Consider the following 144,179-nt stretch of genomic DNA (forward strand, 5'->3'; position numbering starts at 1 on the left):
CTTGAGAAATTTCCGTATAAATCTCAAAAACTAAATCTCCATTTAGAAATGCATTGTTGATAGCCATTTACTGCAATCAATGAAAGGACACTAATGTTGTAATTTTTGCCACTAGCAACAAAATCCAAACCAGCTTGTGTGAAATCCTTTGTTATCAAATGGCCATGTATCAGTCCTTAGACCCATCTTCCTTGTGCTTAATTTTGTAAACGCATCTGCAACCAATTGTGTGTTTTTCAAGAGGAAGTGGAATAATACTTATTGTTGCCTCCCATTGCTTTTGTTGCAATTCCTCTGTAATGTGCAAATTTGACTGTTTGACATAAAAGTGAGGTTCAAATTCTGTGGAAACTTGACAGAAGAAGGATATCTATGAAGCAGTTAGTTTGCCATAGTCAAGGTAATCAGAATTACGATATTGGGTCTTAGGTAACTGCTATAGCTGAGAGAAGAGGAAATATATATTAAACGGGTGAGTGATCTATGTGGTCAAGAAATTCTTCTAAATGCAATTTGGATGAAGATAAATTGTATATATTAGATAAGGTGTCTGAATTATGGCCGAAATAGAGAGTTTGAATCAGAATTTGTGATGCAAAACTTGGTGGTGGTGAATGAAATTGACTGTGGCATAAAGGCATTGTACTCTAGCTCTTTTTACTAAAGAAATTCAAATGGAAACTTGTTGAAACTGTTGAAGGAAGCCCTTTGGTGATGAAGGCAATTGTGTAGACACGAAATCCACAAAATGAAATAGGAACATGTGGTTGAAAGTTTTTCTTTCAATGCCCAAGATATGGCCACTTTAAGGAGATGTTGATGTTTATATTCAGCTACAAAGTTTTTCTGAAGCCTTTCTACACAGGAGAACTGATGATTAACGCCCTTTGGTGTAAAAAAGTCTGTCATAAACTAGTTCTCTAGCATTATCAAACTAAAACAAACTGATTCTCTACATAAGGAAGAAATTATGATATTATAGTAGGAGATTCTGATTTATCTTTCTTAGAAATAGCTAGGTAAAACCTGCTACAGTCATTTACTACAGTACAGACTAAATCAAGTATATTCTATTTAGCTATAGCGTAAATTTGACAATGGAATGCAAATGCAGGATTCTTGTATGATATTATATTGTATTTATTGTTTATTACATTGATAACTTATGGACAAATCTTGAGTTCTAATACAGTGGAACCAAGCAGAAGAACATAGAGTTCATCTTGAATGTTACCTTCCCCAATCTTATTAGAAATGGTCTTGAATTTAAAAGGACGAAGAATTGAAAACAACATTTAATTTAAAACAAGGTATGAACATTATGCATTAGTCACAAAACTTGAATTCTGCCAATTCATACAACACTTACTTTTGTAGTGATGGGAACAAGGTATTAAATTACAGTCACAGTAACTCATCATAACGATTAAATTAAAAGAAATTGAAAGGTGATAACGAAGAGTTTAAGTTACTCTTGTAGTAATTTGATACTCCTCTTGCAATTTTGTCTTGTTTCTTAATATTGCAGGAAATCATGGATGAATGTGGTTGACGTGGTCATAAGTACTATCTCATCAACTTTAAAGCAAAGCATAAATGTTATAGCTAAAACTATGGTTGAGTAGTGTTTTTTAAAATCGTGATCCAGAAGTAAACATAAGAATTGTCTATTGTCTGAAAGAGTTAGAAAGAGATGGCTAAGATGGCACATATTGGAAGTTGTCCCAAGAAGTGAAATGAATCCAAAATAGAAATGAACAAGATTATAGCAGAAGTGGTCAAGATTCAGAGCTATATCATCAGCATCAAAATCTTGACTCATAACATGTGTTATTAAGAAAGTGTCTTAATCTCTAGTTGATATGTTGGATATATTTGGGAAGAATTTTCTGAGTCTTTCTCTTTGGATTATTAGCAGAAGATTTGAGTGAAGTATTCACACTTGACAGCAAATGCCAAGTATTGTAATTTGAAGTGGTGAGAGGGTATGAAACCAGTAGAAGACCATGGCCATAGGAATGTGAAGGATCTTCAATTGTTGAAAAAACTTAGCAACTCCTTCTGATGCCATATTGAATCGAAGAGAATAAAGAGGAGATGAAACAAAACGATACTTATTGATTCACTACCTGCTTTCTACAACATATCTTTATATACACAAATACTAAGTAACTCATGTATATTTAAAATAACTATCATCACTGATTTCAACTAATATATCAGTCTCATTTTATTTTATATGTAGGAATTATTTAATATCAGACTATTTATATTAATTCACGTATCTTATCAATCAATTGAGTTAGATTAGACTCCTTATTATATAGTGTATCATTTCATAGATTTTTTTTCTTTCTGAAATTTCATGTAACTTATTATAATTTATATTTAACTTATTGATAATACGTAGTAAAATAAAATTTAATTAGAATAATCATGGTATGTTTTTGGTTGCTAAACAATCTTGAATTTCCATTTTCCATATCATTCAAAATCATAATTTTTATGATAATCATTTTAAATGTTATTACTATTACTATTTTTTTTTATATTATACATTTTGATCTCAATTTTTGAAAGGCTTAAGTAATATTTTTGCCATATTATTTATTTATATATTTTCAATTTCTTTCCATTGATAAAAACGAGTCCAATTTATCTTTCTTTCTTGTCCACAAACTGAATTAAAATGTCAATGTTATTTAGTGGTGGTAATTTTAACCTTTTCACTAAAAGAAATAATGTTACTAAAATCATTATTAAGGGTTATGATATTTATAGGAATTTTTCTGACTCCTTTAGCCCCAGTTTGCTTTTGGGGGTGGTACTGTTGTCGACGACAGATGTATGCGTGCATCTCCGTTTGCTTCTAGAGTTGCATGTGGGTGAGGGAGGGATGGAGAGAAAGTGGAGTGGATATGGGATCTTCTAAAAAATGAAGAGAGAGGAAAGACTACCCAAGGGAATACCACGGTTAAACGTATGAAGTTACGCATGTATCATTGTTTTTCTCCTCCATGCAGTGCCAAATCTTTGTTTTTCTCCTACATGCATTGTTGATTATATTTATTTTGTTAATGATAATAATGAAAATCCTTATTAATAATAATTTTGTATATAAATATATATATATATATATATATAACATAACAAAATTTTAAGAAATATAAATAATATTAAAATTATCTAAATAAATTAACTTAATTAACAAAATTAATTTAAATTAATAAAATGGAAAATAATAAAATTATTTTTAAATATATAAAATTATTTATTTATTTATTTGAATTTTAAATTATTTTTTCTTTTATTTATAATTAAAACTTTAATTTTTTTTAATTAAATATAATGTCCACAAAATTAATTATCATTTATTTCTTTATATATATAAGGGTAAATTTGTAATCTTATAATTTACACAATTAAAAATAATTTAAAATATCCTTATAATTATCACATCACTCACATATTTCAATAAACTTTCCTCACATATCCACTCTAACCTACTTCAATCCAAACACCCTCAACTTTTTTCACACTTTCCTCACAAATCTTTACACTTTCACTCCCTCACACTCTATAATCCAAACAAAGCCTAGGAACCTTTGCATGCTCTTTAGAAGGAAATATAACAGTAAGGTAAGATCTTATTAAAATTACTGCTTTTAAATAATAATAATAATAACTATTATTATTATTATTAATAATAATAATTAAATTAATATAATAGTCAATACAGTCAACAAATTAATGGAGGGAAATTAATGATTATGGACCCCTGATTTGGAACTAATCTAGAGGAGTAACCAAATATATTATTGTGCTTTTTTAAACTAATAACGTTTTTTCATTGACATGTCGTACTAATATTCTACATAATAAGTTTCATGATGGTTAATCTAACTCTTACCCATGCTAAAGGATGACATTTTACGAAAGCAAATAAAAATAATTAAAGGATTAAAATTCGTTAAAAAATATTAAAAAAACTAAGGCTACATAATCAATCACCAAAAAATAATAATAAAATAATAAACCATGACTAAAACGAGGAACGCTTTTTTTAGAGAAAACAGCAGACTCTGACTCTGACTCTGAAATTTTGCTTAGTCTGGTTCCATTTCAACTGCATCTACCACTGGAAGGTGAAAGATGGCGGAGGAGAAGCCAAACGGAGAAAAAGAAGAAGCGAAAGAGGAGAGAAAGGAGAACTTATACGACGTCGTTCAGAGTCTCATCTTCGAACCTTCTAAGATCAAGGCTACCCTCGTCCCTCTCTTCCCCGAAGCTTCTAGAAACTACTCTCGCCATCTCCTCCTCTGCTTCCGTCAAGGCTCTCCCCTCCGACGCCTCCTCTTCATCTCCGTCAGTCTCTCTTTATCTATAATTGAATGTTATTATGATTTTCTTATAATGTTTAATTGATTATCCGTTTTTTAAGTTCCTAATCAAGGACAAATTCGAATTAGTACTTTGTAGCACAATAATATATTTGATATGAAGATTTCGCTTTCCTGATTTTAATTAAGTAAAATAAAGTAGTAAAGCTTTCATGTTTCACTTTATGGCAAATACGTGTAGGTTTTTTCATTTTATTATTAAAATGTCATTTAATTTCAGGATGTTATCGTTAAAATATAATTTAGGTTGGTTTATATATATCTTTTAATGAGACATATTAGAAATAAAAAATTATGTGAAAAACAAAAGTTCCCTTGAAAACCTCTGCTTTAGTTTAATACTTTCTCTGAATTCAAATATAAGAACAAAATTATTATGTTTGATAGACTTATCTGTAAACAAATTTTAATTTCTTAAACCTTAATTTATGTTATTATTTCAAAAATACTGTTATTTGTAAATTCAAGCACCATTCTCAATAAATGTAATTGAAGATAATTTATAAAAAAATGCATTTTTATTATATAAAAACAATAATATTAAATGATTTTGATTTGTGGTTGTAATTGATGCAGGTTGGCACAGTTGCTCTTGTTGCTCTCTCAGGACTTGTTGTTTTTATGCTCTTCTTTCTGGCTGCAACTATAAATGCCATTTTTGTCTCCCTTCTAATTTCTTTGGCAGTGGCTGGAGGGTTCTTGGCTCTGTTCTTTGCTTTTGTGACAGCTATATATATTGGAGCACTATCAGTGGCCATCTTTGCTATTTCCACAGTTGTTTTTTGGGCTGTTGTGGCTATTGTTATTACTGCAGGTAACGTTCTGTTTGGAATCCCCCTTCCTTTCTCTATACTTGTCAATAGAGTTTGTTTGGATAAACTTCTAAATAAATAAAGTAATTTTGACTTCTCTCAAGTTAAATTTAGTTAATGCACGAGTTAGAAATCAGCATCTAAAAAAGTAAATGAGCGAGATTTTATAAAACAAGAAATGCCTTATAAACTCACTTTTTTCTAATATGATGTCTACTTTTGATGAACTTCTCCATAAAAAGGTGAAATGAAGTGAACATCTCCTGTAAGCGAAATCAACTTATACACTTTTTTAGAAACTCTCTTATCTTATCGAAAAGCTTAAGTGCACAAGTTCATTTTAGCTTATTGGAGAAACTTAATTGTTTTGCCTTCTTATTTTCCTTTTTGGAAATGCATATAGAGAAAGTTATCCAAGCAGGATCTAAAGCATATAACTAAATTATGGACTAGTAATGTACAGATGCTAGCCACTGCAGAGCTTGTGGCATCTCTAACTTGATGATGCCAATAGATTTGGTTCCTCTCACACCTTGCTTTACCTTTTTGAGAATAGAGAATTTTATTACTTTGGCCTTTTATTAAGTCCTACTTGTGTGAGCTCTGACACTATATATTGCCTGCACATGAAAATAATGTGAACCAGGATGGGTTGGATTCCTTTATACCTTGTGGCTGGGAACTAGAAAGAGCCTTGGATTTGCAAAGCGATCTTTGAGTGTGACTGGCTCTGCAATTACTACTCATTCTGCTGCTTGGGGTACGCGCAACTTTGCACACAAAAAATCAATTTAGGTGCTGGTCACATATAGAACCCTATGCACAAATCCTACGCATACATGTTTGTTGGAATGGCGAAAGCATCCTATATTTCATCTCGCTCGTGGTTTGGTTTCGTTGGCTGTAAATAGCATGCTTGTATTATGTCAATAAAAATGCCACTGTTTGGTTTTGTGCGTTCTAGCTCAATGTAATGTTGATGAACTCCAGGATCCAGGATGTATGTATTCTACTTCAGTTTTTAAGTTGGAAAACCAGGTACTTTTTCTTACGTTGCACCTAGTGTTGTGCTTCATGAAATTGGATTGCCATGGTAAAAATGCTTGGAAAGGAAAAAGTTGAGCTAACATATAAAAAAATTTAAGACTCATAAACTTATTGCTAAGGCTGTCTAACTCCATAGCAGACTACCATGCGAGCAAATCGGAGAGCACGACACACCACCACGTAGCGAAACGATAGTGAGTTTGGCATGACTAAAAAAGAGAATGACACGAGTTTGCTTTCGAGTCAACTTGCACATGAAGATTAGAAATGTAAACTAGGACGAGTTTTCGAGTTAACTTGCTTGATAACAATATTTATGTGTTGATATGAGAAAAAAACTAATATCTAATTATCCAAATTCATATTACTTTAAGTCTATTTAAATGGATTTATTTCAAATTCAAATCTATATTTTTGGACATTTAAGTCCAGTCTATTTAATTTGATTTGGATTGGATAACGTTTTGAATTTTAAAAATTCAAAATCAAGGTGCGTGTACACCATTTTAAGCTAGGTCATGTCGCTATGGACCTAGGTCCAATTGAATCGAAATGGATCTACATCATTTGATTTGGGGTAGACCTACGTTTGCCAAAGTTGGGTTAGGCCCAACAATCAAAACTAAGTCAAACCTAACTGTTGGAGATTCTACATCGACTAAAGATACAAATATTTCATTGCATATAAGTGGGGTGCAAACCTCACCCTATGAATCGATTTTATGGGGTTGAGTTAGACTTAAAGTCCACTTCCTAATAAGAAATAGGTTTTTCCTAAAATTTAATGGAAAAATAAGATCAAACCTAGGTGAAGTTAAGTTCGTTCGGATTTGTGGCTATTGAAATGCAACTGAAATTGATCTGTTTGCTCCCCTCCAAACTATGGTCAATTGATCTTAAAATTTTGTTGACATGTCTTTGCTCTTGCTTCTATAAAAAAAACTGGAAGCATGTCACAATTCTTGCAACAAGAAGCTGTGGAAACTGTAGGAAGAACTAGAAATAATGCGTGAAACATTCAAGTCAATACCAAAAATAGCATTGCACAGTTTTACCATCAAATATCTGATAAAAAAATAATAGAGTCTGACAAAAAAAAACCAACATTCAATCAATTTAGACCAACAACAATGAAGTCATATATTCCTTCCACCAATTCTGTTGAAATCCAGCTATAACGAAGTCGTATCAGGTTTTAGTAATTTCATTTTTTTAAAAAAAAGTTAAGTTCAGATCAAATTATGCATACGATTTTACCATTAGCAGAACCTTTTTACATTAAAATTATGTTTTTCAAACTCTACTTGTAGTAGGTATAATTTCTTAAAAGTATATCAATTTTAATAATGTCAAACTAAAAATGTATTGATTTTGTAAATAGTACGTCAATTTCAACAACAATATCGAACCAAAAATGTATTAGTTTTGTAAATTTTTCACAACAATGTTTATGCAATCTTAAAGGAGCTACAACACTCAGAACTCTTGCAATATACTTTAAAGGTTTATGCGAAATCTTTTAGCATATAAACTTTTTTGAAAAATAATAAACTAAATTAAGCAATGTGATCCTTTTGGAATACTTAAATTATAAGGGATATTATAAGAGATGACAATTTCTAACAAAAGTTTTTATATATAAAAAAAAATTATGAAGGGTGACATATTATGTTTAATTGAAACGTGATAAAGGATCCTGTTAAAAACATAACACACATATGGTTATTACAATTTACTTTTGTTTTTATTTTCATTATGTGTTAATAAAATGTTAATTTTATCGGTTATGGTTTACAATACCTAAGACAAGATTACTGAAATAATTGAATAGTTTCACTCATAACATCGTTTTTACAATCATAATAGGTTGGAGTTTTGGTGAGGAGATAAAAAGTCGAATTAAAGAGGGTACGCATAATATCGTAATGCATATAAATTATTAAATAAAAATCAATTTTAAAAATAAAATAATTAATTATTATATTAATTAAATTAAAAATTATTAATATCTAAAATAAATTAATAAAATTTATAAATTAATAATTAATTAGCTATTAACATTTTAACTATAAATTTATTCAAATAACACATTTTTTTATTATTTTTATTTCATTCATCCGTATTTTAATTTTTTAATCCTAATAAAGTATAGAAGACAGTAGAAAAATACACTTTTTAAAATAAATGCCAATACTATATATCATCTTAATATTATTTTTTTCTTATTTTAAAAATAAGGTAGCGTAATAATGATAACAAAATAAATGATAAAAAAATTAATTGATGGATTTTTCTTCTTTAAATTATTTTTATTATTTTAGACTCAACCTGGATCTTGGGCCATTGCCATCGTCCCTTCCAGTTAGGCTTGCCCCAGCTCCAGCCCATTGTTGTATATTGCATGATAAAATTAAATATATATTTTATGTTTTTAAATTTAATTGAGATTGCATTATTAAAAATGATAAAAAATAATAATAAAAGTACTTATAATGAGAAAATGATTCTGTATATATAAATTTTATATTAAAGCAAATTATAATACTATTAATAATTATAACATACCATAAATATTTCAATCTATATGCTTTACCATTAAACTATTTTGGACGAATTTTATCATGACATTTTATCACATGATATTTAAAATCATGCTATAAACAAAAATTAACTGTTTAATTGTACTTTTAAAACAGTCAAAGTTTCTTCATACTTTTTTTATACATAAAGAGTATAGGTTATGGCCTACTTTTAACATTGATAGTTATTAGTTAAGTAAAACCAAAATATTTATTAATATATGTTTTAATTAAATATTAATATTATTTATTTACTTTATTAATTAACGACAAAACTCAAGTGTAAAAAGAGAAAAGAAAAGGACAAATGTTTGTTGTTTCAAGTGATATTGAACTTAGATTCTTAATTAAAATTTCGAGTTTAAATTTTATAATAAAATATATGGTTGGAATGAGGATTTAGTAAATTATCAAGTGACTAGATTTTTTTTATTAAAAAGGTTAACAACTATTTCATATTTATTACCTAACTAATGAAAAGAAAAGAAAAACTGAAATGCAATTAAAAATAAACATATAATAATATAAAAAGTCACTACAAAAAAATAATTAAATAAAAAATAAATTTAGAGATTAAAATAATTAGTCACTAAATATATTGATTAAATTATATATTAATTTTATAGACTAAAGAATTAGTGTTATCTAAAGTGATTTTTATATTTTTATTCTTAATAAAAATTTATAAAATAGTATATAAATTAATTACCAAAATTTTAATTACTAATATTTTAAATTATAGATTAATCTTAAAAAATAATAGAAAGTAATATAGAATATAAAGTATTAATTAGTTAAAATATTTATTGGTATACTAATTTAAAATCTGTTTGATAAACAAGAAAAGCATATACATAAAATAAGCTTAGGATCGTTCTTGCTTTGTATTATTTGTATATATACTTCATTATGTTAAGGAAATATACAAAGGCTAGCCCTATATTTTTTTAAGTAAATTTCATGCAGATTATATTATCTTTACGCAATTGAAAGAGATAAACTTGAAAAAATGAAGTATAGAGAAAAGGAGAGAAATGAAAACATTCTAGTTCAACAACAACACATATATAATTAAACTCTTTTATTCCTTCCCCAAGTTTCAACTTTCAATCCTTTTCCCTCCTTCCTCTTGTACAATATGCATCATCTTCGCTCATAAAGCCTTGTTGCTACATCATAATTTCCCGTTGGTACTTCATTCTCTCCGATAAACAAAAACAAAATATAGAATATGAACAAAACTGTCATGAACTCAGAACACTTCCCGAAGCAGAACTAGAAAGGGTCTTTACTTCATCTCCTAGACACCAATTTATATTTATCTAAATAATCACCTCTACATTTCATAAAAGATGATGAAGTTGTCACCATGGTTTATAAATAAAATTGCAAAACAAAAACAAAAGAAGGGAACAAATCAAGTTTAGCTACGCTTGCTCTTTGCCATCCCAATGTGGTCTTCCTAATGTGAATTCCAAGCTTGGGTTCTTGCACTCCATATTAGAACCTGCCATGTTGTTCTTCTGTTGTGTTGAATCACACTCCTGTAATGTCATTTGTTACTATTGTGTGAATATCATACATTTAGACATTGTAGAGGGAAACATTCACAGTTGTGAATATGCAACAGAAAAATAAAACAACGATTTTGCAAACAAATGCTATGCCTCTCTGATTACCTGAATTTGATGCACTCCTGATATTGTTTGTGACAGGAGGATAGGGGATCTGAGACCATCTATGTCGTTAGAAGTTGTTTTTTGTCGCGACTCTCCACAACTGTTATCAGTTCAATGAAAATTCAGAATGTCACCAAGAATAACATGCAAAATATATATGTACCACTTAGCATATTAAATCATGCTAATGTGCAAGAAAATGGTGGAAATAAATATATGAGAAGATTACATATCAAGAGCATAGACATCTTATTCTTTACATATATCTTCGATCTTCACATTTTAGCAGTTTTCACATCTTCATTTCCCCTTATCTATCAATGCTAAGTTACTGTGTAACACCATTTATCCCAAAGAATCTGCAATGCTTAAGCATTTTCTACTGTTCTTTTTCCACGATTGTATTCAAATTAAAACGATATTCAAATGGAGCAAATTTTGTTTCAACGATTATATGTTCTCACTATAGAAATTAAAACTTACATTGGAACAAAATCGCTTCAACTAATTAGATGTTTAGTTTTAACAAAGAGGCAACTACAATAAGTATTTTGAATTTATAATGTCAGGTGTGAAGAGATGAGCTTAATTATAAGGCCAGCAGATGCTGCATTTTGTTGCTGATATGTTCTATCTGCTACTGATTTTCTATACATAGTTTTTTATTTGTGGTGGTTCTAAGCCAGTATATATTATTCTAAATAAATATTATTCATGACTTGACATTACTCAGTGACAGTAGCTTCCACGATATTTCAATAATAGAGGCAACGCTTTCAGGTTTTCCAGCTTTTGAAAAGTACAGGCTCTGTGTGAAAGCTAGGTTAGGTTGCACAGTGAGATGGCATTTTTGAGTACTAATTTATTTACCTTAAAAGGAATTCTTGCTTTTATGTTGACTCAAATATGCAAGAAATCTATGTGAAAATAGGCACTGTTAGACCAAAGTCAGGACAAATTTAGAGATATCTAGGCACTAATATAAGCTACAGCTCTTGAACTGTGAAGATGGTTTTTCTTACTTATTTTGAGCAGTTATGTTAAAACAGGCACGGCACAAAGGTACATGTCATATGTTCCACTTCCTATTCATGTTAAACAGTGATACTTGAAAAGGTCAAAATTCACATACTTCTTTCCACATATTTATACTCCACCTACATAATATCTCAGGTGAATGAATTTTTGGATCTTCTTTTTTTCAAAGCTTTGTTATCATGCAAGAGAGTCTACTTATCGCCTTCAGGTGTAATGTGTATGCAGGTATCTTGAGCATTCACTTTTACTTCTTTAAGAAAAATATTTTTTATACAAGAGTTTTGCTTAATACATGTATGTATACAAGAGGTTTCAACTGTCAACAGCCTCTATTATAAACAAAACTATTTCTAGTTTTTTTCTCCCTCCTCTCCCAAAACCCACCCTTACCTAAGCCCAATGGTGGAGCCTCTCCTGTAACATTGTCCAACGAAAGTAAAAATAAAACATTGTACACCATTTTAAGGTAAAACACCTGAAGTAGAATATGTTTCAATATATACATTGTTAATGAGAATATCTGAAGTTAAAGGCACCCATACTCGATGAGAAGAAATTTATTATTTGTGTTGGTGGATAATAAGACTCCATACATACATATACATATATATATATATAACACTTTAGCTATGGTTAAATGAGCAACATTAATGGTGGGTAGCAGCAGGACTTGTTAATAAGAACGTATAATAACTAATATAAAGATCGAATTCTTCCAAAGGAGAAAAGAAAAAGTGCATGCAGCTATAGGTGTTGTGCCTTGCTTTTATCGTAATTAACGTTTGATTATGTTTTGAAAGTTTTCCTTTATTATATACCCATCATGTCTTCAATACTCATCTCTATAGAAAAAAATTCGGTGAGGTACAAAAGATATATAAAAGAAAGAAAAACAAGCAAACACAAGCAAAGCAAAAGCTGACACAAGAACCCTTTTTATTCTTCATAAAAAAAGAATCCCGTGGACGTGGGTTTGGAACGCATTCATATCCATCAGATACCATGCAAAGGCAAAAGCAAATAAAAAAGCACAATCATAAACATGTACGTTGAAGCAGGCTGCACACTACACAAAGATATAAATATATGTAAAACATAAATAACTTATGGTCTCAAAAATTATAAAAGAGAAAATTGGTAAGAACCGTACCTTGAAGAATTACTCCAAAGAGTGGTGGTGGAAGAGTAGTCCATGTCTTGTTGCGCCACCCATTCCGGCCGCCCTCTGTGGTTGGGAAATTGTCGGAGACTGCTCCGATCGGCGGTGCTGCCAATAGGAGACAAGTCATCCTCTCCAGACCCATCTGAATGGCCTGCAAAAGCCGAAGCTTTTAAAATTTCACACATATATATATATATAGCATACATTTCTAGATATATGCATGCATGCATCTAAGTTATGTATAATTTATTTTGGACTAATGTGGAGCCTTTCAACATCTGATATCTCTGTGAAAAGCCTTTTTTACTAAAGGGTGTGTGGTTTGTGTAAAAGTACGAGAGGAGAAACAAGAAAGGAATAGTTTGCGGTAAAATTAAAGGTAATAGTAAAAAAACTGTAGGGTCTATAAAGAACAAGGTGTGACATTATTTCCCTATAATGATATGACAAAAAAAAATTAGTTGGTGCATGCTTAAGAAAAAGATATAAGGCTGCTAAAAAAAGAAAAAAATGGTTGAAGATTAAGCAATACGAATTACCTGAAGATGCTGCAGGTTTGTCAGTGGTCTTAACAGTTCGATACATCTGGGAAGAAGTCATAAACAAAAACAAGGCATTATATAAAAGGCTTTTCCATGGTTGGAAGAAAATCCATTAATTAGTGTGCGTGACTGCGCGAGATGTATATATATGTATATAAAAATCCAAATTTTTTATTGCAGAATTTATTAAAGAATAGAAAATCGTTTCCCATTAATTAGATCCCTTTTTCACTCTCTCTCTTTCTTTCTTTCTATGTTGGCTTCTGGGATTGTCTGGGTGGGTTACCTCATTAATCACGAGGTTGATGTTTGATGAGGTTGTAATGAGAGAGTGTATTATTGGAAAATGATGATCTTTGTCTGTTCTCTCTCTTTCAAAGCAGAAACTGTTTTCTGTCTGGTCTTCTCAGACGTTAAAGGCTCCCTACTCAGCTGACTACAGACTTTAAATTCATTCATCCACTCCCACATTCACTGCTTTCTTCATCGGTTACCGTGCCAGTAGGATAGACAACAAACACCGCCCCACATGAACATAGAGAGAGAAGAGAAAGAGAGAAATTCAAAACCATACCTGCAAGTGGCTTTTGACATGAGCTAATGTTAGATCCTTCACATCCATGAGCTCAAGAACTGATTTTGGAGTAGCTCCTGATTCCACCATACCAAACACATTAGATGAATAAAAGCCTATAATTTAATACAAAAAAAACAACAACTAGTACACACTCTCAATTCATGAATAAAAATAAAGAACAAGACAAGTAGAAAATTACAATATAGTCAACTTTAGAAAATGAGAGGACAATCAACAACAAATCTTTACTTTGATGAAATCAACGGCATGAATAATCACAGGATATTATTAAGAGGGGTTAAGAGAAATTGTGAAAAATTAAAAGGGAAGAAAACTAAAGAAATATTGTTTACTTTCATGGCCTCCAAGAAGTTCGACCGCATGGACAAATCGAGCATGGAGGGTGCTTGTCCACCTCATTCTGGGTGCTCTCATGCTCCTCTTGTTGGGAAGCTTAGACAAAAACCTTGATCTCATGAACCCTGAAGAGGCTTCTGAAGAGCCTACCCCATATTGGTGCAATGGATGAGATTTGAAAGCATCGCCAGAAAAGCCATTAAACCTTGTGGCAGTGGCTGCCCTACACGCCAAGGTGGAACCGTTGTTCAAGAAGGACATGGGATCCACAAAGTAAGGTGAAGGTGAAGAAGAAGAAGCGGTTGTGGAGCACAGAGAGGAAGATGAAGAAGAGAGAGCCGGGTAAGAAGGCACGTGATGATATAAGCACATCTTGTTATGGGGATCCTTGTTGTCTCTAGCATGGTCCATGGCCACAAAGGGGAATGAGCGGTTGTGATACACCGGAATCCCCTTGATTGGCCTCAAGCCGTCCGATGATGACACATCAAGCAATGAAACTCCATAGTTTATGTGGTTCAAGGGAGTGTTGGTACTTGCAGCAACACTTGTTGCAGTATTACTACTAGTACTGGCGCTGCTGCTGTGGAGAAGATGATGGAAATGGGCTTGCCCTGGATAATAAGGGCTGTGAGGTGTTGGAGTTGGTCTTGGTGTTGGTCTTGGTGAAGTGAAATTCCTTCCAAGAGAGAGTTCAGTGTGGGCTTGAGACACAGTCCTTGAAGGGAAACTAGCTTGGGGTTCATAATTGGAAATCAAGGAAGATGAGATGCTTGGAGGGCTTATGTGAAGAGAAAGATCAGGAGCAGTTGTTGAGGTAGGCTCAATGAAAATCCCCTCCAAGGTCATCTTCTTTATGGGATAGCTTGATGCTCACAATATATATATATATATATATATATATATATATATATATATATCAAATATACCTTTCCTTTTCCTTTATTAAAATGGCATCAGATTTTGACACTGGTGAGGAGGATAAGCTGTGTGTGTAATATACAATCCCTTTGTTCTCTTTTGAGTTTTGAATTTTCAGTCTTTCCCAAGAAAAGAATCTGGAAAGCTTACTAGGAAGAAGTGGTGAAAAAGAGAAAAAGGGAGAGAAGAAGTAGAACTGAAAAACAAAGATGGTGGTGAAGAGAGGAATGGAATTTGAAAAGGTAATTGAATGAATAAAATTGGAAAAAAAGAAATCCAGAGAAGCATGGAAAGGAAAACAGGTGGATTTGGGTTTTGTTTTCCTCGAGAGTATATATGGGAAAATGACAGTAGAAGAAGGTGAAGGAAGAAGATAGAGCACAAGATGTTTCTGTTTTTTCTCTTTCTCTCTCTCTCTTTAGTCAAAAAAATGTACCAAAAAATAGGGTGAGTTTGGATTTGGGTTCCGCGGAGTGGACGGGATAAAAACTCTTAGACAGAGAAAGACACTCTCATCTCTGATTCCTTTTCCCCCACTCCCTTCGCTCTTCCATAATCTCTTTCTTCATTATTATTATATTATTCATAATTGTTATTATTATTCTTTTCAGTAAATTAACCACTGCTGTCTCATTTTTCTTGCTTAAATAGGCATGCTTAGCCATAATAGGACAATACTTTTCTTTCCTACATTTTTTTATTTCTCACACACCTTTGGATTGGGATTTTGTAATCTTCTCTGCACTAAAATAAAAACAACCACACACTCACAAAACACAGCTGATTGACTTATCAAAGAGTGACAAAAAACCCACCCTGTTTTTTCTTCCTTTCTTCATTAGCCTTTATTCCTGTTTTTGAAAACCATACAAAGACTTTTACCCTAAATTTAATTCCACCATAAACTTTCTCTCTCCCTCTTTTCTTCTGTTTCTGCGAATACTTTATTAAAATTTAAGGATGTGTGCATTTCAAGATTTTCTTCATTCATTAGTTGGGAAATTATTAGAAATAATGGTTCCGGATTTTTAATTTGGATTTTGCTAACCAGCTCACACATGATAATCAATTAAGCATTCATTACTTTTGGCTGATTAACCAATTACTTCAAATTATTGTTTTACAAATTTTATCTTCCACACTTCTGCTAAACTAAAACTTTTACTGTTCCTCCTATAGTTTTCACTTTTACTTCACACCTACATGCACATGCATAAACAACCTATTTACAACCATTCTAAAAGATAACTCTACAAAAACTAATAAATAACTAAAGAGTTGTGTTTGTGTTGTGTAATTATACTTTTTAAATAACTCTCTCCATATTGAAAAAAATAGAGTGTACATATTTAATATTTTAAAACACAAAGCTTTGTTAAATATTGTTATTACAAATAAATAGAAATAAATGACAAGCTCTTTGTTACAATTTTGTTGATAAATATTGAATCTTATATTTCTGAATAAGAATTTTAATTATTAAACCATTACTCCAAGATTATTCAGTAAATACCCTCTTTGTTTAGAAAGTCAGTTTGGAGAATTAAAAAATTGAAAAATTGAATCTGGGTTTGACACTATGCCAATTTTCTATATTGGAATGATTGAAAATCCATTAGCATTGACCAGAGTTGAAGATGAGTTAGGGTTTCCAAAACCCTAGGCTAAATCGAAGATAATATAGTGATTTTATGATAATAAAAAAAACATGTATTGGGAAGTAACCCTATCTTTAAATGCTGACACCGTAGGTGACAAACAATGCTCTAAGCTTGGTCTTGGAGTCTCAGCTTTTTTAATCAAGCAGTTAATTAATGAAGATTTATAGTTACAGTGCCCAGTGCCACCAACTCCAATGTTACCAATGGAAAACACTAATTCAGAGGCACTGTTTGCGGAATCCATTTAATGCTTAAATTGGGTACAGTGAAGTTCATTAATTTCTTTAGCTCTCACATACACTATTTTTTTTCTATTTAACTACAATAATAATAAAATATCATTAACTTTTTATTAATTTTAAACAGTGTTTTTTCTTCCCTGTAATTCATGACCTTGTTCTCTTTCCAGCCAACCTTCCAACCATTCTCTTACAATTTCTGTCATCTTCTCTTTTGACGCGTTGGTGATAAATGGTCTTTACCCAACATGCACAGAGAAGTAGTTAAATATTTCATTCGTATTGTTCATCGAATAATAGCAAATATTAAATAAGAAGTCATTCTACAGAGCATGATCGTATCATTATGTAAGACCTTGAATCAAGGTTATGTTATAAACATATTTTCTAAATCAATTTACTTTCTTCTTGTTTTATTTACATCAATTTAATCATGTTTTAGCTTAGCATAGCTAAAATAATTTATTATTTAATTTAGAGGAACAGTTCTTTTGTTTGACTGCTTGAGAGTGCATTACTCATTTAATTTCATTTCAAAGTAGTTTTCATTTAAGTTTAAAGAAAATATATAAACTTATTTTAGAAGGCACTGAAAATTTTAGTTTTAGAAAAATATGTAAATTTAAATGTCTAGAGTCTTAAAAAAAATTTTAAATAAATAATTTATTATTTTAGATTGTATAAATGTTCAATGTGCAGGTCCATGTACACCCATTTACTTTCATCTTCATTGCTAGATCCTAGAATATAAAATATATATATATATATATATATTGAAAAAAAAAACATATACAATATTCTTTAATTTTTAGCACATGTTGTTTACTTTTTATTTATTTATTTATTTTAATTTATCTTATGTCAAGATTTGTATTAAATATATGATTTTAAAGAATTAAAAAAAATTAATATACAAGTTTAAAAAAATGTCGAAACAGTCTTCACTCATATGAAGAATTAAAACTCTTAGTAGTTTTTAGATTTATTTTTTTTAGTATGTTACTCAAACGATAATATAATGCTTGAAAGAGAGAAAATAGGTGTTTATTCTCTTATTTGGAGTTGGTCACTCACGGAACACAAACAAACTCAAATAAAATTGTATATTTAAGGATACATCAATTATTTATCACATGATAAAGGTTAAGTTACAATTAAATCATTATGTTTGGATTAAAAGGATTGTGTTGTGAGTTAAGAGGGTGTTATTCAATACTCATAAAATATAGACTTTATATGTTATATGTGTCTTTGTACGTGATTATGTGTGATTCTATGTTTTTGAAACTTGAAGTCCAAATATTATAAAAACAAATATATTATTTTAATATTCCTATTATATTATTATATATGTATGTTGTAGTTGTGAGACCTCAAAGACAGTATTAGGATATACTTTGTTTATTTTTTTTATTGATTTAATAGTTTGTTTTTTTTTTTTTCTCTCTTTGTTTTTAAAAGAGAACTATATCGCACACAAATATATAATGAGTAGGCAATATTATGTAAAAGGATTAGAATATCTATACTATTCGGCTTTGGTTTGTTTATTTTTTTTTATCGTTGATAATAAAATAATATTTAATTTTATAAATTAATCAATAATTTAAAATGAAATAAAACTTAAATGATTTAATAGACATTTTAGTCTCATTTGATGTAAGATGAGGGAGGAAAAGTGAAAAAGAAAATATACACATTTTTATAATAAAAAATTAATAAGAAGACTAATCTGTAGAGTTATAAAATGTTGAACATTGATAAACAATGCACCTATTTGATTTTTCTTAACACAATCTTATTGGTATAATATTAGCATCTATTATATACACAAGCTATTAACATCTATACTATTGAAACAATTAATTGAATATTTTCTGAATTAGCTCACTCTATCACATACATCAAATATTAAAGTCAATGGTAAGTAAATAAAACAAGAGTTTGTAATAATAACTTTGTTCATGATCAAGTATAATGTCATAATCACAGTTCACAATTTAGCACCTTTAGTGAAAATTGAAATTCTGAACTTAAAAAGGTCAATGTTTGAAATTTCAAAAGAGTGGGGGTGAAAATGTATGAGAAGGTGATATGATACTTTTCATCCGTACATGCATTATGAAAGACTTAAAAAAGTAGATGTAGTTTTGTCAAAAAACTATGTGGTTAAAAATTGTCAAAGCAGCTTTTAAATGTAGCAGGAAAAGAAAAATGTATCTTAATGCATTGGTCAGAAGACTGTCATAACATCCATAACACATGCTCTGCTCTCCTGTGTGTGTTTCACACTCATATTAGACACAACTTAGATAAAGGTTAAGAATGAGCCATTTGATTTTGTACTTCTCCATCACAATTTCATCTAATGCTCAGAAATATTATTGCACAACTCTGCAACTAGTTTTTGTTTTTGGGTCAATTATCCAATAACAGTACAACTTTGCTCGTGAAAGCATTTTCAAATCAATCAGTAAAGATAATGTAATAGCCGACACATTGAATGTGATACTCAAATGTTAAATTAAAATATCTTTTCGCTGTCTTTTTTAACAGCTATGAGATCCACGTGGAAGATATTCACACAATTATATAGTAGTACTTCAAATATATAATAAAGTCTGCTAAAGTTTATTTTGAAACTTAGTCATCACCTTTGAAAAACTGAACTCTAAACCATTTGATATACTAAAAATCTTGATATATTAAAAATCTTGAATAAAGTATGTGATTAAAATCTTTTATACAAGGACGAGTAATTTTATATCTAATTATGAAATTACACTAATCCAAATTTTAATTGTAGTGTGATATCAAATTTAATTTTAATTATTATTGTTGAATTTATCTAACTGTTCTTAAAGCTTAAAGCACTTAGAAAGACACAGGTACTAGTGTTTTTGAGGAATTTTATCCCTCCACTTTTTTTTAAGTTTCAATTTTCTTTTATATGGTGTGCTTTTTCAAATATTTTTTTATTACATGGTTATTTCCTTTATTTGACTCAAATATGTTTTAAAAAAATTTAATATATATTTTTCTCATAATTTTGTGTGCTAAGTCAGAGAGAAACATTCTATTATAGTGTAGTTAAGGGGCATGGTGAATGTAATAAAAATATAAATTTAAGTTATTTATTAGTCTCAGTTATGTTGGTTAGTGTGTAATACTTGATCTTATTTTATTTAAAAATAATTTTAAATAATAAATAATAAAAACTCTGTAAATAGAAAATAGACATGTATTTTTTTTTATCAGCACATGTATTTTTTATCTAATTTATAAATTTTTTTCTTTAGGATTTACAATATTCCACTCACGTTAAATTTAAAGAAATATATAATTATTATTTATTAGTGTAAAAAGAGGATTTTCCGACGGGTATACTTAGTGGTTTAAGCAGTCCTACAAGAAAATCATCAAATAGAAATCGATTTTTAGATACCAAAATAATTAGTTACAATAGTAACTAGATTAGAGACCATTTTAGAAACTAAAAATAAAATTAGTTTCTAAATTAGTTTATATCATTGTTAAATAGTTTCTAAATTGGTATCTAATTAGCAACCAAGGTTTTAACTACCAATTATTTAGTTTCTAAATTTGGTAACAAAAACCTTGGTTGCTAATTAGATACCAATTTAGAAACTATTTAACAATAATAGAAACTAATTTAGAAATAAAAAAAAATTAGTTTCTATTGCAACTAATTATTTTGGTCTCTGAAAATTGGTTTTTATTTCATGATTTTCTTGTAGTGTAGGAACATCGTCTACAAAAATACAATAACAATTTTGAAAACAAAATTAATGCATAGACTATGGTTTTTTAGGCAACTGTCGCATATACCTTTGTCTGATGCTTTTTTTATTTTCCATTCTAGATTTTGTTCCTTTACCATAACCTTTTTCCACCATCTTGATTTGCCACAACTCAAATTGTTACCTCTCAAATATTTCTCGACTTCAAACTTGATGGTCATTTCTTTATCTTCTTGACTTTGACTTTCTTTTTTTGTCCTAACAGACGTTACCAATTGTTGGATTACCAACAATAACAGAGCAAGAAAAATAAAACAAGATTGAAGAAAACATTTTAGGGTTAACTACGTTATAGGCGATGGTTGTTTTAAGTAATCTTGAGGTGCAAGCAAGATAAGGAGCTTAGTAAACTAGACAAAAAAAGTTTTGGTAAGTGATCCAATCTCTAACAAAGATTATGTTCTTTGCTTCTTTTCAATAGTGATTAGTAAAGGAGTAGTTTGTTGCTATATGGATTAAAATTTGATGGATTACTTGAATCATTATTTGATTTTTTAGCTGTCAAGCTGCTCATAGTTATGTCACATCCAGGTAAAGGATGTAATATATTTATATATTTAATGATTAATTATTTAGATGTGAGAAATGTTTGATAGTTGAATTGTTAAATGTTTTATATATGTATAAGTTTTACTATAATTTGGAGTATGTATGGTGTCAGTAAGTCTTTGGTGTGGAATGTCATAATTTTTGAAGATTTGGATAATATTTGTATTTTTTTTTTTTATCTTTTCATTGATTTTATTCGTGGTATGTTGATAATTAGTTGTGTGAGGGTTTCAGAGTTTTTGGGAAATTATGCAGATACGTCAAGGAGCTTAAGAAATGACTTTGGTCACTCAAGTACTAGTCATGAGTGAAACTCTGGAGCTTGTTGAAAAAAATCAAACATGTATCATTGAAGCGTTGTGTTTACACTTAAGCAATGAATGCTCATGGATAGAGTTTGGTTCTTAAATGAAAAGAGACAAATTAATTTTGCTCTCGTGTGGTATTTCACCCAAACATCATGAGATTACTTAAGTGGTGGTAGTTTTTTCAATTATGGAAAATGAAGTCAGTTAAGTGATGATAAATTTTAATATGTGAATTGTGTAATTAATTATATATGTGATGGTGATGTATGATTAATGTATGTATACATTATTATATGTATATGATCAGCATAATAAAGGTGAAAGAGCTCTTAATGTGTGTATGCCTTTATGTATATATTTATGAGTTGAGCTATATCTATATGCATACATACTTTAGTGAGTGATTGATATATTGATACTCGAGGTAACATTGATCTGTGTGATGAGTAATTTTTGTGGCGAGGTGTTAAGCATATTAATTCATTGAGTATAAGAGATATTTTGACCTTATTTATACTTTGATCATATAGATTAAGACAGTAAATGAAGAAAAGATAAAAGAGGATTAGATCTAACTTGACATATAAACATATCATATTAACCTAAGATATTAGGATTAGTATATTAATGATATTTTCAAGAATTATGTGATAATTAATGGTTGGATATATGTTTAATATAAATGTTTTTTTTTTAAGAAATCATATAATGATTACACTATATATTGAAGATGTATACAAGAAGTTTGACATTTTATTAATAATATTTCAATTTCTACTTCTTATTATTAGAGGTATTGTTGAGAAATTCTTTCATCTATATGTGAGTTAGCAAAAGTAACATAATAATGAAATTAATTAGTGAGGAGATGATAATATATACTTATCGCGGGAGCTAAATATAATTTAAGTAAGTGTATTTACATTTTTTTAATAAGATTGTTTACAATAAAATTACATGAATCATATCATCTACAATATTTTCAGTCTAATTCACTTAATTTAAGTTATTTTTTCTATATCAAAATAATATAACTTTCAAATATTTTTCTTCTATTTATTTTTTCCTTTTCACTCACATCCTCTTTCAAACAAAATGTTAAAAAAATGAGAAAGAAAAGGAAAAGAGAATGGTTAGAAAAATGAGAATGAAGAAAATAGAAGGTTTTGTTGGATTGATGATTGGAAAATGAGTGAAGATATTTGAGTCCCACATGATGACATTTATGAGATGTCAGATTGACAAGAATGTATGGTAGAGAATATGGAATGGCGTGTATTATCATACTTAATATTTGGTACAGAGCTGTACCGTGCAAACAATGCTCATTCCTCTATTCCATCACCAACCATTCATCATCCCGGTCCCATCATATCAAACATCTTCAAATTAACATCAAACTTTCATCCCTACATAATTATTTTATCCATCTACTTTTTTTTAATACTTTCCTCCATTATATTCTCATAATCATATAATATTTCCTTCAATTTATTCTTTTCTTCTTTTTATTTCTTGTAGGAGTATGTATATATGAACATTAGTATTTCTTTATATTATTGGGTAATTTTATAAATAAATATTCAGTGTTTAGTAGTTCACTACGTGGAAATACGTTTTTCATCTGGCAGGTTATTCGGTTATTCCTAATAGAATATCTATTTTTCTTACTGAAATTAGTTATTGATAAAATTGTCAGATATTTTAAATATAAAAAAAAAAGTAGGTGCATTGCCTCTCCATTTGAGATTGCTGAATTAATGTAAGTTTCTTTATTAATTTCTTTTTTGGTTTCTAAGTTTTTCGTAGATTGAGTCACCATTCTTTGGCCTTTAAGTTATTATTATAACGTACGAAATCAAACAACTCAATGAAAAGTTTATTTAATGAGAATTTTTAAAATTATGATATTCATTATCACATTTACTTCAGAAAGATATAAATTCAATGCAAACGTGCAGCTCAAAATAGTTTAGGTGAATATTTCAATCATATTGCATGTGTTTTTACTCTTTTTTTTAAAAAAAAAACGAGATAATTATGTTTGTTACTAAAACATTTTTTCCATTTGCTTGAACATTAGAAAGACTTTTTATTCCCGTAGAATAATCTCTTTGTAAAGTTACTATCGTTAATTTTATTCTTTATAAACCCTGATGGACAAAATATATATATATATATATATATATTAACTATTAAAATTTTAAAAATCACATGTCATTTTTCTTAGGAAATTGCGTTTTCTTGTTAAACCTTTGTTTTTCTTCCATTAAAACTGAAAAAAAAATATAGAAGGAAGAAAAGAATATTTATTTTACATTAATTAATCACATGATATAAAAAATATTTTATATTAGTCTAAATAATCAATAAAATTAAAAAGAAAACATTTATTTAGGTTGATATCATCATAAAAAAATCTTATTTCACATTAGTTTTACCCAACATAACCAACGAAAAAAAATAATTATTATAAGAATAGATATAAAAAGTACATATCACTTTAATTTTTGTCATAACAACTTAAAAAGTATCTTTTCTCTTAAAAACAAACTATCATTTTAGTACTAATCTAAAACCTATAAAGTAAATAATTTCTATAAGACAATTTGAACAATAAAAATAGTTAAAATCTGTATTTCAACTTTTAAATACGTAATAATTCACACTATATAAAATATTTACACATGATAAAACTGAAATGCTACAAAAGATAAATAATTTATTAAAGTCATATCCGCTTACATATTAACATCGGATATGGGTTGATTCTAAAACAACTTAAACATGTGGAATATATTAACGTTTTTAAACTAATTAAGTATTTTGAGAATGATCTATGGTGCGACAATAAGGACATGGTTAAGGATAAAGTCAGAGACTTCTTCAAATCTCGTTATGACGAGGATGATGAGTTACCTGTGAGATTGGATAATGCAAGTTTTAACTTTATTTCTAGTAAAGATAATGGTATGTTGGTAGGAGCTATAACTGAAGAGGAAGTAAAGTTAGCAGTTTGGAGTCATGATAATTCAAAGAGCCCTGAACCAAACGAATTTAACTTCAGTTTCGTTAAATTTTGTTGGGAGTTATTAAAAGAGGATATAATCATGATAGTGAATGAGTTTGCGGGCAGAGGAAAATGGTCCAGGGGTTTCAATGTGACATTCATAAGTTTGATACCCAAGGTTAATAACCCCCAACAAGTCTATGATTATAGACCTATCTCGTTGGTTGGATGTTTATATAAAATAGTCTCAAATATTTTGTCGTTAAGGTTGAAAAAGGTGATCAATAAAGTTATTGATCATTGACAATCAACTTTCCTACAAGGTAGCGGGTTATTAGATATCGTTCTCACGGCTAATAGGTTTTAGAGAAGGTGTGGAGAGCAAGAAGAAAAGTTGTGTTTTCTTTAAAGTTGATTTTGAGAAGGCTTATGATTCTATAAGATAGGAGTTCATCTTTTATATGCTAGGAAGGTTAGGTTTCTATGAAAAATGAATTAGATGGATTAAATCTTGTTTGGAATCTTCCTTGGTGTTTGTGCTTGCAAATGGGAGCTCAACGAAGGAGTTTTTGGCTGAGGGATTGGTAGAAGTGTCAAGGCAAGTTGTGGAGAAGAATTTGGGAAAGAGTTTGGAGATCGGGGACAAAAAGGTTAAGGTAAACATGCTCCTATATGCAAATGATACTTTGTTCTTTTGCGAAGCAAACACTAAAAGTGTATTTAACTTAAAAGTTATTTTGAATTGCTTGGACTTAGCCTCTGGCCTTAAGGTGAATTTCTTGAAGAGAAGAATTGGTGGGGTGGGACTTGATCAGTTTGTGGTTCAACGCTTTGCAACAATTCTCAACTGTGATGCAATGAAATTACCTTTTAAATACTTGGGATGCTAGTGCAGGGTGTCACAAGAGAGGTGTGTTTTGGGATGGAGTGTTAGAAAAAATCAAGAGTAGAGTTGGTAGATGGAAAGGTAGATTCCTCTCGATGGTAGGGAGGATTTATTTGATTAAATAGGTCGTTTCATCTATTCTGTTATTTTATGTATCTTTATATAAGTTGTCTATTGTGGTGCCCAAGGAAATGGTGAAATTACAGAGAAACTTTCTCTAGGGATGGGGTTTGGAAGGGAGAAAGATCGTTTGGGTTTCTTGGAAAAAAATTTATGAGCCACGTGAAGTTGGTGGTCTCGGTATCCTAGATCTTGGATTATTCAATGTGGCATTGTTGAGAAAATTGATTTGGCGCTTGATATTTGAAAAGGACAATTTGTGGAGGTTGGAGAAGTCTAAAAGAACAAAGGAATATTTATAAGGAGTCTTTATGGTAGAGAGATCTAAAGGGGGTTTGGGGTTTAGAGAAGTGGGGAAGGAATTTTGATGACTGCTTTGAGTGGGCATTGGAAACATGAAGGAAGTCAAATTTTGGAAAGATATCTGCATGGGTAATGAAGATCTGACTAGAAAATTCCCGAGGCTATTTTCCTTGAGTAACTCTAAAGACACTAATATAGATTCTTTTGGGGTTTGGACTAATGGTAGTTGGGAGTGGAAGTTAGTTTGAAGATGGGGCTTGTTTATGTCAATGTTGTATAGGGAAGTGTTTGGATTGCAGTTGTTAGTAAGATTTGGAGACATAGGAATAAACACATTCTTAAAGGTAGAAGGATTGATCATTCTGAAATATTTTTATTGGTTCAATTAAAGGTATGGTATTGGGTTACTACTAAATTTGCCTCTGCATACTTTTCTTATTCTGATTTGTGCCTTGATCCTTTGGTTTATATGTATTTGATCAAGAGACTCTGAAACTCTAAGCCTTTTTCTTTTAAGAAAGTTGTGATGAAGTGTTAGGTTGTTTCTAAGGTGTCGTTATTTCGATTTGTTGACTTGTTTTTTAGTTACTCTAGTAGAATGTTTGTGGTAAGCTTTTGGGGGATAGATGTATGTTTATGTTCAGTTTTATATAAAGGTCAGGTCACCCCTGAAGTGTATTTATTTTTTCTTGTTGGTAAAAAAACTGTGTAAGCTCTTAAATAACGTCATCCTTTATTTGTTGTCTTGTACCTATTCCACATACTCCTTTCGAAGTGCAAGAGAGAAATGAAATTTTCATTACGATGAGGGTCCAAAGAATAATTGAGTCTCCACATATCAGGAAGTTGTTGATATAAAAAATGTCATGTATATTTTAACTTCCAAAACTTTATTTAATGATGTTATTTCAAAAATCATTCTCATATTTAAATTTGAGAAGCATTTCTAATAAATATAAGTAGCCTGTATGGAATAAATTAATTAAATATGATTAAAGTAGATGTGAAATTAAATAATTTGTGTTATATACTTAAGCGTTTTGGTGGGATGAGAGATGAAAGAATGTGAAGTTGGTAATTATTAATTATTAGATGTGGTGAAGTAAAGAAGCAGACATAAGCAGTCTCTATTGTTATCATCCCCTAGAATCCTAAGCACTTTAGTTACATATTTAGCAATGAAATTTCTTTGTTGCAGTAAGTTGAATAGTACTACAATCTAAGTGATTGTTACTTGAATTCACAATGCTACAGGGACAATATATTTTCTCATTTATGAAGATGGTACTGGTGGAAAGGTATTGTTTAGTGAATGAAGCCATACATGTTGATTGTACAAGATATTGACTTTCTCTGTCACGCAGATTATACAGAGAAAACAGAGTCTGAGGAACATGAAAAAAATAGAAATGATATTAATATCGGTCCCCTCATACGAGGCACTGATGATGTTGAAAGAAAGAAATGTGTGACAAACACAATTGTCCAAATTAAAGAAAGGAGAACTTCTTTTTGCTATGAATTCTTTGAAGCCACAGAAGCAAAATAACTGCTACATGAAAGTGAATATGGAAACATTATGTAAAAGGAAATAAAGGGTACTAAATGGAACAAAAACAAACCAGAAAGATAACATGAATGATCGATAACTGTGTGTTTAATAGGGAGAGATCCAAGTGAAGAACATTATATGTCCACCTGCCAACTTGTCCCTTGCTCAACCTATTTACAACTTTACACCAATAATTGGACTCATCATACAAAATAAGAGTAAAAAAAATGGATCAAAACCAAAAACAAAAAATTGTTGTGATGTGATTTGGTAGAGAGGGAGGAATAAAGATGTGTGTCGGGAGAATAGGAATTATGTGAGACCAAGATAAAGATAATAATTAAGAGGACAAAGTTCTTAGTGCTTTTTTAGGTTGCATCATATCATATTATATTATACCTATTACTATTATAAAAATAAACAAGGAATTGGAATGGAAGAAAAAGGAAGGATTTATTTTATACACATTTCTTTTTAAAACTCATGAAAAGCTAGATTCCCGGAAGCAAGAAAGAGTAGAAAAAGATTGACATGTACAATGATTAACGTAATACTCAGAGTGTGTGCATGCATAAAAAAATGGATTAAAATTAAACCATTCACAGCTTAATAATTTAGTTTATTAGGTGCAGGTGTTTCCTTTAATTTAATAATTTCGTGCGTGAAGTTCACTTCAAATTTTAATTTATTCTCATCTTTATGGTAGTGGGGTATGTGAGTAGATCGCATTCAGTCCAAATTCAAACCTCATTGTACAGGAAAACAAAAACATTATACATTAATTAATGTATTCCAATGTCCTTCTTTTTTATATTAAGGTCAGTTTCATCCACAAAACAAGACATGTCGCATGACATATAGTTAGGTTTAGTTTTCATTTTTTGTTAGATTAACATTTTTAAGCTTACATTATTTGTTAGTGTTTTATTTTAGAATTTTTTTAGTAAATGATATGGCTCTGAGAATATTTTGATGTGTAGTGTCATGTGTGTGTACGTTTCTTCTCAAAGCTATTGAAAGGTAAGAGAGAGAGAGAGAGAAAGAATATATCGGGGAATGAAAGTCTCCTATGATTCTGCTGGACCCTACCTTTTGACTCTTTCAATTCCAAACTAACATAGAGAACAAAGACATGTTCCATTAAGGATTCAACATCCAACCAAATCAACTCACTATGTATTATTATTATTATTATTATTATTATTATTATGTTTTCTTAATTTTAATGTCTGCATGATTTCGTATGAATCAAATTTTTGAAACTTGATTTTAACTGAAAATGAATTCATGAAGGTTGTGTATTTTAATTTAAATTTAAAAAATCAGAAACTTAAAAATTTTAGAATCTCTTACCATAATTTTTGTAAACGCGCACATGTATCATGTATACGGTTTCCAACACACAGCTGTCTCAATTTCCGTCGCTACGTGATTTATATTAACTTTTCATTTGGGCCCACCTGTGGCCCGTATCCTACCATAACTTGTCAAATTATTTCACTGTATAATTTTCATCAACATGTTTATGAATTTGGAAAAAAAATTAACAAAAATAACAGCAGAAGAAACGTGAAAGAATTAATTGTTGTTCAAAAAAGTAAGTTTTGTTTTAAAAAATATTTATCTTTCACTGTGGAAATAAGGAAATAGACATATTCATATTGTGTAGAGAGCGTGAATGAAATACCTGAAGTTAACTTTTTTAAAAAGAAAAAAAGGTGATACATTGAGCCAAACATAACATTTACTTCCTAAAGCGCTTCTGCGTTCGCTCTTAGTATGGGCTTGGGAATATAAATAGAAAATGGTAAAATAAAAAAAATTATGATTGTGATTTTCGTATGTTTAAAAGAGAAAAGTAGCGTGTATCTCTTGGTAATGTGTGGTGGAGAGAGGAAAAATTGTGTGGTGATTCCGAAAAGCAAAGAAAGCAAAATGGGAAGGTCCTTGTTGTTTTTCTGCTTGTGACTTGCAAAAATGTTCACGTTTTCACCAAATTGGAAAAGCTGACCTCAGCATCACCTTCACCAAAACTATGGTAATTCCCTTTCCTAAACTTACATGCACATTCATTTCACTTCTCCTTTTTAATCTTTTTGCATATATCTGGGAATATTTTCAATCTGTCTTTTCTTCCATTGTGGTTAGTGAAGCAAAATACTAAAACATGCCTATCTCGTAACTCATCTGTTATATAACGCAACCCAAACCCCACCTTAGACATTATTTTTGTTTTCCTTTTCAATTTATTATTATGTCACATTCTTTTGCTCTTATAACAAGGACATTTTTTTAATATTAAGTAATTCAAACAAAAATCATCCAACACAAACAAAATGTGTTCTATTGCTTCATTCTGGAGAATAATTTGTCTATGAAGGGATGACAAAGTATGAGTACAATCTACTGTTATTAGAAATTAACGTACTACGTAAGGTGGGGGAAAGCTATACAAATCTACATCAAATTCCAAATTAGCTCTTCACACACAAATTCACAACTAGATAATTTAGGAGCAGGAGATACATAGTCTTTAACTCTTGTAATTAAATTGACTAATGATATGTTAACAACATTACACTAAAATACAATTGAAGAAAAAAATATTTTTTCATTAAAATAAAATAATTAAAATTATATTATATATGACACTGCGGTTGTAGTAATATCTTCTAATTAAATTAGACAAATTGAAATCACTTCATGACGTGACATATTTGAAGCTTCTGCCGAATAACAATACTTTGTTGTCTTTGTGTTTCTAGTTAGCAACATGGATTAATTAGACCTATGTTTCTAAAATTAAAATGATTTTTTTTCTTCTAAACTTAAGAAACCAATTTGCTAATTCTAAAAGTTCTGGGACATCTTTAACATTAAAATAACATTTTGGTTTGATTTCACTTCGAAAATGAAAATGTAATACCAAAGAAAAAGGTGGAATGGTTGATCATAGTGAAGTTTTCTCTCTGACACAGATAAAAGTTTGATCTTGGATCTCATCAAAGATACCGTCAGTTAATTTCTCATTCTATGATTAGTGTCTAGAACTCTTTGTATGTATGCATTCAATTTAGTATTTTTATAAGGGTTGATCCTTGTTATTCTTTTTTATTATTGATTGAGATGAGATAGATACTATGAGATCTTTTTGGTTGATATGTAGATGCAAATGTACTCTTTGAACATCATTATACTGTATAAGGGTTGGACCACCCCTGAAGTTGACCCATTTTATTTTATTGCTATTTGCTGACAAAAAAACACTAACGAAAGAAAAAAAGCCAAGTGTTAGGATGTTTTTATTAGTGCACATAATGTGTTTTTGTCCACGGAAATTAAATTATTAGCATAGGAATATGATAAGAACAATTTTTTTATTCATATATATCACGTTTTATGTAGATTCATAATATCTATATTACCTAGTCGAATTTTATTAGACAAAATCTATTTCAAGAATAGTCCAATATTAAAGTGTTAGATGTAACGTTATTTTGTAGTTTTCTTTTTAATTATAGTAATTAAGAAAGTTAGACTCTAGTAAATTGGAGTAATTTTTCAAAATGTACGTTGCTAAAAAGAGGAAGAAAAAAGTTGGACTGGTTTAACCTATACGAAATCTACTTACACGACTAAAGTAATCTATTCTCCACTTTAATCCAAGAATTGGTTCAAAAACTTGAAGTCTCCACACACAAAAAAATACTATCTAAATTAATTGAAATCTTTGTCCAAATTTTATTTTAGACAAAGTGTTCCTTTTATATATAATAACCAAAACCCATGCACTATCAAACTCAAACTTTCTCTATACAAAAGAAAATTAACAATTATTATATAAGATTAGCTTATCAACGCGAAACATATCTTTGAGACTTATGTAGAGAGATATACATATAATTATTATAGTGTATATTTCAAAACATATACTAATTGGAATTTAATTCCATTAATAACGAAAATAACATATTTCAAAGTAATATGAGAAATATAAAAATCTTTTTACATTTTAAATTTTTGTCTTTAATTATTTATTTCAAATGTTCTGTTCGTTTTACTTGTATCCTATGCATTTGGACAATAGCACAGAACCAAGGTCCAATAATGAAGAAAGCTTATAATGAAAATGAAGATAATATATTGTGATGCAAATAGTGAATTTGCAAAGTCAAACATCTTGATAAATGTAAAATTTTGTCCCAAAGTATCATTTGGTACAAACCTATATAATTTGTGGCCTACTAGCTATGCTTTAGCATGCGCATGTCTTACTTTCTCTCACTCACACGCACAAAACACGACACAAACTTGGTATTTACATGTTAAAAGGGATGTTTAATATTTTTTAAACAATTACAAGTATCTAATAAAGCTTACTTAATGTTATTTAATTTTAGTTCTTTCAAACTATGTTTGTTTAGTGCTATTTATATAGTCTACTATTAAAGTGTACTTTATCTCATCTTATGAAAGATCATATATATTTAACCTCTCAAAAATATAATATTGTTTAAATTCTTTATTATTTATAAGTAGATACTTTAGTGGTACAAAAGATGTTGGAAGAAAATTTAGAGTTATGCATTTTGAACTAACATATCTTGACATGCTTTTATCAACATTAGTTGACCTTTGACTAAATTAAATCATCTCCATTTTTTTAAAAATACTCATAAAATTCAAGTAGAATATCAGTTAAGATAGGTAAATACAATTCTTCTCGAACCAATAACATAACATTTTGTGAAGAGTACATGACCCGAAGGAAACTAGCTAGGCTTAAAAACATTATCTTGTATTATTTGTACTTGATACATTTCTTAAATGCTTTAATTAATTCATTTTATTTTTTATTGATAAAAACGACATCTAATTAAAAGTGTCATAAACATAAATTTTATGAAATTTTCATAAATATATATATACGTAATTATGAGCTAATACAAACATTATTCAAAATATATCTATAAATATATAGCATGTTATAGATTGTGTATATGTAATAAGTTCATTCGAGTTTTAATTGGAATGGCGTGTTCAATAATGAAGCATTGTAAGTTTCCTGAAGTGGCTGAGTTTGGGGGTTGAAAAAACAGTCTCCTCCAAAAACGGTTGTTCACAAGCCTTGAATCAGGGCCATATCCAACAATATTCCATGAACCTGAGATAGATAGTGTCATATCATTCGATGTAAATGTGTAACAAATGGACCTTTATCCCTTCTGTAATAGAAAAGAAAATAAGAACATAAAGTGCTTCTTTCTCTTACAAAATAAGAGCACAAAAGTAAGCATTATACCCCACTCTCACTCCTAATTTTCCCTAAGTTTTTCATCAGAAGTAGCCATAATTTATACCACTGAACAATGTTACACATGGTGGTAGAATAGTGAAGTAGATTCCTTTGAGGGTTTGAAATTGGTACTGTTGTATATAAGTCCCAAAGCATTGACAGGGTCATTGAACACTGAAGAAATTTAGTCTTACCCTAGGAGCATAGGTGCTATACAAGTTGTACATCTAACAGCAATAGGTTCATTTAATAATTTATGAATATAGAGAGAAGGAGAAAAGAAAGCATGAGAAAGACATGTCAAAGTCCACTTTTGTTGTGAGATGTTTGGAACTGAAGAAAAAAGGAAATGGGGTCTAAATTTGAAACCCCATTGCAAGCGAATATATTGAAGGTGAAAGAGCACCACCCAGAGATTGTACCTTGTAGTGTCCACCTCTTACATACCCAACTCAACCACCCACTCTCCCATCAATCACACAACTTCATCCACTACCTCTTTGCTCCTCTACAGTACACATCTAACGCGTCCAAATTGTAACCCCAATATAGCATATACTTGTCCTTTCCTTCTTTTTCATCTCCATAATTCTCCCTGTTATTTCTCCAAACAAAATTCCAACTGATAAATACATTTCTTACTAACTGTCATCCTTTTTACAACATTTTTTTAAGGATTTTGTTTCTTGCTTATGATTTTTATATACATGTTTTATCTTTAGCAGAAGTAAGTTTTGAACAGGAATGTATCTGGTATAATTTAAATTTTGACGTGCGGATCCCTAAACAACACTGAGAAACGAGTCAGGTTTTAATTCCTACATAACGCATTCTTTGAAAAAGGTGTGAAACTTGAATTTGGCTAATGCTGTGGATGAAAAATGAATTTGTTGAGAGATTTAAAAGAGTGGTGTGTGTGTGTATAAATATCTGAAAAACATACTGAAAAGTCAAACGCCCTACTTAGATTGGTTAAAAAGAGCCAAATTTAATAATTTTTGTGAAGTGATTAAAAGATTCTTAAACAGAATGGGAAAGACAGTAAATGGTAAGAGAAAACCGTGGTCATAAATTGTAACAGGTGATACGTGGAAGAAAGTTGTACGCTTTGAAGTTGACATATGGTATATGTATTCGAGCGTGTGCAAGAGAGAGAGAAGAGAGAGAAGAGAAGGTTTAGCAGAAGATGTGGTAATGGCGGTGGTGATGAGTATGTATGGGGTGTGATGACTTGTAACCCTATCATGGCCCGTTCTTCGAAAGGAGAATAATAAATGCAAAGGGTCAGAGAGAAAACAGTACTTTTTTGGCAGAACAGAAAAGAGGGTCCTGATGTGAGAGGTGAGAAAATGATTTTGTAATCGATTGCTTTATGATTGATGAGCATTCAAAAAGTATGCAGTTGACAGTGAGAGAGAAAAAGGTTACTGCTAAAAACCCCTTTCCAAAAGTTTCTTTATTTTTAACTTTTACTTTTATACTGACAAATCAAGAAAACTGTTCAGAGAAGAAAGAGAACAAGTATTAATTATGAGGTTATGATGACTATATCATCAACATTGCACCGCATGCATAGATAGATAGATATACATATACCTTCTTCTTCCTCTTGACTCGATTAATATATGCAGTACACTTTGTCCTCTGCTGATAGAAGGGAAAACACTTTCTAATTTGCTTTTCCCTATGCACACACACTTCATGGAGACCTAATTAATAAACCTTAATCTTCAGATATTTAGTGACTTAATTAAGTTTGAAGTGTTTGTAGGTGGAGGAAAAAGATGAACATGCACATGTGCTTTGTCAATGCACGTTAACAAATTTTGAATCAGAATCTTGAAGAAGTAATGACTTTGGGATGTTTTGATTTTCAGATGTGAAAAGAGAATGTGTAAATGTTTTTGTTGATGAGAAATGGAAATTTTGAAAAAGTTGAGATGAAAAAAAGGGAAAAGGAGTGAGTTTAGGTAAGAAAAGAAAAGCATTAGGGCATTAATGAAGGGTTTATATGCATGCATGTGTGTGAGTGGGATAAGGGACTGAGCTTTCACATCGTGGCTTGTTAAGGGCCCTGACAGTGTCTTTCACCAAAGTCGCTGACTCTGTTGTCTGCCCCGCATTTAAAGCGCGCTCTGTTTCCCTACTCTCCAACCCTCTCCAATTCTCCATTTCTCTTCATTTCTCCATTTCTCTTCTCTTCCCAAACAACCACTAATAAATAACCATCTTCAAAACCCTCCTCCAATAATCATTCTAAACGTCATTTTTTTAAACTGCAAATGCTTTCTCCTGCACCTCATTACACTTAGGATGCTTCTTTCAAGCTACAATTCAGTTTCAAAAAAACCTTTTAATGTTATCATTATGAATACATACAAATGTAAGGTAATAAAAAACTAAGAAGGTTGTGTAGTGGTTATGACTCTCTTAGGAAATTCTTTTATTGAAGTTGGAAGAGAAATTTTTTTTTTCGAAGTGTTTTTTTAGTAAAGAATTAATTAAATAAAAAGATCAGGAGTATTTGAGTTGTGCTCCAATCTTTATATAAAGATAATTTGTTTAATAACATCTCACCAACTTCAACATATAAACCAACACTAAACAAAATATTAAATAAAAAATAATTTTAGAAATTAAAATAATTAATTATTATTTAAACATTTTAAAAAATAAAAAAATTATTATACTTAAATTTTTATTAATAGTAGAAATCACTTAAATATGAAAAAAAAAATTTAAAATATTATCTAATTTAGTCAAAACTAATTATTTTTTGCCTTTAAATTTAATTATTTTTTAATGATTTTATTATAGTTCAAGTTATAAAGAAAAAAATTTATTTATAAAAAAAATATATGAATACTGTTTAGCATTCACTAGGTATGAAGTTTGAAAATTGTGTAAAGATTTTAGTTAACCGTTAATAATCGTAATTATTATTTTTCACTTACAAAAATTATAGCCATTTTCTTGACAAATTACTTCCATTTAATTAATAATTATTAAAAATAGGTATGTGATTCTGATGTTTCTTTCAACAGTCACAAACCTTGATTTTTGTGTAGTATCTAAAGTAGAGGTATTTTATTTTTACTTTTTATTTTTTGTTGTTCACATCACAAGCAAGCAAAATTTATCTTTACATAGTTTAAAGGCTGGCTGTCTTAAGTAGGAGCTATAACTCTCACATTACTTATAATTAGTAATTTGCATTTCACTGTGTTGGTAATTAATTTCATTGTTCCTTTACTCCATGTTCGAACTTTTGGCATCATAGATACCTCCTTTCTATTCAAATTGTATATACAAAAAATTATATTTACTTTTTTCCAAAATGAAAAATTAATTTGTGAAGGAAAGAAAGTGTGAGAGATAATTATAATGAAGAAGAAGAAGAAGAAGGTAGATAACACATGGGGTGGTCTATTTCATATATGGGCCTAAAGGCAGCAATAATTAGAAGGATACCCAAAGTGCTTCAACCAAAGAGTTTACTCTTCTTTACTCATCTATTATTTTTCTAATTATATTGCATGGTGTTCTTAATAAGTGGACTGAAAATTGTTGTTGATAATGGTTTGGTGGTAGTTAAGGACTAAATACCTACATGCTCATAGTATCTTCACCATTGGGTTGTTGAAAAATTTAATGTCAATAATGACTAACCTCTACCACATGATCAGCTAAAGGAATGAACAAAAGAGAATGGGATAAGGAATAAGAGAATTGACTTCACCTCATCAAACTTTTTTTTAATGTGGTTTTGGGAGTTAGGGTTTACCAAAACAATTGACCCTTGTTGCAACCCTAGCTAGTTCTAACTAGGAATTAGGCTCAAAAGGAATCAACTTTTCTGCTACTTCTCACTTTCATAATTTAATCATTTTACTTATTGCAAATTTACCATTTATATATGTTTAAATTTATATTTGTACAATTATTTTTATAATTGAAAGAATTCATGAATAAAAAATTAAGAACAACACCTTTTTAACAATATGATTAATCGATAATGGTGATTTTAATGGTAGTGGTGTTTTTCAGATGGTGTTCTACCAACTATATGATGTCTTTCACCTTACCTTAATGTGATAGTTAGTGAAGATAAAAGTGATAAAACAGTCTTGCATTAGAACCTAATAAAACCAATTAACAGTTCAGTGACTGTTTAAGTTTCTTCAAAATAGATTAACCTTGCAACAAAGAAAACCATATCACGTGTCAATATAGACTTGTAAATTTGGTCCAACTCACGAATTTGGTCCAGTCCACATGGTCAAGGTCAAAGAAGTCTACAGTATTAAAAAGTTCACATGAAAAAAGTCATATGATTAAATGTCCACAAAAATTCTATGAGCAAATGAGAGTTATTTTAAAGTAAAAAAATTATTAAAATGAGAAAGAAACAAACATTTTCTTAAAAAAATCTTTATAAGGATGAAAAAGTATTAATTATTCCGAAATTTGATTACTCACAACAAAAACAAATCATATTCATATTTTTTGGATTTTAAGTGCAATCCTATTACTAAATTTAGATTTAATATATAAATTAAATAATTTTTTTAATTTTAAAAATTATTGTAAGATTAAGTCAGTTTAAATCATGTGAGGTTAGTCAAATACTAGTCGAACTTATATTAATATGATTAAGGTCGAGTTGAATCTAAGACAAGTCAAATCAATGTTAGTATAGTTCAGGTCCAAGAAAAGTTAGATTAAATTAGACCATGTCAAGTAGGTTAAGATGGGTCTACATAGGTCAAGTCAAGTCAAACTTAGTTTAGTTTGAGATAAGTCAAACCCATATCAAATCAAGATAAAATGAACTTATGTCGGACAAAATTAGGTAAAACTTAGTCGAACAAATTGAGTCGAACCTAAGTTAAATCAAGTAAGTTGAGTCCATGTTGAATTGAGCTCACTTTATATTAAGTTGGATGAAACCTAACTCAGACCAAGTCGAGTTTATCCAAAGTCAAGTCGAGTCCAAGTTAGGTCAAGTTGAATAAGACCATAATCAAGTCAAGTTGGCATGTACCCAAGTCAAGTTAATTCAAATTAGACCTAAATAAGCTTATATCTCAATAAAAAAGTTGGATTAGGTTAGACAAGTCATAGAAATTTAAGTCGAGACAAATCCAAGTTAAATTAGATTAAAATGTCCCAAATATTTTGAATGGATTCTAACCTTATAATTAAATTATAAATAATAAAATTAATTAAAGATCTATTGATTGTTAACTATTTAAAGATTATTTTATAATTTTGAAAATCTGAAAGATTCATGCAATTCTGAAATCTATTTTAGAATTACATATATTTTGTGTTGTAGTGGTGGATCAATTCATATCTGGTTATATTTGGTTGGTACAAGTCCTAATCCACTTTACGTTTATGACTTAACAAAAAGAAGCTTACTTTAAACTTTAATTAGAGTTAATCAATTGAAAAATTCATTTTAAATTACATTAAAATGATGGCGTATAAAAAAATTACGTTCTAGTCAGTTAAAAATGTTCTAAATAATTTATACAATTTAATCCTCCCTTTCAATCGAGTCCTTTAAAATAAACTTTTCAATGAAGAATATAAATTTGCAAGTAATGGGATGGGACCCTACCTCTTTCAATATTTCCAGAAGAATGGACACTCGTATTCAAACTTATCTCAAATTCATAGTTTATTAAAACAAGTATATATTGAAAACTTTATCTAAGCGCAGCTTCATATAAGTCATGTAATTTTTGAGATACCGAATTCTGAATGTGTATGCCCTTCCAAGGTTATTGGGCTTGTTTCACTGTTAGGCAAATAAATCTTAATGGGTTTGGGCACTCTACAATGTGGGCTAGTCTCAGACAATTATATTTATCTTTTTTAATAAAGATAAAGATATAAATACAAATGATAATTAACATTATCTTAAGATTTATTATATTTATACCATTACATAAACAAATACATTGATAGCTTTATTTACTGTTATCTTTTAATTAGTAAAAAATAAGTTAATAATTTATTTAATAAAATAAGCAATTGAATAATTTCTCTTTATTTTAAAATAATTAAATAACTTATTTTATTTCAAAATAACTAAATAACTTTTTATTAATACTGTTTTTTTTTCAAATTATGTATATTTTTTAATTATTTATTGATAAAATAAAAATTCATAAAACTATAAAAATAATAAAATTAAAAAATTGTATAAATAAAAATATGAATAGGCAGGTTCCCATGTATTTCAGTAAATAAAATATTTCAAATATAATATAAAAAATAAAATTAATATTTATTTCTTTTTTTTTAAATAAGAGTACTCATTCAAATTAGAAATTTAATTACATGAGTAAATCTGCAAGACTCTCCTCAGCAATAATCGAAAACCATCAGCATGTATTTTCACACAAATCAAAAAATAAGAGTGTCCACAAATTTTCAAGTTTGTCTTAAATTGAATAATACGATCATTTCTATGTTATAAGCAAAGAATTATCAGCATGACCAAGTGGAGACAAGACAACCCTTGGAAAACCCATTCCTTAAAACTTCAATTTAAAACAAAACTGGGATAGAATCATATAATTACCCTGGTGTGTTTTTTAGAGCATTTCCATTTCTACAGAACCCACCAAGCTACTATTAGGTAGCTTCATCACAACTAATGTTTCAAGCACTTTTTTTTCAACAAATAAAAAAAATGCTGCAGCTTCTAACCAACCATGCAACAGCCTCTTCATTCTGCCAAACCTGAGTTGCTTTCACCATGTTCTTGCTTTCACCAGTCAATCCATGAGCGATCAGAAAAAAAAAACAGTATATAACATGTTTGCTATCACGTTAAGAATAAAGTGAGAGCAAAAATTATAATTTATAACCATTATTAACTTCAAAAAATCACATCTGAAACATGAAACTAAACATAGTAGACAAGAACTAGCAACACATCATGAGGAATCCTACTCCAACTATAACAATGTCGCCTGAGCATTTTAACTTAACCTTGCACCTGTGTATATGTACTACTATCAAACACGGATCAAGAAAAAACCACAAAAAGGTTTAACAAGCATTAACACATATTAATAATTAATCCTCACATTACCTGCATTCTATGTTTCAGTATAACAAAGACAGATTTCAAATTCGGATCAATCTTCCAAGTCCTAAACTCTCGGTACATAACACAAAATCATGAAGTGAAGCACAAGTTCTAAGAAGAAGAAAAAAGATGTAAGCTAGAATCACAGTACAAGACAAATATTCCATTTATATTCCCTGTCATTGCAATTCTAAACAATTAACAAAAAAAAAAACACAGGCTAGACTTACAAAGCGAAACCCTTCAAGTATTCAGGGTCACGCTTGGCCCGTTCTTGAAACTTCTTGAACCACCGGTTCAAGATATCCATGGGAACAACCAACTTGGACCCATCCACACCGCAAAACGATTGCATGAAATTGAAAAGATTCTCTCCAACCTTCATCGCCAACCTTTCGATTCGTGTCTCCGCCCCCACGTCCAGCGACGGCAACGACGCCAGATCCTCCACCGACACGCCGATCTTCGCCGACAGCGTCTGCGAGTCAGCCGTCAGCTGCAGCGGGCCGGGGGCGCCGGGCTCCGGCCACGACAGGGTGAGTACGGCGGATGGACGCGCCACCGTGACAGCGCCGCAGAAGACGAAGGGCGATCCCGGCGACTGGATGTAGACGGCGAGCGCCTTATCCGGCGGGAGCGTGAAGCCGTTCAGGAGGAAGATGCAGAGGTCGCGAACCTGGTCGTACGCCTCGCCTGCGCACGTTAGAGGGTTAGTGAAATTGAAAGCTAATGTGCGGCGGTGTAAGAAATGAATGTGGGGTTTTGAGTTTAGGGTTTATGTTACCTACGAAAGTGTTCATATCGAGGACCCAGTGGAAGGTGTCGATTTGTGCGAAGGTTGAAATGTCCATGGGGAAGCTCCGGTTCGGGAAAACTACTCCGAACATGTTGAGAATCTCTTGCTTCTGTTTCCTCTTATCACAATTTAGTTTCTTCCCCAAATATTCAGTGATCACTCACAGTGACGAGAAAGTTCATCAGTTTTTCTAAGGATTTCGAAAGAGAGAAAGATCACGCCGTGTCTAGAACATTCTGGATATACATGGGAGCATATTCGTCTCTACATCATGCATTTACTCCTTTATGTATTTTCCTTTCCGTATATATCCAACTTGGAGTTCTGTTTTAAAATAAATACTTTTTTATTTGTGAAAACACATGTATTCATCCTTCTACAATGAATAACCTAAGAAGATAAAAGAAAATGGCTTAATTGTGTGTTTTAAAAATAATATTTGATTGTGTATACTTTAAAAATACTTTTGGTTGAAAAAATAAATAAAATGAAAGAGAAAGCTTTATATATAGTTTTCTTAACGACTATTTTTCGATGTCAAGTATGTTTAAAAAAATAGTGTTCTTTTTGCCTATTTTTCTAGATAATTGTTTTAACTAGTTTTTATAGAGTGGTCTTTTCATAATTTGTATCATTTCTTAAAAAAAAAATACAACTCATAGAGTATTTAATAGTCAAATATTTCTTAGCTAAAGTGTTAAAGGAGAGGGTAGAACAATTTCTACAAAGTTTGAATAGAGTGCCTGAAAATCATATAAGGATAGATAGTTAAGTTTGTTTTGGTTTCGAAGATAAAAACAATAAAGGTTAAAGGAAAGACAAGATAATAAATCGAGAAAAGAGAAATATAAATAAGAAATAAATTGAATGTTTAGTTGTTTAGTAGGATATAAAAATGTGAGAAAATCAGAGAACGTGTTTCAAATATTTTGTGGTTCGATTGACTTGATAGAAAAATAAGAGATAAATGGATGTAAAACAACTAGTAAAGTGAATCCCTTTGTATTATCCTTTCTTTGATAGTGACATCACAAATAATCATGATACATTATTAGATAATGTATCACAAGTTTTTTTTTTTTTTATCAGCATAATGTATCACAAATAAAATCATCATTGTAAATTAGATGATATTTAAATATTTTATTATGTAATATGTTTATCTATAGATAATTAATAAATTACCTCTAATTTTACCTAGCAAAATGAACTAAAGAAAGATCTTAATAATTAAATTTTAATTGTAATTCAACAATACCAAACCGGCTAGTAAAATAAGGTTTACATCTACTTATATTATAAATTAGTTTTATTTTTAGTCGATGTGAGATTTCTAATATTTATCTTTTTATCGAAACTTATCATATAATTATAATTGAATAATATAATTAAAATTTAAAAAAAATCATTATTTTTTTCCTTTTCTCTTTTGTTTATTATGGCTTTTCGAGTTCTCATTTCTCCAATCTTCTCTCTTGCCCTATTTCAAGCTTCATGAGTCATTGTTAGCTTTTAACTTATTGGAGTTGGTAAGTTCTCATAAATCCTAACCTATATTTGGTTGTTGTGTTGGTGTGTATTGTTAAAAAAAAAACAATACACATAGTCATTAGAGGAGGAGGAGGAGGAGGAGGTGACGGGACTAGAGGAGGAGCAAGTGGTGATGGTAGTTTAGAAGGTGGTGATGGCATTGGAGGGGAGCAGATGGTGGTGATGGACTTGGTCGTGGTGCTGGTGGAAGCCTTGGAGGAGGAGCAAGTGGCAGTGTAGGAGTACGAGGCGGTGCGAGCAGAAAAGGTGAGTTTGGTGGTGGTTATGGGGCTGGAGGTGGTCTAGGTGGAGGAGGAGGGTTTGGAGGTGGAAGTGGTGGTGGAGTAGGTGATGGCCATTAAGTGCAAGGTAAGAGTGTTAATGAATTCTCACTTCCTTTATTTCATTCTTTAGTATTCTTAATATCTGTTAGCACAAACCGTCAAAGTCAAACATTCAGTTTTGTAGCATACTAAAGGTTAGATTTGATTCTCTAACTTGCATGACATTTTCTAATAGTTGGGCATAGTTTTGATTCTACTTCACTCTCTTATATGGGTTATATTCTTTCAAATGATAGTTTCTATAGTAGATTGTTTTCTTATTTTTTTTCATTGAATAAAAAAACATACTACATACAAAAACCAATTTTGTAAACAAAATGAGTAGATGCACAAACAAAATGAGCAGATGCAACTCATCATACAACACATTCAAATGAATTATCTCATATTAGGCCATTCACTTCCTACTACCCGTGGACATCACAAAGGATACCACATTAGAGATGATGGTGCATAATAAGATTAGTTGTATATTGAACTATATAATAAATTGTACTCTTTTAACTTGTTTACAATAATTTTCATTGTCTAATATGGTTTACTTTTAATTTGTATACAACTATTTCTTAATTATGTATTGGAGTTCATCCCTATTTAGCTTGATTGAATTTTGAGTATTTTTTAAGCAGATTTGAATTTTTTTTATAAACAGATCAAATTATAATTTTAAATAGGTATAAAATAGCCAGTGAAATTGATTTTGTGGCTAAATCTACAAAGTTGTTGTTTAGCGATCCAAATAGGATTTCGTCGCTATAAGTCTCCAATTTAGCTGTCATAGTTTTTTTTAATTAATTGTTTCAACCCATTAGCGACCAAAAAGGTTGGTCGTTATCATCTTTTACTTCAGCGATCGATTTAGCCACTGGATTTTCTTCAAAAATTGGTCGCTAATTTGGTTCCTTAAATTATTGTGACCAAATTTTTTGGTGACGAAGTAGCAACCGCAATTTCGGTTGCGAAATAGTGACCACAATTTCGGTTGCGAAATTGCAACCAATTTATAATTCGGTCGCTAAATGTTTCGTGACTAAGGTTTTCACTACCGTTTTTATTTGGCGATTATTTCTATTGCGAATATGGTTAGTGGTCGATTGTAGTGTTTTTAGCGATCAAATTTGGTGGTCTCTAAAAGTGATTTTTTAGTGTATCATATTGTTAAAAAAATCAAATGTAAACATCTTTAATTTAAAATATAAAAAAATAATTAATAAATTTACTTATTTATTAAATATTAGATATTAAATTCAATGAAATTGTTTTGAAAATACTAATTTTTTACTAACCAATTTTAGGGGTAAAAAAACTTATTTGAGCTTATTAGTAATGTAAAAAATATTTAATACCTTCAAATATAGTCAATTAAAAATTATTATGATTTAAATAATATAATTAAATATTAAAAACTATTGTATTATCTGCATTATTATATATTAATGAATAAATATAATTAAAGGGAGTTTTTTCATTATACTTTTTGTCTTTGTTTAAAATATCACTCGTTATAAAAATATCACTCGTTATATGAAAATAAATTGTGAAATTTCAAAGAGATTTTCTTTAAGCTTTGTTTGGATTAGAGAGTGAAAACGAGGAAGTGGATTTGAGATGATTTGAAGATAAAGTGTAAAGAAAGTTATGGTGTTTTGATTAAGGTAAATAGAGTGGAAAGTGTGATGAAAGTTTGTGAGTGATGTGATGGGTGTTATTGAAATTGTATTTTTTTTAATTGATAAAAATGTAACTTTACATATTTGCCCTTACATTTAAAAATTATTCAAAAATTAATTTGATTTATTTATTTATAAATTATAATTATTTTTAATTAAAATATTGTTTAAATATTTATAATTATAAATATTTGATAAAAAAAATATTTTTATATTAAATAACATTATATTTTTTATCTTTACTTTTTTTTAATTAATATAATTATTATATAAATTTATTTGTTAATTATTAAAAAAAATATTTTTACTATTATTTATATTTATAACTTATTATATATAATATGATTAATTATTTTTTTTATAATAATTATTTTTTTATAATGTTTATATTTTTATATTTAAATTATAGTTATATTTTAAATAAATAATAATAATTTAAGTTTAAAATAAAAAGGATAAAAAATTAAATTAGAATTAATTAATTATATATATATATATATATCACTTTCTTCGCAAAGTTGCGAAGAAAGTTTTGCATGAAAATTTCTTTTGGATTTGTGTGTTTTTTTGTTGTTATTAGAAGACTTTTAGCTCTTTTCATTGTGAATAGTGTTTCAACGCTTTTCTCTGCATAGATACAAACATAGCCTTAGGGTCGGGGTAAAGATGGAAGAAAGATTGCGTGGATAAAATGAAAAAGGATATGCTAACCTGAACTAGAATGTAGTTTAGGGATAAAAGATCTAATATATTTCAATAAAGCCCTCATAGATAAGTGGAATTAGAGACTAGGAAAGGAAGATAGGAGTGTGTGGGTGGATATTCTAAAGTCAAAATATGCAACATGATAATCACTAAATGAGATTAAGGAGTGGTGTTATGAGTCCTTGTGGTGGAGAAATCTTAAGAAAATATGTGAATATAGAGAAAGGGAAAATAGTTTAGGCATGATATAATATGGAAAATCAAGGTTGTGGATATGATCTTATTTTGGGATGACATATGGTTAGAAAATAAATATTTAAGGGAGAAATACCAAAGAATGTATGCTAATTAAAAAAAAAAGGACTTTGGATAGGGGAGATCAGAGAATGATTGGATAACGAGTGCCTTCGAGATTTAGTTGGAGGAGGGAATTGTTTGAATGAAAAAAACCAACGATAGAGGAAATGTTACAACTAATTAATGAGTCAAATATACAAAGGGAAAAACTATATGAAAGGGTATGGAAAGGAGGTGGAACAAAAAGTTATACTATAAATTTGCATACATGATAATGTAGAGTGATCTAATAAGGGAGGATGATCACTTATACGATAAATTGTTGAATACTAAAGCATTGCCATCAACTTTATTCTTTATTTGGAGGGTGTTATAAAATAAGATTGCTACACATGATAACTTAATATGGAAAGGTATCCAAGTTGGTAGATCTACATGTGTCATGTGTGACAATTTTGAGAAATTTATCAATCATGTATTCTTCACTTATAAGGTGACAAACCAAATCTAAAACTTGTTTGATTCTTGAATAAGGATAATGATAGGGCATCATAAAAGTGTTAAACAACATTTTTTAAACTTTGAGCTTGCAAGGCTTAATAGAAAAGACAATCAAATCTGAAAAGTTGTGAGGATTGTTACAATGTGGACAATATGAAATTTGGACAATATGAATTCATAGAAATAATGTTATGTTTATCAATCTTGATAGAATAGAAATGGTCATGGTGATACAAACAAAGACTTGGACATGGGAATGAAAATATATTCAAAATTATTTTCTCCTATTCATGGTGGTGCTCATGTCCTTTTATATGTATCAAATCTTTATGTTGAAATATCTTTCCTACATCAAAGTTGAGGAATAATACATCTTGAAACATATACATTTCCTACATATATATAAAATTTGTAAAATAATAAACATATAATAGTATATTAAATGAAAGTGAAAAAATATATTTTATGTGATTAATTTATATTTGATTTACATTATTATAATTTTATTTTATTAACTAAATAGTATATTATACTCCTATCATTCAAATGAATAAACATATAAATATAACCTCTGATTTTTTTAAAATCTTTTTCATTAGACATAAACCTACAAAACATAATTATATTTACATTTCAAAACTTAGTATAGGTATAATTAGAAAAACCAACCTTTTAAATTTACTTTTTAAATACCCCGGATGAAAATTATTTCTTATTTGACAGAAAACATAAGTATTTCTTTTGAAAAAGGAATCTTATTGAAGTTAGATAAAATGATTAAGATAAAATATTCAATAATCCTCGTAGATTTATAACTTCAATTATTGCATATATAATTATTTATTATTTTGAAACCAATTTTATCTAAATAAAAATTGAACCAAATAAAATAAAAAATTGTTAATATCTTTTTTTTCCCTTTTTCAGCGGGTCCAGTTGGTTCTTTTTTTTTTACAAAAAGGAGGGTCTGAGGTATATGTATCCCGGTTAGAAGCAACGTTCCCAAATTTTTCCAATCGAAAAGAATCAATAGAGCCTCACAAGCTAGGGTTCGTCTCCGCTCTCCAACCTTCGTTTTTCTCCCCACCCTCTCACCATTTGGTACCAATTTCTTCAACTCTCTAACTTTCTTTCATTCATTTCCTCTCTCTTCTCGTTCCAAATCCCTAATCTTGATTACAGTTTCCTTTATTTCCTTCTTCACGCGCTTCTGTTCATCCACCGATTTCGTTTATTCATTTTATCCCAGTAACTTGCTCACGCAAGCACCAATTTCATCCTCCCTGAGCGGATCTATGTTAATATAATCTTTGAAATTTCAGCTGAAAAAAATCCTCCAGTGCTTGTTAATTTGTTTTAAGTTTTTTGCGTGGCAACTAAATTTTTTCTTTGAAATTTAAACCTAGATACTTTTTTTTTTCTATTTTAATTTGTTGTCTTTGTGCTTTAGTTGAAATTATAAGCTTCTTGCTTGTTATTTCCTACTTTTAATTATAATTATTGTATATTTACACTTGTTTTGTCTTTTGCTGTAGGAATTGGATTGTGACTTAATGGGATTGTGACTTCATATAGTGTTTGACATTTCAAGATTATAACTGTGGGAGCAATAATTTGTTTTGTGGTATCATGGAGATACAGACTTGTGGCAAACCAATTGACTCCTTGCTAGAAAAAGTGCTGTGCATGAATATTCTGTCATCTGATTACTTTAAGGAGCTCTATCGATTAAAAACGTATCATGAAGTTATTGATGAGATCTATAATCAAGTTGATCATGTGGAGCCGTGGATGACTGGCAATTGTCGCGGTCCTTCAACTGCTTTCTGTCTTCTTTACAAATTTTTTACGATGAAGCTCACTGTCAAGCAAATGCACGGGCTGTTGAAACACCCCGATTCTCCTTACATAAGAGCGGTACGTGGATGTGACTGACCATGTATATGGGACTTTACTGATTTGTTTTAAGTGGTGTAAATTTTTTGTGTTGGTCATGATATGTGTTTGTGCTTGAACGTTTTGTTGGTTTGGGGATGGATGACTTTCTGACCGTTTTTAATCAATTTTTATTAAGTGGGGGAATTTATGGTTTTGCCTTGAATAGTTGGTCATATTGTACGGCTAGAGAAGATGCATTCACATGAGACTATTTAATTATGTTGGAATCACTTATTTGTAGCATAATTTATCTTGAATAATTGTAGAATTATATATCATAACTGAGCTTGGACTGTGTGTTGGTGGGTTTCTGTTGAATTAACAAATGTAAGGTAGCCAAAATAGCAAGTTAGGTTGAGGACTGTATGTGTTTACAGTTTATGCTTGCTGCTATGATTCTGTTTCTGTCAACCAAAAAAATGATTTGGTGAGGTGGGCTGGTTTTGCTTTGATTGATTGAATTAGGGCCCCAACCCTTATTATAACCGCTTTACTCATTCATTTGACCCTTCCCTCCAAACTTATTCACTGTTTTTTGAGCACTGATTTTTCGCTGCTATAAGTTGTGGTTTGTGCGGGGATGGTCGAGGGTCAATGGTGGTTTAGGTTGATCTGGAGGTTGTTTGTTGGGTGGTTTAGGTTGATCTGGGGGTTGTTTGTTGGTGGTTTGACACTTTGACTACTATATTTCCTCCTGTTTCAGTATGCTCCTGCTTCTGGTAGGGGGTGATGCTTATCTACTGCATTCTCTTTTTTTTTTGCTCTGTTTTGTGCTTGGGTCCTCCAATTATATTTAGCTCTGTGTCTCTAATTGTGTTTGTCTTTGATATTTTAAGTGCTTTTGGTTTGTGGACAATTTTCAATTTACTTATTTTGTTTTGGAAACCACATTACATAATGCTTAAGACATTATCAATATCCCCACTTTTCAGTTGCCCTTAAAAAGAATTTCCTTGAAAGAGCAAATGATTTCATTCTTGTAATAATTTGAGTCCATGAGAGTGGACTTTACCACATCTGTAAGTGTTTTTGCCTTATGATCCAGAGATCATATGTTCAAATCTTTGAAACAATATCTCCATTTGCACAGTAAGGTTGCATACATTACCCTCCCCATACCCTATTAGGTAGGATGCTTTCTGAACTGGGTTAGCTTTAATAATTCAATTCATTTCATCCTTTTTACTTCAATTTGTTATGATGTAAGGAATAATCTTGTACTTTTTTATATTGATATTAAGTTTTGTTTAATGAGATGAAGGATGGTATGATTCTGCCTAGCATCCAAGTTGAGACTGTTCTGTATGCAATGTTCTCTTTGGTGGTTATTCTCATATGTTAATCTTATGTTTCTGTATTTACTTCTTTTATTGTTTATAGGTTGGGTTTCTCTATCTGAGATATTGTGGAGACCCGAAGACACTGTGGAGTTGGTTTGAGCCATATATAAAAGATGACGAGGTATGATGACATGTCTATGATTTTACTCTATTTTGATAGTTTCTTCATAACTCAAATTGGATTTGTTCAAAGTTCTGAATCCTGGATATATTTTGTATTTTATTCCATTTTCCATTTATCTAAAATACCATTGCTATACATGGAGCCATTCTAATTGAATGTTTTGTCATCAATGTTTTATGGGCCAAGTTTTCTTTTTTGTTTTAATATATTTGGTTATACCACTGCTTTTAATGAACAAATCTGTCTTTGGTTAATATATTTTGTGTCCATATGTTTCTTTGCTTTGGAAGATATTTACTTGTTTGAGTTTCTGTTGGCTTGAATTATATTTGATCTTTGAATATCATTTAAAGTGCTCCCTTAAGTAATATGTGGATTATGATGCTGTGTTTCAGGAATTTTCTCCTGGATCTAATGGTCGAATGACTACAATGGGTGTCTACATCCGTGATTTGCTACTTGGACAGGTTTGTTATCTTTAAATCCCTATCAGGCTATATTTTACATAAAGAGCATACTTCCTGGTTTATCATCTTTGAGCTCGTGCTTCCATTTTGTGTGTAGACAATGAAATGCATTTACATAATAATTAGCAAATTTTACCCTGACCTTTTCTATTTTGAGATTATTAATGTACGACACACAATTGCGAGGGAAGAAAATCATTTGACTCGAGTAAAGACTAGTCAAACTGAGATTTCTCTCTTCAGAGCTTTCCTACCAGAATCCGATGCATCACAAGATTGCAAATGCAGATATGTCTCTCACCATCCCATAATTTGGAGTAACAGTATGAGGTGCTTTCGGTATCTTTGGGCATAAAACTTATATACCTACCAGTAATTCTAATAAGATTTAGTCCGAAAGAATCTTCTTTTTTTTTAAATCGCATGCTCATTATGGTTGATTTCTCATCTCTAAAGTCACTGTAGTCTGAGGCTTTTAGTAAAAAAGAATACTTCATGTGGTTGCCTTAGAGTAGAATCTCTGCCTGAAATACATGCCTGTTGTCAATTTACTCTACACTAGTTTGATCATTCACCCTTCATTATTTGGATGGACATAATCAAATTGATAAATTAATCTAAAAGAGAGATAACTAATGACATGTATCTTTCAGGGACTATAATGAGGTTTTTCTCATTTCACATTTCTTCTCTTATTTCCTTATCTTTCTGAGATTGAGCTGATGTCTGTCTTTTGCATTGTTAATCTGCATTTGTTTCACCTTCAAATTTTATTTACCGAGTTGTTTGACATAGTATAGGAGATCCAGGTCTCACATTTTACACCACCTGTATTTGGGTTTGTACTTCTGGAGTTGGAATCTGTTTTAACTTTCAAGTCTTACAGAGCTATATTTATCCTTGTCTGCCTTTTTTTTCAAGTCGTTTAGGATTATCCTCTTTGAAGCTTAATTTGAGGTCTTAGAGAAAATTGTAGGCTGAATTGATAAATAATTTCTTTCTGTTTGTCAATTTGTGTCTTCAATCTTTGAAAAGCCTAATACTTCATACTTGATGGCAGGGGTGGCCATATTATAATGTAGACATGTTTTAACTGCCATTCTGTATAATATACGGAGTCCATTCTGAAATGTGGGAGGTTCAGTGACAAATGTCATTAAGTTTTCCTTGTACTCTAGTTTATGTGTTTCTTGTTTTGAGGTGTAAATGTATCCAAATTTCTATGTAATGCCTGGCTTGTTGGATTGTAAGTTTGTTTCAGTTCATATTTTCATTTGCATTTTGATATTTCTGCTAGGAATGTATATTAAATTATTGATCTCAGTTTGTATGAGTAATTCTAATGTAAATTTAATGTATTTGAATCATTCAACATTCAAATTAATTATATTTTTGGTTCAAATTAAGAAGGAACAAGTGCAAGAACGGAAACAACTAATTATGTTTTTATTGCATGGAAGGATTCTAGAGTCACAAAAGTTTAATCTTGTTCTTTCTATTCTCATGATTTTTTAGTATTTATATCAATATTTGATGTTTCTGTGTTATGTGGTTACCACCTCTTCATTGTTGGCATATTTGTTGTGTGTTGGATGTTTTATGACTTTGGGAATGTTGTGTTGTGCTTGGTACATAATGTGCCCTGGTTGACAGAATTGATTGCTGTAGTTCCCAAGTTTATTTCACCCCTTTAATTCCGTATTATTTAACTGCTCTTTAAAGGATTGATGAATCTGTTCTGCTGTGCACTTTAAAGGATTGATGAATCTGTTCTGCTGTTGCAGTATTACTTCGACACACTGTTTCCTCGCATCCCTGTTCCTGTATTGCGGCAGGTTGTGTCTCATCTTGAAAAGATGAAGCTCCCCACTACACATTCTGGTTCAACTGGGGAATCTACCCGTCATGGTTCTGATGATACTGCCCGCAGACCACCCTCCGTTAAGGCTGCTCTTTCTGTCTCTTTTGGTCAGCGGGCTCCACATCGTGCCTCCACAAGGGATTCTTCACCTATTCGCCGAACATTACCTTCTCATGAAAGAAATGGTAGTGATGACATAAGAAGATCTCCAAGTCGCCGCAGCCAAAGCCGGGAATATCCTGATAGGGATAGGGAACGAGAGCGTTCACGGTCCAGAGACAGGGAGCGGGATCACGATAGGGAACGGGACAGGGAGAGGGACAGATACCGTGATAGAGATAGAAACAGGGAGCGGGAGCGTGATCGAGACCGGGAAAGATACAGGGAGCGTGACTCAGACAGAGATCAAGAGAGGGACAGAATCCGAAGGGATAAGGATCGGGAAAGAGATAGAGAGAGGAGTTATGATTATGATAGGAGATCTAAGCCCACAGAAAGAGAGAGCAGCCGGGATTATGACAATGGTAGTAGGCACTATCGTAGGAGTCGGAGTAGAAGTAGGAGCAGGAGTAGAAGTCAGAGCCTGCAAGCTGGCACTGCTCGGTATGAATCGCGTTCTAGTCCACCGGGAGATGGGAGTAAAAGAACTTCTGCATCCAGTAATCTAGCTAAGCTTAAAGATATGTATGGTGATTTAGGGGATAATAAAAGAGATATCAACATGGAAAAAATTCCTAGAAAGGATAGTGGAGGGGAAGAGGTTATTAGACTTGGCGGGTCTACTTGGAAGTATTGAAAGTGATCACGGAATGCTCGTGCCAGATGTTGGATGACTTTTCACTGAAAAAATATTGGGTTTAGTCCTTTTGCTGTTGTCTCTTGGTTGGCAGATGTTTAGATTGATGGTGAATGCTATCTATATCAGCGTTTATAGATGATGTATACTAAAATTTATCCCTGGTGCATCGAATTTCATGCTTTGTAATCGCATGTTTTAGACTAAAGATAATTCTATGTAGTACCGTATTTACGTTGTGATAGTTTAAAATTTATTTATGGCGTTTCCGTACTGATCAATAATCCACGAACACAGTATTTTGAAACTCCTTTTATATAACGTGGAAAAAACTTCAATCATATTTTGGCGAAAGTTTTGGAATGTGTCAAGGTTTCCAAATACGTTATTACCTTTTTTAAACATTTATTACCATTATAATTCAGCGATTTTACTTTGATTTATTGACATTAGGTGTCATATCCTTACTTTTTTTACTTTGCAACATTTTTGCGGTCCTTAGATATTCACCATATCCTATATCTAAAGTATAAGAAAACCGCAAATAGTGGTTATTGCAAAAAAATTGAAGCCCAACTTCAGAGGTAAAGGGGTATTATTTTGATATTGCATACGTCGGCAAGTAGCATCGAATCCGAAAAGAATCGTTTCATGAATTAGGAATCTTGGATGCAAATAATATGATGCTCTTATCATAAGCTAATCACACATGAATCTAATTAAAAAAGCTTCCATAATTCTAAGAGAATTTTGCGTTACACGACTGTCATACATGTTATGTTAGAATATAAGAAGCACCGGTAGAAGTCTATATTTCAAAACTTCTATATTTCAAAGAGAGAATTTTGTGAGTTACACTACTGTTGCACATGTTCTGAGATTATATGAAGCACGGGTAGAAATTTGGGTTGTGGCACTTGCGTAAAGCACTTCAGGCTCTTAAAATCTTTCCCCACTATATTTTGACAAATCATTTGCTACAACAACTAAAGACATTAGGGGAAAAGTTCCTGTATCGAAGGTATCAGAAAGCGTCTGGTTGGTTCCAATAAGCTGTTATTCACATTTGATAGAATGATATATGTGACGGACAAAGATCAAGGCAGCACGGAAACCCACAGTTCCAAGCATGAGAAAGAAGCCATAGCAAATACAAGCCATGTAGCCAAAAAAGAAAGAGGTTTGCATGAAGCCAGACATATCTGATCTTGCATAATAGTAATACAAGCAGTACCCATATATGAACAAGCCAGTTGATCCACCACAAAGGAAAGACCTAATCAAGCCAACAACGAAATAGTTATGAGAATGGAGGAACATGAATTACATAAAAGGGTAACCTAAATTCTAACTGATAAGCAAGGAAGAGAGTGAGAAAACTCTAATGTAACAGTCTACATACCTCCACCACCATTCATGGTCCTCAGTAGCAAGCTGAAAGTATGTCAATGCCACAGTGACAAAAGCAGTGACAATCAATAGGATGATGAAAACAATAAACAAAATGCTGTATATGGTGTAAATTTGGTGTCCCCACACACTAGCAAATATGTAGTAGAGTTCAATGTAAATGGCACTGAACGGCAAAAAACCTGCCATAGCCATTTGAGAAAGAGTTGTACGGTACCAAGGTAGCTGGGGAATCTCCCTAGGATACTTATTGGTACGGCATGGAGCTTGAAACCCTGATTGGCTATTCTTGCCAGCAATCCCTCCCAGTACTAGTAAAGGTGAGGTTACAAGAGTCCATATGAGGAAAATAACCACAATTGTTCCAAATGGAAGCGCTGCAGTGGTGTTATAGGCAAGTGCAACAGTATTAAGAAAGCAGAATGTAAAAAACAAAGGTCCAGAGAACAAGCTTCCAGTCAACACCAAAATTTTCACCTGTCAAAACCAAATCAAAACCTCAGAAATGTACTTCATTCAATTGCAGTGTACTTTCACTTGTTTAAAGCAATTATGGCACATCAATTAAACACTATGCTTTAATAATATTTCTGCCTAATCAGAATATACTACTAAATAAAATCAGACAACACAGTTCAGATTTGTAACCAAGAATCTGTTTGATCCGTGTGGGTTTTTGAAGACAAACTACAGAATATGCCGATATATAAAAGGAGTTATATCAATAATTTCAATCAAATTCACTTGCTACTCAGATACAAAGTAATGCCTATGGGGTATAATGTAACGTACCCAGTTTTTGCCTTCAACCATATAATAAAAAGAAGTTGCATAGTAGCCCGCAATGCCGGAAGTTAATGCATATATGATCACCAATGCAGTAAACAGAGATCCCCTATTGTATGGATAGAAAACACCAACTAGAGCAAGCATAAAGATGAATATTGCACTGAAAGAAGGATGAAATACCATTGTCAGGAAAGAGCTGAACAATACAAGGTCAACACCTTTAAAAGATAAGTACCTAAGCTGGTAACTCACAGTGTAAATAGCTGGGTTCCTGTTCCAAGTGCTGCTGCAAACAAAGACTTGAATCTTGGGTACCTGAACACATCACCATGGATATACTTCCATCCACTTTCCTCCTGGTCATCGACTGCTTCCTCATCAGGAGTAAACCTGTCAAGATTTGAAATGGTTGATACGAAAAGTTCCTCGAATTAAGAGGTTTAAATCCATGAATGAACACACTGCTGAGAAGAATAAATGAGAATGATTCTTACTTAATAAAATCATTCTTGAGCACACGCATGAGAATTATGGCCAGGAATCCAGTCAATAGTAGAACAGTCACACATGAGTTGATGACAGAAAACCAATGGATTTCCAAGTTATGTGACAGTGAGGATGTTTGTGAGTATTTCTCTAGCCTCTTCTCAAATGGAGTGTCTGTTTCAATCCATTTGGCAGAATATATGAAATCCACTTCTACTTCCCTATTTTGTGTCAGGTCCACAACTGCACGTGGATCGTTTCGAATGAAAACATCAATGATGCGATCATTATTGTACAGAATCTCAAAATGGACATGCGTGAAAAGATGGACTGTGGCCCCAGTTGGATCATCCTTGTCTTCACTGTCAAATTTTCCAAGGAAACCCCAAATGGGCAAGTCATCATAGTACATTTGGTAAAAATAATCCTTCAAGACAGCATGTCTGAATTGAGCAACCTCTTTTTTTGTAAGCCTCTTTTTGCAGATACTTTCAGGTTCTTTGTCAATTTGGAAGTTCAGTTTGTAAGGAGCAACAACTAATCGATCCCCGTTCAAAACTTCACCAAGATCTTCCTTCTTTTCTTCCACATTAGCTGGCAGCCAACAAGTTTTGGAGTTGTATGGAATATGAGAAACCAAAGACATTAGTAGGAAAAGAGAAGGGTACTTGCAAACTAACCTGGTGAGCAAAAGGGAAGATCAAAATATTTGTATGTCTCACTGTGGAAAGGAGGAAAAAAGACGAAAGCGCAAATGATTAACAAAGTGATCTCATTTTGAGGATGGAATTTATGAATATGATAACTAAGTTTTAGAAATTAGTACATGCATTAGACTATTCCAATATTCATTCTTATATACAAGCATTAAGATTAACGGATTCAGTGGTCTTTAAGTAAAAGAAAATATTGTTCTTTCTTTCTTCGATATAGAATAATGAAGTTCGAATAAAAGGAAATGGTATTGTTGAGGTAAAAATCCACAGCGATACATATAGAACATTACTTGATTCTGAAGGTAATTACATTAAAACAATTTAAAGGTCAACTCTTCCAGCCTGATCGCTTGAATTCATTCTAAATTTCATTCAACGCAACCTACAATGTCTGAATTTCACATTGAAACAAAGGAAGATAATATCCCTTTTTATTTTGAGTTTCCTACAGTGAAATTGATAGTATTCATATCTAATAGCACACTTTTCAAGTCAAATTCAGTGAAAAATTCATCCCTTTCACTACTCAAACAACTAGATCTAACTGATCATAGTCTTGAGTGGGTTCCAAAATCCAAATCCACACCATAAATAGGCCATTGAATCTTCATTACACATAAATCAGAGCAACACTCTGAGATGAAACAAGCAGGCATCCAATTCCAGAGGAAATCTCATCCTCCAAATGGTAACCCCATCATAACACAACAAAAAAGGCTATATATATATTATCAATATCTTTTGTGATTGAATTGCTTTGAAGCACAAATATGAAATGGTGAAAGTGAGAAGAATGACAGATTAAAAATCTGACCTGGGATTGTGAAAGGGTCCCACTTTGTTGGCATAAAAGGGAACGGAATCTCCTTTGTTGTAACGGTGATCCGCTGCATCAGATGTGACATGGCTTATGCAGCAGCACAGGATCACAAAGGCACCAAACAAACACGCCGTTGACTTTCCCATACACACAGACATCGAGAGAGAGAAACAGAGAGAGAGTCTCCAATGCAATGCAATGCAAGGGCTTCTTCTTGCACTTATAAGCCAGATAAGTGCATGAGAGTGAGAAGGAGGAAGAGAGAATCTCCACGTTAGTTCCTTCAACCAAACGAAGAACGAAATAATTAAAAAGGGTTAAGAAGATTTGAATTTCCCCGACCCTGTTCTTCTTCTTACATTGCAATGAATGGTGATGGTCGTTTTCTAAGGTGTTGAAAATGAATCATCTTCGTGAATGGGGAATGAGGACACATACGTGCCTAACACGAACAAATGGCACCCCGACATCGTGCCAAAACATTCTCTTGCCTTTCAACAACATATGTATATCCGTCCACTTTTCTTATGCCATCTTATCATTTTTCATATTAAGGTTGTTCCTCCATTGGTTCCTTTCTCGAGACAACTTCGTTTTTCTTGTGGTGATAATCACTATTCAACTCATTGCATCTTCATTTCCTCGTATTCTTACAATACACAGCTTTTTGCCACCTTTTCTTTCTCCTAGACGTTACCATTTTCTTTTTTTTTTTTACTTTCTTGAATTAATTAACTTTTATTAACTGTTATTCGTGAATACGCGTTTGAATATTTAAATTAATTAACTTTTATTGCTAATGTTTAAAACTTATACATAAAGAAAATATGAGTATTGTAATAATTACCTTTTACTCAAAAGCTTAATTGACTTTCTTCAAAATAAAAAGTTTGGCAGCTAGCTTTGTGAATTTGAGTGGAGTTAGACAACCTTACGTTAATGCAGTAGATTTGGAGTCCCTACGAAAGTTGAATATCTTTGATAATTTACACCACACATTGATATCTTTGATAATTTCCACTTAATTCTTACTAATTTAGATTAAAAATTTAAAAGCATTAGTTCATATATAAATGTAAATGTAAATGGTTGTGATATTTTCTAATCTTAAAGCATTTAAAACTATCAACTTAAACTTAAATTATTAATTAATTAAAGCAAAGATTTTATGGATTAGATTTTATGAACTCAATTCAATGTAATTCTTCTTACCAATATCTTTAATATAACTTTAATACTCACACAACAAATCTATTAGTTCTAATTTTTTAGTGAGAGACTCTAAATCTTAATTTGAAAATATAAATTTTTTACATAAAATTTGCATGAAGGATAAATGTTAAGAATGACTAAGAGATATAAAATTATGTCTTGAATCACATCTAAGTTGTCCAATCTTGAAACCAAGATAAAACATAAGAGTCATTATATATTTCTATTGCGAAAAAAAATACTGCATAAAGATGTGATTAATTACAACGAATTAACTACTCCTACACATGGAGAGCTCAGAAAATTGCTAAGAGAATGACAAGATTGAAGTTTCCTTAGATCTCCTCCTTCCTTCTCAAATCTAGTTTTTCCTTTTTTTCCTTTTGCCCTAAAACAACAAATTTTCTTCTTCTTTTGATTTCTCTTTTTCAACCACTCAAAAAGGTACATTCTCATTGAGAGACATCTTTTTAAACAATATTTACTTGTTTTATTCGTTGGACGAATGTACTTCTCTGTAAGTAAGACTAATGTCTTTAGTTGGACAAGTGTTCCTCTTATTGGGCTAACACACATTTTTTTTATTGGACAAATGTGTTGATCGCTAGACCAAGAGATGCTGAAATGATTTCATCATCTAATCTTCAAGCTTCTATTTTCCTACAAAATTTTCACAAAAAATATAATCACTTCTATCCCCACAAATCCCCACAAAAAAAGTGTTAAAAATCTTAAATTTATCATGAAATCAACAAGAAATATGACACAAAAGACAAATTAATGATTCAATTAGTATAAAAAATTATTATCACCCATATATATATATGGGTTTAGTTTAAAGATTATTGTTGATAGTGTCTTCAAAAGATATTTTTCTTATTAAAAATCATATAAACAATCATATAAAAGAGCATTAATAAAAAAAATCTTCTTTTATTAATTTTTTAACCATGATATGCTTTATTCATTATTTTTTAACCATGATATGGTTTATTCATTATCCAAAACCCCAAAATGATGACTAATAACGTTGAAGATATTGAGCATATATCTAATAAGTATTTCCCTTGTAACATAACTCATTTCATACTCAAATTTACACTCATGTCAATAAATACAATTTAATTTTTAATAGGAGGTTTTCAAGACATCAGTTAATATGTACCTTGACTTAAATAATTTATTTAATGATGTATGTGATAAAACAAAATATTTATACATTGTTAAAATTTTCAAATTATTTAACAATACATTAGAAAATCACAATGTATTGTCTCTCAATTGTCAATACATGAAAATTAATCATGCAAAGGAAAAACAAAAATTAATGCTTGTAAAAATACTATACAACTAAAAGATATGATAAATTTCTTCATAAGCATTTTTATTTAATTTATATACATGTTAATTTGATCTCATAAAAAAACTTATTTGTTTTTTTTATTTTATTCTTCTAACAATGTTTATAAGAAACTTTTGCAAAAATATCTTTAATACATCTCTTCAGTTAAGAGATATAAAAACTAACAAGAACTGAGACTTTTGGATAAAAAAAACTTTTTTGGTTATCATTAGAATACGCTGAAAACTTTTGATTGAGTCCTTGTTGGATGTGGACCTGTTTTTTTTTATGTGTGGAAATGGACCAACTTGGTTAGGTAAGAGGCTTTAAGGTATAAACTAAATAAAACTTGTATAGTTAATAAATAATTTTAAGGATTAATAAAATAAAGAAGTGAAGACATAGAGAGTTGAATAAAGAAATAGTTGAAAGATTAAAAAAAGGGTATCGTTGCTTCATAAAACCGAAGAATCACTAATGACTCATTCATATGTGGATGGTCCTTGTATGCCATTTTTTTCAAACCTTTCTTTTTTGTTTTTTGTTATGGTTGCTTATTGCATTGGTAAGCATGCATTTTACAAGAGTGCAATGGACAAGAAATAGAATAAAAAACCCTACATTTATAGATATTTAAAGAGGTTTTGTTATAGTTAAAAAGAAATATACATTTATAGTGAAGTGCTAATATGTTAATAAGAAGATTGTTTCATATTACAAAAATGTTAAAAGTAGAAGCATAAATTATATTTTTTTAAATGGACTATTGTTTTATATTATAATTTTTATTAAAATGTGGGTCCATATGAAAAGATCAAGAAATTTAAAAGATTGTAAAATGATATATTTGACTATCGAGTAAGTAATATTTTTTTAATATAATATATAAAACTTGAATTGTAAAATAAAAAATTGATCTATATTTTATTATAACTTTGAATATCAAAATTAAAGGACGTCTTAAAATTAATGTCATTAGACATTTTTTTTATTAAAGATTTACTAAATCTAACATCATTGTTTTTATATTAGTTTAAAACATTTTTATTGTTTAAAAGGTCAACCTTCTTCTTAAACAAGATTTACACACACTTTTATAACGTAACATAATATAATATCATCATATACTATTATCAAATGTTTCTACACGACAATAATGGAAAATAAACTAAAAACGAGGGAGGCTTTATTATAAAGACAAAAAAAAAACATCATTAAAAGTTTATTCCTTTATCAACTTCTCCTACCATGTAAAATCTAATACAATACACCATTATGATAGTTTAATTATTTATTAGTGATTGAAATATAAGCAATGATCCAATTTTAAGATTAGACCCAGCTGCTTCTTCTACAATTTTGCCCTCTCCATGATTAAATTAATATCATTTTTGCATTTCGAAGCATTATGATAATTAAGGTTGCTTAATACAAAATAATATTTTCCTTGATGATAAAAAAAAAGGCTTTATTGGTTTATATATGTTTCCTGAAAATGAAGATTTGATGATATTATAGGAACTGTGTGTCATGGTAACCAATTGTGACGTGTGTGACATGAAACACAGTCGTTGATTGTTAGGTGATAATGACCGGAGAGCTAAAAATGAGGTATAGACATGGATTCCAATCAAACATAGAAGCGGATTTCAGGATCGTGTTTCCTCAAATAATGCATACATCAACGCTTCCCAAATACTTTCATAACACACTTTCACAACACACTATCATAACCCCTTCAAAGATTCTCTCATATACTTTGGGTGACTCAGTGTTTGAAAAAGACAAAATCTCTATTAAGATTTTTTTTTTGGATTACTTCGTTTATTTATGCTCATCTGCTTCTCATTCTAAACTAATCTCACTCCATTGGTTTTGGTTTTTGTGGAGTATACAAATGCTTAAATTCATAACTTCAAACAAATGTTACACAAACAAATCTTACACAAACGGTTAGAGATCACTCGTCGACTAGATATAAGAATATTTCATAGTATACAAGTGTATATAAACAAGTATCATATTATAAGTCAATCTTAGAAGATTGAATTAAGTTTAAAGTTCTCTTTTTAATGGGATATCAGAGTCATCTAAAACTTTTCCTAATCAAAATTTATTAGTCTTATCAAGTCATCAACTATTGAACCATGATGATATAAGTGTATGCAAATTGCCTTTTTGCTGAATAGATTATTATTATGATATAATTGTTTTGGAAGTAATAAATAGACCTGGGTGAACTGACATTAAATACTATGGTTTAAGGAAGAAAGGGTTTTTCTTAAAACAGTTTTTATGAACAATCATACTCGCCCTTGCAAGGTATGTATTTGCAACATAACATCACCTCTGATGGGAGTTTCTGAAAGAGTATAAATTGAAAACTCAATTTTATATACGAATTTGGAAGATTTTCATGATTGACTTGAGACAAACGATTTGAAAATTAAAATGGTCAGTTAACTTATGTTGCAACCAGTAAAAATTTGTAGTTCAACAGTGAATAGTCATAATGAGTGGAACTTGTTATACTGCAACAGAAAGTCTTTTTGTCATTACATTGTAACATATCTAGTATAAAGAAAGAAAGCAATCACAAGGAGTTCTAGTCTAAGCAAAAAAGGACTGACATTGACATATGTAACACATGAATGACGGTACTTCTCTTTATTAATCCTTGGTCCTAATAATGGTAATGGAACCTCTTCCCCTAGTATGAATCCTGGTGAGGGATGTAACTGTTTTTCCAGACAAACCAAAACTTCCTTTGACTAATTTGCATGGAAGACTCACAGAATCTTTCACAGGATGAGGAATTGGCTTTGATGCTGATGGGGTGGTGAGAATTTGATAATTGATATCTTTGAGTGTTGTTTCTCCTCCAACTCCTCCAGACTTCACTAACTTAAAGGGGTAAGCAATTTTCTTCCTTTCACCTGGTAACACCAAGATACAAGGAACAAAATGGACACTGTAAGTGAACCAGTAGAACTTTGAAAACAAATCAAGATAAATGAGCTGTGGAATAGAGAGAAAAGGGCCAAAAGCATGTGATAAATGAAACTAGAGCATCATATCACTCCCATTTAACTCACCAGATGCATAGCTATTTTGAGCAGGATCATGTTTGATGGCAGCTTCATGTGTGTCACCTTGTGTTGTTGACGACAGGCTTGTGCTGATGCTCCTTTTTTTATGCGTAAAGCCACAATCTACAAAGGTGATGAGAAAATAATCAGATATGTATTGACATAATGCCAAAACAGCAGTGTCAACTTGTCAAAGGTGTGGTTATGTTCCATTTCAATTACTATGACATAATACAACTCCACACTCCACCAAACTTCACATACTTGGCCACAGAATTTGCATCAAACAGTTGAGAAAAAAGCAAAAAGAACAAATTGACGAGCCTGAACATAGGCAGAAAAAGATACCAAAGCGTACGTACCATGAAGAGGTGGAACTGTTGTGGAGAATATTGGAAATTTATCTTCCTGATCATCCAGATAATGAAATTTCAGTGATAACAATTTGATAACTAAAACTTTTGCTATGAATGAACACTGTAAGCAACTTATATAACCTTTTGACAGCAGGATGGTAAATTTTGTTCCTTGCACCAAATACCCTTGCCTGCAATGGCATCTTGAAGGTACCCAGATGATGTATCAGATTGAAACCAAGGGTCTGGTGTAGACAAAAACACATTAACATAAGAACCAAGTAGAGATAATAGTGTTTACATTAGCATTCTAAGAAACAAATGAAGCATAAATAAGAATATTAAAAAGGAAAATAGTATATAGCATATGTACCAAGTGTTTGATTTGTATCAGTGGCTCCAATCTTCAATTCCATGGAGCTGAAGCAGTCAGAAAACAAGTTGTTGAGGTGTGAGTGTGACATAGCGGGAAAGCCTTCTCTTTCTGCAACCCAATTGAATTGTGTTCTAAAATTCATTTAAGATACACACACATACATATATATATATATATATATATATATATATATAATTTTTTAAATAGAATTTGAAAGAGGATAAGATTAAAGTATGGTTGACAAAAACTGAAAAGGATGATATACATAATTAAATTAAAAACAGAGTTTGTTATTTTTGAAAGAAAGGGCAGTTTAGTGAAGATGATGATGCATTGTTACTTAAGCTAAAAATATCTCATCACTTTGTCCTATCTTATGCACCAATTAAGACTGGTGTTAAAAACTAACACAGTTATCATCTTATTAGTTTTGCGGCACCAATCACAACTTACCAAATTTTTCATCACATTTCCATTCCCCGGCATCAATTCACAATATTACTTATCTTTGCACTTTATTGTATTTTATACTTATTATAACTTTGGTTATAATTGTTTTTTTACTTTTTTAGTTGAACACACAAGTTCCTAAGGAGGAAAAAGAAATACTGGTAATTTTTTCTAAATTTTATTTGACCGTTTCAAATATTAATGGAAAGTAATTTATACAACGTTTCAATCATTTTAATATTTATTGGTTATATATATATATATATATTTTTCATATTTGAATAAAAACGGAGACAAACACATAAACAATTCATAACACGTTACTCTTACAAGTGTGTTGATTGCAAGGTGCATATAGATTAATATCTCTCTAACGCTAAACATATGTTACATTTATATACATAAAATATATAGGCAAATGAATAATACCCCCACATATGTTTCTAATTCCTATGTTATGCATGCATACTGGTTCTGAATTTATTAAAAAATTCTTCGTTTATTTTTCTGAATTTTAAAATTATTATCTTTAATTCTTATAAATTGAGTACATTTTAGTTTTAACTATGTTAAAAAAAATTTATCCTATTAAACTTTGGAATCATTGTTTTTTATCCCAAATCTTTATTTTAAATAGAAAAATAACACTTCTTTTAATAATTTTAATTTTTTTAGAAGTTTTACTTGTTAATATTATATCACATTTAATTAGTGTCATGTAATTTTGTAAATAAAAAAACAATATTTTCAATTTTAGAGAAATGAAAAATAAATTTTCATAAAATTAAAAATCAAAACTCATTTATTTTGCATTATAAGATTGTATTTGAACCTAAATAATATTAATACTATTAAGTTATATATCCATTCATTATCTTCATACCAAATCATTAGCACCCATATGAAAAAATAATTTACACACACACATATATATATATATATATATATATATAGTTATAGTTATCGTCAATCTAAGGATTTGGAACAACAAAAGGTGTAATAATATATGTAAGCAAGTTGTTAGGAGATTTTTCTAGTAACAAACATTTAGACATTAGATTTTAGAATCATAAGGCTTCTTCTCTTCCCTTTATTATTTATGCATGTTTGTTCTTTAAGCTAAAAAGGAGTAGTGATATTAAGAAGAATAATTTTGTAAGTTGCTTCTAGTAATGTCTTTTAATCAAGTAATTAATAAGTCAAAGAAAGCAGTTAGAAGCCAATCAGAGAGACAGGACATATGGCACACTACCATGGAATAACTTGTGTTTTTCTGTGGAATAATCTGTGGGAAAACAACATTCATTGTCTTCTTCTATGTCGCCTTTATGCCATATTCCACCACACCATCTTCATCTGTCACAAAATCCCTCCAACGCTTATCTTCACGAACAATCTTCTCATGTGTACTGATACTTTTCAAAAACCATGGGCGCAGTGGCCAAAATAATGAAAAACTCTGAATACCAAACGCAAACACCAACTATAAAAACTGAACTCAACCCTCAGTCTTTGGCAGCATCAATTAACTATGCCGAACACACGCACTGTTGGAGTAGCCATGGACTTTTCTGCCACTAGCAAATTAGCCCTTCGTTGGGCAGTTGAAAATCTCATCAACAAAGGTGATCAAATCATTTTGATCAATGTTCAGCCTCCCCATGCTCATCACACCCGAAAGGAGCTTTTTGAGGTCACTGGTTCACGTTAGTGCTCCTCTTTCCCTTTCTCGTGTACAATTCATGTTGTTTGTGTTGTTTCTTATCAGAATTAGAGTTCCATTATGAATATTACCAAAATGAATCTCTTGTTTGAATTTAAAAAAATGATACAAATGGTACTTAAGGAACTATATATAAGTTTTGTTCTTCATATTGGTTGGAGAATGTTTTGTACATGGTAAGTTGTGGTTTTGGTTGACATTTTGTCTTTGGTTGGTTATTGGGTTTGCAGCTTTGGTGCCTTTGGAGGAACTGAGGGAGTTGAATTTTGCTAAGCAATATGGGATTCCTAGGGATCCTGAAGTCATAGATATCCTTGATACTGCCTCCAAGACAAAAGGGGTATTTATACTGTTTGTTTCTTATTGTGTTATTTGCTTCTGCAGTTAATATGTGAAGAAAACCTGTGTGTCTGTGTTGGTGTTTGAAACAGGCAAAGGCAGTGGCAAAGGTGTATTGGGGAGATCCAAGAGAGAAGTTGTGTAATGCTGTGGAAGATCTTCACCTCGACTCTTTGGTTATTGGAAGCAGGGGTTTAGGTCCCATTAAAAGGTATCATTATTACCATTCATTCACCAAGCACCCTCCTGTTACCTCATTAGATCACAACTTATTTTCTTCATTTTTTTTCTAATCTCTCTTAAACACTGTTTCTTGCAGGGTGTTGTTGGGCAGTGTAAGCAAGCATGTGATGACAAATGCCTCTTGTCCCGTCACAGTGGTTAAGGCAAAACAATCTTCCCATTGAATCCCATTGTGAATAACAATAATAAGTACTTAAATAGTATATATGCATCTATATGAAGAATCGAAAACACTGTGCTGTTACTTTTCAATGATTGTGTTTTTGTGTACATCTCTTGTAATGATGTTATGTCATATAAAATATACATTAAATATATTGAGTTTGGTTTGGTTACGATTGGATGAAATTAAAGAATGGTGACCCAGACTTCCTGATGATTTTTTACTGTACCCAATCAATTTTTTAATCTAAAATAGATTTTTGTGTTCTTGAAATAAAATTTAAGAACAAAATTAGAAAATCAAAATCCTATTTTGAATAAGTAATTTCGGAATATAAAAAATACATTTTAAAAAATATAATATGAAAATTGTGGAAAAAAGATTCTGAAAATTTTGGAAAAAATTTCCAAATTTTAGAAAAGTATTCTGAAAATTTAAAATTTGAAAATATATTTGGAATATCAAATCTCGAATATGTTTTGATCTGCATCTCTCTTATTTATTAAAAAAAAGTATTTTTATCGTATCACCTTAGACATCGAATGCAAGTTCAAAATATTGGGTGCAGAAAGCAATGACCATAAAGAATTTGATTGGATCCATAAATAAGTTGTTAGGGTTTGGTCCAGTCTTGAAGCCATGTCCAATTTAAGCATGTAGAATTATGGGCTTAATTTGTCGTTGGTTAGAGATACTTAACATGAGTTCTACCTAATTACCACTCCAAATTCAATTCAACGCACATAAATTCTGGCCCACGACAACATCCATGAATATAAAAGCAAGCATAAATGCAAAGTAAGCAGAGACTTGGTGGATTTTAAGATTAAAGTTTATGTTTTTGATTATTTTTCATTTTACAAATTGACTTTTCCAAAACAATTTTGCTTTTATTTCCATTTTAAACAGAGTTTCAAGGTAGAATTAAGGCAAAATTGAATATTTTTTAATCAAACATGAAACCAATTTTTTTTTTTTCATTTTTACTTTTTAAATTCACTCTATAGCCTCCCAACTAAAAACCATACATAGGTTCTCTTCAAAAAAAAAAAAAAATCATTTTCGTAGCTTTCTTCCACTTATTTGTCCAAAATACTATGCGTGCCATTGCATAGCTAATTGTGTTTTATAATAAACTTTTATATTAAGTAGCACCTTGAATAGAGATATAAACAAAGCTGTTCAAGTCAAAAGGTTATTTACATGTTAATGTTAAGCTTGTATAAATTGAGCTTAACTCGTTTAAATGAGTGAACTTAATCTAAAGCTTGTGTTTTCTTATTTAATTAAATAAGCATACCTAATTAAACCTTCAATGAGTTAAATCCAAATAATTTAGACACATTTTGTGTGTGTATTTGTTTAGATTGGGTTTTTTTCTTTAATATTTTGTGAGGGTTTTCTGATTTTATATACTAAGTTTTTAATATATAGGTTGTTTAAGGATTATGAACACGAGTAGGGAATGACATGTCTATAAAACTCTGAAAGAGAAAGTTAATTTCGGATATGAATATAAATTTTATATAAATATTTTATATAAGTTTACTATATAAATATTATTTATATGTTTATTATAAATATAGTCATAACCTGATAATTTTTTAAAAATATTAAGTTTGAGGTTTTTTTTATAATGAGATAATTTTAAAAAAATTTAATACCATGCTCTAACTGGACCAAATTATGATAAGTTTAGTTTATAAAATGAAAAAAAAAATCAATCTAAGATTGACAAATTATACGAATGGAATAAATTTGGTTTCGCATTATAAAGAATTGATTAAAAAAATTATAATCCATTTTTATCATTAATATTTTTATCCATTTGATAAAAAAAAATCAATCAAATCCATTAACAATTTTTTTTATGGATGCATAAGCAATCCATACATAAAAGTTATATATACCTTAAAAGTTAAAAACATAGTTTTGAAACAATTTTCAAAATAATTTTGTAAACAGATTTTCAAAAAAATAAATTGAGTTTTTTTAAAAAAAATGAATTTAAATATATTTAGTGATAAAAAAACGATTGGGCTAATGCTGATCATTAAATATTAATACAAATATATCATTAGTGATTTGTAAAGTTAATGGATGGATTTGATCCAATAATTTTTTAATAAATAAATTGAAAGATTAATTAGAGAATAAAAATGAATTGTTTTGACATCCTTAATTCAACTAAATCTAATTAAAATAAATTTGATCCAAACGAAACCTAATAAATCGCCATCATATTAGATGATCACAACTAGTTTTATTATCCAATAATTTATGAAATTAGAGAGTAATTCATTAATGTAATATAATTAGCATGGATGAAATAACCTTTTGCATAGAGAAATTGATCACAAAGTTTGGGGTTTTGGCTTGAAGATATGTTGCTACTGCCGACAATAATGTATTTGTAGAAGGCATTTAAAGCCCCAATTCAGTATAATGGGTTGGAAGAAGAAATAATCAGATATTTTTGAAAAGTGGGTGATGAAAGGTCATCATCCAACTCAACTCATTATTATGATAGAAACTTCCTTATTTATCCAAAATCAACATTAACGTGCTTAAAGTCAATCTTTTAAAGCTCATTATTGTTGTGTCTTTTAGAAAGTAAGTTCACATCAAGCATGGTGTCAAGAACTGAGTTTGGGAAGCAAAAGTGAAGAAAGCATTCATAATTTGGCAGCATTACATAAACTAATCATGGTTGGTAAGATCAGATCTCAAAAACACCAATTTTTTTGATGAATCAAAATGGTCCATGCCAATAGTGGTACATGCATATGTTGGTGTAAGTAGTTGAGTGTGTGTGGCGTTCTCTTATTTTGTTTCTTCTCACAACTTACAACTAAAATATACAAAATGTCAGACTCTTACACAACCAATTCTCCTTTCTCAGTTACAAATACTTTTGAACACAAAGGGAATGAGTCAAAAAAATACATAAACATAAAGAAAGAGTTGAAAAAAATAAAAGAGTACTTCAATAATATTTTTTTTTAATTTAATATATTGGGTTAGGCTTTGGGCTACCCGTGAAAATTGGATCCTCCACACCAAGTTTTGTTTCTTATGCATACGTTCGAGAAAACTTATTTATCCAAATAATTTATATTTTAGTTTTTAAGTATTGATATATTTTTAAAAAATTATTAAGATTAAATATTTTTTAAATTATAATGATAAACAGTATATAGTTGTTAAAGTTGTTATATATATATATAAGTGTTAAAGTAACATTTTTCTTAATTAGAGTGAAATGAATTTGTGAATGTGATTCCCACTTGTAATAACCATTTTTGTCTTCTTTGTCATCAGATTCTTTGTCATTTATTGTACACCATGAAATCCAATTGATACCTAAAGCAATTCACGTAAAAAAATGTTATTATACTCTTTTTTCTGTACGATAGAATGTGTTTTTGTCACGAACATATACGATAAAAACATCAATAATTTAAATTATAACAACGTAATTAAATAAGAACTACTATTTTATTTTCTAATAAAACGATTAAAATTTAGTAAGTGTTAGTAAAAAATAAAATTTCATAGATAAAAATTAATCACATGTGCCGCAACCTTTTACTTTTGAGGCTTAAAAGATTCAAGTCTTGTTATCTTAAATATTTTTAATACAAATTAATATTTTAAATTAATAATTATATAACTACTAACCGGCTAAATTAAAATTTATAATTGAGATCAAACTTGATATAAATAATGAATTAATTAGATGTTACATTCTTCAATTATGGAATTTAAAAATAATAAAAATTTAAAATTTATCTATATACTCATATTTTTTTACGTAATTCTGATCCATATATACTCATATATATATATATATATATATATAAGTGTTTATCTTTTATTTTAGGGTGAAATAAATTAGAAGTAAGAAGTAACATGTTTGATTGATTATTGTTGATGTTAATATATACTTGTTTTTTATAAGTAATTGACTTTCTGAATCTAAAATTTAATTTTATAGACTAATCATCTTTTAATATTTTTTTCAATGTTTTCTTAATAAATATTAATAACAACTCTATTATTTTTTATATCCATTGGGAAAATATGATTTTATTCTTAGAAAAATAAAAAATGCATTATGTCATATGATTTATAAATATAGCAATATTGCATTGTGGAAAAAAAAATCATTGTACCTTATGTAAATAATTATAGTGTTGTTTTTGTATCAAGTCTCTTACCATTGATAATTAAATGAAACACTGAAATTCTTATTTTTGCTTTACAGGTTATTTTCTATAGTAATGGTGCTGCACTTTACATATAAGGTTGGGTGCTTCCATTTATGAGGTATATAGAAAATGAGAAATTATTATAACTTTATTATTATTCTTTTGATACATATTATATCCATCCAGAATCTTATTATTAATGGGCGGACAAAATCTGTCTTCTAATGTCATCAACAATAGTATAAAAACATTTATTATTTTGAAGTCTTTAAATATTAATATTCGTAATTGTAAAAGCTTTTAATGTAACTATGATTATATAGAGACCACCTCTAGTAGGTTAGTTAAAATGTATAAAAGTTCTGATTTTGTTTCTTGTGCTATTATTTCCAGAGGTAGTACAAGAAATTCTATTTATTTTAGTATGCTAATATAGTTCTACAATTAATAATAATTTATATATTGATTTTTTTTTTCAATCTATCAAATTTTTTAAGAACACATGAGCAAGAATTGAATTGTGAATTATTAAAGGATAATGTTGTGATTGGAGAGTGATTTTATATTCATTGTCGTTTTCAATAATTTACATACATAGATTTAAATTTTATAATTTTTCATATTTTTATAAAAAATGAATAAATGTATTGATAGTCTTCCCAGTATGAATTTGAAGAAATATTTTGTTTGATACAAAAGTCTTATTGTATTAGTCATGACTTTTTTAGTAACATGTTTAGATGATAAGTATAAATTTCTATGTTTCATGAATTTGGTCTCATGCTTCTTTGTATTTATTTTATTTTATATATGATAGTTGAATGATTGAATGATGAAATGTTACCTAATTGGAATATCATTCCCAGTTATACAATCTTGAGTAAAGTCTTCTATATAAAAAAAATAATCTTTAGAATATATTTTCAAACTTCCTACAAAAGCCTCAGAAGATTAATAATTAATTACATGAAAACCAATAAAAAAAACAATAAAATATAGTTGAATAATATAGTAATACTTGTTTTTATATTCAAGCAGACCTCACGATCACATGCGTACAAAATTAACAATGCACAATACAAGACTTTGGAAAAAAAAAATCATATTTTACAACCAAATTTTTTATTTTTGAGAAAAAATGTCAAACCTTTTACATTTTTTAAAATATCAAAAATAAAAAATTCAAAGAAAAGTAGGTGGTGAGAAAAGCTTGAGGAGGACCTCAGAAAAAAAAGGAAAAATGAAAAAAAAATGCAGAAGATCTATTAATTATTAAAATATTGATGTGGGAAAGTAAAATTGAGTGAAAGTTTTGAGAAATTTGTGTGGGCACTTGAATTATTCAAACATAAATGATAAATGATTATAGGAATCAACACTTTCTGTATATTTCCAGCTATGCTCACTAACTATGGGACCCTTATCAATATTCATCCACGTTACTGCAAACTCATATATAAGTACTTTCCATACGCAGCACGTTTCATTAAGATAACAAGCTCCCACAAATCATGAAAAAATTCAGACATTTCTCGCATGCTTGTACTCTATTCATGGAATCACGTGCTTCCATAAATGCAAAATTCCCTTCAACCATATGACAACTAATTTCTTTATCAATTTAACAGTAAAACAAATTTAAATTTTTTTTTATTATATGTTACAATGAAACAGTTTGACGAGAATAATTTATTAATAAATTTGATACGTAATTTTGGCTAGGCAGATAAAGTTATGTAATAACTACTATTTTACATACAAATTATAATAAATGACTTTTTAAAAAATTAAATTAATATTAATATTATTATCATGATAATAAAAACATTAATATAATTAATTTGGCTATAAGAACACTAACTTGGCTATCAATTGTTAATAAGAAATGGTAAACCCTAGCTTTGGAGCATCTGTGTGTGTTCTACGTATCATTATTCCCCTAATAATGATAAAATGTTCTGTGATTTATGAATCAAACTGTGATAAAAATACATATAAAATGCATTAGGGTTGACTTGAGGTGGAGGTGTACATGGGATCTTTGGTTTGATTTTCATGAAGTGATGAAATTTTTCCAGGTATTTAAACGGGAAAATAAAATTAAACTTGAATCATATGAAGAATTAACATTCAGTTTAACAAGTTTATAAAATTATTAAATTTCTTTTATAAGAAAGAATCGACATGTTACAAACTTTGCAACAATTAATACATCATTCGACTAACTTGATTTCTTTAATCGACAATGTTTTCACCTAAAAGTAATGTATTATAAAATAATATGCGCAGAAATTTGTATAACTATCCAGAAATTACAAAAACTAATTATGATTTTGCAAAATTTTAAATTCTTAAAAATAGATATAGATTTTCAAGAGTTTTTAAATAAAATGAAAAAATAACAATATATTTTTTATTACAAATTTCACATCACTTAAAAAAGGAAGTTAATAGTAGTTTATAAATGATATCTTTCCTTAATTTATAGAGATACTTTTTCAAAATAAAATCAATAAAGATTTAAACAAACTATATATATTTAAAAAATAATAGTCATAAAAATTTTAAAAATAACTTAAAATGAAAACATTGCAACCAAATAAAAGAATTAAGTCAATTTTTTTTTATTAATGTTGGAGATCTAACTGAGATAATAATATTTCTATGAATGCAAAACTCATCTTATAAGTTCAACTTAAAATTTACTTCTTAATATGATATAAATAGTCATTTAAAATATATGCTAGTGAAAGTTTGTTAGTTTTATTAGGTCACTTTTTATCATGTCACTACTAGATCACCCATAATATATAGTTTCACTCATGAGCTGACATACTTTGCGTGATTAAATGTGTTAGAAATCACACATCGATTAAAGATAAAAACATTTAATATTATATAAGTAAGTACAGATACCACCTTATAAACAGATTTTACACCTTATATTCATTTTATGAAGTTAATTGAGATATATTTTATAATATCAACACGTATTCATTCGAGACAAACTCAAATTATAATATATAAATATTATTTTATAAATCAATTTTATATAATTTAATTAGATTTAAAGTTACTTCTCTATTATTATAAGATTTATTAAATATATTATGTATTCATTCTTACTAAAACATATTTTTGTATATGTCGATCAAATGTTTCCGTCTTTATTTTATTGATCTAATTATTCTACTCGGTTAAAGTGAAGGAGATTTGTAAAAGATAATACAATATTCAAGTTAATATTTCGTTGTTAAAATATTTAATGCTATTAAAACATAAATTTTATCTAATCAACCTAATTATAAAAGTAAGTTGAAATATCATCTGAAATAAGTTAACATTTAATATTAATTGAAGTTAAAAATACATACTAATTAAAATATTCTAATTAATTTTATTAATTTTATTTATTTGTTGTTTTAATTCTTAACATGTATTTTTATTAAAAAAAAATCAGATAGCTTTGAATGTAATGTTTAGGGTTTAGGAGATTTCTGATCAACATAATCTCAATTAGATCAATACTATCAAGATATTAATAATTTTAGTATTGAATTAGACTCAAAATCTAATTGTTTAATAATAATAATTTTTGTTATTGTTCTCAAACGGGTTTGGGACCTAGAGAACGATTCCTTCTGCCTCTACTTTCGGTCGGTCATTGATGCTCCAAGCTTCCTTCTTTGGCTTCCTTCTCTCAGTCGTCTGGCTCCTCAGGTGGGGGTGGTACCTGCAAAAGGCACTGCAACGCTCAAGTCAGTCGGGATGTTAGCACTCGGATGTCAGAGTACCGTAGATAATGACGTACATTTCTTCTTGAAATGTGTGCTATTTATATTACCTTAATGAGTTTTCACTGGTGGATCGAATTAAGAGGTTGATTCTGTTTAAGGTTGCACTAAATAATCCTTAATTGTGGATTAACCCTGTTGACTTAGTCAATTATTGACTCGTCGTCAAGGGTTGGTCGGTCACGTGTCATCATGTGACATTATCACCATGATTAGGTGGTTAACTGGTCCAAACGCTGACCGACTCACTGAGTCGTCTGGTCGAACCAGTACGGTTATTATTATTATTTTTATTATTATTTAAATTAGGAGAATGGAATAACAAGGAGAAAGATATAGGGTACTTTTATTATTATTATTATTATTATTATTATTATTATTATTATTTTAATCAGGACAGAGGAAGAACGAGGAGAAAGATATAGGGTAGTTTGTTGGGATAATTTGCTCTCTGAACTTAAAATAAAGGTACGGTCGGTTGTCCCACTTCGATGTACAAACTTCAATCCTTGTGTTTTTTAGTACACCTCCCACCTCTTAATTACTTTTTTTTTTCAGAAATAAAACTTGTGCCCTTCCCTAAGATGATAATGATATAACATTTTAACAGTATTTAACGTAATTGTATATAAAATTTAAAATTGAAATTATTAATTAAATTGAATCAATCAAAACCAACTACTTAACCACATATACAATTCACTAGCTTTAAAATGTACTTTTATACTTTCAACTGTCAAATACATTTAAATAATCAGTTCTTGCATAGGATAAAAAAAATGCATAACAGCATGCACGAATAACTATAAATAAAATTCGTTGGGAGTATTTAATGGGTGCCCATTTATATGAGTTTTTCTTCACTAGCATATTAATTCGACAAGGACAGATATCATGGTACACATGTGACTATCCACTACCCATAAAAATACATAAATATATTTATATACGCATACTTAAAATTAATCTTTTAATCAGAAATTTATATTAATAATATATTTTTAATAAAATTATCTTTTATTTTTAAGCTCATAAACATTAAAGATTGTTCGTATAAGGTTGTTAGAGAGAAAAATATAAATTGGAAATTTCCTAACTTTTTTTACTTAATGTAATTTACATATTTTTGAGGAACTAAAATTCTTAACCAACCCAACATTATCACATGAATCATGAACCTCCCATATAGAATACAACTTCAAATCTCTATTGATGTGTAGAGATGCAAATTATAAATACACAAGTGGGAAAAGATCATGATATCCTCTTTTTTTATATTTTACTTGCTTTTAATTTAATAGTCATAGGTACTTGTTATAATAGTTAAATTAAAAATAAATAAAGAATTAAGAAATCTTTTATAAAAAATATTTTTCAATACGTAATTCTAAAATTGTACTTTTTCTTCCATCCTTTTTTTTTCACACAATTAATGCAACAAAAAAGGAAATACTTGCAAAGCATAACTTTATACTGAAGAGCTCGTATTTCACACGTATGAGTTAAACCTTCGTTTTCAGCCATAAAAAAATTGTACTTGAGATGAACAACTTTCCTTATTTTTCCTATTGTTTTTCTCTTATTTTATTTTGATTTCTACAATTTATTATTATTTTTATTATTTCGAAGTCATGTAAACACGACTTTTATTTTTTAAAATTAAAATCTTGCTCTACAAATATGATTTTTATTTTTTAAAACAATAAAACAAAAATTGTGTTTCTCATGTATAATTTCAATTTTAAAAAAAATAGAAATTGTACTTGTCTTCCATGATTTTCACTAAAAAAAAATAAAAATTATGTTTGTTATAAGTTTAAAATAATAATAATTAGAAGTCATGTTCAAGAAAATAATAACAAAATTACATAAATTAAAACAATGTAAATTGAACAACACCATTTTAAGACAAAAATGTTTATCATATCATATTTTTTCATGATTAAAAAAAATAGTGGAGAAATACAACTTCTTAAATATAAAGTGACACCTATCATTTTGCAATTAAATTACAAGATTTCAATATAGAGTATTCAATGTCAAATAGAAAATTGAAGAACAAAATTTTATTGTACAAAACTTCAGATTTCAATGAAAAATCATAAGGAAATCAACCCAAAAGTTTTTAGCCTTTCACGTGGAAGCAAAACAAGAAAAATACAAAAATAAAATAAAAGTAGATTTAGAGTGTGTTGCACGATTACGATCCAAAAATCGATCCTCGTTTCTTTATTTGACATTTCTTTTATAATATTTATTTACACAAAATTAAAATCAAAATTAGTCTCACTATATTGTTTAACAATTATCAAATGTTTTCTTTCTTTATCAATAAAACAAACATCTTCTTTTATGATCAGTTCCAGATCTCGTTCTTGCTACTCTTCGAAATATCTTGTTTCACAACTCCGTTCAGATTTGCACCTTCATTATAATTAAACTTAGTGCTGATTTTTTTTTTATCAGAAAAACTTATTAGTGCTGATGTAATAGATATTTGAAGAAGATTTACTTGAATCATATCTTCAAATGAGATTTGTTCTTTTTGTTCCGTGCGTTTAATAAGGAATTTTTAATTTCATAAATTCGAAAAATATCTTTGCAAAATATTTGTTTCATGTTAATGAGAGATTAAAGATTAAAAAAAAAACAACTTGAACTTTCGTGTGATTCGACTCACTTACAGTAGTAAATTCTTCATTCAGACCATGTAAGACGCTTCCACCACATTTAAGGCCAAAACAAACCCAACTAAATAATTTTCAATTAAAACAATAAATAAATTTATCGATAATTACAATCCAAGAATTTACAATTAAAAATTAAAATACGAATGAAATTATATTGAAAGTAAAGCCACCTAACTTATTATTTATACTCATATAATAAATTTTAAATTTATCCATTTTGATGAGAAATTATGATAAAATAGTAGATATGACATTAGAGTAGCATGTTTGGGAGTTACGGAATGGGAATGTGTGATGTAATTAATTAAGTAAAAATGGATAGAACAGTATGTGTGTATTTAGAGTTGTTTGCAGGGTGAGAAACTTGAAGAAGTGGTTGGTGGAAATAAAAATGAGAAATAGATCTGAGTTTGTGGACTTTGAGAAGAAGTAACCTAATTTTGAGAAAAAGGCATTTTAGAGTTTGAGTAGAAGCTTGGTAAAGTATGCACCAAAACCTTCCTTCCATAACCATACCTTTCTCCACCATCATCTTATCTATAATAAACAATCATACAAATGTTGAAACTACTCTCTCCACTCTTCTAAGAACACCTTTTTCTTCCAATGCTTCTTTGTCTTATCTTCTCATCAAATTGCTTCAAACAACGTTGCGTGTTCACCAATTCTCAACCAAACATTTTTTTATCAATATGTTTCCATTGTATTCCACCAAACCAGCTTCACTTCAGCAACATTTTGCGGTTGCCTCTTTTCTTCTAAACTTCTTTCTATGCTCTCACTTTCTCATTCTCTAAAATAACATATCCTTGTCAAACTCAAATGAAGCCATCATTTTCTGATTTCCGAGGAAAGGGAATAACTAAAGGAAGAAAAAGTGATACACATTCACACACACAAAAAGAAGAAAGAGCAAGGAACTTCCTCACCGTTTCCACAGTTTCATCCTTGTTTTAAAAGCATAAAAGATGAAACCTTTTTTTCTCCCTTTATTCCTTTCTAATCCCATGGTATTTGTTACAAGAATCTGGGCAACATTCAATCCCAAGTATACTAAAGTTGCTGTAAAAGATATATGTATGTATGTTGAGAGAGAGATATTGAATGTGCAAAAATAATAAAAAAAGTATACTGAAGTTAGTGCGAAGTCTTGATTGATAGGTAGAGTTACACGACATGATGAACACCAAAATTAAGGTACTATAAGACTTTTTGGGTTATGGTTATTGGCTCATAAAAGCCATGGTTTGCACTTGTTGTTGTTAAAGTTTTCAACACCTTTTAATCTTTATTAATAATGTTTTTTTTAGACAAAAAAGACAGTCTTTTCTCCTTCTTATCCTGTTCTTCTCTGCTAAAGCTTTGGCTACGTTAAATATGCGACATCTATTTTCTTTAACTAATAAAAACACCTTTTCAGCTTGCAATTAATTTTAATAATAAAATGTGTTTTTGAATAATTTTTTTTATTTAAATATATTTATTTGCAAAAACAAAATCAAACTATTTAAATCAACTACTCTGTGGTGGTTATTTTCTGATATATTTTTTAATTTATACTTATATAAAGAGAATTTCTTTTATAATTTTTTTTGGATGTACACAAATTTTTCTAATTTTATCCTTATTTAATATATCATTTTATTAGTATAATAGAGTATTTTTTTATTTCATATGAATTATTTAAGAAATAAAATTATTTTTTAATCTTTTAAATTAATGTTAAGGAATAATTTTTCTATGCAAACTAACTCTACATTTTTTCTAAGAAAAAAGGAAAGAAAGAGAGCATACTCTCACCCTCACTCTGCTATCACACTAAATTTCACATATAAAATAAAATAACTTTCATTTTCAATCACTCTCTCAATTTTATTTCAAACAACTCTATTTTGATAAAATCATTATTTATTTTGTATCTACCATCAAGTGAATCCTAACCTTAATATGAACATCATCACACTCTCCGATCCCAAAATCGTTAATAGAAGAAAAGAAAAAATTGAAAAAAAAGAGAAACTCAAACCATAGGAGAAAGAAAGCTTGATTGATCAATTCATCATTTTTCTTTTACATGTTATTTTTTGTTTTCCAATTTCAATTCATTCAAAATTATTTGTGTATGTATGTTAAATTTCTATCACCATGAGAAAGAATATAAAATATAAAATATGAAATATTTATTTATGTATGTATTTATTTATGTGTTTATGTTAAATATAAAATATAGTTTTAATTAAAAATGTAATAAATGAATATTTCCAACATACAATTATATTGTATATTTTATATTAGTCAACAACTTTAATTGTTATATAAGTTAAACAGTTACAAGAATAATATATGGAATATACTTAAAAAAAGGAGAGAGTTTAACACCAGACTAGATAAATTTCCCCTCCCTAAACTAAAGGAGCAAACAATAAATAATAACTCTAGAATCTCACACATAACCTTATATATTTATTTCAAATTGTACTAGTTTATAATCAGTGGTTCCACTTCAAATAATTATGCATTTTCTTTGTCTTTGCGTATACCTCTTCCTTATGATCTTGAGTATAATAAGATAAGATTTAAACCAACAATTCATGAAACGACAATTTGATTCTATGCACAGTTTTAGACAGCCAAACAATGTATGTGTTTTTATTGTACAAAACATTTTTCATCTTAATTTATCCCTTCTTCACCTTTACATTGAATGGAGAGTATAAAAAGTAGTATTTTATTTATAAAAAATATTAATGATAAATAATAAATGAGGAGAACAACAGCACAAAGAGAGAGAACAAAGAATTTGTCTGCAGTTGAATTGGATTGAACGCATTCATACGCAAAGTCTCATCACTTTCTTAAACATCAAATTTATCTCAATCATTAAACATAATAAAGTTGAATTGATGAATAAAGTTGGTTAAAAATGTCATAAGAAAAAATGCAAGTAAAAGGGTTAATAGGAGAATATGGAGATGAGTGTGGGAAGAAAGAATGAAAGAACCGTTGAGAGAGAGTGGGACAGGTGTCGAGGTAGCGAAGAACAGTGTATTGGGATTCTCTGAACCCGTGAATTCTCACTCTCAACTTCTCTCTGTCTCTATCACTTTCACTCTGCTTCTTTAGGAGAACAAACCAAACAACCCAACAAACATAACACAGAATCAATTTCGACAATTCAATCTCTGCTTCGCCAATGTCGCATCTCTCAATGCTCTTTATTTTTGCTTTCATCAACTTCGTAGCCGCAGGGACCGAGTTCGACTTTGGAACTCTCACATTGGAAAGCCTCAAGCTTCTCGGCGACGCTCACTTTAACAACGGCACCGTAAGCCTCACGCGCGACCTTGCCGTTCCCACCTCCAGCGCCGGGAGAGCTCTGTACTCCCGTCCGGTCAGGTTCCGCCTTCCGGGAAACCGCTTTCCGGCCAGCTTCACCACCTTCTTTTCCTTCTCCGTCGCCAACCTCAATCCTTCGTCCATCGGGGGCGGCCTCGCCTTCGTCCTCGCGCCGGACGACGAAACGATCGGCGACGCCGGGGGCTTTCTTGGACTCAGCGCAGCCGCCGCCGCCGCGGATGGGGGCGGCGGAAGCTTTATTGCCGTGGAGTTTGATACGCTTATGGACGTAGAGTTTAAGGACATTAATGGGAACCACGTCGGGCTGGACTTAAACAGCGTCGTTTCGAGCGAGGTTGGTGATTTGGAGAGCTTTGGGGTCGATCTGAAGAGCGGTGACCTAATTAACGCGTGGATTGAGTTCGATGGATCGAGCAAAGGGTTGAGCGTGTGGGTTTCGTATTCCAATTTGAAACCGAAAGATCCCGTTTTGTCGACGAGCCTCGATGTTGATAAGTATTTGAATGATTTTATGTATGTGGGGTTCTCAGGTTCCACGCAGGGTAGCACAGAGGTTCACAGAATAGAGTGGTGGAGTTTTGGTTCGTCTTTTGAAGCTGCGGCGGCGGCTGCGCCTCCGCCTCCACCGGCGGTGAGTTTGCTGAACCCGACGGCGAATGCGGTGAACTCGGCGCCTCCTTCTTTGGCTCCTTCTAATAGTGAAGAGAAAGAGAGCAAAAGCAAATCGTCTTGCCACAATGGGTTGTGTAAGCAGAATTTGGGAGCGGTTGCTGGTGTTGTGACTGCTGGGGCATTTGTTTTGGCTATTTTTGCTGGTGCATTGATTTGGTTTTACTCTAAGAAGGTTAAGCGTGTTAACAAGTTTGATTCGCTTGGTTCCGAGATCATTAAAACGCCGAAGCAGTTTACCTACAAGGAGCTGAAGTCGGCTACGAAGTGTTTCAATGCGAATAGGATCATTGGCCATGGCGCGTTTGGGACTGTGTATAAGGGGGTTTTGCCTGATAATGGGGACACTGTTGCGGTGAAGAGGTGCAGCCATAGTAGTCAGGGGAAGAATGAGTTTTTGTCTGAGTTGTCTATCATTGGGAGTCTGAGGCATCGGAATCTTGTTCGGCTTCAAGGGTGGTGCCATGAAAAAGGGGAGATTCTGCTGGTGTATGACTTGATGCCTAATGGGAGTTTGGACAAGGCTTTGTTCGAGGCTAGGACACCGCTTCCCTGGTCCCACCGGCGCAAGATTTTGCTGGGCGTGGCCTCAGCCTTGGCCTACTTGCATCAAGAGTGTGAGAATCAGGTGATTCACAGGGACATCAAGACTAGTAATATAATGCTGGATGAAGGGTTCAATGCCAGGTTGGGAGATTTTGGTTTGGCGAGGCAAACTGAGCATGATAAGTCGCCGGATGCCACCGTGGCTGCTGGGACAATGGGGTACCTGGCACCCGAGTATCTCCTCACTGGAAAGGCTACAGAGAAAACTGATGTGTTTAGTTATGGTGCAGTGGTTCTTGAGGTGGCCAGTGGGAGAAGACCGATAGAGAAGGATGGCAATGGGGGTGCTAAAGGTGGCATTAGCTGCAATTTGGTAGAATGGGTATGGAGTTTGCACCGGGAAGGAAGGTTGCTATTGGCGGCTGATGAAAGGCTTGAGGGGGAGTTTGATGAGGGAGAGATGAGGAGGGTACTCTTGGTTGGGCTAGCTTGCTCTCACCCTGATCCATTGGCTCGACCTACTATGAGGGGTGTGGTTCAGATGCTGGTGGGGGAAGCTGAAGTGCCTATTGTCCCAAGAACCAAGCCCTCCACTGGTTTCAGTACTTCCCACTCTTACTTACTAATGAGCTTGCAAGATAGTGTATCTGACTGTGATGGCATAATCACCATCTCTACATCCACATCAGAGAACAGCTTCGATCTTGGAGATATAGTCTGATCTGATTCAAATCTGTCTCTGGGACCAGGCCATTTTTAATTATTGATTGATATAGTGTAAATACAGATATGTATTCATTTGTTCTTGTATCTAAATGACAATAACATGCAATTAAGGGCCCTGAGAAAGAAAGTTTGGGGTTGAAGCAATTCTGCCACTAGAGCTAATGATTCATGGCAGAGTGCTGGCGTACACATTTTGGCTGAAATTAATTGGAGGGATTCATCTCATGCTGCGGAGCAATGCAAGAAGTTGGTATGAAATGTAGGGAAGGTGATGTAACATTAGATAGATTATTGTTCTACTTCTAATTTACGCCCATTTATCGGGTGGGTTTACATTAAGCAATTTGATTTTAAACAAGCATTTTTGGATAATTTGAATTAAGTGACCACGGTATAATAAAGTTAGAAATTTCAAGGAAGCTTTCTCCTTTGCCCTATTTATGGCAATGCAGGATTTTGTATCTCTCACATACAGAAATATACACTGTATATAACGAAAGAATGCCTCAGCTTTATATATGGTTATCAGTCATTGAAACTGGGGTAATGGTTTTTTTATTTTATTGATGTTCATATCTTCCCAACTTTCTAAATGTATTTTTTGATTCTGTGGTGACGAGTTATATGCAGAGTTGAGAGTTGGAAAATGGTATTGTTTCTTGCCTCTTATTATAGAATTTTGTGATTAGGATATCCATTCTTAGTGGTACTGGATATAAATGATGTTTTCCACAATTTAATTGATGAAGGAAGGAAACTAGCATACCATTTCATTCTGCTACAAATTTAAACTACTTTCCTTATTGATGGCATTTCCTTCTGCTTATCTACCAAGTTATACATTTTTATAATTAAATAAATAAGTAAATAAAATCCTTCATATTTGTGTGTGTGAATACATATTCTTTTTTTTTTTCATTTCTAAAAAAGTAAAGTTATTTTTTTAAAGAAAAAGTAAATTTATAGAAAGATTGTTGGTGTTTTCTCTAGTTGCAAAGTACAAGAAGGGTAAATTTATTTCTTTGTTGTCGCAGTAGTACTAATGAGAGGGCAGATGCATCATGCATAGTTTACTATGTTCAGGAAAATAATAGGAAATGCTTCTTGATGCTAACAACATTAAAGTGAACCTTTGTAGTTCTAGTTTCTTAGCCCAGGTAAACGTCTGTTTCATGTGTCATTCTTTTTTCTAACAAGTCACACGAACTAGTGCTACACATGACAAAGCACTAGCAGAATCGTTTTCTATTTTTAATCTCAACAAAGTAATTTTTCTTCTGTGGGCATGTGAACACTATTTTCACTCATCTTTATTTTCTTGCAATGCCTTGTCTTGTTTCAATGGAGAAGAGGCATTTAGTAACATACTCTGGTTAAGGTGATCGTGAATGGCAAATGTTTACTTTAATGAATTACTTCCCCTTTATGGTAAATTGATAATGAATTCCCTAGCTTCAATAAAAATCTTCACTTCTGCAATTTAGATATTTTCCACTTTCCTGCAAAACTGTCAGTGATACAACGTACAAACTACTCTTTGTGGGTGTCTTCCCCATTTTGCTTGGACCTTTTTTTCGGTTTGTTTTCTATATTTTTTTCATCAAGCCCACAGATTGTTTTTCCAAATGAAAATTATTCCAGAATGATAGTATAGGACTAAATTCTTGGATCCTACCTTCTTTGATTGTTTGAATTCTAAATGACAACGATGTATTACGTTGCAAATGTTCATAATTTAAGTATGACAGCTTAACAATTTCTACTCATTCTCACTTTTCTTTATCCTTTTGTAACAGAAGGTCGATCGATCGTGCCAATATTGTATGAGTTATTGTGACAGAACAATAATAATATAGGAAATTTTTGTTTGCGTTGAAAAGTGGAATAACTTTAAGTCCAAACAGATCAATTATTTCCTATTTTATACAACCAACAAGAGTGATAAAATTGTAGCTAAGAACAATTTCAGCATATCTAAAATGATGTAACCATGTTATTGGTGAAGGGAATACTTAGTTATCCTCAATATGTTATATGAGCATTAAGCTGCAAATCTTTCTCTTAATAACTTCTAAATACTACTCCCTCTTAATTTAAATATAAAAAGATGTTATATTCAGTGGATGAAAATGTAATTAAATTTATATAATGTTACTATTTTAAAAATATTTTCAAGTTTAATCTAAACATCACCTCCAAAAAATATAATTTTATTAGAGATAGTTTAAAAGTATGGTTTTTTTTTATGAAATAAGGAAAATTTAATAAATTAAACTAACCGTTTTGATTGATGTAAAATAAATACTTTTGTTTCTATCTGAGTTTGCAAAAAATTACTGTTCAAAGAAGCACAAGGGGCTTTCTACAGAAAAATGACACTGATAATGAATTTGTACCCACAAAAACCTGAACATAGTTTTTCATCATACTTCTGTACTTTGTTTAGTGTAAAGGTTAATTACTATGTAGTAAAGTTTGGTTTTGTCAACATAATTTTTCTCTTAAACTACTTTACTTTGAACTTGTCACTTTATAAACAACTATTAATTTGACGCGTCAAAAGGGGCCAAGTCCAAAACAAGAGAACAACACTACAAGCCTCTAGGAAAAGAAATAGAAGAAATAGTGTATTATGAGAACGAAAAGAATAATAAATATTATTTTTACTTCTGTAATCAAATATGAAGAAAATACATAACTCATGTATAAACATTTATACAAATGTTTATATGCAGTGGAACACATTTACTTGAACCAACTTGTCCGAAACAAAAATTTTGGAACACAAGAACATAACTTGCTTGCACTGATAAAACAAAATTTGTCATACTAGTTAAAATTTTATGAGCATTCATGCACACTAATTCTCATACCAGGATAATTAAGTTTTTAGTAAAATTTGTGCCTACCAAAGGTTGTTGTCGTCACGCATGAATTGCTCTGCTCTGCATAAATAGGTAAAATTGATCCAAAACAAGGCTCTAACAGACGCCATTCATCTTCTTCTTGTCCATAACAAACTTCTTCCAAACTGATGTGATTTCCCTCTGCGTCTCTAGTTCACTCTTCTTGGCAAGCAATACTTTGCTCTCAGCGTCTTCACCTTCTTCTCCAGTAGACGTTACGCTGCTGATTACCCTAGCAGGAAGCTGCTCCAGCTCGTGCACCACTTTAGTGATATCATTGACAAGACGCTCCGCAAGGGTGCGAGAAAAGTCCTCCCTAACCACAACACGAAGCACTGTGACATGTTCTGCATCTGGGGGCATAGTGTATGCTGGCACTATCCATCCATAGCGCCTCAGCAGGTCAGAGATTTGGAACTCATTGAAGTGGCTGTGCTCCTTCAAAGTGAAGGCCACCAATGGGACACCAATATCTTTAGACACAATGTTAAACCTTCCAGTTCCCTCTAGTCCTTCCTTAAGCACTCCCATGTTGTCTCTGCAGTTTTCCATCACCATTTTATATCCCTGCAAACCCAATTAGTCAAGTTCAATTTTGATGCGTTTTAAGTTTAAAAGTTTTTATACTTGTTATAAAAATAATAATTTAAGTGCACATCTCACAACTGAATGACATTACAAAAGTTCTTTTCATTTTAAATGCATTTGGATTAAATTCAGATAATAAAGATGGTAGGAAATAGCTATCAATTTCCTCTAGAGAGATTCTATCACACAAAAGAAAAAACAATAATAGAAAATCGACAGATGATGGAATGCAAAATAAAGAAATAAGAAATAATCACACATAAAAATTTAACATGGTTTACTGAAATCCAATCTATATCCAAAGTAAGAAATTTATTAAGAATAAACATGAGATTATAACAAAAAAATTTATTTCATTAGTAAACTTTTAATTCTAAGTTATCTTTTACTTGAAGTATAAGATCTTATTTATAGAAGAGATACTCTTATAACTGACATAAATCACTTAAACTAAACAAAGAAAGATATGTAAACAATGTTCATCATAACAAAACATTATCAAAGAGTTTCACCAAATAGTTCATGACTTAGTAAACGTTCAGATATTAGAAGGTGTACATATTAACATTTCAGAATTAACATAACTAAAACGATATAAAAAAAATTAATCAAGATTTTTTAATTAGTTTACAATAAATGACTAATATAATATCCTATTCAAAAGTTTCTTAATATTCGATAATATTAAAAAAAACAAATATATACTTCTAAGTAGAAGATTTGCAAGAAGTGTAGAGTACCTCACCATGTGAAAAGGGAAAGTTTTTAATATATCTATTATTGTGTGGTTTTCAAATCAAATACGATCTCACAACCCTTTTTATTAATTTTTTATTAAATAATTTAATTTATATTTTAATTAAATAACTTAATTCAATATTTTATTATTATATAGAGTTGTTAAATAGATATAAGAAAATAGTTTTTTCTTTTTTAAAATGAAGATGTTAATAACTATTTGATACCAATGAGATAAAAGAAGATAATACATTGACACCCTTAAAAATACAATCACTTGAAAGCTCAGTACATTAATATTTTAATCATATGATATTTTAATATAAATTATTAACATATATTATTACATTGTTAAAGTAAGTTGGAAAATGAATGTATTTTGTATTATATGATGTTAAAGGATAACTTTAGGTGAGATAAAAATAAATAAAGAGATGATAGGGTGACCTTTTCTTCAGAAAATACAATCATTTAACAATTTAATATATTAACATTTTAATCATTTTGTTTTTATATTTAATATAAATTGTTCATATATATTATCATATTGTTAAAATAGGTAAGTATGTATGACCGATGAAATATAAGTATGCTTTGTGCTCAAGTATGTCTTATAATACCTCATAACCTAATCGAATTAGTTGGTAGTACTGAGCAATAATTTGGCTAGAACCTGCATTGCAAATTTTATGCAAAAAAAAAAGTATTAGGGATCTATATGCATAAGCTCAGATGTATTGTAGTTTGTAGTTTTAAAGCAATTGAATGTGTGAATTACCTTTGGAGAAGTTGAGGGTGAAGGTGGGTTGATCAGCTCCAAGATAGTTAATGTGGAAAATGAGTTCCTCAGGAAGGTCTTCCTTGGTTCTCCAAATTACCCAACCAATTCCAGCATAGACTAGACCATATTTGTGTCCACTAACATTGATGCTCTTCACTAGTGGTAACCGAAAGTCCCATTCAAGCTCTGGATAAATAAAGGGTGCAATGAATCCACCACTGGCTGCATCCACGTGAATTGGAGTGTCCCATCTACACAATAATTAATTTCACATGTCAATTCCATCTCTAAAGCACCTTAAACTCGATTCACAAAATAGCAAATAGTTAAGACCCACACACACACCCAGTTTCCTGATTCTTTTGTACTAGCAGATCATTTAAGCGCTTCACATCTTCAAACTCTCCGTTCAAAGTGGAACCAAGGATAGCAGCAACACAAATGGTGTTCTCATCCACCATTTCCGCTGCTTTATCAGGGTCCATTACAAAGTATCCATCGCTCAGCTTCACCTCTTTCAGCTCCACCTCAAAGTACCTCGCAAATTTCTCCCAGCAAACCTTCACATGAGCAGAATGAATTAAGTTCAGTGTCTCGTTAATTAAATATTTATTAAAAACTATATAAAATCACGATAAAATTTTATTGGGTGAAGATATGCAAGTGTGTTTTTGGGTACCTGAACATTGGCACCAGTAACAATGTTGGGACTATCACAAGACTTCCCTTGTTCTTTCCTTCTATTCTGCCACCTCCTTTTGAATGCCAATCCAGCCAACATTATGGCCTCTGATGAGCCAACAGTACCAACACCAACTGCAATTTCTGAGTCTTCGAGTGGTGCATTGAAAAGGTGAGCTATCATGTTAACGCAACGGTTCTGCATATGCATACACGTTTGAATGCTAACGTTAATTAGATCAAAACATTATGCACGAATCAGCTTTTATTGACTACCATGAAATCAAGTTTGAATGGTTACATTATACACTCTATATATAATTACAGCACATGTAAATAGTAGGCTTTATACTACACTATTTTTAGGATATATTCACCCATAACTGGCTGCCAATTGTCAAAACAAAGGACCGGCCCAACCTATTTTGATTGGACCAAAGGACTTTCTGTAGGCTGTTTCTTCCTCCACCTCAATATATTCTTCTCCCACTTCCATAAATATTTATATTTTCAAAAATACCCTATGTAATATTTTGAATTACATAAGTTTTTTTTTAAATTCGTAATCCACACGCTTAAACATTATAGAATTTAATTTTGGATAATATATTATGTATACGATTCTGTTATAAAGAAATTGTAGATACCTACATCCAATTTTTTACTCTTATTTTTAGAAAGAAAAAAAATTACCAATCAGGATATAACATATAGTTAAAAAATATTTATTGAGTTCAAACATCAATGAAACACGTTTATCAACATAAATAAAAACAAAAACAAAAATTATAAAAAAATATACAAAAATAAATTATTTATAACAATTAGAGAAATTGTACAAAGAATAACTAAAACCTGGTCACAAAAAGTACAAATAGTAGTAGTTTTTTGAATAAACATAAAAGCTAAAGAATAAATATTATTTATATACATTTTTCATTGTTTTGTAATCATAATTTTTTTAATTTAGAATTAAACTATAAAATACGTTTAAATTTAATTATTAAATTTCTAACATATATCAAATAGATGTGGGCGTGTTGAGTACTGTGTTACTTGTACTCAGATTCTTCCTGACCATGATTCATCTTAAAATAAGAAAGTACGTATCTATCCTATTTATTGTGTATATGTTTTTGAGTGTACATTAGATCTGGGTATATTGTCATCACAAAGAGCAGAAATAAGTTTTTCATAGAACAAAAATAATAATAATTTGGCATTTATAAGGTCAATATGTTAAAAAATTTAAGAATGTAGAAAATAGTTTTTTTATAGAATTTATAAAGAAATTGATTATAATTTTTTAAATTATTTTCTAAAAAATAGTTATAATTACAATTTTTGTAAAAGATACTAAAAATAAAACTTTAACAATAATTATAAATCTTCTTAAGGTTATTAAATTTTAAAAATATATTTTAAAATTAAAATCATTTGACTCTTAATCAGTCAAATGAGAATAAAAGTTATGTATCTTTTCAGTTCTGACACGATAAATCTTATTAATTGTCAACACTTATTTTCTTAAAAATATTTTAGGAAAACTAGTAAACTTATCATATATTTAGAAGAAGAAAAAATAATAAAAAAGAGACAAATAATTATTTTTTAAAAGTGTGGATACATATAACACCTAAATGTTGAAAACAAGCTCCATAACCTGACTTATTGTATACTATTTAAAGCTACAATTCACATTATCAAATACCCTAATTATATATATATATATATATATATATATGTGTGTGTATGTATATGTATATGTATGCTAGAAAAAGTGAAACACCTGATATAGGTAGAGAGAAGGATTCAGAAAGAAAGGAGAAGGTATGGGATCAATGATTTCGATGAAAATGAATGATTCTGTCTCATCATTCATCCTTAATTGATTACGATTATTAATAATAACAGTAATAGTGATTGGTATGGAGCGGTACTTGCCTGGAGTTCAGTGGTGACAGGGTACTCATCCATGTCCACATAGTTTTTGTTAATGGCGGCCATAATGAGTTTGTCACATTCAGGCTCCATCCACGTCGTCACAAACGACGCCAGGTTCAGCCTCGGATTTCCGTCTAACATCAGCTCGTCGTTTATGATCTGGTACGCCGCTTCCTTCGGGATCGATAGCTCTCCCATCTTGAACCTACGCATCATCGATCGTTCATTTTCACACACAACAATAATCTCATTCATTCAATAGATCAAAAAAGAGAGATCCAGATCGATGTACTTACCTTGGAAGAGCAGTGCGCACATAGCGAGAGGCGAAGGTTGAATGGACAGAAACGTCCGTCTGCGAGGCCGTTTTGGAGAGAACCATGGCGCTCGATAATCGCGAGAGATAGAAAGACAAAGAAACTGTGTGTAGATGTGATGAATGATGAATCTGTTGTGGAAGAGTGCGAAGGTGGTGAGAGGAGTTAGGGTCTTATATAGGGTGGAGATAGCCACGTGTGTTAGAAGTAACCCCACACCAACCAACATGCATTAGCGTTCTCTCTTCTCCATCTCCCATAACAAAACACTTTTTGTTTTCATTCTTCATTTATTTGCACAACACTCTTACATTAAGTTTTCTAAAAGTAAACAATTTAAGGTAATTATAGCTTTGGGAAAAACTACTATTTAAGGTGTATTGCATATATAAAAAATGTTTCTAACAAATAGTAAAGCATGCGCGTTGAAAAAAAATAAAAATGATGAAGTAATGAATATAATAATTATAAATAGGAAGTCAGCTTTTTAAAAAAAAAAAAAAAAAACATGAAGAATGTTAGAGACAGATGTCCAAAAATAATGTGGAGTATCCAATGAGAGTAATTGATTTTTTTTTTATGGATTAATTCCTTAAAAATCTTGAAAACAATGTCAATAATATATTTAATGAAAATAAAATCAAATTTATTTTTGAATCTTACTATTAAATCAACATGTACACTGTGTTTGGAACCATAGTTATATTGTGCACGCAGAAAATGAAGACTGATAAAGGATAATCACTGTTCACGTTTGGATTAAGTATTTTGCATTAAAAGAATGGAAAAGAAAGAGGAGAGGGTATGATATATCTATTCGAGAATAAAATAAAAAAAAAAAAAATAAAATAATATATATATATATATATATGAAACAAATTATGATGAAGTTTTATTTTTCAGAATGTTAAGAATGATGTTACATTATAAATAAAATTTAGTAGATATTAAAAAAATCAACCCGGATAAAGATAATAAATCTTCTTATGATATATCTCTTCAACTTTGTATCATTTTTTATTTATTTAAAGTTTTTCTTTTCCTTATAATTTTGTTTGACATTTTATATTAATCTTTACCTGTTTTTCATAGTTATATATTTTTATCATTTATACCGTGGGAAATCGTTTGTCAACAAAAGTTATTTTATTTAGTAGATGTTAAAATGAATTTCACATTCCTAGATTTATTAGAAAATCAATTGGTATTTATTGTATAAAGATATATTTTAGATATTATTATGTAAATAATTATGAGTTGAAACAAGAACATTCTTCGCGGATGATAGCAAAGATGGAAATAACCTATTGATAAAATATTAATATCGAGACGAATTCATAACTTATTTTTTAAAAGAATCTGTGTTAACGGCAATGAAGCTTTCAATATTTATTTAGTTATTTGGTCGTTGATTTACTGAATGAATTGAAAAACAATTCTGGTGACGAACTTTTTCTATTTTCCTAATTTTGAAGTAAAAAGATGGCATACTAGTATTGATAGTAATCAGGCTCAAACATCTAATAGGCTCAAGCGTACTTACAACCCACAAGATGACTGCAAGACTATCACAAATAGCCAATTGCTTCCTGCACCCCAATCATTTTGAACCTGCTATGATAAATGTTTTTTTTAGTTTTTAAATAAGAGATGGAATTTATTATTTTGTAATACATTTTTGGATTTATATTTTCAAAATACTTGATTTGGAAATCCCTTTTTCAGAATTTCTAGAATATCTTTTCCAGAATTTTCCAAAAAAAAAATTCTGGATTTTTTTTTCAGAATGTATTTTTTATTTATTTTAGAATTGCTTTTATGGAATGAGATTTTGGTTTTCCAATTTTATTTCCAAAACACAAAAATCTATTCTATTTTCTTTTCAGAAAATATTTTTAATTATGGATTTTCAATTCCAGAATGAAGGTGCAGGTGAAAAAATTGGGTGCATGAAGTCTGGGCCTCGCAAATATTAGGTTATTTTGGGCCTTAATTATCGCAATTTGTATTTTCCTAACCGGTGTTCCAGTAGTCAAAATTCATTGAAAATACAACGTTCTTACAATTTTTTCTGGTCAGCGTTTGTAGTTTTAATTGGAATAGCAGCCTGTTCTTCCTATCAAGCATTGCATGTTATTATTAGAATATCGCAAAAAAATGTTTTTAGATTCTTAATATTAGTGAAAACAAGCATTTGTGATCATATTATTAATCTTGTTTTAAAGGTAAAACTTAAAATAATAAAGTAAAACATTATTTAATTATTTTTATTTAATATGTTCAAATCTAAAATTGTTAGTGTTACCAAAAACATTGAAGAAAATGACTAATAGTACAGCTTCCATTACTCATACCATCATGGAAAACCTACATCTTTCTTAACATCGTATCCACCATCTATTTTAAGCTGCCATTGCTAGCCAAAGCCTGCTCCAAAATCATCAGAAATTCCGGAAACTAATCTGATTCAGAAATCATGTATACATTATTCTATTTTATAAAGCTAGTTTGAAATACAAAAGAACTTATGAGAAAGAGAATGATGAATTCGAGGAGAATTGGTTGCAAACTTAACCTATCATTTACGCACATTCTCATATACACATCCGTGCAAAAGAAATGAAAAATAGAAGCTTCTAACCATCTTTATCCATATAAGTATATAAACTATATCCGATGGCTAAGATTAATCCATCCACAGTAATACTCTACACTAACAACGATATAAAAAAAACTCAATGATTAAGATAGTTGCAATTCATTTTAATCTTAAGTATATATATACACACACCGTTAAATAAGCCTCTACACAAGACATAATTCAAGGTTTAAAACAATGCAGTAGGACGGATGCATAAAAGAAGAAAAACAGAATGCACCAAGAAGCCCAAAGAGTCACAATTGATCTTGCTATACAAGTAATTCTGTACACTTTTCAACTTCAGCTGCCAAGGGATAACGTTAAGGGCCCCTAATAAAAGGGGAGAAATATATAGTTTAAACTTTAGGTGATATTTATAAAACAAAGTACAGGTAAAGAAAAGCATGCTCATACTCACCTATAAGTACCGTTATTAGGATCCGAACATATTTTAACGTTGATATGAAACTGAAAAAACCAGCTTTCACAGCAAAATCTGGAAGCACAAATATCAAAATTAGAGTGAAAATTCATTTTTGCAAGCTCTTGCAATAGTCTATTCGAAGAACGTTTCATCACCAAACACATTTTGCCTTATCGATAAATACTTCCGTAAATCTGGTACTTATAATTAGTGAATCCAAATTAGGTACAGTAGGGTTTTACAAGTAATTCTGGCTCTTTACTACCACCATTTTTGGATAACAGAGCTGGCTTAGGTCCTACATTTTCTTTTTCAAGATATCCGGTGTAGTGTAAGGGATAGATGTCCGGGTTTTAGGTATAGAAATAAATACTTTCAGAAAAGAAAAGAAAAAATGAACTTTAGTTTACATATTAATTAAAAAAATTAGAGAAAATATTTAGTTTATTCATAAATTAATTTTAATTTATGATAAACACATTTAAAATTGAGGACTAGATCAAATTTTCTAAAATGCAAAAATTAAATCATAGGAAAAATTAGAGATCAATATTGTAGATAAAAAATTAAAGGAGACTAAAATTATAATTTAACCTAAATATTATAGAATTTGATTATTTTCAATAAATATATTTTATATTTGTTTCTTTAATTAATGTGCTCTGTATGCTAGTTCACTTGACAGACAATGATCGACAAGCTTTCATGTACACTTTAAAAGATAACAAGGGAACTCACAGAAGTTTGTTCCGAGTGTTTTACGTGATTGTCCTTCACCATTCAACTTTGGACACAGACCACCATACACAGCATATTTGGTGTAAGTAAGCAACCTCATGGCCCGTGAGACATCCATCTTTCTAATAATAGACCTTATCAGTGCACTACAATGAAAAAGAAGATAGGTTAAACACATCAAATAACACAAATTTTCTGATCCAATAAAGCAAGCTTGATCTCTGTTTCTTACTCTGCACGCATTATACCAATAAAATCTGGCGGCAGAGACTCCATGAATGAATGTAAGTCCTCAAACAACAGAGATTTCAGTTCGCGTTTCAAGGCCTCCTTTTCTTCAATTGATATTCCAACAGCATATTTGCTGCAACTTACGTAAAAAGATCTATTATAACTTTTTTATTGCAAGAAACAAGGCATAGGGCAATAGAAATGAAACAAGTTCATTAAAACAACAGTTATTTCATCTTTCTACATATATCCGTCAAGGAGCCCCGTGTTCAATAAATCATATTAAGTAGCAGGATCTAAACAAGCTAACAAAGGAAGATAATTAATTTTAGTAATGCATCTAACACTTTAACTGCTATAACTAATTTACAATTACAATTATAACTACTAACTCTTGATAAATCATATAGGCTGAGAACTAAAGAGAGGCCAAATATCCAATCATGTTTTGTTTGGCTTTTTGGAAGCAACAAAGATATTTGTAACAACTTAATAATCATGTAATGCATCATTTTTTTCCTAATAACCACAGGAACTTTAAGTGATCAGAAAACTGAGACACTTTATATTAGCATTTAATGACAAAACTTCATTCAAAAGGCACATTAAGATATGGAGCTTAATTTGAAAACATTCTCCACTTTGGCCTTCAGTTATTAGATATCTTCTAATATAAAAAAAAATTACAAACGACCATCACATGGTTTATAAGAAATTTTTTATCCTTGGTTTATAAAATGATAGTAGCATTTTAATAGCGACACAATCGTACTCCTTGACTCCATATAACTACAATAACCCTTGTCTATTTTCCGCTATAGACTACTTAATCGCAAAATTGCGTGTAAAAGACACACTATATAACGAATAAAGACAGATCACAACAATTACAGTGAACTGTACCTTACAGTTGTAATTTGCGTTTAACTAATCTGAACAAACTTCAAATTGCAATTTAAAAGAATTTATATGCGTTAATAAACAGAAAATTAGGAAGGAACCTGTCAATGGTTGTTCCAGTAAAAATGATGGGTAAGTATCTGGAATACTTCCCAGCACCTAATCGCTCACCAAACCACAACGTTTTCATTGAATCCTTGAGAATCAAGGCTTCCCATAACTGACAGAAATCCTTTCTAAATTCTTCATCCAATACCGTGTACACTGCATGATCTAGAAGAACTGCAAAATAACTCCAATAGCGCAGAATAGGTCAAGGTTCAATTATTCCATGTTCTGAGTTTCAGATAGAATCCTATTAGAGAAAAGTGATCTCAAATACATTAGTACGTACCCAAAGAAAAACCATTACAGCCTTCTGGGGAAACTAATATATTACCAGGGTGAGGATCACCATGTATGTAACCATGTACAAATATCATTTCAGCAAATAGCTGAATCAGTGATTTTGCTACCTTCAGTAACAGGTTAGAATGGATCAGATAAGCAAGCTTTTGCACTACATAAGTAGGAGAAATGAATGATATTTTTATAGTTGATATTCAACTTATTAGGGATAGCAATTGTCAACCAATTACCATGCTGCATCACAATAAGGAGAAATAATCCCACCATAAAGAACATAAAAACACAATTTACATGAGTTCACCAAAGCTGTGACAAGTCAACCTTTTCTGGATCAACCCCAATCTGATTCAAAAAATCCAAGTCATCAATCTGAAATTTAGTAAGTCATCCATCAGTAGAATGTGATATAAAGAAATCTAAAGCGTAGCACAACTTGAATATCAAAATTACCACAAGCAAACCGCAGTAACATAATATAAAATCGACCATGCAAAAGTGAATTGGTCAATAAATAATTATATAAATTAATGGTTTGTGGCTCATGTTTATACGTTCAAGAATATGTTACCCACCTACCAATATAAGAGACTATAACAACAACTTCAACCCAAAACCTTAATGCAATGTGTTTATGGGTTTTCTTTCCTATATATTATTCAATTTTCTCATTTCTACTCAATATAAGAAGACTCAGACTTACACTTGGAGTCTTAACAAACTCCCCCTAAAGTGTGAGTCCCTTTTACATTGATGCACTACCCCTAGAGTGAAAGCATTTCTAACCATGAGTACCTTCGTTCATCATAATGGGATATGCTTGCTTGAAACCTCTGTCAGATATAATACATGTGCTATTTCAGAACTAATGCAACGGTATTTTTTTTCCGACATAACATTTACTGACATGATTGATGAATCATACCTTGTGTCCTGCATAAAACTGCATGGTTAGGACAAGCTTCGTTGTCAAGTCCTGAATGCATGCATAATTTAATGTTAAGTTGGCAAGTGGTACACACAATTACCAAATAGATAGTTCGTAGGGGGAATAAAAGTGATTTCGATTCATACCCAGAATACATGAGGAATTCTGACCATTTTGTTATTTCTCAAAGTTTTGGCTGCTATCTCAGAATTCCTTGCCTCCTGAACAAAATCTGCAGGGAAGTAGTCAAGGACTCAGGGTATATATCTCATTCAGTTAGTCACCTCAAGTTCCATGGCTTCTCTCTCAGAATTCCTTAAGTAATCGTGTCGTGTCTAATAGGATAAACTAAAATCAAGACTCCCTATCGTTACTTGCATCTTTAGCTTAAATTTTAAACATAAACCAGTGGCTGGATAAGAACATATAGGGCAAACATAAGGGCAGTAGTCTAAAGCTCTACAATATGCCCACGTGCGAGACATTAATAAATTGTAATAGAAACAAAGACAGAAAGCATTTTAATGGAGTAACTCGGCATTCTTACTAACCAAGCTCTGAGGACACAGACTTGGCAAACGCTAATGGTAGCCAGTCGAGCTTGTATTGAGGGTATAACTACAATAAAAGGCAACAGTATTAAAGTAATGAATCAACAGGAACGAGGGACTTGATAATATTTCTAGCATGAAAAAGTAACAAAAGAAAAGAGAATACTGACAGTACATTGCTCAACCACCAATTTAGATATTATAGTAACGAAAATCTTAAAATTTCAAGAAAATTATATATTACTGATGAGTTTTTTTCTTCCTTTTTTAATCATTTTCTCAGAAAATAAAAGAAGAGTAAAAAATAGGAGGAAGAAGAATCTTTCTAAAATTAGAAAGGATGCTATAGGGGAGAAAGAAAACAGAAAACACATCAGCTCAAACGAGCATTCGAGTACCTTTGCTATACAATAACAAAAGCCTTATTCCACATTTCAATACCATTGCAATAAAGGATAATCTTATAAACTAGACTTTGAGATTAACCCAATTTCAAAATCGGCTTGTAAAGTGCTAAGCTCTATAGCTCTATTCAAGTCATATCTTTAGTCAACACAAAAACAAACCATCACCCTTGAAGCTGCAACTAAGGTGGGAAAGAGGTGACCACAATTAAGGCAATTTTCCAATAGATAAAAATTTTAAGAACTTAACAGCTCCATCATACTGCAGTTAAGGTGACTTCCCAATTGATAAAGATCCGGGTACTTAATCGCTCAATCATAAGACCTCCCCTGTAGTAAACTTTTCTAAGACATTGACAATCACACTTGATAAATACTTAAGCACATGGATAACCCACCCATAAACGCCAGTTTTGTTCCTTGAAAAAATTATCAATAAAATCAGCATTAACATTAAAACATGAAATTTTAGGTGGTTACACAAGTCAAATATGATTAATTCAATTTCACGAAATACAACAGAAACCAAACCAATAAATTATTTTCTTTAATGCAATAAGCAAGTAATTAGGTGAGACACTGTTTTGGATTCTAGATTCAGGTTTGATTTAACGGCTGAGAACCTAGATACTCCATCAATATTTTCCATGGTACCACCAAACTATTTTCAAATTATACAGGGATAATCGAAGTTAGTCCATTATTAAGTTCAGTGCCGGAAATGTTAATGTCACTTAAACATAATGATTTTGTTCTTGACTGATATGACACTCTGGATTACCGTAATGAGATGATTTAGCTCTGAGGTAATGACACCATAACCAATTTCCTTTAGGTTCTCAATTGTATTGTGTTTCATTCCAATTATTTTTACTTTCACTCATCAAAGTTATATAATGATCATCGACCGTCATTCCAGGCATTTAGAAATATCTAAGAATAATATTAATTACAGCATAATTTCTTCAATATCTTTCAATAAACAATAACTCTCAAGAGACAGAGCATACCCATGCAATAGTTTTCGATAGGAAATACATTGTTCTTGTATCGAAATTCATCTGCTGCTCTATCCAAGGATATTGTACCTAGTTTCCAGGGAAGAAAATGAGTTTACAATTCAAGAAGTGTTTTTCCAAATGTAGCTTACCTCAATATAAAAATATGTATTAGCAAAATGTATCGCATATAGAAATCTTGATTATCCATTTCGATCATTTGTCATATTCAATTTCATTTGAGTTTCTCAATATTTGCATGCGTATACAAGTGCAGTATCCCAGTTTCTGATATTTCGGACATTAACTTGTTAATAACATTGTTACATTCGAGAGTTTACATAAACTCCTGGAACTTCCGCAAAGACCTCGTAGATTGAACTTTCAAGTTTACCTAATTTAAATAAACAATATTAAAAAATCTATCAGTGACATATGCATAACATAATAATCTTAATCCAACAATAGTTCAATACTTCCACTTCATGATAAAGAAAAGTAGCAAATTACAATAATAGAGTATGATAGCACATCAGTGCTAAATAAGATTAAACTGCATAAATGATTAAATCATATACAAATTCATAAGAACAGAAGTTCATAATATGAAAATAATTCAAAAAGGAGTTAATTTCTTTAAACAATTGGAGTCTAATAAAACGTTGTCATTCTGGAAGTAAAAGTCAGACAAAAATTAAATTAAATTAAATTAAATTTCAAACTCATTAACTCTTCCTAACTTGAGAGTTTATGCAAGAGTATTCAGAGTTTAAAGAATTTATCCGAGTATACCCACAAAACAGTTTGATAACGACTTAACTTTTCTCTATCTAGAACTGTAAACTCATGAGTTAACTTGAAAGTTTGGCATCCTTATATGCTAGAGTGTCCGTGTCTAGTATCAGCACAGATTTTGTGAAATCAAGAATTCAGGAAATCAGTAGCATCACACACAAACCTTGATTGCTACTTCATAACCACTTTTCAGCACTCCACGGTGAACTTGAGCAATAGATGCAGCAGCTATAGGTTGTTCATCAATTGACAGAAACCTGCCATTCACAAAAATTCAAAATAGTAATGTTAAAACTTCAAACAAATACCTCCCTATACACAAAAAAAAGAGTGAAAACGCGGATTTATAGGGTGGCAACAGAATATGGAATATCAGCAGCCTCATAGGCAGGTCCAACTCAAGCTACAATGTTAGCTTATGCTCTTTTTTTTAAGTCCAAATACCTCTTGCACGAGATGGCTTCTTCGATATACAAAACCATTTATGCAACTCTGCCAACCAGGTTTTTGAGGAGATTCAAATTTTGAAAGATAAAAGATTTTGTAAAATAAAAATCAGTTAGTAAAGGCAACTTACATGTCAGAGAAATCAGGTCCGAGACTATTCTTTAACACTTCCCTGACAATTTTAAAAGGAATAGGAGCAACCTAATGTCATAAAGATATTCCAATTAGCAAAAGCAATTAACCAAGAACAAAGTGAAATTGAATTTAAATAGGAATTTGTTTGAATAAATTTATCCATAAACAGAAAAAGAAAATAAGAAGAATATAACAAAATAAGTTTTTCCACAAACTAAATTCAGTATATATATCACTTACAAATTATCTTCTAGAAAGGCTTCCATAAATCAGTTTTTATATAAACTATTTTAACTAATAATGAAACTCATTTTACCTTCTTGTTTGTTCTCTTACAAGTGATTTTATATAAACTTATCCAAACAGGCCGTAGATTCACTGAGATATACCCGGTCTTGTAACGAAGATAAAGTGGACGAGTACTCTGCAGGAAGCACTTTCTGCGCCGCAACGAACTGTCCAGCCTTCACATAAAACCCTTTGTTGGCTTCGCATAACTTGAGAAACCTTTTGGCAGAGCGTAGATGCACCTAAGAACCAAACGATACGTTCAAAATATCAGCAATTGAAACAATTCTCGAAGCAGATTGAAACAACGAGAACGTTATTCATTGTAGAGTTGACGAAAACCTGAGAAATCGTTAGGCGGTACTGGTCGGAGTCTTTTTTAAGGCCACGCAAAGAGAATTCGTAGTCAACAACAGTGGAAGCAACCTGAGAGATCGAAGATTGAGGAAACAGAAAGAAGTGAAGTTAAAACACTGCGAAGAGTCGAGCAAGGAAAGATGGAGATGGAAAAAATGGTACCGTGGAGACGGCACGAGCGGTGCGGACGAGGCCGTGGATTTCACCTCCAGTTTTGTCCGCCGAGAGTGCCGGAAGAGGAGAGAGCACAGGGGAGTTGGTAGTTTGTGCGGCGGCGACGGCGGCGGTTGCGGTTAGAAGGAAAAGTGCGGTTGTGCGTTTGGCGGGAAAATTGAAAGTTTTAGGCGTCATTTCACTGGAGGGTTTGTTCGGTGAATGGATTTTAGCTACGCGAACTGAAGCTAAATTTTCCGGAGCAGAAACCAGATTTTTGCGGGGATTAATCCAGTTGCGAGTGGAAATAACATTATTTGTCGAAATATTTGTACCCTTTTTTCTAATTAATTAACGTGTAAAAAACACTAGTTAACTTTCTATTTATAAGGAACACTTGTTAACTTAGGAAAATTTTACCCCCAATAAACCAATTTTAAAAAAAAAAATCCCAACTACATCCCTAATTTATTTACCCAAATTCACCCCTTTTTTTTCTCTTATGGTCAGAATTAGGATATTTAGGAACTGGATTCTGAATTATTTAGTCCTCTTGGTCGGAATTCGGTTTTTAAGATCAAATTATTTACCTGATTTCACAATTTATTTAATTGATAATTTTTTAAAATAATAATTTTAAATTTTTAAAAAATATATTATAATTAAATTATTATTATTATTATTAATAAAATTATTAGTATATTACTATTGTTATTAATAATAGAATAATTATTTTTACATTTAATTAATATTATGTATAATTAAAGCTATTATTATTAATTTAAATATTTTATTAGCATTGTTAAAAAAAATACAAGAAAATAATCCTTTAAATTAGTTCGAACAGTACATAACTTGTTAGTCTTTTTTCCAAATTCTAGCATTTTTAACTTTTGTAAACCTTAATGTTTTGCATAGAATTTATGTTAATGAAGCTAACAATGTTATCTTTTAGTCTATAATTTTGTTTAGAAGTGCGTAAACAGTGGATCAAAATGAAAATAAATAAGATATATAGAATTTTTTTCTGAATTATTAGAATTAATTTGTTTGAAGCTTGGTTGTTATTTCTAGCCTTTACGTCACTGAATTTACACTTAATAGTACCATTAATAAGTTTATAATTTATTTGTAAATAGTTTAAAAACTGGAAAAAAAAAACTTTTAGAAATAGTTGTTCATCTAAATAATTTTTTGGATGTTTTTGCGAATTTTGAATAGACGTAAAAAATAAATATTGCATCTCTGAATAATCGATGTATTATTTACTTTCTATATTCAATTATGACCTATACGAAAGGAGAAAAATTGTTTGCATCGGTTAACCTTTGAATAGATATAAAAAATAGATATTACCTTACAAATAATGTAGTTTTATTTTTAATATCAGTTCAAAGGATAGTTTATCTATAAAGTTCTTAAAATAGGACATCAATGTGTCTTTCTCCTTACTTTTCATTCTTTTTCAGTGTCACACCTCAACTCCTCCTAGGTTCTTCTCATTCTTTACAACATTAAGAACTCTTTTTCTCCTTTGTTCTTCTCTTTCCCCATTAAAGAATTATTATCAGTAAAACTCATAAACTCATAATTAAAATGAATAATTGTAATCCTTTATTATCAGTAAAACTCGTAAACTTTTCCAAGAATAGACAAAATATGGTGTTTGAGACATACTACAGCATAACTCGTTTGTATATTTTTTTCCTTCTTATTACTTCTTCAATCGATCCTCTTTTTTTTAAAATATTGTTCTATTAAAACGAAAAAAAAAGCGCAGATATTTTTTTTCAAGCACCTTTCTGTGCTACTTTCCTACTGGGCTGCTTCTTCCTGCACCTCCATACATTCTTGTGCCACCCCATAAATTTTTATTATTTCAAAAATACCCTTTTCAATATTCTGGATTACATAATTCGGAAGTCTTTTTCTAGATTCAAAATTAGCTTCTGGATTATGTAATTTGGAAGTCTTTTATGATTAGCTTCCAGATTACGTAATCCATAAGTCTTTTCTATACATAAGATTAGCTTCTGAATTATGTAATCCAGAAACTTTTTTTTTCAGATGTGTTATTAGCTTCCGGATTACATAATCCAAAAGTTTTTTCTAAATATGAAATTGACTTCCGAATTATATTTGGGTTACATAATCCATAGACTTATTATTTCAAATCCAAGGAGGTGGGAAAAAAAGAATAAAATAGTATTTTCATATTTAGTATGGGGGTGGCAAAAAAAGCTAGGTGTGGCGTGTAGGAAGAAAGAGTCTTCTCACGTGTATTTTATGTTTATGAAGGGGTAAAGCCTAAAGAAATAGTAAATTATTGTTTGTCCTTTATACTTTAAAATTATTACTTTTAACCCTATCATTCAAAATTAATAAATAATATTTATTTATAAGTTTCGAAAAAAAAATGTCAAATGCCTATATTATACCATAGACACTAGTGGGTGTCACAAAATGTCGTATGACTTTCTATTTAAAAGTTAAAATCAATTATGCTCGAGTTAAAAGAAATAAAAAAATATAATGGCCTGCGTAAAAATTTACTCATTTTATAGTTATCAAGGACGTTAAGTTTATTTAACTATACATCTGTGAACATTATACTGCATCAAGGTCGAAGATATAAAGAGCAGCTTCGAAGATGTTTCTTAAATGTTACATTAAAACTTACTACGACCTATATGTTTAATTGTTAACAGTTAACTTTCCCTTTCAAATTTCCCGAAACTTTTGCCGTAGGACTCTTTCTTATTGCATCTAAATAAAGAAAAGAATGGTAATATATAAATATCAATTTTTCCTCCTTAAACTAACTATTTATTATACACGCAATTAATTTCGATAGAAAAGATATTGACATGAAAGTTATACAAGATCATAAAAATAACTTTCAATATTACATACTGCAAAATTTTAATTTCAAATTTACAAATATTTATTCATGAAATGTCATTTTCCAACATTCATTATCGAAACTAAAATCATTGCTCTCGCATTTACTTCCAATCAATACTTTAAAATCACGTTGATCCAAAATCAACTCCACAAAATCATTATAAGAATAGGATAGCACATACTAACTAGTTGAAATTAGAAAAATATAAGCATAGATAAATAACTAATTTGCCAAGCTTATTTTTCTATCTTTTAATTTCAAAATTAACATCAAAATAAGAAAGAGATTAATTAGGTTTTTCAAGAACTTGTATAGTTGCTGGCCATTCCGTAGTATTTTATTAAGGTGGAGCCACTTTGCCGGTCATGTTGTATTTATTTGCTGTGGTGAGCCACTATAAATTTGGAATGATGTTTACCTTTACTTTCTGCGGTGCCGTATATGCAGAAGAAGACAACAAAATCCATAATAAGTAAGGAAGTTGGAAGGGATGAGTTCAAAATCACAGGACAAATCAGTTCAAACAATACAGAGAAGAAGAAAAACCCGCAATTCCCAACCCACAAATGAAGTAAAAGCAGCCAAGGGTCAGTGCTTCTCTTCCTTCTCTTATTTCTTCAGAATAGAGAGTAGCACATGTTTGTTCCTTGTTGGTCTAGTCTTTTTCCGTCCGTCTGATAATGCCAAAAACAAAAGCAAAGAAAAACCAAAATAACCTTTTAGCTATGGAATATCACATGAGCCCATATTTGTAATTACAAGTTATCTTTAAAAAAAATAATAAGGAAGGATCCAAGAGACACTGTACCTTAAAATCAAGCCTATGCAGAAATCTTATCTCTAAGCTCGGCTGCCACGGCATCGATGAATTCCTCTGTGTTCAAATAGTGCTCTCTTGAAAGCCTACTTGCAAGAATTGAATAGTGAGTTTATTAATCATGTGAAGTAGAAAAGCAAATTACTTGGCCAATGTCGTCACAGAGCAACAATGGCACTTAACGTACTTGGATCCATGAAGAATAAGTGCCAAGTCCTTGGTCATCTTCCCAGCTTCTACTACTCCAATGCAAGCTGCCTCTAGCTTTTCAGTGAAATCCAATAGTTTAGCATTGTCATCCAGTTTTGCCCTGTCAACATAAAATTGTTCACATACAAGTAATAGTTTCTAACCATCAATTCAACGAATAAAGCTTTGCACTCCACTATGCAAGTGAGATAGTGACATACCTGTGGGCTAGACCTCTTGTCCAGGCAAAGATGGATGCTATGCTATTTGTGCTGGTTTCGCCTCCTTTCTGATGAACCCTAAAATGACGGGTAACTGTTCCATGGGCTGCTTCTGCTTCAATAGTCTTTCCGTCAGGACAAACCTGAACCCATGCCATCATGCAATAAGTATAAAAAATTATACACCAGGAACTCTCGTATTGCAAATTTTTTTATTTAACTTGATTTCATAATAAACAAATAATCCGGTTCAATTAATTAAATAATTCACAACAAAATGTAATTAAACCTACCAATACAGATGTCATCAAACCCAATGATCCAAAACCTACAAAGGGTGAATAGGTATTAGTTAAAGAAAAGAAACCCATGCAAATGAAGTTGCAAAAAGAAAGTGACTAGTAAATAAGCATATCAGACAAACCTTGAGCTAAGAAATCACTCTGCACATCACCATCATAGTTTTTGCATGCCCATACGTAACCTCCTTCACTCTTGAGGGCATAAGCCACCATATCATCAATGAGCCGATGCTCATACCTTCCAAATTCATCAGATAAATGTAAATAATAGCATAATATGGACTTTTCTTCCCTCGATACAAGAGTACTCATCCACTCACCATATACCAGCAGCCTCAAACTTTGATTTCCAGCTTGCCTCGTAAACTTCTTGAAATATGTCCTTGAATCTGCAGGCAGACAATATATTAATACAATCAAACAGGGGAACGGAGCAGTAAAAGTTTTTAAATATCATTAAATATTAAGTTAATAATGAATTGTATACCTTCCATCATATTTCTTAAGAATTGTATTTTTGGTACTAAGATAAAGTGGCCACTTTTTCTCTAAAGCAGTTGTCATAGAAGCCTCGGCAAAAGAACGAATAGACTGCATCACATAATAATAAAATTAGATAGAAGTTCGACAACTACTAGAAATCATTAAATATATCCAATCAAAGTGATATCAAACACTACAGAACCTACCTCATCAGTATTGTACATAGCTAAAGAAACGCCTCCTTCACCTTTAAAGTTAAAAACCTCTAATTCAGTCTTCTCACCTCCGCCTTCTGGAACTACAGAAGTATAGAAATCATAAAAATAATCTTTAGTAACAAAAATTAGGAACGATGAAAACTATGTCCCTGAGATGGGACAATGTCATTGAGTACAAGACAACTTCAGAACTAAGTACAGTTGTCTAAATCAAGTAAGAGGCATACCAAACACCAGCGTCAGCTTTCCAGCTCCTTTAATTACTGAGTCAGTAGCCCGATATTGGTCACCAAAAGCATGTCTTCCAATGCATATTGCCTTTGTCCAACCTGGTAAAGTGGTAATGTTGAGATATACACATCCCTCAATTTATCAGGAAGTAATTAAATATAATTGTTTAATATTAGTACCAGGAACAAGGCGCGGAATGTTTTTGCAAAGAATTGGTTCTCTGAAGACAGTACCTGAAAAGTTCCAAACAAACAACCAATAGAAAAAATATACACTGTTACCATCTACCACTTATTATCCACCAATGAGAGCCCAGAATATATAAATTCACTAGTATTTAACATTTAACAAAAAAAAAATCAGCGGAAGTAAGATGAGTTACCATTCAAAATGTTCCTAATTGTCCCATTTGGACTCTTCCACATTTGCTTCAGGCCAAACTCCTTCACACGAGCTTCATCTGTCATGTATAACACTAGTATAAGCTTCAACATCTACTATCAAGTGGAACACAATCATGCAGCATACACCAAACGAAGGTAAAAATTAAAAGAATATGTCAGGATTTGACTACCGAACCTGGAGTGATAGTTGCACACTTGATTGCTACATTGTATCTACATAACAGTACAACCATTAGATAAACCAGGATAAGTAACAACTATGCAAGAACACAAGTCTAAAAAGCATTTAACCACTCTAAATTCAACATTATGACACGAAAAAAATATTAAAATTAAAATACTGTTGTTCTACATATCACTGGCTATATAATCAAACTACACAAAAGGATTATCATATCCCTTTTGGTGGAGACGGTGTTCAAGGTATACAAATAACATACTTGAGAGTAGCTTCTGCGCTATCAGTTGTAACTTTATCATCGGTCTCATCACGGTATGGAAGACCAAGGTCATAATACTTTATGTCCAACTCCAAGAAAGGCAAAATGAGCTATCCCAGAAGAAATGATAGAAAAATATTAATATTACGAGCACTTTTCACAAGAAGAAAAAAAAGTGACGATTGCATTAACAGCAATGTGATGATAAATCACCTTGTCCTTGATTGACTTCCAGATAACCCTAGTCATTTCATCTCCTGGAATGCATTATCCACAAAAAGAAATATAAGATAAAGGTGAAGGAGCAAGATAAAGATTGACTGAACAGATAAACACAATCACCAAGATAAAGATTGACTGAACAGATAAACACAATCACCACGGAAATTTGTATTACACAAATCCAAAATCCTAAGTCGCTTTTAGAAATATTTTATATCTTAGTTTCTTTTTTCATTTTTAACTACAAAAATACCCCCTTATTTTCACTTTACTCTCCGTTTTCAAATGTTTTTTTTTACTAGAATAGAAACAGTAAAAACATTTTTTTATTGTTTTACTTTCGAGAACAGGAATCAAAACAGAACAGGTTTCTCAAATCAAAACAGAACAGGTTTAACAGTTTTCTCAAAGCAAAACAGAACAGTCTTTTCAAAGCAATCAGACTCCTAGTTTTCTACTTAGGGCGAAGGATAAAACTGAAAATGCCAGTATTTTGGTATTCCATAATTTGGGTATTTTAAATGAAATAGTTGCACTAACATCCCCTCATATTAGTTACTGATTATACTTACACATTGTCATTTACAGTTCTAACAGTTCAACAACTTCATTTTTAAAAATTACACATATTTCGCCTGCTTAACTGGCGGAATCATAAACAAATTCCCTTCAAAAATAAGGATCAATGGTAATGCAAATGTAATCAATGCCAAGGGAGGTTACTGTCATTTTTATTACCCCTTTCAATTAAGATACAGACCAGAAAACTTAATAAATCTAGCTCAATCACACAAGACAAACAAGCTAAGGCTGTCATCCCATATACTTCCGCAGAAAAGCACCTCAAGTTTTCAATAATTCAGCGAGTCCAACGATAACGTGCTTCCTTGGAACAACAACCCATAAAACCTATTTTTTTATTTTCCACAATCTAATTTTATTTATTTCACTAAAAAATAAGTCACAAATAGTAGTTCTTACAAAAACAGAACAGATCTCCACCAAAAAACAATTTTACAAAAGAACGGATCAAATCTCCGCTACAACGATAATGAAAACATCAGGATTCAATAAAACCGTTTTGTATAGTAATATTAAATATTAAATATCTAAAAACAATTTCAAGCCTTTTCAACCTCAACACACACACAAATATCTATTACGTCGTAAGGTTTTCCAATAATGAGAGAGAAGTATAGTGGCCCACAGAACAAATCACAAGCAAAATATATAATTGAAGAGCAGTGAGGGGAAACACATCGACACGACAAGACACACCACGCGAAAAGAAATTTAAGCAATAATCACAGAGAGAATAAATAGATGAAACGTAAAAAGGTAAAATAAAAAGAGAAAAACTGGATGAAATGAAAGAAAGAAAAAAGAAATAAGAGATCGGATCGGATCGGAAAAAGAATAAGAAGTTGAAGAAACGGACCATCCATCTCGACGATAGGATTGGCGACGTTGATCTTCTGGAACGCCATGGCGGAGTTTCTGATCTGAGAAGAAGAGAACTAAAGAAGAAGGTTAGGTGAGAAATGAGTGATGTGAAGAGATAGAGTTTAGCAAAACCAAGTGAGTTGCTGCTATTGCCGCACTGTATAGTAGAATGGTGGTATAAGTAATGTTTTCGCAGCCCCACCTACTTCTGCGCATTTACTATTTTAAATGTCAATAGATAATTATTCTTAAAATTAGTTTCTTTAAAATCAAATAAAAAATTAGAGATCAAATCAAATATTTTTATAAATTAATTAATCTAATTTTTAAATACCTTTTTACGTAAATGTTTCTATTGGTCCAAGTGGTCCTTATATGTATGTATCCAATGCAAGGGCGTCTTTTTCTTTACCCACCCCCATGTGTATGAGTTATATGTATGTACCTAATCCAATTCAAGGAGATATGATTTGTTTGGATTAAAGATTGAATTTGAAGGAGTGGATTTTAGATAATTTGAATGAAAAATGTGAAAAAAATAGAGTGTTTAGATTAAAATAAATAGAAAAAAAAATATAGAAAAAAATTTACAAAAATTTTGTAGTAATATAAAAGAAGTGTAATTGGAATTATATTTTTTTAATTAATAAAAATGTAAGTTTATACATTTGTCTTTTTATTTAAAAATTGTTGAAAAAATAATTTGATTTATTTATTTTTGGATTATAAATTTTTGAATTAAAATATTATTTTTGGTAATTGAAACATTATTATCGATATTGTGTTAGAGTTAACTTTGAAAAAAATATAAATGATGTAAAATTTTCAGACCATGTTTATGAGTGTCAGAAACTTTATTCAGAAAAAGTTGTAATTATGGATTATTTATTTCTGAATTATAGTTGTATGCAATTAAAAGATTATTTTTTGTACTGTGTTGGAGCAGATTATTTTTTATACGGTGTTGGAACTATAATTTTATAAAGGAACAAATTATTTATGAAATAAATATTAATGCAGTAAATTATAATGTATTAAAGTGAAATTCATGAATAAAGTTTGTGCATAACAAATATTAAACGTACAATATAAAAAAAAACATGAAATAAATAATAATAATGTTTTGAAAAATTATATAAATGATACATTGAAATATTTATTATTCAAAAGAGTCTTTGAAAGTTCTTAATTTGTTTTTGCATGTTGTCAATGCGATCAACCATGTCGAAGTGTGTTCATGTTGAGGTTCATAATCCGGATGGATTCCTGCTACTCAAATTTTGTGGTGACATTGTAAAGTGATCATGAGGCACATTGCCATTAACATGTTCCTCTGGGAATGGCTGGGTTGACGTCATCTATCTCTATCATCCTCCTGGTCATCCCTTTTATGTTCTCAGACACTATGTACTTGATGGATATTTAACTTTTTCATTGTTTTTTTTTCTTCAAAAAAGTGGTATCATCCAAGATTCATACATAATTCTAGGGATAAATCGATTTCACATGTTGTCATAAATCATGAGATCAACATGGCATATGAGAGAGATATGTTGTTGTCCCTATATTTTACCATGTGTTGCATTATGTAATATGGCCAATTAATCAAAATATTATTCTTTATTACCATAGCATGAAAACATCTTTGTGTTGCAATTGAGAATATTTATTACGTTGAGTACACAAAATGTAAACAAACCGGTAGTGAAGTAGTTTGCCATTCACTAACAGAACACTAACATTCCTGACATTATGAGTCTCCATCCCTGGATTAACATGCTTGCTAATGTTGTGTCACGGTTGTAGTTCAGGTGCTCATGGGGGGTTGCACCATTTATTTGAAGTCCCTGCTAATTCAATTTAGCCAATGACATCCAATTTGGAGGTTGTATATAATCCTTTTGTTTGCATAAAAAGCATGAATATCTTAGCATTAGAAATTGTTCAGTCCTTGACGTTCCAAATAATTTTAGAACTCAAATCCTGCTTCTTTAAAGAACCCGAAATGCATGACCTTAGGGGGACACGATTGATATGTGAGCAAAGCCCGTCTCAAACTCAAGCATATAGTCTCAGTTAGAAAAATGGCGAGATTAAGGACGTCCTTAATACCAAGAATTAGTGCATCGGAAACTGAATCATGAGTAAGGGGTTTTCCCTTTCCTGCACTATCTTTTCATAGATGAAGACATCGTTTATACAAAACTCATATAATATTCATAATTGCACTCAGTGAACATTTCCATAAAATTTGTTGATAACAACCAAAACAACCATAAAGCATAAAATAGATAATAAATAGTAGCATGAAATATTCGAATACTCATATTGGTTTAAACAAAATTGAATTAAAGCATATTTAAATAAAAAAATTGCATACAATTTGTGTCATAAATAACATTACAAATCTAAAAACAAAAACATATATGCATAATAAAATACAACAAGGTTGTACATAGTTCAAGAATTTGTAGTCATTATCTTCATGAACTTTCTCATTCGTCGCTTGAGAGACAGTCCAAATAGTTGTTTCACTACATTAGGATTACCACATAGGAAGTCCTAACAATTATCCAACATATCTTAATCATGTATGTTCATCTTCACTAACATTTCCCATATATCAGATTCAGAGTACTGGAAAGTCTATGTATGACGAAGTGTGCGCATGTGTCAACAAAATATTACATTTTATTCTTCCTCTGCAACAACATGGCGTCCTTTATATTGTAGATTTTCTATTGTGGCATTAGCCACTTGCTGTGATGACAAAGTGAAAACCTCAAATGAAATGGCTTGTGCTCAGTAATATGACATAACTTATCTGATTGATCTCTACCCCTCCCAAGGATATTGGTTAATCCTTCAAACCTTGTATTAAGCATTTCCAATTGCAAATCAATGACGTCCACCATGGGGACTTTTCTTTTTAAACCCCTAGAAGAAGAAGTATAATCTTATGGCTGGGATGGCTGAGGTGGCATCGATGGGTGTCAGACTAGGGTTAAGGTTATATGAGTCGACATTAGGCATAGGTTAGCAAGGAGTTTCCCATTGGGAGGAATCAATTTTGGTCTCCTATAGGATGTAGTCCATAGTGTAATGGTTAAGATATTCATTAAAATGATGGAATTGAGTTCAACCTACTGACTGTTGTGTTGTTTTCCCACCCTGAGCAGTAGCACGATCAAGTCCCCATAAGTCCTTCATCAAGTTGTAGTGCCTAATGGGATTAATGCGCCACTTTACAGTTGAGGGCTTTGCATGTTCATCAATGAAAAGAAATACATTGATATTCATAGTTACTACTTCATGTATACGATAAGTCAACATCAGGTTGAATATGTTAGTTGTATCAAAACATCCCACACTTCATCCCCAACCTCGAAAATTTTTGAGTTTTGATTTCAAGCAAAACCACTCAGTCCACTAAATAGATCATTGATCTCACGTCATTTGTCCTTAAGGCTTTTCTGCCTGTCCTAGATCATCTAACTGCTCTCAATACAGATACCCAATTGTGCCTCATGGACCATGGCAGTTATGAGTCAGAAATCCATGTCCATAGTCCATTTTTGGTGTTCACGGATACCTGCAAATGACTTTGGAGCAATACCTTTCCTGCGATCCATGATAAAATAAAAAAGGTTAAACTTTTGCAATAAAATAAATAGTTCCATATGTTGATATTAACAAAGGTCGGATGTCATCATTAAATCATCATTTTTTTCTTACAACAATATAAATATAAGTTAATGGATGTTACATACAAATAATTATTACAATAAGTTGTCCACATTTCATTTACTATACTATCCCTAATTTGTGACCCCGACTTGTAGTCATTCTCACAAATTTGTGAGTGTGACACGTCTATATCTCCTTCAATCAAATAATGATCAACTTCTTCCAGCAACTACCTCACCACAATCACAAACTACAACACCACATACCATTTATCTAAATTATAAGATTATTCATTCATGATATAGATAAATTAATGAAGTTATAACTAAAGAAACCAACATATGTATAGATAAATTAACGAAGTTATAACCAAAGAAACTCAACCTGCAACACCACATTATTCGTTCATCTAACATTGATTCTCCTAGGCAAAATATCGATTTTTACCAAAAAAATATAGGCATAATTAATTTTGCGTATAGGATAGTCGACTATCTCTACATGCGAAACTGATTCTAAGCTGAGACAACATCAATTGTATGTGAAAAAACATGTTGATAATCAATTTCCATTTCATAAAAATCGGTTATGTGTATTTATTTGAAGACATGGTTCTTACCTGAGACACGACGAAAGAAGACGAAACCACCACGAAGGAAGTAAACCACCCATCATCGACCACCACACCGAGCACCACCAACAACCAAACACCACACGAACCACCACCGCACACCACTCCAACAACAACAAACTCCCCCAACTCAGAGCATTCACAACTCACCTTCTCCCTTAACTCAGAGCATTCACAACTTACTTTCTCCCTTAACTCAGAGCATTCACAACTCACCTCCCCTCCCACTATTTATCACGGTGTATTAACTTAACCATAACTACACAGTCAAACCATTGCACGATCAAACGCTCAAGAATCTTTGTTGCATGACGGGAATCTTTGTTGTTGCATGGACACGAATCTAACTATTGCATGAGACACTCATTTTAAAAAGTAAAGATAACATGGCAAAGGTTGTCTATTGTGTAATCTTTCTTCGCAAATCATCTCACACACATGATAATGGAAAATATAAAAAAAAATCTTAATTTGATTCTCTTATACATTTTATTATATATTTTAATTTTTTTTACATTTAATTTTATATTTTAATATTTATTTTCATTATTATATACACGTAATTATAAAATATTTGGGACTCACTAATCCCTTATCTTATAATGCTCCGCCTGTACATTTATGAATATTGTTGGCTCTAAACTATTTAATAAGGATAAATTTTTCAACTTTATGTTTAGTATTGAAATTATATATAGTCATCTACTACCAGTGTTTGAGACGGTCTGATGATAACAAGTGTGCATATGTAAGCACGTGTTCCAGATTTGTCTACCAAACACTGTCTAGTGTTTCTAATAATTAAAGTTTCAAGTCTAGTAAACCCTCCAATTATCTAAGATATCTAATATCTTAGCTATCTCCTATTATACTTATAATTTATATATAAAGTATTGCTTAACACTATGTGTACATTGTTTAACTATATGATCTGTATTCGTTCTTGTAAAATCATTTTTTTCTCATTTTTTTCTTTTATTGTTTTTTCTTTTATTGTTGGAAAGCCAACAATATTTTTAAATGTATTTTTTTAATAATACTGAAAACAATATTTGTTCTATCTAGTTAATCATGCTAATTCTTCTTCAAACCAATCATCAAATAAATAAATAAGTGTGCAGAACATTAAAGTCTTAAAACTTCAATATTATGCTCTAACAGTAAAAAGGGAAATTAATAAAAAGTATAATATTATATATAACATTAAAAATAATGTATATATATATAAAAAAAAAGAGAGAGGGAGAGAGAGAATGGGGTAGGTTTGGGTCAAAGTGGTATTATAATATATTCATTGATTTTAGGTAGTTTCGCGTCCTGGTCATGTGGGTTTATTCCTACCTATTATTATGAATATTTTATGCTGATAGGACAGAACGGATATGTTTAGGGAAAAGTATAAAAAATCTGCAATTCTTTCTAGAAATTAAAAAAATAGAAAAAAAAATATTATGAAAATATGTAAGTTACGATAGAGAAGGACGATTTTGAATTTTTTATGAAGAAATGTTATGATACAGAAAATATTGTGAAAAAATTGTTATATTTATACTTTCTTGAAATTTAGATTAAAGTAGTTTATGAGAGTACTGTAACACCCCATAATTTACATATAACTATTACAATACTGGTTCTACATATTTCTATACAAGCTTACAGTTTTTCAAAACATTCCTAATACGGGATTAGGACATATGGAAATACAAATATTTACAATATAAGTTTAAACCCTAAACCCTAAACCCTAAGACACATGTAAGATCATCTGCTCGTGTACGTAGTACAGTCATCACAGTTCAAACACAGCAAAAAAAAGCAAGGGTAAGCTAGTGAAAATAGAATTTTATAATATACGCAATTAAATCAAAAGAGAAAACCAAGTTACATGAACAATTTCTCAAATTATACAATCTTCTTCAAATCCCAACATTAAAACAATCACATAGATCTCACATGAATCTACACATCCAAGATATTCAACAAACAACGTCTTCCGGAAGACCCGTATTAAGTAAGTCCTACTAGAGACTAACACCTGATCCAAAGATTACCAGCGAATCCAACAGAAAGGATCAGGGTAAGTTCAATACAACCCGTGCATCTCATATGTCACGGTGTGCATGAACTCCCCCAATCAGCTTCTCACCACCTGATATCTTAGTCTATGTGACTTAGATCATCAGTGAAGTTCATTGATTACCACATAGGCATCAATACTTAATACACAACAAACATCAGCCCATACATTATCTCAAATGTATGAATTCAATTCCATATCATTCTGTCATACAATATCATTCAAAAAGTTATGCACAATATTCAAAAGTTTATTTGACATAAAAAAATACACTTTAATACTAAATCATCAAAACCCAATATTTCTACAAATTTAAATAATATATAAACAAACAACCCAATATAAATAAACACACAACATCCCTGCAAGAGAAATTGAATATTGGGACCACGTCCCTTCCGCATTCAGATCTTCTATCCTAGTTCGCTATTAAAAATTAAATTTAGCTTCCCTTACCTCAATTGTTTGCTTTCCAAGCAACTTTTAGAATTTTATTCCCCACCGTTTGGATAAGCTTCAAGATTTACGGGCCTAATGCAAATTATTCAAACATAACAGAATTTCAGTATATAGTAGAATAAGTTGAGAGGATTAAACTTCTCAACTGACCCCACCAAGATTGATGACTAAATCCTAAGGAAAAACCTAGAACAAAGGATATTTAGAGTAAAAATGAACTTACTCTGTTTGAAAATCTGATCGGGTAGAAATGTTCCTTAACTCGCCAGCTACAATGTGGTATGATCAGATTCTAAAATAGATGAAGATTGGGAAAGAAATTAAGAGAGAGGGAGAGAATAGAATTGGAAAGAGAGAGAAATGGAGATAAGAAGAAAAAGAAGAAGAGGAACTGTGCGTGGGGTCTCTGTTTCTGCTTCTTCTTTTTTTAAAAGGAAAAGTTGTTGTTACAAGTACAATTTTATTATTTTTAAAAAAAAAACTTGTTTTTTGTTTTTAAAAAAATTATAATAATTAATTTGATAAATTTTATAAAATTAAGAAAAAATGAATTATTTTTTAATTAGAAATTTAATTTAAAAATGATGTTAAAACTTAAAACCTTATTCTTAACCGAAAATGTAAATTAAAAATATAAAAAATATCTAAAAAATATTAAAAAACAAAAATTATTAGTAAATAGTTGATTTTTTGAAATTTTGGTTTGTCTATCATCTTCATCTCATTTTGAATAATTTTCATTTTTAACACATTTAAATCCAAATTCTTTATTATTCAAATTTTTAATAATTTAATTAATTATTATAATTTTAAAAAACAAAGTAAACAATTTTTTAAAAGTAAAACTGAAGTACAACTCGTACCACTAAAGTCATTACAATTTTTTTTCGTACAAAAATCATGATATGGATACACAATTTCTTCACAGTCCTTTTCAAATTCATATTTATCACATTTTACACATTTTAATAATTTTTATTTTTGTGCTTTTGCCGGTGTGTCTACTTATATAGTTATTATATAATAAGAAATTATTAAAAAAGTAATTAAACTGATTTTTCAATTGGGCTCTTTCTCAATGTCTTATAAAGGCAAAAAAAAAAGACATTTCACATAATTTTAAAAAGTAAGTAAAAATATACACTGAAATTGTTTATATTTTTATTAAAAAACTTACTGTTTTACTTTTATTAAGAGTTTCAAAGTTTTTAAGGATTCTGAACTGTTATTAAGAGTTTCTAATTATTAAGAAAAAACAAATGTTAACTATTTTTGGTGATTTTAATACTAATATTTAGTTAGTAACATCTTACACGTTTGTTAGTGCATGTACTATACTTTTTAAATATCTACTCAATTTTAAAAATAATAATACTTATTTAACTAAAATAAAACTTTAACAAAAAAAAAATCAATACAATATCTGAATTAGAGTGAATAGATAAAAACAAACACATTAGATTATCAATAGCACGTAGTATCATGACAAGTCTGGATTGTGCAGAGAAAACAAAAAAAAAATGAAGAAGGCAATGATTCAGCTGCGTCTACTCCTACTTAACTCCCAGAAAAATCATTCAATGTTTTTTAACACCGTTTTTTTATGGGAATAAAATTTAAAATGATGTTGAACTTTTTCTTTGATTTTAATTTATTATGAATAATCTAAAATTTTGAAGTTAATTAATTCTAAGGCTCACTAGTGTTTTCATTATTTATTTATTTTAAATATAAGCAAAATGATTAATGTTTATTCTTTTCTAGATTAAAAATTTGAAAAGTACTTCATTAACGTGTAATATTTGTCCACCTCTACTAAGAACAGTTGATCTTAGAGTATTCAAAGCAATGATTGTACTGTTTTTTTTTCCTGCCACGTGTTTTATGTTTGAGTTGGTTCATTGATTCAAAGTTAATTTTGTCTGAATCTTGCAATTGTCATGGTTCAACGAAATTTCATGGACTATGCATATGATGACGTTAACTTTGAGAGAAATTACAATTATATATTGGAATTAATTAATTAATTAAATTCTGTATTTCTTCAATTTAAATCAACTTAGTCAAGATTGAATAGTAGTATATTAAGATGTGAATGATAGTTTTAAAAGTAGTTGATATTGATGAGGAAAAGGAGGACCCATGATCAACTTTTCTTTTGTCCTGTCCGGTTTTAAATGTCAATGGTCAAATAGTATTATCTCACGTCTAATGTTTGCTAGATAACAAGGCAAAGACAACAATAATATATGACATAAATAATAATAATAATAATAAAATATAAATATAAGTACTTATGAATTATATACACGCTGAATTTGACTCAAAGATCTACATGTTATATTATCTTCATGGTATTGTCTCTCAAGTTATATTAATAACAAATATGTTTTCTTATATGATCAGGTACATTCGTAATCGTATGAAAGAATTAATCAATACATCAATCAAAAATTTCAAAACAATGTTATCACATCATCTTCACATCCAAGTCGTTTAACTAAGGTATTATTTAAGATTAAACTAACTTTTTTTTACCTGTTTAGTTGTTCAACACATAACCAAAATTTTCAACTTCATAGAATTCACATGGTTAAAAATGTACACAAAAGTCTTAATCAATTATTTAAACATACTTTGTGATAATGGACTAAAAGAGAATCATCATAATTTTAAAAACATCATATGAAAAAGATCTCCTTTCTATAAGTGTAATTTTTTTAAAACTAATTGAAGAAAAATGGTAGAGAGAAACTTACTATAAAATAGAATATGATAAGGTAAACTTCTTTTTTACCCACCACGATGATTATCTTTAGAATGATGTAGAAATTTATTAGACTTTTAGAGAAAATCATAGAAAAAAATAATAAAGAGTTTTAAAGAGATAATACTTATTTTGAAATGAAAATTAAATAATTAATTTATACTATATATAAATCTTACATTTTAATAATAAAATGTTCACATTTTATCTGAATTATATCATTTTTATTCTTAAATATTTTTCTACATTCTAGTTGAATTTGTAATAAATTATATTTTTGTTTTGATAATTCTTTTAGACTGATTAATGAAACATAAATGCTTACTAAAATTAGAATAAAACCTTGGTTAAAAATATAAAAATTATATAACTAATTTCATAAATATTATAAATCATGTGAAGTAGTATAAAAAATGTAAGTTTTGTCAAATATGTCCGCAAAATATATAAATTTAAGAACAAAATGATGGATATTGACACAACGATCTTCTAAAATAGGTCTGCTAATTTATAATTTATGTTTTTACGGATAATTAGTCTTGATTAGGTAAGATTTTGACTAAATAGTTACTCTTCTTAATTTAAAACATTTATTATAATTTTCATTTTTGGTAGGTGACGGATTTGAAAATTATAATAATAGGCATACTCATATACTCAAGTGCTTATTTAAATATTTATTATTTTTTTTAGAAAATAATTAATCATAAAAATAAAATATTAAAAATTTAATGATAAACGAGCATACATTTTCCTTTTTTAATAGAAAATAAAGAAAAATTGTAATTGTGTAATTTTAAAATAAAATAACAATTAAACTGAAAATATTTTAATAACTTAAAATGGAAATAAATATAGAATCAATACGATCATTATATATATATATATATATGACAATTTAATTGTATATATTTTAAGGACAATATTAGTTATATATTTTAATCTACAAAACTTAAATTCTAATAAACTATTTGTTGATATTTTAGAGACTAGATACGAAAGACGATAAAGTTTAAATAACTAAATATATATATATATAGCTTATTAATTAAAATTAATTAAACAATCAATAAAAATAATTAAAATTGAATTATCTAAACCTAATTAAGAAGATAAAAAACGCTTTAAACTCCTTATAAAAACATAATAAAATTTGATCATCGACTACTTAAATGTATTATCCAAACTCATTCCCTACTATGATTTTTTTAGAGTAATCATTCAACCTAAACCATTTGGATGATCATTACGAGACCCTCATCCAATAAAAAAAAAAAAGAATTTAATTAAAAGTAATTAACCAAGTTTTCTTGATCATCGAGAAAGTCAATAATAGTAAAAATAATAATTAAAGAGCAATGAATTTCTATACATGAATTTAAAGTTTCACTATACAGAACCAGATCGATAATTTTTGCTGCCACTTAAATCAATTAGATTTTAAAGTGAATTAGTCAATCATGTTTTTTTTTTTTCTTTCCCTTTCTTGAATATTTTTTTATTTAGGTGGGGCCTCTTCGATCTATGTTTGTTAATGGATAGAGATTCGAGAATGGTAGGGTAGTACATTTAAGAATGGGTTGTCCAAGCACCTACCCCTCATGGCTCCTCCCATATGCAACCCTTTTAATATATACTGTATTATCATAATATTTTATACTTATATAAATTTTTACCAATAAAATATCTGAAGACACGATTGATGAGAACATTTTTTTTTATAAATAACTTAATTATTTTTTTATTTTTTTATATCATCAATTATTAATGAATTTGAACTGGAAGACACTTTTATGAAATAACTTTCCTGAGTTTTAAGCGATTTAGCCATAACATTCAAGCATTTGGATTCACAATTTTATATTTGAAAATTAAATATATTAAATTAAAATATTCTTTTTGAATATTATAATTTAAATTTTATAAAGTGTTTTTTTATCAAATATATAAATTATTCCTTCAATTATAAAAAATCTATTGATTGAGAAAATCTTGATAAACACTAAACTTTTTTTTGTTATGAACAATTAGTGAATAAATAATCTTGACAAAAAAATAATTAATATAAATATTTATTTTATATAAATAAAAAATAGTTTTATTGATGTTGACAATATCTATAAGTAGTCTAAATTGAAAAATAGGCTTCTCAATCTTAATTAGGAAATGACACTAACCTATATGTTTTGATGTTGATGGAAAACATCTCTAATTGACATCAATTGACAAACATATTAATATTTGAAAATTCTTTTGCTTGAGAAATGGTAAAAACTCATATATTAAAAATACTATACTATGAAACTAACATTTTACCGTCAAATCAATCGAAAAGAAGGTTATCTTCTTCTTTTTTTCATTAGAAATGGAATAGAACAAGTGAAAAATGATTAAAAACAATGAGTTTGTATTTTACTTTTTTTCTTCTTCTTTAGGAATGGGATATAACAAAGGAAAAAAAAGAAAAGAAAAGAATGATAAGTTTGTGTTTTATTACCGAGAAGTGAATGAATTGAACATGCAAAGGAATAAAGATTATAAAACATATCTTAGTATTCTTTTCGTATCCATTTCATCAGGTTTTATACTTTATTATATTTAATTTTATGTCTTAATATATATTAAACTTAGTAATAAAATAAATTGAAAATTCTCTTAATTCAATTTCCATAAAAAAAAATAGATAATCTTATAACCTATGCCACAAGTGGTGGGATTAATGAACAAGTCATTGCTGATAAAAAAAATAAAAAATGAACAAGTCATCAAATAAGATATTTACCCAATATTATAACATACAACCTTTATGCATGTTGAATGGTAAAATCTGATTAAAAGGAATGTTACCATAACAATTGCAGTTTCTACATTTTCTACATTAAAAAAGGAATGCTCAATTTTTATTTTGGTTTTCTCAATTTAAGTGGCGAACTTAATTGTATGATGCGCCAATTGAGTAAGCCATCGTCAAGGTTTTCTTATTATATATAAGGATTAGATTATGAAAATAAAAATAAGAAAGATCCATTTTAGTATAAAAAAAATCAATTTTTACTTTTATACACTTTTAAAAGCATTATTATTCACAAGGTTAGAAGATATTTTGTTACTGTGACAAGTTATTATGTCTTTTAGGAATGAAACTATAATAATTATTTGTATCTATTCACTATGGAAACTTTCTCTTCAATGACAATGCATTCAATTTTATTTTTTTATTTTATTTTATTTTTCAAAAAATTTATATTTTTCATGTCATATACAAAGTAAAATTTACAAACAACTTTTAATTGGATTTTTTTTAGATGTAACCATTCATTTTTCTCAAATTTAGATTTGAATCATTCGTCCCTAATTCATAATCTCTAATTCATAATTTTTAGTTCAATTATCGTAATTCACAACACAACAAGGAAAAAAAAGGGTAAGCTAGTGAAAATAAAATTTTATAATATACACAATTAAATCAAAAGAGAAAACCAAATTACATGATTAATTTATCAATTATTCAATATTCTTCAAATCTCAACATAAAACAATCACATAGATCTACACATCCAGGATATTCAAGAAACATAATAACAAATGACGTCTTCCAAAATACCCGTATTAAGTAAGTCATACTAAAAACTAACACTTAATCCAAAGATTATCAACGAATCTAATATAAAGGTGTTGGAGATCTCACACCGATTAAGTTAAACAAATGTTCAAGAATGAATTTCACAAGCAAAATATAGTTCAATGTAAACTCTTGTGTTATTTATATATTTTCTATAACAATTAAAATTTTCGGTTAACCTCCTACATTTTAGTAATTGGATTAAAGTTTATGATTTATTTTTAAAATTTTAAATTTAAGATTTTACCAACTTAATTAAATTTATTTTATTCAATTTTTTAAAATAATTAACTTATATTATTTTATATTGATTTTTTAATTTATATTATAATATAAGAAAACTTAATACATCTTAATTTATATTATAACATAAGAAGGTAATCGTATTTCACAAATTCGATTTTTTTTTAACTTTTTTAAATTTTATATATTACAATATATTATTTATTTGAAAACGAACTTCGCATATACAATTTTTTATTAAATTCCCGTACACTGCGCATATACGATTTATTATTTTTTAAAAAAAAATTCTGTACACCGCGATTTCTCTTTCTTAATTTCGTATTCGGTAATTTACTCATTTTGAGAATAATTGTTTTTGTCCATTTTAGGAAAATCGAAAAATTGCACCAGTTTTGAAAAAAAAAAACCTCAAAAAATAATTTTAATTAAAATATAATGATATGATGTTATTCTTCTTCTTATTATTAGAAATTAATATTAAGAATAATAATAATAATAATATTAATGTTGTTTACGGATGTAAATAAATTTATCTACGATTTACTTACTAATTCAGTAGATAATTTATTTAGTGATTATCTATTTATTTGCGTCTGTATTAATAATATTAATATTATTAAAAAAAATTATTAATATAATATTATTAATTTTTTATTAGTATCATTATTAATATGTTATTAATTTTTTATTTATTTATATATTATATTATCATTAATATGATTAATATAATTAATGTTAGTGTTAGTTAATATTATTAATGTAATACCCAAAAAATATATCTAACTATTGTAATAGACGTAATACCAATTTCTATATAAACTTGAAGTTTTTAAAAAATATTATGTCTCGTAGAAATACAAATATTTATAATATAAAGTTTAAAATATTCTAAACCCTTCCGAAATCTCCTGCACCTGTATAATCATTTACTCGTGTACATAGTACAATCATCATAATTCACAACACAACAAAGAAAACAAGGGTAAGCTAGTGAAAATAAAATTTTATAATATACACAATTAAATCAAAAGAGAAAACCAAATTACATGATTAGTTTCTCAATTATTTAATATTCTTCAAATCCCAACATAAAACAATTACATAGATCTACACATCCAGTATATTCAACAAACATAATAACAAATGACGTCTTCCGAAATACCCGTATTAAGTAAGTTCTACTAGATACTAACACCTGATCCAAAGATTACCAACGAATCCAATAGAAAAGGTGTTGGAGATCCCACATCGACTAGATATTAGAGTATCTCATTGTATATAAGTGGGTGCAAACCTCACCCCATGAACTACTCTAATATCTAGTCGACGTGGGATCTCCGACACACACCCTCATGCCAAGCATGACAACTCGTGCATGGGATAACATATTATGCCTGATATATGTTACTTAGATCATCAATGAAGCTCGGAGATCTTTGTTACCACATAGGTATCAATACTTAATACACAACAAACATCAGTCCATACATTATCCCAAATGTATGAACTCAATTTCATACCATTTTATTATACAATATCATTCAAAATGTGATCCACAACATTCAAAAGTCTATTTAATATAGAAAAACAACACTTAAATACTAAACCATCAAAATATAATATTTCTACAAGTTTAAATAATATATAAACAAATATAGAAAAACAACACTTAAATACTAAACCATCAAAATATAATATTTCTACAAGTTTAAATAATATATAAACAAATAACACAATATATAAACACACAACATCTTTGCAAGAGAAATTGAATACTGAGACCACGTCCCCTCCACATCCAGATTTTCTAGCTTAGGGTGCTATTAAAAATTAAATTTAGTTTCTCTTACCTTAATTGCTTGCTTTCCAAGCAACCTCTAGAATTTTAGCCTTTCAGTGTGGATAAGCTTCAAAATATAAGGGTCTAAAGCAAGTTATCCAAACATAACAAAAATTCAATATATAATAGAATAAGTTGAGATGATTACTTTTCTCAACTGACCCCACCAAGATTGATGACTAAATCATAGAGAAAAACATAGAACAAAGGATCTTTAGAGCAAAAATGAACTTACTCTGTTTGAAAATCTGATTGGGTAGAAATGTACCCTGACTACTCAGCTACAACAGGGTCTAATCATATTTTGGAATAGATGAGGTACGAAAGAGAAATTGAAAAGAGAAGGGAGAGGGAGAGAGAAAAAGAAAAAAGAAGAAAGAAGGTGGTGGAGGGTTGGGTTCAGGTCCTTTCTTCTTCTTCTTTTTTTACGGGGGGTTACAATTATCCCAACAATAAAAAAATTTCGTCATAAAAAATTAGCTACCAAGTAAAATTAGGATATGATTATCTTATCTTCTCTTTTATTGTACAAGTGGAATCACAACATGTGAAATTTCACAATACTTTGACTATGTCGATGTTTCTACCATGAAATTATCTTACTTGAGAACCCAAAATTTTAACGGACTCCACTTTAAAAGAGAGATCTTTTATTGAAATAAACTAGACATTAGAATATGATTGTGACCAGTTATATATATTTCCTTAGTTACAATACACGAAAGACATAATGAATGTTGGTTAACGGAAGAGACAAAACAAGTTTATAAGCAGTAGAACATATTCTCTCGAGAATCTAGCAAGGACCTATGAACTTTTGAGCCATCTTCTTGGATATGATTGCTCTTCTTACACCAAGAAATGACGTAACTCTAAGAAAAACATAATTACCCATAGAGAAACTTAAATGTATTCTTCATTTATCTGCATCAAATGTCTGTTTGATCGAAGATTTCTTCAGTCGTCATAGTTCTCAAAATTTGACTCACAATTACTGATAACTAAAGTGATGAAAAAGTATGTTGAGTCTTTTTTTTTTGTCTGACTAACTTCCTCCTTGTGCATATTAATGAATGCTTCAATGTCTTTTTCCTCCATCTCAAATAGAAAATCTAGGTCAACTTCCATGATCTTCAAGTAATTCGCAATATTTCTGTTGAAAGGTTATTGCCAAATTGCTTAAGAGATTTTGATGTGACCTACCTCAATGATCCACGACTTTATTGTATTCTAACATGAATAGAGACAACACACACCAACCTCTTCGCAAGCATATCTCTAACAACACTCAGATCATCCGATCCAAGCTTATACTAATATGGGCAACACCAAATTCCAAAGAAATGGAATCCATAGAACCTTGAGATAGTCATAACTAAATCAAAATGGATTCTTCCCATTATCTGCATAACCTCAAGTATATCATTCCCTTACATAGGTAAAATTTGCACAATCTTCATTAATCCATCATGTATTACTTATATTGACTCATTTTTCTTCACTGTATATGACAAGTATGTCAAAACTAAGTTAACATATTTCCTAGTCATTATTTATATGATCATTGATTTTTTTTAACAAGAAAAATGAGTAGCTACATACTAGACTATATCTTCCTTCATACCATATCACCAAATAAACTTACTTAAATCTCGATACCCTTAGGTCATTTAGATGTAAAATGAATTTGCTTCATGACTCTTAGATAACCCATCTAATTTAATTTATCATTCTCTGACACATATTTTGTTTCTAAATCTTAATATACCATTTGTTTCCCACAAAGAACTCTTTAGTTCACCAGTACATAATAATCTTAGAATAATCTTCAAATTCAATTTCACCAATTTCCTTACTCTCACTTTTTCTAGAAACTCATTAGTTATAACAAATGTACTACAACTTTCAAATTTAAATTGTTGAAAGTTCCACTCAACTCCGACCATATAATTATGTCTCCTCGTGACTTTAACCATCTGCAACAACATTTCCTTTTCCAGGATAATACTTCCACTAAAATTAATAATCTTTCAAAACTTCGTCCATCTTATCTAAAAAGGAATTATGCATCGTTCATTACTCAATCTACCACAATCCAAATTCCATTATGTACTCTCATTGTATGTGGAAAAGGAACAACACACATTTATTTCTACTTAGTCACGTCCAATGATTATAACATTATCACAGGACTTCCATACTCCACTTCAATCTTTTATAGGTCAGATAAACAAGGACCTATAAAAGATTATTTGTATCTATTCACTATGGATATTTTCTCTTCAATGACATCGTATCCATTTTTTTCATTTTAATTTATTTTTTTCTTAAAAAAAATTATATTCTCCTTATTATCTACAAAGTCAAATGTATAAATTACTTTTAACTAGTTTTTTGTTGGATATTTGGAAAAGTCTGAAGAATAAGTCAAGCTAGTTTTTAGGAGTTAAATAAATCTGTTCTATATATTTTATATTTTAATAGTAGTGCCTATTTCTTAGTTATCTGTTACGTAGATTTCAGTTTCGGTGGTTGTAAGGCTTTTATAAAAGCCATTCTCTATTCATTATAAAATATACTAAATATTTCTATTATCTGGTATCAGAGCTACACATTACAAGAGTGTTTGAGAGGAAAAACACAGTACTGAAAAATGGCAGACACTACCAGTTTCACCGCACCTGTCATACCAAAATTCGATGGAGATTATGATCACTGGAGTTTGCTCATGGAGAACCTTCTTCGATCCAAGGAGTATTGGAGCATCATTGAACCAGGATTTGATGATCTGAGAAAAATCGAATCACCTACTCCGACTCAGAAAAAGGCGCTTGAAGAAGCTATTCTCAAGGATCTCAAAGCCAAAAACTACCTGTTTCAATCAATTGACAAAACCATGTTGAAAACTATCACCAGGAAGGAGACAACCAAACAACTATGGGAGTCCATGAAAATCAAGCACCAAGGTAATGCTAGAGTGAAACGCGCACAACTACAAAGGCTAAGGAAAACTTTCGAAACCTTGGAGATGAGGGCTGGAGAACGAATAACGGGATATTTTTCAAGAGTCATGGAGATCGACAACGACATGAGAAATAGTGGAGAAGAATTAGACGATGTCAAGATTGTTGAAAAGATTTTAAGAAGTCTCACAGACAACTTCAACTTTGTGGTTTGCTCCATCGAAGAATCAAAGGACATTGATAGCCTTACTGTTGACGAGTTACAAGCATCACTACAAATACATGAGAGCAAGGTGGTTGAGAGAAGGAGTGAAGAGCACGTTCTGCAAGTGGAAAATGTGTCAAGGAACGCTCAAAGAGGAAGAGGACGAGGACGAGGACGTGGAAGAAGCAGCTACAGAGGTAGAGGCAGATCCTTTGTAAACAGAGCAGCCATTCAATGTTTTCGATGTGGAAAACAAGGTCACTATCAGTTCGAGTGCACTAGTGAGGAAAAAAACGTCAACTATGCTGAGTTTGACGAAGAAGAAGAATGCTTACTAATGGCGCATGTCAATGTGAGCAATCTCAAAGAAAGTGGCATATGGTTTTTGGACTCCGGATGCTCAAACCATATGACGGGGGAAAAATCTTGGTTTGTTGATCTAGATGAAGGTTTCAAGCATTCTGTTCGGTTGGGAAACAGCTCTAAGATGGTGGTTCAAGGAAAAGGAAACATCAGATTTGAAGTGGAGGGGATAATACTTGTTTTGACTGATGTTTATTATGTCCCGAATCTGACGAACAACTTGTTGAGCATTGGACAACTTCAAGAGAAGAATCTGACCATTATGATCAAGAATAATGTGTGCAAGATATATCATTGTAAGAGAGGGTTGATCATGGAGACTCAAATGACGATGAATCGGATGTTTTTGGTTTACGCTAAGAAGAAACCAACATTTGTGAAATGTCTCAAGGTGGAAGAAGAAGACGTGGGATCTCTTTGGCACAGGAGGTTTGGACATTTAAATAATAAGTCCATTCAAATTATGGCAAAGAAAGGAATGGTGAAAGGGTTACCTAGCTTGAAGGAGGATGTTAAGGTGTGCACAATATGCAATATGGGAAAACAACAACGAGAAAAATTCCCAAAGAAGAGCAAGTGGAGAGCAACAGAGAAGCTAGAACTAATTCATGCGGATCTATGTGGTCCAATCACCCCAACGTCTCATAGTGGAAAAAGGTATTTGTTCGTGCTTGTTGATGATTTTTCTCGTAAAACATGGATTCATTTTCTTGCAGAAAAAGCAGAAACGTTTGAGGCTTTCAAAGCGTTCAAAATTTCTGTTGAAAAAGAAGCTAAGACTATCATTCGTGGTCTGAGGACAGACAGAGGAGGCGAATTCACCTCAGACAAATTCAACAAATTTTGCAGAGAGCATGGCATAAAACGACAATTGACAACATCATATACTCCTCAACAAAACGGAGTAGCAGAGAGGAGAAACCGCACTATCATGAACATGGTGCGTTGCTTGCTCTCCGAGAAAGAAATGCCAAGATTTCTATGGCCAGAAGCAGTTAGATGGACAGTTCATGTCTTGAATCGAAGTTTTACAAAGGCAATAAAAGACAAGGTGCCTGAAGAGAGATGGACAGGAATCAAGCCAAAGGTTGACTATTTCAGAGTTTTCGGTTCAGTTGCTCATGTTCATGTTCCGATACAAAAGAGAATCAAGCTTGATGATCGAAGTCATAGATGTATCATGCTTGGAGTTAGTGAGGAGTCCAAGGCTTATCGATTGTATGATCCAATCACGAAGAAAATCACAATAAGCAGAGATGTTATTTTCGAAGAAGAAGCGCAGTGGGACTGGACATTGAGTACACCAGAGCAAAACATATTCACATGGGAAGATGATAATGGAGTTCTCGAAGAAGAACAAACTGAGGATGAATATGAGGAAGAAGGACCTGAAAATTCTATAGCAATACATGCTCCGAGAGAAGAAACAGAAGAGATCACTACATCAACAAATCCTATGCGTGAACATGAAAAACAATCAAAAAAAGCAAGAAAGCCACCTGGATGGATGCAAGATTTTGTAAGCGGAGAAGAAGAAGATGATAATTGGGCAAACTTTGCTTTTTTCATATGCAATGATGATCCGATAAACTTCTCTGAAGCGGCAAAGGAAGAAAAGTGGAATGAAGCAATGAAGTTGGAGATTCAGTCCATTGAAAGAAACAACACTTGGGAGCTCACAGAATTGCCAATAGGAGCAAAGACAATCGACGTCAAATGGATATACAAAACAAAGTTGAATGAAGAAGGAAATATCGAAAAATGCAAAGCACGTTTAGTGGCAAAAGGTTACTCTCAAACAACAGGGGTGGATTATACAGAAGTTTTTGCACCAGTGGCCAGATGGGATACAATTAGGAGTATTCTTGCAGTAGCTGCCCAACGAGGTTGGTGTGTTTATCAACTAGACGTCAAAAGTGCTTTTCTATACGGTGAATTGAAGGAGGAAGTCTATGTTGATCAGCCTGAAGGATATCTTAAAGTAGGGGAGGAAGACAAAGTCTATCGTTTAAAAAAGGCCCTCTATGGCTTAAAACAGGCGCCAAGAGCATGGTTCAGCAGAATTAAGAGTTACTTTACGAAGGAAGGGTTCAAGAAAAGTGACTATGATCACACCCTTTTCTTCAAGAAAACGGAAAACAATTTATTGGTGGTAAGTCTCTATGTCGATGACTTGATTTTTACTGGAAGTAACAAAATATTGTGCGCAGAACTCAAGTCCTCAATGCAGAAGGAATTCGAAATGACGGACATGGGAAAAATGAAGTTTTTCCTTGGAGTGGAAGTTCATCAAAGTGAAGCTGGGATACATATATGTCAAAAGAAGTATGCAAAGGAGGTGTTGGAGCGTTTTAATATGGGGGATTGTAACTCTGTCAAAAATCCAATTGTTCCAGGAACTACTGTTTCAAAGGAGGGGATTAAAAGAGCTGATGCAACGATTTACAAGCAACTTGTTGGTTGTCTAATGTATCTTACAGTAACAAGACCTGATTTGATGTTTGTAGTGTGTTTGATTTCACGTTTTATGTCTGACCCTAAGGAAGAACATATGTTGATTGCCAAAAGAGTATTAAGGTACGTAAAAGGAACACATGATTTTGGAGTGTTCTATGGGAGATTGTCAAAAATGAATTTGTTGGGATACACAGATAGTGACTATGCTCGAGATGTAGATGACAGGAAGAGCACTTCTGGATATGTTTTCTTGCTGAATGGGGCTGCAGTTAGCTGGAGTTCTCGAAAGCAAGACATAGTCACTCTCTCCTCAACCGAAGCTGAATATGTTGCAGCAAGTTCCTTTGCATGTCACTGTGTTTGGCTAAAAGGGATGTTGCAGGAGCTAGGAGCTATAAATGGTGAATGTATAGACATCATGTGCGACAATAGCTCGGCGATTAAGTTATCTAAAAATCCAGTCATGCATCGGAGGACAAAACACATCGATGTCAGGTATCACTACTTGCGAGACTTGTGTAATGAAGAAATCATGAAGTTGGTTTTTGTTGGAACAAATGATCAAATTGCAGATATCATGACTAAGCCTATCAAGTTGGATCAGTTTGTGAAGCTCAGGAATTTGCTTGGAGTTCGAAGGATGGAAAGTTAAACTGATGCTATTAACGTATCAGTTTAAAGGGAGGAATTATGTTAGATATTTGGCAAAGTCTGAAGAATAAGTCAAGCTAGTTTTTAGGAGTTAAATAAATCTGTTGCAAATATTTTATATTTTAATAGTAGTGCCTATTTCTTAGTTATCTGTTACGTAGATTTCAGTTTCGGTGGTTGTAAGGCTTTTATAAAAGCCATTCTCTATTCATTATAAAATATACTAAATATTTCTATTATTTTTTAAGTGATGAAACTATAATAATTATTTGTATTTATTCACTATAGATATTTTCTCTTCAATAACATTGTATCCATTTTTTTATTTTAATTTATTATTTTCTTTAAAAAAATTATATTCTCCTTCTTATCTACAAAGTCAAATGTATAAATTACTTTTAATTGGTTTTTTATTATAGGATTAGAGATGTAACCATTGATCTATCTTAAATTTGGACTCAAATCATTCTTCCACAATTCATAATTCATTTTCAATGAGAATTTTTTCGAAGTTTAGAGCTAATGATTACATTTAAACTATTAAACCAAGTTTTGAGTTGAATGTAAATCTTGAATATTTGACAGTAATAGATAAAAGTGTTGAGTTTTATTGAGCTTTTAACATCAATTGCCACAATTACCACCGGGTCCTCCAAATTGTAGAGAATATCCATTACCTCCTCCTATATCTTCATAGTAGATAACACCAAAACATTTAGGATTGTCATTGAATGTGTCAACGTCATCGTATGCAGGTCCATAATCAGATCTTGATGCATTTTGAATGGAAATATGCTTAAAATAACATGCATGAGCAAAATTTCTATCTGGAAAATATCCAGATCCCATTGAAGGAGCTGGAGTGTTAACAGGAGTCACTGCTCTCCCACCCCAACCCACTTGATTAGCTGACTTCATGTTGGAGAATAATTTTGACGGAAAATATCCAATATTTTCTCCCTGGTAATTTATCCACCAATTTTCCGTGTCTGGGTCCTAAATTATATATTAACCACCTTTGTCAATAATATAATATATCATGTCTAACATTACAAAAAAAAAAAGTTAAATAGAATGAAAATGACCTGTGTAATAGAAATTATAAGCTCAATCATTGTTCCACCATATACCGATGTTTTTTCAACTCGTGAACCAATGTATTTTTGTGGATGAATCTGGACAAACCCTGAACAGTATAGATTGTAGCATCCTGTTTTCTTGTAATTGTCTGACTGTGTCCCAATGTAATACCATATTAGATTTTAAAAAAATGAAATATGTTTTTAGGTAAAAATTGAAAAACATGAAAATTAATCTCTTCTTACTGTCCATGATGTGTAAATATAAGTTCCAGTATCACCATAAAGTTCTGGAGCCACCTATATAAACTCACACTAATTAAAATTATACATAAAAATTAAAAATCATTTCATAGGTGTTTATATATATAATAATAATAGTAATAATAATAATAGAACCTAATTAAAACTCACATGCCATCCGACAGATATTTTGTTACCACCATCTGTTGTTGGTTGATTTTGAACCCATATATGAGACATGCTCATTTGATCATTTCTACTAACTTGAGGATTATAAATGCTAGTAGTTCCACTAACTTTGTAATATGGACCTTCAGATAAAGGATATACTTCTCCACGCTACAAAAGTTAACATATTCAAATAATTATTTGAATTGAATCATTAGATATGGTAAATTTTATAGTAACAACTTAACAACATCTTCAATCTTATTATAAAATGAGAAACTTACATAAAGACCAGGAACTTCTTGATTCAGGATATGATCATTTGATAGTAATTTGCTTTGAATGAGATTATCTTTTGTTGTTCTTCTAATAGGAACAGTTCCTCTTGGACATCCGTCTTTCTCAAGTCCAAATATGGATTTAGCAGAAGAATTCTTCACACTTGTCTTTTCAAATGAGTTTTGAAAACTAGGTTTTCTCTATAATTAAATAATACAAAAACAAATATAATGATTAAATAATCTAAAATTGACTATATTTGTAAATGTTCAAAAGAATATGTACCTGTAATTTATGATTATGTAATAAAGGATGATCAAATGCTGGTTGCTTGTAAATATCAATACAATCAACAATGTATCCAAATTTTGTCTAAAAAATAAAAAATACATCATAAATCAAAAAAACAATTGATTAAAGCATATACTGAGATCAAATAAAAAAAAACATAAAAATACTGAAATATAGAAGAATATATAATACATGAACACTCTTCATAGGTGATTTGTTAATGAATTGTAATTGTCTTTCCAAATCCAAATCTTCTCGGTGTGTATGTTGAAAGCCATGAACTCCATAACTATAATGGCTATTCACCAAGCACAAGACAAAGAACAATATATGAATCATTTTCTTTCAAAATTCTTCTGTCTTATAAAATGATTAATGTATGAAATTGATTATATTTTTATAGCAGAACTACAAGATAAATAATAAATATAAAAAATTGGCTATATTTTTATAGCAGTACTACAAGATAAATAATAAATGTAAGAAATTGGCTATATTTTTATAGCAGTACTACAGGATAAATAATAAATACGAAATGAGATAAAAGTAGTAAAAAGTAATTAAAAGGATAAAATTGCTTAAACCGGCAATAGAATTAATAGTCATACCTATTAAAGAATTGGGTACATGAAATATGGAATTAGAAGAAAAGAAATCCTATTTTAAAAAATAAAAAAGAATAACATTAAAAAATATTAAATTGATATTAATTTAAAAATAAAAATAAAAATAATTAATGATTATGTTGACTAAATTAAATATTATTTTATACATTAAAACATTATAGATATTTAAAGTAATTTTTATTATTAATAAAAATTTATAAAATAATTTATAAATTATACAAAACTTTAACTGCTTACACTTTAAATATTAAATTATTTTTTAATTAAATTAATAATTAATTTTATTATTTCAAAACTAATAATTTAGTTGGTAAAACTAATTTTTCGTGTCGCGTAAAATGAATAATTTTTTTTCCAGATCTTTTAGCTATACCAGAAAAAAAAAAGGAAGAAAACAAACAGATAAAGATGAAGAAGGAAACAATTCATATTCATTTACTACTAAAATACTTTGAACACAGATTGATTTCTAACCTTTTAAACGGAATGAAATAAGATTTCAAAAAAATTGAGATATAAGCCGCATTTTCTAACCTAAAGAATATCTGCACATTAAGGCGATTGATTGTTACATGTGGAAAATTAATTTTAATTAGAATATAATGATATGATGTTATTCTTCTTCTTATTATTAGAAATTAATAATAATAATAATATTAATATTATTAATACTGTTTACGGATGTAAATAAATTTACCCACGATTTACTTACGAATTCAGTAGATAATTAATTTAGTCATTATCTATTGATTTTGTCATTAATATAACATTATTAATATGTTATTAATTATTATTATTAATTTATTATTATTAATGTATTATTATTAATTTTATTTTTGTTAATATTGATAAAATTTGTTATTAATATTATTAATGTTAGTGTTAATGTTATTAACATTGAAGTTTGACCATATTTATATTTGAAAATTGAATTTTTTTTGGGGGAAAGTATTAGAGTAGATAATGAGAGATTATTTTGTTAGTGTTGGAAATCTCACATAGAGATTAAGACATTTTAGAGTATATAAATAGGTTCAAACCTCACATAGATTTTATAAGGTTAAGTTATACTTAAAATCTACATTTTAATATGGTATCAGAGTCATTCTGAATCTATCATAGTAAGAATTTGTTGGACCTATCGTGCATCTTCTATAAGTTCACTCACAAATATATAGATCCAAATATATATAAGGGTATGTGCTGTTGAATTAGACCACTTCTTAATAGTTATAGTAAAAAATCCCAATATATCACTATGTTTTGGTGTTTTATTATTAGAGCATTCAAGATGAGCTTTAGTCATAGTCTAATAACCATTAACCGTTTAGGATTTATGTCCTAATCCAAGGTCGTTAAAATAATTAGAGACTTATTTTTATTTTTTTAAGATTTCAGTGTAACATTAAGATGTGTTTATACGTTGATTAGTCTTGATCCCGTAGTAACATTAAGGCGATGGATTGTTTACACGTGTAAAATTAATTTTAATTAGTAATTAATAATAAGATGTTATTATTATCACTAATCGATGTAATTTTTGTCTTGTTAATGTAGTAATCAATAATAACATACACTCAGTTATTTACTAAAATATAAAATTGTAAACATAGATAGTCCTTTTAAAAACTCTTATGTAATCGTAAGTATACTGATTTTTTTTTCAAAACAGTTATATTATTTTATTTAATTGATATTAAGAAAAGTATTATCTTCAATAAGTTTAAAATCATAAATAATAAACTAGTTAATATTTAAATAATAAATTAATTAATTAAAAAAATAGATATTGTATTTAACTTTTTTTATTTTCTGTAATTGTTGTTGGGTTAGTTAGGAGAAAAAAATTGTTATAGGAGAAATAAGATTTAGAAACATTAAGATGATATGGTTCTTTTTAGGTTGTTTTACGGTTAATCAAGTAAGGGTGTGACAAAAAAAAAATTAAAAAATAAGTGTTTGAAGATCATTATGGATTAAGTTTATCTCTATTATATAGAATGTGATATGTAAGAATCTTATATTAAGATATGAGGTGCATTATGGTTAATTATTACAAAGTTTACATATATTTAGTTTCTTTAGGATTTTTTTGTTACATTTTAAATTTACAAAAGTCTATATCTAATTAGTTTCCTTATGAATTTTTCTTTTCACGACACTCTCATTTTTTCTTTTCTTTTCTTTATAGATTTTTCAATCTTCCACCCTTTAAGTCCACTGTTTATTTTCTTCAATTTTGAAAATAGCAGGAGTCGCACTGATCTACTGCTATACTCTTGAATGTCCAGTCATTTATATATTAAAAAAAAAAGAAATGTTTTGAATGGATGAAACTTGTTGATGAGGTTTCCACCAGTGGAAATGATCGATAAGAGAATTAATTGGTGTGAAAGGAATAATATTATTGTAATACAACATCTTCTTGATTTGTTTTCGGTTTCCGTTTTAACATGGTTAAGAATAACTAATTTTTTTATTTTTTTTTAAATGTTATCCCACAAACTTTCAATTGACTTCCGAATCCTTCTATTATATATAGGAATTACAATGCGGGTTGGTTTGTCCCGCATAAATCCGTCCTGTGTAATAAATGTAGATTGATTATGTTTTATACAGAAGTGGAGGGCGTGCGAGCCAAGGTTGTACGCGACGGAGTGCAGGGGTGTGCGTGGAGGCTGGTCGTATGTGGAGGCAGAGGAGTGAATGCAACAACAAATCAAATTAATTAAGTTTTGAATTGGAAAAAAATTAAGTAACTTATGTTATATGTTGCCAAATACAACTTGTTTTAATTTTTTTTTTTTTTCAGGTCAGCAGGTCAACCTGTTCCGCTTCGCTGTTGGCCCGTACGAGCTGTGATTTATGTGATACGGGCTTAAGCGGGTTAGCGGGTTGAATTAGTGAGTCCGACTCGCACTTTTTGCTAGCGGACTGCGGTTGACCCGCATGACCCGCCCCGCATTGTCATCCGTAACTGTGACAATAGTGACAGATTTTTTGTCACTTTATTGGTTTGCAACTGGGGTGTAAGACAAAAGGGTGGGTTGTCCATAAATTAGTACTCTTAAATTTTAAGTTGAAGAGGAATATAATTGGCGTGTAGATTCTATGTTAACACGCAATCTACCACAAAAGTATGAATTAATGCCAAATTATTTTGAAAGAAATCCATATATGTATTATTAAGAAGTGGACTTTAAGTTTAATCCAACCTCATAAAATCGGCTTATAAGGTGAAATTTGCACTCACTTATATAAAATGCTCTAATATCTAGTCGATGTAGGATCTCCAATATATATGCATGCATCTTAAGTTGACAAGTTTCCTATAATGACATTGCGTGGAATAGAAGAATCATTTATAAGAAGTAGAGTTCTTCAAAGTAGAAAATACTTTACCATTTTCTACCTCTGCCTCCAAAGTCTCACTGTTATGGTTATTATACATATCTCTCACCTCTACAATACAATATAAGTTTTCTTTTCTTCTCTTCATCTGTTCCTCTTCTTCTCCCTTCTTCTTCCTGAACTTATTATATTTGCAGTAAGGATGACAATGCGGGGCGGGCTCACTAATCTAGCCCGTTAACCCGCTTTGAATCGTCGCGCATAACCCGCAACCCGTGCGGGTCAACAGCGGGGCGGGGTGGGTTGATCCGCTAGTCCGCATAAATAAAAAAAATATTTATTTTATTTCTTTTGTAATAAAAATATACTCCATTCACCAATTAGTGTGACATTTATTTCATTTTATTTAAAAAAAATCAATATACTAAAAAAATGAATGTTTTATTTTAATCATCTAAAGGAGTTAGTATTAAGAGTTACAGTAGATTTAACTTTAAGTAAAGTTTTACATTTAAAATTTATTAATGAAAAAATAATATAAAGATGAGGTTTCAATAAGATAGTTAAAAAATTAGTCATCATTAAAATATTTTGTAGCAAAATTTTGATAAGATACTCTTATACATTTACATACATATATTGGGAAAAAATAGATGCAAAACAAAACTTAAATTATTTTTAGTCAAACCTTCTAACACCTCTCATACTTGAATTTATATTTTTATCTTAATTGAATGAATTATAGATGCAATGAAAAACTTTAATTATTTTTAATCAAGCCTTCTAACAACCCTCATACTTGAATTTATATTTTTACTTAATTAAATGAATTGAAACACAAATAAAATTTTAATTTTTCAGTAGTAGAAATAAGTTTTCTTATAATTAATAAAATTATAATTTTTGAAAAAAAATATTTTTCTTATGCAGGTTGCCCTGCAGGCCCGCGAATTACCTCTTATATGAGACGGTCAGTGAAATGAACTCGTACTCCTCGCACGGGACGGTCAACTTGGCCCGCATTGCCACCCCTAATTTGCATAAATGTTATGATTTTTAAATACGTGATTTATATTTTTTATTTTTAAAATAAAGTATTTATTAAGACAGTGAGTTTATTAAAATTTAAAATAGTTTATAATTTATTCTTATTTTTAGTGTCCCTTATGTTGAAGATATCAACATTAAAATTGAGGGAACCCAATAATGAATAATGAATAGTAGGATAGATTCAAATATAAACTAATATAGAGTTTTAGGTTTTCTAATATCCTGTTAAAATAATAAATTTAAGCCTAATTAAATCTTATGAAAGGTGGTGGATAAAATAAAAGAGGGTGACAGATAGCAAAAGTGTTACTGTTGGGTCAGCTGAATGGGTTCAGACTTCAAAACAATTTAAAATGTATTATGGAAAGAGTTTTCCAGAATAAGACCTGATTAGATGAGTCATTTTGCTCTTACCTCAATTCTTTGTACGTTTGATATTTAATTTCATTTAAAATAATCCACTTATATTTTTAATTTTAAAATAACAAGTTTACAAACAAAATATAACAATGTCTTGTCGCAACTCACCGTAATTCTTTTCTATTGAAAACATAATTTTGTTTTAGTAACTAAGTGTGTTTAAAAAAATTAAATTAGCTAAATTTTATTGTCACAATCGAATCATAACGGCGAACAGCGAAAAATAAAATAAATAATATGAATACCGACAAGAAATAAGCGCAATAATTTATTATAGAAAATTATAAAAAAATTGAAAATATAATTTACAAATTAGATTCACAATTCGAAAGCCGTTACAAGTAGTGAAAGCCGTTACAAGTAGGAAGATATTAACATTCTTACAAAAGATTTCTTTAATTAAATATGTGAAATAAGAGTAGTTTATTTTTAAATTTTTTTTTTTCAAAAATAAAAACAAAATGCATGCAGAGTTTTTTTTTATTTGGATCCCACAAGGATTAATTTGATCTTACGTATTTATGTTCATAAAAGAAAATAAGAGATGACGTATTTTTACTCTTATTTTTTTAGGAAATAAGAGTTGATGAGTGTATAAAATTAAAGCATGTGTCATATAGCAAAAGTGCTGGGCCAGCTGAATGAGCTGAAGCTTCAAAAGAAACATGGTGGTGCAGATATAAAAAAACGTAAGTGGCAAGTTGTTGGACGCTTATGTGTGTGGGGGATATAGTTTGGTCTCCTTTGAGGGAAAGGAAAGAAAGAAAAAGCTGAAAGTTTTGGATTTTGGTGTGGAGAGAGGAAAGGTGGAAGAGAAAAAGGTTAAAGTTAGGGGTGCAAAAGAGAGAACATTGGGGTGTGAAAAGTAGAGAATAAGAGGAGCTGTGGGTACACGATCTAAGAGAGGAGGTGTGAGTAGGAGAGCAGTGAAGGTGGGTTGAGGAACTGCACTGAGTAAGAGTGGGGGTGTGAGAAAGAGAGCAGTAAAGGTGGGCTGAGTAGTGGCACTTTGTAAGAGTAAGCGTGTGAATAGTAAGTGTGGGGTTTTCTTATTACTTTTTAATCTCTTTCGCAAACTTCATTTATCCAGACGAAATTGGGTGTTGACCACACTAACTTTTACCCTTAGCCAAACCTCGGGGGTCCCTGTGATGGTGGTCGGCGGTGATGGTGACCGGTGGCTAGAGGCGCGGCTGAAAGAGGCGCGGCGGTGAGTGGAAGTAGGTGACGGTTTGGGCGGTGGCCGTGCGTGACTGTTTTGGGGGTTATTGGCGTGGAGGTGTTAGTTGCAAGCGGCGCGGCGGCGGCGGCGGATGGGCGCTTGTGGTTGAGAGGATGTATGAGAAGAAAGCTGTGTTTCGGCTGGAGCGGTTTGATTGGCTTTGGCACGGTGATTGGGAGGTTGCAGCGGTGAGTGTAGTGTGTCACTCTGTTTTTTGTTTTCAATATAGATACTCTGTTACACGCAATATGCAGAAAAGTTTGAATTAATGTCAAATTTTTGGAAAGAAAATTGCATTAGAGGGATTCATGTATATGCATACAAGTTTTCTACAATTAGTTTGCGTGGAATAGAAGAATCGGAGTTCTTCAAAGTAAAAAACTTTCAACCTCTGCTTCCTAAATATATACTCCTGTCCTCTATGCTTTCTGCTCATTCATCTGTTTCTTTGTTTCTCGCATCTTCTTCTTCTTTCTCATACCATGCCCACATCCTCGTTACTGCAACCATCCTTGCTGTCTCCTTTTCGTAGACCGGTTTCAATCCAACATAAAGATGTCAACAGCAAACAACTTCTCCCATGGTGGATACTGGTGGTGATAATTGTGATGTTTCTGCTTGTGCTGGCCATTGTCACTGCGTACAAAGTTTGGCGTATGACGGGACGCAGTCGCGCTCCAACACCGGCACCATTGCAAATGGCGGAAGAACGGGTTGTGGAGGAAGCTTCCTTCCCACCTCCGTCCCTTTCCTCCTCCCCTTCTGATCCCTTCCCCCTTTCCTTCCATAATGGAAGATGATGTTTAGGGAAGATGATGTTTGGAAGATGATGTTTAGGGAAGATGATGTTTAGGACTGTACCTTGTACCTATGAGTACAATATCAATAAAAATTATCTTCCTTCTCTTTGACTCATTATCATTGCATAATTGTTATTATTTTTAAAAATAAAGTATTTAAAAATCTGTGCATTATATCTTTTATTTTAAAATAAAGTATTTATAAAGATAGTGAGTTTATTAAAATAATTTATAAATTATTCTTAGTTTTAGTTCATGACATCTTTAATATGTCCCTTGTGTTGAAGATATCAACATTAAAATTGAGAGAACCTAATAATGAATAGTAGGACAGATTCAAATATAAACTAATATAGACTTTTAGGTTTTCTAATCCTATTAAAATAATAAATTTAAGCCTAATTAAATCTTATAAAAGGTTATAAAAGGTGGGTGGATAAAATAAAAAAGGGTGACACATAGCAAAATTGTTAGTGTTGGGTCAGCTGAATGGGTTCAGACTTCAAAAGTAAAGGGTCCTGAACATATAATAAGAAAACTCGTGTGGTAAATAGCAAAATGCTGGGCATCAAATATAATGTAGTAGGGAGTGTAAGAATATACTAATGGGTCCTAAAAGCAATTATTCATAATGGGCAAATTTGGGCCCCACTCTCTCTTTCTGAGTCATCATCCAATTCTAATTAGGCTTCTCCTTCCTGCACCCCACAATTTAAAAAACTCCAAAACTGACCTCGACCTATTATTTGAAAAGGGGCATCGGAGTTTCTTTGTCATTGTTCATCTTCTTCATTCATCTTAGGTGCTGATGCAAGGTCTTTGTAATTGTGCGGAGCAAGGTGGAGGAGTAGCCTTGCCAAAGTTTTGCTTGGGTTATAGAAGTTTTTTAGTTCATCTTCTTCATTCATCTTAAGTTTTTTTTTATAATCATTGGTGGTTATGAAGTTTTTGTGGTTATTGGAAATCGGGATTGAGTAATGTTCTACAGATTCATCAATCCATAATTGAATAATGTGCTACGGATTCATAAATCTGAAATATTACCGGAAACAACAATCCAAAATATTACCGAAACTACAAATCCAAAATTTTATTGGAAGAATCAATTTGGGATTTCTACGGATTCCATAACTAGGAATGTGAAAAGACATATACAGATTCTTTATTCTGTAAAACTATCGGATTGCATTATCTAAAATATTATAGATGAAGTGTGGAAACAAAAATCTGAAGAAAAAGTAGAAGTACAAATCCAAAAACCATAAATTTTACTTCAAGTTGTCAATATCACCTAAAGCATTAAGAGCTACACATAATGGGAGTTGCGGCTGCGCTGGGAAGATGAAAAAGAAAGTTAGTGTTTTAGCGTTTTTAGGAATTAGGGGTATTTTACGATTTAAAAAAAAAATAAAAACAATTTAGTATTTGCATATCATTGTGGAATGCTGGAAGAAAAACGTAGGGGTGCAGGAAGAAACTTCCTACTTATTAAATACAAATTTTACAAATCAAATCTATGGGCTCAACGTAGAGAAATTCCAAATTTCTCTCCCACATTTAAGACAAAACCATGGGGCCATTAATTTAAGGAAGGTGCTGTGAAGCCCAGTACAACGCAAAAATTGTATGAAAACAGTTAATGCAAATTTCACCTTCATATATCTAAAATACAGCATAGATGAAGCAGCATGCTCCCTAGTTAAAAACAAACGGATAAAATATTAAAAGAGGCAGCTTAGTAAACCAAGAAGCTACACAGTTTATGGTAATATAAAAAGGACAATTTTTCATATTACCTAATAAAACCTAATTAAAGAGGGACAGTTGTTAACACCAAATTTCAAATTTTGTCCAGATATTTAAATTTTTATTGTTAATAAAAAAGAAAAGAATAAAATATGAAAAATAATTATTCCCTATTACTTTTTAGACGCCCGCACCCCTTTCTCACACCTTTTTTTTTTCTCATTACCATTTTTGCCTCTCAGCCCATCTTCTTCGCTGCTCTCCTTCTCACAGCCGGCAATTGCTTCCTGCACCCAACACTTTTGAACCAGTACCCAACATAATTTTTAAAATTTCGAAAATACCCTTTATTTCGAAAATGAAAATCCGGAATTGGAAATAATGTATTATAGAAAAGTAAATCCAAAAGAGATTATTGTGTTCCGAAAATAAAAATCTGTAGACAAAAAATCAAAATCTCATTCCGAATAAAAAATCCAGAATTAAAAATATTACATTATGAAAAAATTTATCCAAAGATATTATTGTGTTCTGGAAAAGAAGGTCCGAAATGTAATTTTATATGTACCCCATTTTTAAGGGTATTTTTGTCTTTTCCTCTGTATTTCGGTGGTGTAGGAAGCAATTGTCCTCACAGCACTCTCTTACCCAGCGCACCACGTTAGCCCACTTTCTCCTTGTCCCGTTTACCTCACTCTTACTTCACGCACCTTCTTGCCCATCTTGACTCCTTTACTCTTCGTACCACTCTCTCTCACTTTTTGCACCCCTGCGTCACTCTCTCTCTCCGTCCCCTCAAACCACACTTTTTTCTGACTCACCCTCTTGCACAGCAATTCCCGTGCTCCCTCTATCTCACACGTCCACTCTCACCATTTCACTCTCACACACAATATCATTCACTCTTCATCTTCTTTTCATTATAAAAAAATGGTATTTAAGAATATGGTAAAAAAAAAAGTATATTTTTTTTATTCTCATGTGTTTACATCATGTATAGAAAAAATCTCCAAATTACAAGCTAATTATGTGGTGATTAGAATGACTGATTGTTCCGACTTGTAATTTTTCTCGCATAATATGACAGTCTATTTCAATGTGTGTGTGACAATTATTACTTCTGACACCGCGTGCACTATTGCAATGATTATATTACTTAAATGCTCTTATTATATTACCAAATACTCTGATTTATACACATAATATTCATATTTTGTGTTAGGATACTCTCAAATGCCACATTAAAACCTGGGAAAACCAGTGTGTATAAATAGATGACCACTAACAAGGAGTACTCTCAACTTGCATATCTGCAATATATTCACTATATGTACAATATTTTGCTCTTATTGACTTAATGGAGTGCAATCGTAGGTGGAACCCCCTTTTGTTCCCTAAAGGTTAACTTAGTAGAACTTGGATGGAGATCACAAGGAGCACATCCAGATTTTGACCGATCTCGAGCCGGCGAGAATAGTTTACTCATATCAAACGTCATTTTATCCTAAATATCTAAATATTTAATTTGTTGTAATAACTTCAACCCTACTAATACTTCACCATCTTAGTACTAACACAAATGTCTTATGCATTTCCTCCCATATATTGCCATGTATGATGTCATGCCATTCATAACATGATAGTTGTTGTTATAAGTAAACTCCACCAAAATGAAGAATTTCATCTCAGCTCCCTAGATGATCCAATAAACAATATCTCAACAAATCACCCAGTGACTAGGTTGTTCTTTCTTACTGTCCATCTATGGGATTATATGCAAAACCTGTAACGTCAGTCAAAATCTACATGTAAATATGGGATCCTAGTAAAAGGCAAAACTAAAAGATACTCATTTCAATCTCATAATCTCCTTGATGTATATAGTTTAGCCAACTTGGACATATAAATTCTTGTGTTCATTAGAAGGAAATTAGCACTATTCGTCATTCCATCAATAATTACCCATAATGAGTCATGCCCTTAGATTGTTCGTGTGGTCCATGAATACTGTTGGAGCATTTTGTCACTCCAAAGACTTGATCATATATTTACAATGGCTATATCATGTCTTGAAGAAGTCTTATGAACATCTTCATCTCTCACCAGAATATGATGATATCCTACCCTCAAATCAATTTTTTGATAGCACTACATATAAAAAAAAATGAGAAAGATATATTCTAATATAAAAAATCTCATTTTTCACATTTATACACTTTTAAAATCATTACTATCCATAAGGTTAGAGAATTTTTGTTACACTTAATTAATGTGACAAGTTGTTACATCTTAAGAGAATAAACTATAATAATACTTTCAATTTATACACGTGGATACTTTCTCTTCAATTATATAATATTTATATTTTTTATTTAAATTTATTTTAAAAAAATTATATTCCAAATCGTTAACTACAAAGTAAAATCTGTGAAATAATTTTAAAAGTTTGTTAAGGATTATAAATGCAACCATCGATCTATGTCATTTTGATTGGAATCAATCTCTCACAATTCATAATTCATTTTTCAATGAGAAAGATTTAGAAGTTTAGACTTAATTATTACATTTAAACTATTAAATTATTTTTTGACTAAATGTTAATATTTAATATTGATTATAATAGATCAATTTTTTGAGTTTTATTGAACTTTTATTATCAATTACCACAATCACCACCGGGTCCTCCAAATAAGAGAGAATATCCAAGCTCATGTCCTAGATTACCATAGTAATGAACACCAAAACAACTAGGTTTGTCTTGATTTTTTTTTGTGGCATATTGTGGAGGTCCATAATCGGTTCTTGAATCATTTTGAAAGGAAATATTTCTAAAATAACATGCACGAACAAAATTGTTATCTGGTAAAT

The 144,179-nt window shown here is 30.4% G+C and overlaps 14 protein-coding genes and 1 long non-coding RNA gene across 26 annotated transcripts in view; 6 read left to right on the plus strand and 9 right to left on the minus strand.

Annotated features, from left to right (window-relative positions):
* The first annotated feature begins 4,035 nt into the window (after window positions 1-4,035).
* LOC137824479 (uncharacterized) lies at window positions 4,036-6,263 on the plus strand. Its single transcript, XM_068630131.2, has 3 exons — window positions 4,036-4,365; window positions 4,977-5,214; window positions 5,859-6,263. The coding sequence occupies exons 1-3, from the start codon at window positions 4,153-4,155 to the stop codon at window positions 6,005-6,007; spliced, it is 600 nt and encodes a 199-aa protein (XP_068486232.1). The 5' UTR covers window positions 4,036-4,152; the 3' UTR covers window positions 6,008-6,263.
* A 3,624-nt stretch (window positions 6,264-9,887) lies between these two features.
* On the minus strand, window positions 9,888-15,652 carry LOC137824478 (transcription repressor KAN1). 2 transcript variants are annotated; one of them, XR_016514569.1, is made up of 6 exons: window positions 14,190-15,652; window positions 13,546-13,910; window positions 13,257-13,302; window positions 12,706-12,868; window positions 10,518-10,617; window positions 9,888-10,382 (listed from the first exon to the last, which is right to left on the minus strand). XR_016514569.1 is itself a non-coding variant. In XM_068630130.2 (6 exons), exons 1-6 carry the CDS (start codon window positions 15,040-15,042, stop codon window positions 10,266-10,268), a joined length of 1,356 nt encoding a protein of 451 aa, XP_068486231.1. In that variant the 5' UTR covers window positions 15,043-15,652; the 3' UTR covers window positions 9,888-10,265. The 2 variants fall into 2 exon arrangements, 1 of the variants encoding a protein (XP_068486231.1); XM_068630130.2 differs by having other exon boundaries at window positions 13,834-13,910.
* Window positions 15,653-24,550: 8,898 nt separating this feature from the next.
* LOC137825411 (uncharacterized) lies at window positions 24,551-25,592 on the plus strand. Its single transcript, XM_068631081.2, has 2 exons — window positions 24,551-24,921; window positions 25,202-25,592. Exons 1-2 carry the CDS (start codon window positions 24,551-24,553, stop codon window positions 25,590-25,592), a joined length of 762 nt encoding a protein of 253 aa, XP_068487182.1.
* A 14,353-nt stretch (window positions 25,593-39,945) lies between these two features.
* LOC137826132 (hikeshi-like protein) lies at window positions 39,946-41,064 on the minus strand. The gene is made up of 2 exons (XM_068631991.2): window positions 40,752-41,064; window positions 39,946-40,660 (listed from the first exon to the last, which is right to left on the minus strand). Exons 1-2 carry the CDS (start codon window positions 40,852-40,854, stop codon window positions 40,194-40,196), a joined length of 570 nt encoding a protein of 189 aa, XP_068488092.1. The 5' UTR covers window positions 40,855-41,064; the 3' UTR covers window positions 39,946-40,193.
* Window positions 41,065-46,743: 5,679 nt separating this feature from the next.
* On the plus strand, window positions 46,744-52,580 carry ATSRL1 (PRP38 family protein). Of its 2 annotated transcripts, XM_068630134.2 has the most exons (5): window positions 46,744-46,911; window positions 47,346-47,727; window positions 49,129-49,209; window positions 49,608-49,679; window positions 51,464-52,580. In XM_068630134.2, exons 2-5 carry the CDS (start codon window positions 47,440-47,442, stop codon window positions 52,334-52,336), a joined length of 1,314 nt encoding a protein of 437 aa, XP_068486235.2. In that variant the 5' UTR covers window positions 46,744-46,911; window positions 47,346-47,439; the 3' UTR covers window positions 52,337-52,580. The 2 variants fall into 2 exon arrangements, with proteins under 2 accessions (XP_068486235.2, XP_090149574.1); XM_090293448.1 differs by lacking the exons at window positions 46,744-46,911; window positions 47,346-47,727; window positions 49,129-49,209; window positions 49,608-49,679 and adding an exon at window positions 49,871-50,009.
* Window positions 52,581-53,052: 472 nt separating this feature from the next.
* Window positions 53,053-57,209, minus strand: LOC137824480 (transmembrane 9 superfamily member 2). 2 transcript variants are annotated; one of them, XM_090293447.1, is made up of 8 exons: window positions 56,917-57,209; window positions 56,552-56,838; window positions 55,702-55,742; window positions 55,030-55,615; window positions 54,788-54,925; window positions 54,539-54,695; window positions 53,739-54,223; window positions 53,053-53,612 (listed from the first exon to the last, which is right to left on the minus strand). In XM_090293447.1, exons 2-8 carry the CDS (start codon window positions 56,713-56,715, stop codon window positions 53,393-53,395), a joined length of 1,791 nt encoding a protein of 596 aa, XP_090149573.1. In that variant the 5' UTR covers window positions 56,716-56,838; window positions 56,917-57,209; the 3' UTR covers window positions 53,053-53,392. The 2 variants fall into 2 exon arrangements, with proteins under 2 accessions (XP_090149573.1, XP_068486234.1); XM_068630133.1 differs by having other exon boundaries at window positions 56,552-57,209.
* A 4,437-nt stretch (window positions 57,210-61,646) lies between these two features.
* LOC137826218 (uncharacterized) lies at window positions 61,647-63,066 on the minus strand. The gene is made up of 5 exons (XM_068632105.1): window positions 62,930-63,066; window positions 62,698-62,801; window positions 62,563-62,608; window positions 62,207-62,323; window positions 61,647-62,047 (listed from the first exon to the last, which is right to left on the minus strand). The coding sequence occupies exons 1-5, from the start codon at window positions 63,018-63,020 to the stop codon at window positions 61,782-61,784; spliced, it is 624 nt and encodes a 207-aa protein (XP_068488206.1). The 5' UTR covers window positions 63,021-63,066; the 3' UTR covers window positions 61,647-61,781.
* A 1,581-nt stretch (window positions 63,067-64,647) lies between these two features.
* On the plus strand, window positions 64,648-66,022 carry LOC137824482 (Adenine nucleotide alpha hydrolases-like superfamily protein). Its single transcript, XM_068630135.1, has 4 exons — window positions 64,648-65,088; window positions 65,336-65,445; window positions 65,537-65,655; window positions 65,764-66,022. The coding sequence occupies exons 1-4, from the start codon at window positions 64,914-64,916 to the stop codon at window positions 65,849-65,851; spliced, it is 492 nt and encodes a 163-aa protein (XP_068486236.1). The 5' UTR covers window positions 64,648-64,913; the 3' UTR covers window positions 65,852-66,022.
* A 13,399-nt stretch (window positions 66,023-79,421) lies between these two features.
* On the plus strand, window positions 79,422-82,355 carry LOC137824286 (L-type lectin-domain containing receptor kinase VIII.1). Its single transcript, XM_068629860.2, has one exon. The coding sequence runs from the start codon at window positions 79,739-79,741 to the stop codon at window positions 81,836-81,838; it is 2,100 nt and encodes a 699-aa protein (XP_068485961.2). The 5' UTR covers window positions 79,422-79,738; the 3' UTR covers window positions 81,839-82,355.
* Window positions 82,356-84,472: 2,117 nt separating this feature from the next.
* On the minus strand, window positions 84,473-89,940 carry LOC137824287 (glutamate decarboxylase). Its single transcript, XM_068629862.2, has 7 exons — window positions 89,778-89,940; window positions 89,482-89,686; window positions 87,536-87,736; window positions 87,202-87,416; window positions 86,854-87,107; window positions 86,696-86,748; window positions 84,473-85,316 (listed from the first exon to the last, which is right to left on the minus strand). The coding sequence occupies exons 1-7, from the start codon at window positions 89,861-89,863 to the stop codon at window positions 84,825-84,827; spliced, it is 1,506 nt and encodes a 501-aa protein (XP_068485963.1). The 5' UTR covers window positions 89,864-89,940; the 3' UTR covers window positions 84,473-84,824.
* Window positions 89,941-92,540: 2,600 nt separating this feature from the next.
* LOC137825811 (Protein kinase superfamily protein) lies at window positions 92,541-100,673 on the minus strand. Of its 9 annotated transcripts, none has more exons than XR_016514570.1 (16): window positions 100,203-100,543; window positions 100,026-100,109; window positions 99,785-99,925; window positions 99,391-99,461; window positions 98,977-99,070; window positions 98,031-98,108; window positions 96,617-96,683; window positions 96,212-96,297; window positions 96,063-96,113; window positions 95,432-95,509; window positions 95,127-95,247; window positions 94,834-95,014; window positions 93,834-93,965; window positions 93,602-93,747; window positions 92,858-92,935; window positions 92,541-92,769 (listed from the first exon to the last, which is right to left on the minus strand). XR_016514570.1 is itself a non-coding variant. In XM_068631598.2 (16 exons), exons 1-16 carry the CDS (start codon window positions 100,389-100,391, stop codon window positions 92,627-92,629), a joined length of 1,710 nt encoding a protein of 569 aa, XP_068487699.2. In that variant the 5' UTR covers window positions 100,392-100,673; the 3' UTR covers window positions 92,541-92,626. The 9 variants fall into 9 exon arrangements, 6 of the variants coding, with proteins under 6 accessions (XP_068487699.2, XP_090149577.1, XP_090149576.1 ...); XM_068631598.2 differs by having other exon boundaries at window positions 95,462-95,509; window positions 100,203-100,673; XM_090293451.1 differs by lacking the exon at window positions 96,617-96,683 and having other exon boundaries at window positions 95,462-95,509; window positions 100,203-100,504.
* Window positions 100,674-103,497: 2,824 nt separating this feature from the next.
* On the minus strand, window positions 103,498-108,308 carry CICDH (cytosolic NADP+-dependent isocitrate dehydrogenase). Its single transcript, XM_068631599.2, has 16 exons — window positions 108,064-108,308; window positions 106,617-106,660; window positions 106,404-106,513; window positions 106,139-106,176; window positions 105,942-106,019; window positions 105,739-105,792; window positions 105,556-105,657; window positions 105,317-105,408; window positions 105,115-105,218; window positions 104,948-105,016; window positions 104,750-104,865; window positions 104,619-104,653; window positions 104,326-104,468; window positions 104,103-104,225; window positions 103,907-104,001; window positions 103,498-103,772 (listed from the first exon to the last, which is right to left on the minus strand). The coding sequence occupies exons 1-15, from the start codon at window positions 108,110-108,112 to the stop codon at window positions 103,920-103,922; spliced, it is 1,239 nt and encodes a 412-aa protein (XP_068487700.1). The 5' UTR covers window positions 108,113-108,308; the 3' UTR covers window positions 103,498-103,772; window positions 103,907-103,919.
* Window positions 108,309-130,660: 22,352 nt separating this feature from the next.
* On the minus strand, window positions 130,661-132,435 carry LOC137825412 (protein neprosin). The gene is made up of 7 exons (XM_090294585.1): window positions 132,289-132,435; window positions 132,091-132,177; window positions 131,811-132,005; window positions 131,530-131,697; window positions 131,362-131,415; window positions 131,122-131,268; window positions 130,661-131,032 (listed from the first exon to the last, which is right to left on the minus strand). The coding sequence occupies exons 1-7, from the start codon at window positions 132,433-132,435 to the stop codon at window positions 130,661-130,663; spliced, it is 1,170 nt and encodes a 389-aa protein (XP_090150711.1).
* Window positions 132,436-138,631: 6,196 nt separating this feature from the next.
* Window positions 138,632-139,680, plus strand: LOC137826962 (uncharacterized). The gene is made up of 2 exons (XR_011083628.1): window positions 138,632-138,953; window positions 139,298-139,680. It is a non-coding gene; the product is annotated as an uncharacterized LOC137826962 (long non-coding RNA).
* A 4,272-nt stretch (window positions 139,681-143,952) lies between these two features.
* The window catches only part of LOC137826134 (protein neprosin), a 1,855-nt gene continuing 1,628 nt past the window's right edge, over window positions 143,953-144,179 (minus strand). Inside the window, exon 7 of the mRNA XM_068631993.2 lies at window positions 143,953-144,179. This exon is cut by the window's right edge and continues 157 nt beyond it. Within this exon, the coding sequence (XP_068488094.2) occupies window positions 143,968-144,179 (212 nt within the window). The 3' untranslated portion in view covers window positions 143,953-143,967.

Source organism: Phaseolus vulgaris, chromosome 8 (assembly GCF_051622355.1).
Source record: "Phaseolus vulgaris cultivar YP4 chromosome 8, ASM5162235v1, whole genome shotgun sequence".
NCBI lineage: Eukaryota > Viridiplantae > Streptophyta > Magnoliopsida > Fabales > Fabaceae > Phaseolus > Phaseolus vulgaris.

Excerpts from the sequence above, each read along its gene's own strand:
- LOC137824479 (XM_068630131.2), top strand. The coding sequence starts at position 4,153 with ATGGCGGAGGAGAAGCCAAACGGAGAAAAAGAAGAAGCGAAAGAGGAG. Across the intron at positions 4,366-4,976 it reads GACGCCTCCTCTTCATCTCC|GTTGGCACAGTTGCTCTTGT; the intron begins GTCAGTCTCTCT and ends TAATTGATGCAG. Across the intron at positions 5,215-5,858 it reads GGCTATTGTTATTACTGCAG|GATGGGTTGGATTCCTTTAT; the intron begins GTAACGTTCTGT and ends AATGTGAACCAG.
- LOC137824478 (XM_068630130.2), bottom strand. The coding sequence starts at position 15,042 with ATGACCTTGGAGGGGATTTTCATTGAGCCTACCTCAACAACTGCTCCT. Across the intron at positions 13,911-14,189 it reads ACTTCTTGGAGGCCATGAAA|GAGCTACTCCAAAATCAGTT; the intron begins GTAAACAATATT and ends TGGTGGAATCAG. Across the intron at positions 12,869-13,256 it reads CAAACCTGCAGCATCTTCAG|GCCATTCAGATGGGTCTGGA; the intron begins GTAATTCGTATT and ends CGGCTTTTGCAG.
- LOC137825411 (XM_068631081.2), top strand. The coding sequence starts at position 24,551 with ATGGTTAAGGATAAAGTCAGAGACTTCTTCAAATCTCGTTATGACGAG. Across the intron at positions 24,922-25,201 it reads TATGATTATAGACCTATCTC|ATGGATTAAATCTTGTTTGG; the intron begins GTTGGTTGGATG and ends AAAATGAATTAG.
- LOC137826132 (XM_068631991.2), bottom strand. The coding sequence starts at position 40,854 with ATGTTCGGAGTAGTTTTCCCGAACCGGAGCTTCCCCATGGACATTTCA. Across the intron at positions 40,661-40,751 it reads CGATATGAACACTTTCGTAG|GCGAGGCGTACGACCAGGTT; the intron begins GTAACATAAACC and ends TAACGTGCGCAG.
- ATSRL1 (XM_068630134.2), top strand. The coding sequence starts at position 47,440 with ATGGAGATACAGACTTGTGGCAAACCAATTGACTCCTTGCTAGAAAAA. Across the intron at positions 49,210-49,607 it reads CATATATAAAAGATGACGAG|GAATTTTCTCCTGGATCTAA; the intron begins GTATGATGACAT and ends GCTGTGTTTCAG. Across the intron at positions 49,680-51,463 it reads GTGATTTGCTACTTGGACAG|TATTACTTCGACACACTGTT; the intron begins GTTTGTTATCTT and ends CTGCTGTTGCAG.
- LOC137824480 (XM_090293447.1), bottom strand. The coding sequence starts at position 56,715 with ATGTCTGTGTGTATGGGAAAGTCAACGGCGTGTTTGTTTGGTGCCTTT. Across the intron at positions 55,616-55,701 it reads TCTTCCCTTTTGCTCACCAG|CTAATGTGGAAGAAAAGAAG; the intron begins GTTAGTTTGCAA and ends GTTGGCTGCCAG. Across the intron at positions 53,613-53,738 it reads GACCATGAATGGTGGTGGAG|GTCTTTCCTTTGTGGTGGAT; the intron begins GTATGTAGACTG and ends TGGCTTGATTAG.
- LOC137826218 (XM_068632105.1), bottom strand. The coding sequence starts at position 63,020 with ATGTCACACTCACACCTCAACAACTTGTTTTCTGACTGCTTCAGCTCC. Across the intron at positions 62,324-62,562 it reads AACAGTTCCACCTCTTCATG|ATTGTGGCTTTACGCATAAA; the intron begins GTACGTACGCTT and ends TCACCTTTGTAG. Across the intron at positions 62,048-62,206 it reads TCAAAATAGCTATGCATCTG|GTGAAAGGAAGAAAATTGCT; the intron begins GTGAGTTAAATG and ends TGGTGTTACCAG.
- LOC137824482 (XM_068630135.1), top strand. The coding sequence starts at position 64,914 with ATGCCGAACACACGCACTGTTGGAGTAGCCATGGACTTTTCTGCCACT. Across the intron at positions 65,089-65,335 it reads TTTTGAGGTCACTGGTTCAC|CTTTGGTGCCTTTGGAGGAA; the intron begins GTTAGTGCTCCT and ends TTGGGTTTGCAG. Across the intron at positions 65,656-65,763 it reads GGTTTAGGTCCCATTAAAAG|GGTGTTGTTGGGCAGTGTAA; the intron begins GTATCATTATTA and ends TGTTTCTTGCAG.
- LOC137824286 (XM_068629860.2), top strand. The coding sequence starts at position 79,739 with ATGTCGCATCTCTCAATGCTCTTTATTTTTGCTTTCATCAACTTCGTA.
- LOC137824287 (XM_068629862.2), bottom strand. The coding sequence starts at position 89,863 with ATGGTTCTCTCCAAAACGGCCTCGCAGACGGACGTTTCTGTCCATTCA. Across the intron at positions 87,417-87,535 it reads TTACTGGTGCCAATGTTCAG|GTTTGCTGGGAGAAATTTGC; the intron begins GTACCCAAAAAC and ends GCTCATGTGAAG. Across the intron at positions 86,749-86,853 it reads CACCCTCAACTTCTCCAAAG|GTTCTAGCCAAATTATTGCT; the intron begins GTAATTCACACA and ends TTTGCAATGCAG.
- LOC137825811 (XM_068631598.2), bottom strand. The coding sequence starts at position 100,391 with ATGACGCCTAAAACTTTCAATTTTCCCGCCAAACGCACAACCGCACTT. Across the intron at positions 96,114-96,211 it reads GAATTCCTCATGTATTCTGG|GACTTGACAACGAAGCTTGT; the intron begins GTATGAATCGAA and ends GCATGCATTCAG. Across the intron at positions 93,748-93,833 it reads ATTGGTATAATGCGTGCAGA|TGCACTGATAAGGTCTATTA; the intron begins GTAAGAAACAGA and ends TTTTCATTGTAG.
- CICDH (XM_068631599.2), bottom strand. The coding sequence starts at position 108,112 with ATGGCGTTCCAGAAGATCAACGTCGCCAATCCTATCGTCGAGATGGAT. Across the intron at positions 104,866-104,947 it reads TTTGAGGCTGCTGGTATATG|GTATGAGCATCGGCTCATTG; the intron begins GTGAGTGGATGA and ends TGAATTTGGAAG. Across the intron at positions 104,654-104,749 it reads GAGTGATTTCTTAGCTCAAG|GTTTTGGATCATTGGGTTTG; the intron begins GTTTGTCTGATA and ends CACCCTTTGTAG.
- LOC137825412 (XM_090294585.1), bottom strand. The coding sequence starts at position 132,435 with ATGATTCATATATTGTTCTTTGTCTTGTGCTTGGTGAATAGCCATTAT. Across the intron at positions 132,178-132,288 it reads CACCTATGAAGAGTGTTCAT|ACAAAATTTGGATACATTGT; the intron begins GTATTATATATT and ends TTTATTTTTTAG. Across the intron at positions 132,006-132,090 it reads TACATAATCATAAATTACAG|AGAAAACCTAGTTTTCAAAA; the intron begins GTACATATTCTT and ends ATTTAATTATAG.